The sequence below is a fragment of the Mytilus trossulus genome, chromosome 8 (genome assembly GCF_036588685.1).
Source record: "Mytilus trossulus isolate FHL-02 chromosome 8, PNRI_Mtr1.1.1.hap1, whole genome shotgun sequence".
Lineage (NCBI taxonomy): Eukaryota > Metazoa > Mollusca > Bivalvia > Mytilida > Mytilidae > Mytilus > Mytilus trossulus.
The window spans coordinates 71,952,013-72,096,191 of NC_086380.1; the positions used below are offsets into that span (position 1 = coordinate 71,952,013).

At 33.3% G+C, this 144,179-nt stretch overlaps 5 protein-coding genes across 8 annotated transcripts; 3 read left to right on the top strand and 2 right to left on the bottom strand.

Annotated features, from left to right (window-relative positions):
- Positions 1–26,317: 26,317 nt before the first annotated feature.
- Positions 26,318–27,115, bottom strand: LOC134727954 (protein HtrL-like). Its single transcript, XM_063592352.1, has one exon. The coding sequence runs from the start codon at positions 27,113–27,115 to the stop codon at positions 26,318–26,320; it is 798 nt and encodes a 265-aa protein (XP_063448422.1).
- A 13,568-nt stretch (positions 27,116–40,683) lies between these two features.
- On the top strand, positions 40,684–64,799 carry LOC134727955 (degenerin unc-8-like). Its single transcript, XM_063592353.1, has 8 exons — positions 40,684–40,829; positions 43,413–43,504; positions 44,496–44,728; positions 47,317–47,425; positions 57,288–57,360; positions 59,053–59,160; positions 61,277–61,352; positions 64,570–64,799. Exons 1-8 carry the CDS (start codon positions 40,732–40,734, stop codon positions 64,729–64,731), a joined length of 951 nt encoding a protein of 316 aa, XP_063448423.1. The 5' UTR covers positions 40,684–40,731; the 3' UTR covers positions 64,732–64,799.
- Positions 64,800–67,156: 2,357 nt separating this feature from the next.
- Positions 67,157–92,021, bottom strand: LOC134681371 (coronin-1B-like). Of its 4 annotated transcripts, XM_063540971.1 has the most exons (12): positions 91,866–92,021; positions 91,542–91,736; positions 85,726–85,978; positions 84,458–84,602; positions 84,195–84,225; positions 82,412–82,528; positions 80,266–80,370; positions 78,933–79,078; positions 77,587–77,647; positions 76,639–76,740; positions 75,944–76,123; positions 67,157–71,445 (listed from the first exon to the last, which is right to left on the bottom strand). In XM_063540971.1, the coding sequence occupies exons 2-12, from the start codon at positions 91,734–91,736 to the stop codon at positions 71,254–71,256; spliced, it is 1,527 nt and encodes a 508-aa protein (XP_063397041.1). In that variant the 5' UTR covers positions 91,866–92,021; the 3' UTR covers positions 67,157–71,253. The 4 variants fall into 4 exon arrangements, with proteins under 4 accessions (XP_063397041.1, XP_063397040.1, XP_063397042.1 ...); XM_063540970.1 differs by lacking the exon at positions 84,195–84,225 and having other exon boundaries at positions 84,427–84,602; XM_063540972.1 differs by lacking the exons at positions 84,195–84,225; positions 91,866–92,021 and adding an exon at positions 74,252–74,404 and having other exon boundaries at positions 84,427–84,602; positions 91,542–91,757.
- A 3,515-nt stretch (positions 92,022–95,536) lies between these two features.
- On the top strand, positions 95,537–101,978 carry LOC134681372 (uncharacterized). Its single transcript, XM_063540973.1, has 3 exons — positions 95,537–95,659; positions 96,964–97,083; positions 98,669–101,978. The coding sequence occupies exons 2-3, from the start codon at positions 96,968–96,970 to the stop codon at positions 101,904–101,906; spliced, it is 3,354 nt and encodes a 1,117-aa protein (XP_063397043.1). The 5' UTR covers positions 95,537–95,659; positions 96,964–96,967; the 3' UTR covers positions 101,907–101,978.
- Positions 101,979–109,228: 7,250 nt separating this feature from the next.
- On the top strand, positions 109,229–115,471 carry LOC134727956 (uncharacterized). The gene is made up of 2 exons (XM_063592354.1): positions 109,229–109,345; positions 111,364–115,471. The coding sequence occupies exons 1-2, from the start codon at positions 109,266–109,268 to the stop codon at positions 115,469–115,471; spliced, it is 4,188 nt and encodes a 1,395-aa protein (XP_063448424.1). The 5' UTR covers positions 109,229–109,265.
- Positions 115,472–144,179: the final 28,708 nt, after the last annotated feature.

Here is a 144,179-nt window from a genome sequence, read left to right on the forward strand (position 1 = left end):
ATTGAGGTATTTTATAGCTCAAACTAATGCTTAGGGTGTCTACTATATGCCTGAATCTTTATTTATAGTGAAATATGTGAACGTAAGCCAAGAAAATATTTAATCGACCCCTACCCCCAATTTGGATCGCCAGACGCCAATATTGACCATACCTACCCCGGATATTTTCACCCTAGAGACAAAACTGAGCATGCCATTGGTCCATACAAGCTGTCATTTTTACCGTAAAGGCCTTGGCTAACTTTAACATGTGTTTTCCAACATAAATAGGTGCCTCATTAAGCGAAAAACACGAAAAACCATCATAAAAACCAAGAAAACCAACATAAAGGCAAATGTCAATTATAGTGAAAATCTTCCCCCAGCACCGCCCAGACATGCCATTGAGATATTTTATAGCTCAAACTAAGGCTTAGGGTGTCTACTACATGCCTGAATCTTTATTTATACTGAAATATGTGAACGTAAGCCAAGAAAATATTTAATCGACCCCTACCCCCAATTTGGATCGCCAGACGCCAATATTGCCCATACCTACCCTGGATCTTTTCAACCTAGAGACAAAACTGAGCACGACATTGGTCCATACAAGGTGTCATTTTTACCATAATGGCATTGGCTAACTTTAACATGTGTTTTCCAACATATGTAGGTGCCTCATTAGGCGAAAAATACGAAAAACCATCATAAAAACTAAGAAAACCAACATAAAGGCAAATGTCAATTATAGTGAAAATCTTCCTCCAGCACCGCCCAGACATGCCATTGAGGTATATTATAGCTCAAACTAATGCTTAGGGTGTCTACTACATGCCTGAATCTTTGTTTATATTGAAATATGTGAACGTAAGCCAAGAAAATATTTAATCGACCCCTACCCCCTATTTGGATTGCCAGACGCCAATATTGGCCATACCTACCCCGGATCTTTTCACCGTAGAGACAAAACTGATCATGCCATTGGTTCATACAATGTGTCATTTTTACCGTAAAGGCCTTGGCAAACTTTAACATGTGTTTTTCAACATAAATAGGTGCCTCATTAAGCGAAAAACACGAAAAACCATCAGAAAAAACAAGAAAACCAACATAAAGGCAAATGTCAATTATAGTGAAAATCTTCCCCCAGCACCGCCCAGACATGCCATTGAGATATTTTATAGCTCAAACTAAGGCTTAGGGTGTCTGCTACATGCCTGAATGTTTATTTATACTGAAATATGTGAACGTAAGCCAAGAAAATATTTAATCGACCCCTACCCCCTATTTTGATCGCCAGACGCCAATATTGACCATACCTACCTCGGATCTTTTCACCGTAGAGACAAAACTGAGCATGGCATTGGTCCATACAAGGTGTCATTTTTACCGTAAAGGCCTTGGATAACTTTAACATGTGTTTTCCAACATAAATAGGTGCCTCATTAAGCGAAAAACACGAAAAACCATCATAAAAACCAAGAAAACCAACATAAAGGCAAATGTCAATTATAGTGAAAATCTTGCCCCAGCACCGCCCAGACATGCCATTGAGATATTTTATAGCTCAAACTAAGGCTTAGGGTGTCTACTACATGCTTGAATCTTTATTTATACTGAAATATGTGAACGTAAGCCAAGAAAATATTTAATCGACCCCTACCCCCTATTTGGATTGCCAGACGCCAATATTGACCATACCTACCCCAGATCTTTTCACCGTAGAGACAAAACTGAGCATGCCATTGGTCCATACAAGGTGTCATTTTTACCGTAGAGGCCTTGGCTAACTTTAACATGTGTTTTCCAACATAAATAGGTGCCTCATTAAGCGAAAAACACGAAAAACCTTCATAAAAACCAAGAAAACCAACATGAAGGCAAATGTCAATTATAGTGAAATCTTCCCCCAGCACCGCCCAGACATGCCATTGAGATATTTTATAGCTCAAACCAATGCTTAGGGTGTCTAATACATGCCTGAATCTTTATTTATACTGAAATATGTGAACGTAAGTCAAGAAAATATTTAATCGACCCCTACCCCATATTTGGATCGCCAGACGCCAATATTGACCATACCTACCCCGGATCTTTTCACCGTAGAGACAAAACTGAGCATGGCATTGGTTCATACAAGGTGTCATTTTTACCGTCAAGGCCTTGGCTAACTTTAACATGTGTTTGCTAACATAAATAGGTGCCTCATTACGCGAAAAACACGAAAAACCATCATAAAAACCAAGAAAACCAACATAAAGGCAAATGTCAATTATAGTGAAAATCTTCCCCCAGCACCGCCCAGACATGCCATTGAGGTATTTTATAGCTCAAACTAATGCTTAGGGTGTTTACTACATGCCTGAATCTTTGTTTATATTGAAAGCCAAGAAAATATTTAATCGATCCCTACCTCCTATTTGGATTGCCAGACGCCAATATTGACCATACCTACCCCGGATCTTTTCACCGTAGAGACAAAACTGAGCATGCCATTGGTCCATACAAGGTGTCATTTTATACCGTAAAGGCCTTGGCGAACTTTAACTTGTGTTTTCCAACATAAATAGGTGCCTCATTAAGCGAAAAATACGAAAAACCGTCATAAAAACCAAGAAAACCAACATAAAGGCAAATGTCAATTATAGTGAAAATCTTCCTCCAGCACCGCCCAGACATGCCATTGAGGTATATTATAGCTCAAACTAATGCTTAGGGTGTCTACTACATGCCTGAATCTTTGTTTATATTGAAATATGTGAACGTAAGCCAAGAAAATATTTAATCGACCCCTACCCCCTATTTGGATTGCCAGACGCCAATATTGGCCATACCTACCCCGGATCTTTTCACCGTAGAGACAAAACTGATCATGCCATTGGTTCATACAAGGTGTCATTTTTACCGTAAAGGCCTTGGCTAACTTTAACATGTGTTTTCCAACATAAATAGGTGCCTCATTAAGCGAAAAACACGAAAAACCATCATAAAAACCAAGAAAACCAACATAAAGGCAAATGTCAATTATAGTGAAAATCTTGCCCCAGCACCGCCCAGACATGCCATTGAGATATTTTATAGCTCAAACTAAGGCTTAGGGTGTCTACTACATGCTTGAATCTTTATTTATACTGAAATATGTGAACGTAAGCCAAGAAAATATTTAATCGACCCCTACCCCCAATTTGGATCGCCAGACGCCAATATTGCCCATACCTACCCCGGATCTTTTCAACCTAGAGACAAAACTGAGCACGACATTGGTCCATACAAGGTGTCATTTTTACCATAATGGCATTGGCTAACTTTAACATGTGTTTTCCAACATAAGTAGGTGCCTCATTAGGCGAAAAACACGAAAACCATCATAAAAACCAAGAAAACCAACATAAAGGCAAATGTAAATTATAGTGAAAATCTTCCCCCAGAACCGCCCGGACATGCCATTGAAGTATTTTATAGCTCAAACTAATGCTTAGGGTGTCTACTACATGCCTGAATCTTTATTTATACTGAAATATGTGAACGTAAGCCAAGAAAATATTTAATCGACCCCTACCCCCTATTTGGATTGCCAGACGCCAATATTGACCATCCCTACCTGGGATCTTTTCACCCTAGAGACGAAAGTGAGCCTGCCATTGGTCCATACAAGAAGTAATTTTTACCGTAAAGACCTTGGCTAACTTTAACATGTGTTTACCAACATAAATAGGTGCCTCATTAAGCGGAAAACTCGAAAAACCATCATAAAAACCAAGAAAACCAACATAAAGGCAAATGACAATTATAGTGAAAATCTTCCCCCAGCACCGCCCAGACAAGCCATTGAGGTATTTTATAGCTCAAACTAATGCTTAGGGTGTCTACTACATGCCTGAATCTTTATTTATACTGAAATATGTGAACGTAAGCCAAGAAAATATTTAATCGACCCCTACCCCTATTTGGATTGCCAGACGCCAATATTGACCATACCTACCCCGGATCTTTTCACCGTAGAGACAAAACTGAGCATGCCATTGGTCCATACAAGGTGTCATTTTTACCGTAAAGGCCTTGGCTAACTTTAACATGTGTTTACCAACATAAATAGGTGCCTCATTAAGCGAAAAACACGAAAAACCATCATAAAAACCAAGAAAACCAACATAAAGGCAAATGTCAATTATAGTGAAAATCTTCCCCCAGCACCGCCCAGACATGCCATTAAAGTATTTTATAGCTCAAACTAATGCTTATGGTGTCTACTACATGCCTGAATCTTTGTTTATACTGAAATATGTGAACGTAAGCCAAGAAAATATTTAATCGACCCCTACCCCAAATTTGGATTGCCAGACGCCAATATTGACCATACCTACCCCGGATCTTTTCACCCTAGAGACAAAACTGAGCATGGCATTGGTCCATACAAGGTGTCATTTTTACCGTAAAGGCCTTGGCTAACTTTAACATGTGTTTTCAAACATATATAGGTGCCCCATTAAGCGGAAAACACGAAAAACCATCATAAAAACCAAGAAAACCAACATAAAGGCAAATATCTATTAGAGTGAAATTCTTCCTCAGCTATAAAATCGAGTGGGTTGTAACAACTGATCAATGTTTTTTGGTTTTATGGTAGCATATTGATAACCCTCAGAGTAAAACATCATTTTTCCGATATATTCCACATGATTATAAAAATAAGAAGATTTTAGGTGCCCTTTTTTTGATAATTTCTCAATCAGTCCGGAATTTTCCGGAGTGTATTTTTTTGTAAATGTTTGATAGTACATTTCGTCAATTTGTATTCAATTATTGAGGAAAAACTATTTTTTTCCTAACAAACAATACATAATATATCATAAACGCTTGAATAAATACAGTTATAACAGCTAAATAGACAAAAAATGTATTTGTGTATGGCCATATGTAAGCAAAATCAAAATCCCAAAATATCAAAATATGAAACTAATTTGTTTTACCTTATAAATCGAGTGGGTTATAACAACTGATTGATGGGTTTTTGATTTTATGGTAGTATATTGATTGCCCCTAATGACAAGTATCGTTATTCCGATATATATGACGTTGTTAAAAAAATTAGAAGCTTTTTATGTGTCCTTTTTTTCTAATTTCTCATTCAGTCCGGAATTTTCCGGAGTGTATTTTTTTTGTAAATGTTTGATAATACATTTCGGCAATTTGTATTCAATTATTGAGGAAAAACTAATTTGTTTCCTAACAAACAATACATAATATATCATAAACGCTTGAAGAAATACAGTTATAACAGCTAAATAGACAAAACATTGTATTTGTGTATGGCCATATGTAAGCAAAATCAAAATCCCAAAATATCAAAATATGAAACTAATTTGTTTTACCTTATAAATCGAGTGGGTTATAACAACTGATTGATGGGTTTTTGATTTTATGGTAGTATATTGATTGCCCCTAATGACAAATATCGTTATTCCGATATTTCTCACGTTGTTAAAAAAATTAGAAGCTTTTTATGTGTCCTTTTTTTCTAATTTCTCATTCAGTCCGGAATTTTCCGGAGTGTATTTTTTTGTAAATTTTTGATATTACATTTCTGCAATTTGTATTCATATTTTCAGGGAAAACTAATTGTTTCCTAACAAACAATACATAATATATCACAAACGCTTGAAGAAATACAGTTATAACAGCTAAATAGACAAAAAAAATGTATTTGTGTATGGCCATATGTAAGCAAAATCAAAATCCCAAAATGTCAAAATATGACACTAACTTATGAACCTTAAAAATCGAGTGGGTTGGTGAAATAAATCAATGGGTTCTATTTCGGTCATTCATATATATCCATATGTAAGTGATTGGCCTTGAATGGTCTGTTTATTTTGCACAGTAAAAAAAATAAAGCATATTTTTAAATGAGGTGTATATCCGGCGAGCGGGAATCCAATTATGAATAGGGTTCATAAAATATAATCCTTTTTTCCTCAAATACCAAAGAATGAGCAGTTATCGGCGAATGATCAATGGAAAGCAACATATTAAGAGTTTACAAAAAATGTAAGAATAGTTAGTCTAAGTGATAAATTATTGAAATAATGACGATTTTATTTTTTGGGTCCGGACCCGGTCGGAGGGAATCCGGATTCGCTCGGTCGGAGGGAGGATATGGGGGGATGAAACTATTTTCTAGGAAAGCTATTGAGTATTAAAGGGAAAATTCACGATTTTTTCCTTATGGTTTAAATATGTTCATTATGACATAATATATATATTCACAAAGTTTTATCGCTATATGTGCAGTAATAAAGGAGAAATTCAATATTTAATAAAAAAAAATATTAACTACTTCCTGTAGGTCGTGACGTTTTCTCCTGGTTTTTGCATGCCGGGATTTAAAATACAATCATTAAAAGTCTTGGTTTTTAATCATATTTTAACGTAATCGTAAGCGCGCCGATGACTTATGCTTTATCTAAATAACCATCCGATAATAAGAAGATAAAACGCACAGACGTTCAATTGTACATGAGATAAATTTTCTATGTTAAACGTATATATTCGAATTATTTTTGTAGCCAACACAAAAAGTTATAAATTTATTTTTAATTTATATATTTTCGGACTGATAAGGCAGAGACATATATACACATATATGTCTCTGGATAAGGTGAACAAAGTAAAGTACAATAATCTGTAAAGACAATATGTTGGTGTTCTCTTATTGACCTTTTACTATCTCTGCTATGACTTGGTTGATACGATGTGTGTTTTCACGGTTCTGTGGCAATACTCGTAGATGGCTTGTTGAAAGGTAAATTGTTATTTGCACTTCGGTATTTAACCACGCCTCTCGGGCACACCTTACCAGGTGTGACTGTCTATTCGGATCAGTGAATTATAAGACAAGGGAGCATTCAATACACATATTTAAAATATATATTCAAGTTGGTGACAAATAAAAATTGATCGCCGTGGAATTATTTAATTATGTTTGGTGCTATTATTTATTTGAATTCAAATAAGTTAATTTACTAAGAAATACACAACTTTCGGTTAAAGACGGGAAACTTAAATCATATGTCCGATTGAAATGATTTACACCTTTTGTCCTTGATTGATGTCTAATAAAAAGGAGAACTTAGAAATTATAAATAGCTTTACCAAAGTATTTTTATTTGTCTTTATTAGGCAAATAAATGAATAAGAACACTTAGATTTAGACTTTTTAAAAGCCACGTATAAATTATAATAACTGGAACTCACTGAAGATAACTCTACCGAAGCGGAATATAATATGAACGAATAAAGAAAACATATTTTTCTACTTGAGAAGTTTAAAAAATTGACAGCAAATTTAAGGTCTTCTTGGAATGGAATCGAAAAATTACGAATAGATATTCTTTATCAAGTGTTAAAAACGTCAACCAAATTTAATCATAATCGGGGACGTCCTTATTAAAATAGTCTTCGTCTCACAACGTATAATACTTAATAACTATTTGACCAATAGATATAGGAAGATGTGGTGTGAGTGCCAATGAGACAACTCTCCATCTAAATAACAATTTAAAAATTAAACCATTATAGGTTAAAGTACGGCCTTCAACACGGAGCCTTGGCTCACACCGAACAACAAGCTATAAAGGGCCCCAAAATTACTAGTGTAAAACCATTCAAACGGGGAAACCAACGGTCTAATCTATATAAACAAAACGAGAAACGAGAAACACGTATATATTACATAAACAAACGACAACTACTGTACATCAGATTCCTGACTTAGGACAGGTGCAAACATTTGCAGCGGGATTAAAATATGTTTAAAAACAAAAGACAACGAATTTAATGCCATCTTTCCCTATTTTTGAATGTAATTATAAGTCTGTTCAACTGGCAAGAATACCCCTAAAGCTGACAAATATCTGAAAAGCAGTTTATTCTTTAAATTTGCTGTCATTGAATATCAAGAAAGAAAATAAATCCCGAAAATGATTTGAAACTTTAAAGGGAAACTTCGCCAAAAAAATCAAAAATTGATATTATGTCCATTCTGTATAAAAATGCTCAAATTTATAAATATTAAGTTTTATTCCGCTAGATAAGAGATCACCATCGATTTTAAATTTTGAGTATCAGTTCTCTGCCTTCCGCCATTTTGTTATATTGTCCAAATAAAATTCACGATATGTCTATAAACCACAAAGAAACAAAACTACAGTAACCGATGTAGTCTTAATTACGTGTCGATATCTTGTCAATCGTACGGTTGTTTTATCTGACTAATTAACTTGATACGGAAAATGTTCTTATTTTTTTAATAACCATATAGTCTGTTATTTTTAAACTGTTAATATTGGAATTAGTTAAAAAGTCAAAGTTCAAATCATAAATAAGTGTTCCGTGAAAATTGTTTTCGAAAATCTAATTCGTTCATAATTCTTAAAAGTAATATAGTTTATTCAAATAAATTAGGATCTTCGCTCCACTGATCACCCGCATGGCTTAAGGTATTACTCCCAAAGGTATTGTGAGGGGTGTAAGGTGACACGTCCAGGTATTCAAGCGATTTCCTGTCGGGCTTGCAAGTTCATGCATCGTTTCACTTCTGTAGGTATTGATCAGTGTACACGGCCGATAACTTATAACTTTCCATTTTGAACTATCAGGTGCATGTATACTATACATCTCTGTCTTGCGTGTCCGAAAGTGATATAATATACTAGTCATTACTTAACTCATACGCTTGTTTATAAATAAAATTTCTGGTGTAAAGAATATTATTTTTAAATAAAAAATGATACAAAAAAAAAAAAAAAAAATTGAAGATATACAAATATACGTATTTTTTCCAAGGGTTATTGTGGGAAAATCAGAGACATATAATACAATTATATGGAAAATGTAATATTTACTCGTTGTCAATAGTAAAGGACATAGTTGGATCATTCCAGAAATGTTGATTAAAAAATGTGCGCACTTGTCGACGATTCGTTTATACGCCCGGATAGAAAGTTACGGAACTACAGCGCAATTTAAAATATACATGTATACATTGAACATAAGAAAGAAACATACATTTTGTGCAAATTGGGGTAAATGTTTTGTAAATAGACTAGTCCACGTATACAAACAGTATGTAATCATCCAATTCGATAGACTATTGTATACCAAAAGAAGAAGAAGAAGAGGACCAATTTGATTTAAATACAAGTCGATCTATAACTTGCTTTGGTTCATCGAAGTTATGAACATAGTAAAATCACAGATTTATATATCAATTAGATTGTTCTCGAATAAAAAAAAAATTCGTCATCACCACAATTGTTCCGACATATGCAACTGGACGTACACTTATAATCCCCGAGGGATGAAACTATTTTCTAGGAAAGCTATTGAGTATTAAAGGGAAAATTCACGATTTTTTCCTTATGGTTTAAATATGTTCATTATGACATAATATATATATTCACAAAGTTTTATCGCTATATGTGCAGTAATAAAGGAGAAATTCAATATTTAATAAAAAAAAATATTAACTACTTCCTGTAGGTCGTGACGTTTTCTCCTGGTTTTTGCATGCCGGGATTTAAAATACAATCATTAAAAGTCTTGGTTTTTAATCATATTTTAACGTAATCGTAAGCGCGCCGATGACTTATGCTTTATCTAAATAACCATCCGATAATAAGAAGATAAAACGCACAGACGTTCAATTGTACATGAGATAAATTTTCTATGTTAAACGTATATATTCGAATTATTTTTGTAGCCAACACAAAAAGTTATAAATTTATTTTTAATTTATATATTTTCGGACTGATAAGGCAGAGACATATATACACATATATGTCTCTGGATAAGGTGAACAAAGTAAAGTACAATAATCTGTAAAGACAATATGTTGGTGTTCTCTTATTGACCTTTTACTATCTCTGCTATGACTTGGTTGATACGATGTGTGTTTTCACGGTTCTGTGGCAATACTCGTAGATGGCTTGTTGAAAGGTAAATTGTTATTTGCACTTCGGTATTTAACCACGCCTCTCGGGCACACCTTACCAGGTGTGACTGTCTATTCGGATCAGTGAATTATAAGACAAGGGAGCATTCAATACACATATTTAAAATATATATTCAAGTTGGTGACAAATAAAAATTGATCGCCGTGGAATTATTTAATTATGTTTGGTGCTATTATTTATTTGAATTCAAATAAGTTAATTTACTAAGAAATACACAACTTTCGGTTAAAGACGGGAAACTTAAATCATATGTCCGATTGAAATGATTTACACCTTTTGTCCTTGATTGATGTCTAATAAAAAGGAGAACTTAGAAATTATAAATAGCTTTACCAAAGTATTTTTATTTGTCTTTATTAGGCAAATAAATGAATAAGAACACTTAGATTTAGACTTTTTAAAAGCCACGTATAAATTATAATAACTGGAACTCACTGAAGATAACTCTACCGAAGCGGAATATAATATGAACGAATAAAGAAAACATATTTTTCTACTTGAGAAGTTTAAAAAATTGACAGCAAATTTAAGGTCTTCTTGGAATGGAATCGAAAAATTACGAATAGATATTCTTTATCAAGTGTTAAAAACGTCAACCAAATTTAATCATAATCGGGGACGTCCTTATTAAAATAGTCTTCGTCTCACAACGTATAATACTTAATAACTATTTGACCAAATATGTTTAAAAACAAAAGACAACGAATTTAATGCCATCTTTCCCTATTTTTGAATGTAATTATAAGTCTGTTCAACTGGCAAGAATACCCCTAAAGCTGACAAATATCTGAAAAGCAGTTTATTCTTTAAATTTGCTGTCATTGAATATCAAGAAAGAAAATAAATCCCGAAAATGATTTGAAACTTTAATACTCAATAGCTTTCCTAGAAAATAGTTTCATCCTCGGGGATTATTAGTGTACGTCCAGTTGCATATGTCGGAACAATTGTGGTGATGACGAATTTTTTTTTTATTCGAGAACAATCTAATTGATATATAAATCTGTGATTTTACTATGTTCATAACTTCGATGAACCAAAGCAAGTTATAGATCGACCTGTATTTAAATCAAATTGGTCCTCTTCTTCTTCTTCTTCTTTTGGTATACAATAGTCTATCGAATTGGATGATTACATACTGTTTGTATACGTGGACTAGTCTATTTACAAAACTTTTACCCCAATTTGCACAAATGTATGTTTCTTTCTTATGTTCAATGTATACATGTATATTTTAAATTGCGCTGTAGTTCCGTAACTTTCTATCCGGGCGTATAAACGAATCGTCGACAAGTGCGCACATTTTTTAATCAACATTTCTGGAATGATCCAACTATGTCCTTTACTATTGACAACGAGTAAATATTACATTTTCCATATAATTGTATTATATGTCTCTGATTTTCCCACAATAACCCTTGGAAAAAATACGTATATTTGTATATCTTCAATTTTTTTTTTTTTTTTTTGTATCATTTTTTATTTAAAAATAATATTCTTTACACCAGAAATTTTATTTATAAACAAGCGTATGAGTTAAGTAATGACTAGTATATTATATCACTTTCGGACACGCAAGACAGAGATGTATAGTATACATGCACCTGATAGTTCAAAATGGAAAGTTATAAGTTATCGGCCGTGTACACTGATCAATACCTACAGAAGTGAAACGATGCATGAACTTGCAAGCCCGACAGGAAATCGCTTGAATACCTGGACGTGTCACCTTACACCCCTCACAATACCTTTGGGAGTAATACCTTAAGCCATGCGGGTGATCAGTGGAGCGAAGATCCTAATTTATTTGAATAAACTATATTACTTTTAAGAATTATGAACGAATTAGATTTTCGAAAAATTTTTTCACGGAACACTTATTTATGATTTGAACTTTGACTTTTTAACTAATTCCAATATTAACAGTTTAAAAATAACGACTATATGGTTATTAAAAAAATAAGAACATTTTCCGTATCAAGTTAATTAGTCAGATAAAACAACCGTACGATTGACAAGATATCGACACGTAATTAAGACTACATCGGTTACTGTAGTTTTGTTTCTTTGTGGTTTATAGACATATCGTGAATTTTATTTGGACAATATAACAAAATGGCGGAAGGCAGAGAACTGATACTCAAAATTTAAAATCGATGGTGATCTCTTATCTAGCGGAATAAAACTTAATATTTATAAATTTGAGCATTTTTATACAGAATGGACATAATATCAATTTTTGATTTTTTTTGCGAAGTTTCCCTTTAAGTTTAACAGATATTCTTCTCTTCAAGTTTTCCAAAACGAGTTTAATTCATGTTATTCTTTTCGCCATAGCTTCTTCAGTTTTTTAGATGTTCAAACGTTTTGTAAGAAGGATCTTTCAAATCATAATCAACATCAGGAATTCCGTTTTGTGAATTAGTCGCAAGGAAATTATTTGGGGTTAACCTTCTAGATTTCAGTTCTTCATCGACATACACGAAATCTATCACAGCTTCTATTTCCTTCAACAGGGTCAATAACTGAACATCTTAAACGGAACGTTTTCTCGATGTTTTCCCTAGACAGTGATAAACAAGCACAACTAAGCGCTCATAGAATATCCACCCATCCAAGGTGCAAGTTGTGTTATTAATTTTCATTGAATTCCTTAGCTTGACATGTAATTTTGTACTATTTCATTTTTTATAATTGTATTTTCCCTGACTGGTTTTATGGTTTCACTTCCTAACTTAAAATGAGAAGCGTTATCACTAATAACCTCACTTGGTCCTCCTCTTGTCGAAACAAATCACGAAATGCACAAATGCATTCCTCAGTTGTCCAGTCATTCGCAATTTCCAGATGAATGGCCCGTGTCACAAAACATGTAAATAAATAAATAAATCTTTTCTTCATCACAGTACCATCCTTCACATAAACTGGACCAAGGTAATCAATAGCAGTTCCTTGAAAATGCAACCTTCTGAAGACTCTTGACCTGGGAAAAGGAGCCATATTTGGCATTTTGAAAGGACCACCTTCAAATCTCTTGCATGTTTTACAATGCCGTTATATTTGCCTAAAAGTAGCTCTTCTTTGTGGAATCCAAAACTTGTTCCTGATCCTACACAATGTATGAGAAACACCACTATGAATTATTATTTTTTCGTGAGTTTTTCCAACAAGAAGTCGGGTGAAAGTCTCCCTAAGAGGGAAAACAAATGTTGTCATTATCTAAGAAAACTCCTAAATGACCTTTTAAATTGTTCTTCTGACCTGAATGAATTGAATTAAACACTTCATCAAAACTCGTTCTTTGGACACATTGAATCAACATTTTCTCAACTTTCCTGATTTCGGTAACAGATAAATATTTCTCACTATTCGCGGGAATCCTTCTGATCTTTAAAATGAACCCTTCAATTCAGGCAGTAACTCTAATAAGTTTGAGGTATGATGAAAATCTTGTGAGATCTATGTTGTATGGCATTTTACTACTCGTTATTTCTTGTCCATTTTCACAAACAATTGCACTATCGTTTTGGTTTTCACTTGTTCTAAATTCCCTTTTGAATTGGTCATTAACTCTCTGATTAGTAGCATCATCATCATAATTCTTTTCCCAGGTATGTATTCTCGTCTTGTTTCAGCCAACTAGGACCGTGCCACCAAAGGTGATCACTTCTGAGTTTTTGTACTAACGTGTTCCACGTGTTGCAACGTCTGCTGTGTTTTCTTTTGTAGAGATATACATGAAACTTATATCTTTTCGGCTTGTAATTTCTTGAACTGTATTTTCAACAAAAACTCCAAAACTTTTCTTTCTTGATAGCCATTTCAACACACACTGTAACTCATTCTATTTTGTCATGTCTCCACTAAAGGAAATCATATCATTTTTTGGCAATTTCACATTTGTTTCTGCATTTTCACTTTTTGTTGGCTTTTAATGAATTCTTCTTGTTGTTTCAATTGTGTTTGTATTATATCTTTCATTTCTTGCTGAAGTTGTATTGAATCTGACGGATTTATTTTCTCTACATTTTCTGTAGTTTCTAACTTAATATTATCAACTAACCTTTCTTTGAAGTTCTCTAGTTCCAGATAACGGTCTGTTGCGTACGAACATAACTTGCAATCTTCATCTGCCAATTTATCTGCTGTTTCAGACTGATCATCTTTTAATGAACTAGCAACTTTGATACTTTGAATTTCCAATTTGTTAATTTAAACTTTCAATTTTCCAATACACTTAGCGGATTTGTGCACCACTTCCTGACGTTGCGAATTAGAAATTTCTGTCTGCATGTAGAATTGAATTCCCATTTTGTATTTCCGCGTATAACGTATTTCTATATCTGGTTCTAACACCTTTCATATGGCTCACAGTTGTCATCTTGTATTCGTTATATTAACATTATTTGTTCCCGATTCCCAGGTTCCGGCACCATAAAATGTTGTGAAGTCCTTGTAACACAAGCTTTTGAAATTTAATTATTTTGTAATATAAAAACTCACAGTACTTTTTGATTATTTATTCCATAAATATTAACATCGATACATAATACAATAACGCTCCTTTTGATAAATATAAGCTCTTCTGGCCTAGTAAATTTTACACAATGACAGGAGCGCATGTAACAATGACAGGATCATATTATAAAACAAAGGAAGGAGTTTTGAACAAAGAACGGAGTTAAGGTGGTATGGGAGTCTAAATTAAAAATGATAGAATTTGTTCGTACTTTGCCAAAACGTAGTATCTATTGATATATGTTCAAAAATATCATAAAAATCATAGGTAACCTCGTATTTTCTCAAGCTATATGGCTTGACAAAATGACACATTGTGTATGGATCATACATGAATAAGCATCATTATGAAATTAGTTGCTAAGCTAAATGATAGAATTGTAAATTAAAATACGAGAAGATAGCTTTTAGAAAATACTTTGAGAATATCAAAAGAAAAGATAGGGTCACCTTGCGTTTTTTCCTGCTAAAATACAAAATAGCAGAATTCCATGTAGATTCCTTCAGAAAATGCACTATTTCAGAGTTACCTCTCGTCAAAATGACAATTTGAAATTATAAAAGATTAAGCAGAAATACTCAACACTTTTAAAATAATCAATATTTATAAGTTATAAACGTATACATTTGTTCTTTTAAATGTAAATTCACATTTGTTATCTGCATTCCTGCATAAAATTTTGCTAACTTGATTAAAAAGCTGGACCCAAAATTCTCTGTTTTTTACAATCCAAGATGGCAAAAGACACACATACCACCTCAAGTTAAACAATTAAGGGAGTAATAATTTGAAACCCATAATAACGCTTCGCGACATTAACTTGAAAACAAATATCCATTTGATATTATCAGAAAGGTTAAATCTAGCACAGTGTCAACTCGGATTTAATATGATTTCCAAGTTGAATTTTGCCATCCGGGTTCGTTGTAACTTTTTTTCAGAACAGCAAATCGTTGTTTATTCTATAGTAATAAGCCTACTCTTGGAACGCAGATATATTCCAAATCCGTTTTACAAAGGAAGGCAACTTTTTATCCTCTGTAACAAAAAAGTTAGGCAAGTTCTTAAAAGAAACCGAAATTTTAGGTAAATGTTCAAAATGTTGACTTCATTCATCTTTAGCTGAATATAGTTTTGATTGTATATATATTTCAATTGATTAAGTGAAAAAAAAATGCAAATTTTGGTTAAACAATCAACGTGGGATTAAAACTGTATCGTATTTTGCTATTATTGATTTACCTTTTCAAAAATTATAATTATAGACAAAATTCTCTATCACTGACATTATACAATGTAAAGATGTTTGATATCAACCTTAAAGAAGTAGAAAGCGTATGGCCCTTTTTTTAAACAGGCACTAGAACTGTGGACAGGGAACTCTTGATTTATTAACAAAATATATTTATATGTCATATAGATAGATTGTTTTGCTTTTTTTACTTTTTATGTTTTCTTATGGTTTTGTTTGTTAAATGTATTTTGTGTATGTTTATAATATTTGTCACAAACTTATTATTCAGAGTTTATATGACAATAAATATTTGAATTTGAATTGAATTTAAAAAGCTTGGTTGACAACACAACGTAGAATAACTCATATGTATTTTGTTAAACAGTGTATGCATTTAACTCTTTGACTAAAGCTCGCTTTGTAACAGTATAAAATGAAACAAAACATAAAATGTTGATGCTTTAAAGATATCTGTGTTAAAAAACATGTTGATTTTAAGTATTAGTATTATATACCTCAATTTGGTATTTCTGGTTACCGGAAATGTAGAACATAATTTAGCCTGTTTATGCTATTTTACGGGACTGTATACTTTCTTTATGCTTGTCGTCTGTCATACATGTGCTTGTTAAATGGCAGTAGAATGAAATTTAGATATCGAAAAGCGTGATTTCAATCCTATAGTCTCCTATAGACAACAAAACGGATTGAGGCTCACGACATAAGAAAGAAGTTGTGGTATGATTGCCAATGAGACCTCTCTACAGAGCTCTACAGTGTCTACACAAGAGACCAAATAAAGGTGGAATAATCACTATGTGTGTGTTTTGATACAGAATGTTGTTTTCTCATACCATTTTGCTTTTTCGATTTGGACCTTTTTAAACGGACCAATTAATGTCTGCCTCATAATCTTAAATTACATCTAGAAAATGGCAATAAGGGTCGGTTGAAAACAAAACTTTACGACAAAAGAGATGATTTTAGCTTTATACATGTAAGCGTAAACTACTAATGTCTATGTAGCAACATTCCAGCAGCGCCTGCAAACGATATTCCCGGGCTTGTATTTCATATAATGATTTCCTGGATAGAGGGTTACTGCTCAAAAGGAAGCTATTAAACCAAGAGTGCCAAACGGTGAAGTGAAATCATTCCTTCGTAAATTTTATTGAAGCCATCACGAGTTGGTTGACAGTTGTTGAATTACCGTTTCACAGATAATATCGGCTATGTTCCTTATGTCGTTACAACAATCCACTTCCGTTTTCACTTTGAATGTGACCTACTGATTTGGACTATTTACAGGGTTGGTAATAACATGAGCAACACGACGGGTGCCACATGTTGAGCAGGATCTGCTTTCCTTTCCGGGGCACCGGAAATTATCCCATGTTTTGGTGAAGTTCATGTTGCTTAGTCTTTAGTTTTCTGTGATGTGTCTTTTGTACTATTATTTGTCTGTTTGTCTTTTTTTATTTTTGCCATGGCGTTTTCGGTTTGTTTTCGATCTGTGAGTTTGCCTGTCCATTTGGTATCTTTCGCCCCTTTTTTTAAGATATACATGTTGCTTTTGGTGTTCGTGTTTAACCTCAATAGTTGTATCCTTGATTGCTTGCTATCGAACGAAGTCAAGTTTGTTTGATATGCATTCAATTTTATGTTTTCAGGTTTTTCAGTAAGATAGAAAACAATTTTACCAAGTTTTGTTGGTATTTGAAATGAAAGTGGCTAGGGTATTTTCAGTACTTATTTTCCAAAGATGTTGTGAAATAAGACATGTTTTCTTCTTGAAATTGTCTCCTTAAGTTCGGTATTGAAAAGTCGTTATTATTTAATTGCAGCTAATATATTTACTACTCATATCTGATAGCGTGTGAGAGTAACATCCTCCTTTTTAACGGAAATGTTGTTAACCGTACCCGGAAGTTTAGAAATGATCCTTGTAAATTTATCGCTCCTTTTAATAAACTTATTCTTAAAGGTTACAAATTCAACACTGTAATAAGATCATTGAATATTGTTTTTATTGGTATATTTGATTTTGTTATCAGTTATTGAAAGCAAACTAAATATTACTAGTATGTTATATACATATACACATTCATGGATCTACAATCTGTCGATACCTGTAACTTGGCATTGCACAAGGTCATGTTTTTCTTTGACTGTTTATGACGTCTTTACACTAAATCCATTGGATGTTGGATGTGTACGGATTGATAGTGTAAGCTTAGATATATGATTTTTTTATTAGTTGTTAGTGGTTTTGAACTAGCTGTCAGATAACTGCGAGTACTCTCAGATCAGTTCCAACTGTCTTTTTGTTGGAGGGATGTATAAGTACCCGGCCACTTCTACTCGTATTTTTGTCCATCTGATGAGTTAAGCCTATTTCAACTGATTCTTATAGTTTGTTCTTAAGTTGTACTGTTATACCACTGTCCCAGGTAAGGGGAGGGTTAGGAATCAAAAGGATCCCGCTAACATGTTTAACCCCGCCACATTATTTAGGTATGTGTCTCTCCCAAGTCAGGAGCCTGTAATTCAGTGTTTGTCGTTTGTTTATGTGTGACTTATTTGTTTTTCGTTCATTCTTTTATATAAAGAAGATCGTTAGTTTTCTCGTTTGAATTGTTTTACATTGTCATATCGGGGCCTTTCATAGCTGACTATGCGGTATGGGCTTTGCTCATTGTTGAAGGTCGGACGGTGACCTAATGTTTGTGTCATTTTGGTTTCTTGTGAACAGTTGTCTCATTCGCAATCATACAACTTATACTGAAAATGTTAAATATCACTTTGATGGACTGATTTACTCCTGGCTCATCCAACCTTCGTGAACACGTATGACCGTACGTTCAGCCCTCATCCCCTCCTCGCTGACGAATTTTGACTGTGGACATTTATGGACAAAGGTATACCTAGCAGACGACATCAGACGATCCAATTCCTTTGTTCTGTTTGTGCTTTTTATTGGAGGAAGTTTTGCGAATCCAGAGGCTGACAGGAGTCGGTTTACATACGTGTCACTTCCGCCGACTATTGGTGGTAACGTTCCCATAACAGAAGGAGATACTATTCTGTTTTCTTCTATGAATTCCTTTCTTCCATGTATATATGCTTGTGACGAGTTAATTCTGATGTTGATACAGAATAACTTGTTTTACCACTGCATTCTGGGTAGGTATTGACGGTAGCTGCAGGAGTTCTGATGTTGATCCTGGACAAGTTCTTTCGGTTTTCTCGCCTATGTGAGTAGCGAAAACAAGATTTCGATTTGCGTCCGGAATTTTAGCTTGCTCTTCTCTTTTTGAATAACTGTGACATGTTTGGGTTAAATGTTCATCCGGATCGAGCCTTGGTATTATGCAGTCACTAGGACGACGTATTTTGTCTTTTGGAATTGGAATTCTGCTTATAGGTGCAAGTAAGCGTCTACTTTCATCTATTTTTCGTTCGTCTTCACTCTCGTTAGTATTCCAAACAAAGCCCTTTATTCGGACCGGTATTCTAGATTTTCTTGCACGAGGCAATCCACTGTCATTGTTTTGACTTTTGGCATTTCTTGTCCTATTGATTTTGAGATCAGTTCCTCGTCTTACTGATATTTTGCTCTCCGGGAACCATCTTACAGCTAAAGGACCAGTTATTTTTGCTTTGTGTTTTTTGTTATTAACCTTCAAAAAGTAAAATCACAAAAATACTGAACTCAGAGGAAAATCAATACGGAAAGTCCATAATCACATGGCAAAATCAAATAACAAAACGCATCAAAAACGAATAGACACGAACTGTCATATTCCTGAATTGGTACAGGCATTTTCAAATGTAGAAAATGGTGTATTAAACCTGGTTCTATAGCGCTAACCCTCTCTCAATACACTGAAAGGAATTCGTCTCCCTGAATTTAATTGTGGACTTTCATTATTTAGTCTGGTTAAAGACGTGTTTTTTTCCATAAGATCTCTTAACCCTTACAGGGATTCTGCTTGGGGTAGTAGTGGTACCATGACGAAATGAGAATATGAACCTATGTTCATTGTTATATCTCCTTTTGATCAAAACGTCATTTTTAAACTTTCCTCCGAGTTTTCCATTTGTAAACTTTTCTTTTATTTTTCCTCCATTTGATAGTTTTACCTCAGTTGTTTTACTAGGTACTTTAGGCGATTTCTCATGCTTCTCTTCTTTTTGGACCTCGTTATCATCAATGTTGTTTTTTGTTTCGTTGTTTTGCTTTCTTTTCATAAAGCTCATCTTTGGTTTAGGTTTCAGTTTCTTTGGACTCTCGAAAAAAAAACATCAAAACTTACGTGTTTCTTCAATGCATGATCTTCTTTTAATGCACCATTAGCATTTTCAACAGCAATTTGTCAGACTGTCAGCTGATTTTGTATCTTCTTTTTCGTTATCATGACTTCTATCTTTCTTTTCATCAATGGAATGTTTCAATTGAAACTTTGCTTTTTAACCACCAGAAGTAAGTTTTGATTCAGTCCTTTGTTCCTTTGGACTTTCAAACATATTGTCAAAACTTATATTTCCCTTTTCTTCTAGTTTGACATCTCCTATGCTTTTATTGCTTTTTATATTCTGGTCTGTGACGTTAGGCGTCAGATTGAAGGTGTTTCTATTTTCGGAGGAAAGTTTGGGTTTAGACCTTTGTTTCTCTTGAGTTTCAAACATAATGTCAAAACTTATATTTTCCTTTTCTACATGTTTAATATCTTCTTTGTGTTCATTGCTCTTTATATTCTGGTCTGTGACGTTAGGTATCAAATTGACGATTTTTATTTTTTCGGAGGATAGTTTGGGTTTAGACATTCGTTTCTTTGGTTTCTCAAACATAATGTCAAAACTAGTACTGGGTTTCTGCTCATAATCGAATTTATCGGCACCGTGTATATCCTCATAAAAACTCCCGGTTTGGATTGATGGCCGAACTATTTTTTCCTTCTCGTCTCTTATTTTATCATCAAGGGTAAAATCTATGGCGGTCATGTCAACATTCTCAGCGTGGTCTTGTTTCAGTGCTGATTTACCTTTTTCTTTTTCTTCTTTTTCTTCTCTTCTGAAATAATCCAAAATTCTCAAATTTGACTATTTTATTTTTATCGATACCGACTAGATTATCTTTGATTACAGCATACAATACAAGTACATTTTTCTCGTAGTCTTCTTCCTCTTTTTCAATATCCCTTTTTTGACAGCTTTGTACAATTCTTCTGGATTTCTGGTATACACATGAATATACTTTTCTAAGGAAACACATTCGTCGCCCATCGACCATGTAAAATTTAGACGAAATTTTGTACCATCTCCTTCGAAAACAGATTCCATATTTACAGATCTTTTGAGAGCACATTCCTTAAAAATTTCAGTTGGAAGATTTCTGTTTGTTATATTGTTATTATAGATATTAGATTGAACATTTCCGTTGGTCAATTCTTTCACATTAGCACGTTCTACTGTTTTCTTATCGTTAGATGGTCGTGGTGTTTTGGGGCGTGTAAGTATTGGTCTTGTCCTCCACGTGTCAGGAGAACTATTTCCATCTTTCCAGCATATCTCAGGTGGTTCATTGTTTATTATTCCAGGTTTTGTTGGAATTTCGGAAAACCGTTTAAGATCACATGCCTCTGTGACAACTGGGAGTAGCTCTACCTCACCAAGATTACCAGAAACCAAGAATTCCCTGTTATCCTCTTGTTGAATAAAAGATGCCTGGGATGGTCTGATGTGTCTACTAGGGGACGGGTCTGGTTTAATTGGAAAAGACTTCTTTTTGTAATCGAATTAAAACACTCGCCAAATGCCTCTAAGTATTTGCGTTTTAAGAATTCAGTTGCGATGGAAACTTCATTAAAATACGGGACATTGTTGGGTATTTTCCTAGTTTTCGAAATACTTCGATTTCTCTATGATAAACGGGCATGTACCTAGTACGGAACTTTTCTTCTCTCTCTTCTCTCTTCAGATCTTTTAATCTTTGTTCCAATGAGTTTGGGACAATACTAGTTCCGGTATCATCAAAGGTGAATCCCTCGGCGTGACGTGCTTGGAAACTCTTCTTCAAGCTTCATTACCATTTGTGACTTCAAATTTAACCAATCTTGCTTTTCTTCTAGCATTAATTCTAATTTGATGATTCTTTCTTTCTTTCTTTGAATTTCTTCATCTATCACATCAATGTCTGATCCAATATCTTGGTCTCTCTGTGCCGACCTGAATTTAAAATAAAGTCATTTGTTGTATGTAATATTTCAATACATCGATACCCTTTTAAAATGAAAGGTCAAACACTTTCTTTCTCAATGGAATATTGTGTAACCACTGGGATTTTTTTCTCAGACTTAATATTTAAATTTCTCCATAGCAACTTCTATATGTGTCAATATTGATTGACAACCTAGTACGTCTCTTATTCATGTCTGATAAACTATCCCAACTGCTAAAAAATATTTAAAAAAGACATGACTTGAACCCGGCACCCCAGACGCTGTAAGCGCATGTATATAATAAAACAGCGAACGATGCAACGTACATATTATCGGGTTTTCTACACATTGAAATCGTAAAATATCATAAATTCTCCTCACATATTGTGACGTCGCTGATAATGCCTGCTCTCGTTTTGAAGCCTCGATACGAATATTACGGAGCGACAGAGAAGGTGGATGTATGCGTAAGGAAGGACGATAAACGATCATATCTAATAAGTGGGTGTCGAAATAAATCTACTAGATCGAAGAAATATTAAACCTTAAGCTAAACTTTTAAATCGTAGTTTGGTTTGTGTCGTGAGGTTTCTGTTTGGAAGACGAGTATCCCACGTCTCCTTATCCTTACGCTTGATTCTATAAGTTTAACAAACGTGCGTATGGCAAGTCGTTTTACTATTTAAACGAATTTCTAATTTTCTAGTTTTGCATGTCTCAGATTTCTCCTCTGATTTTTGGGCATCTTCTGCATTAAAGAGTGAACTTCTTTGAATAAAAAAAACCGGCGTAAACAAGTATGTATAAAAAAGAAGATGAGGTATGATTGCCAATGAGACATCTGTCCACTAGAGACCAAAAGGACACAGACATTAACAAATATAGGTCACCGCACGGCCTTCAACAATGAGCAAAGCCCATACTGCATAGTCAGCTATAAAAGACCCCGTTATGACAATGTGAAACAATTCAAACAAGAAAACTAACGGTCTTATTTATGTAAAAGAATGAACGAAAAACAAAATATGTTACACATGAACAAACGACAACCACTGAATTACAGCCTCCTGACTTGGGACAGGCACATTCAAAAATAATGTGGCGGGGTTAAACATGTAAGCGGGATCCCAACCCTCCCCCTTACCTGGGACAGTGGTATAACAGTACAAGTTTCAACTGATTTTTATAGTTAGTTCTTATGTTCACATCATAAGAACGAACTATAAAAATCAGTTGAAATAGGCTTAACTCATCAGATGGACAAAAATACAAGAGGTGCTTATCTTAAAAGAAAATACTTACTGAAAAAACATGTCTTCGTCCTTATGGTCTTGGTCTACTACCATATCGTCAAACTCAACATTAAACTGGTGGTCTGACATTTCATACTTTTCATACTTCTAAGAAAGAAAAAGGAGGATCTTAAAACAGACATAATTTTAAGAACATGTTGATACGAACAAATAAGTATGTTACAGATGAACCGAAAAACATCCGATATATATGAGCAACAGATAAAACGATGACCCATGATATTCCAAATAACAATAAAACCGGCCGAGTCCAAAGTAAGAATTTGTAACAAAAGAATCTAAGCAAAATGACAATGATACATAAATTAACAAAGGACTACTAGCCGTTACTGGCAGTTCAGAACTAGTCTGTTTCTGGATTATTCTTCTTCTGGTCGATGATTATAAACAGTTTATCTCCTGGCTCTCAATCTCAACGTTTAAAGCTAGATTTGACTATTTTGCAATACCGACAAGGCTAAGCCTGAACTACGTATACTTCACTAAAGATGTTAAAATATACCCCCTTTTATTTTACAATGCTCTTACAGTTCCAATAAATGGCAATAATTGATAAAGTTTTAATTAATTTTTTTTATTCTTACAAAAAAGCCTAAAGACGAAACAAATTATTCGACTTGCATATAATTTTCAAGAAAATGATTATATAACAAAGACTGTAATTGTTTCCAAAATAATTCCACATTACGACATTTTTTATTTTGAGTGGTATAAAAAAGTAAAATCACGAAAAATACTGAACTTTATAATAGAGGAAAACCAATTCGGAAAGTCCACAATGACATGGCAAAATCAAAATACAAAACGCATCAAAAACTAATGGACAAGAACTATCATATTCCTGACTTGGTACAGGCATTTTCAAATGTAGAAAACGGTGGATTAAACCTGGTTATATAGCGCTTACCCTCTTAATTATTCAAAACCTTGGTTGCAGAATAATGAAAAGATTATTATAAAAATTTGTATTTGGTCTTGGAACAAATAGATCATTATTAGAGACAGATCGTAAGATGTGGTGTTATCTCATTTGTCTATTCGTGAGATAAAGCAACTTACCTTCGTCCTTGATGAATATTCTTTTTCAAAAAAAATCTCAATATCTCCAAAAACTGTTCAGTTTGATCAAATATACGCTTCTGTTTGTGGTCGTGAAGTGAAAGTTTCCTTTCAAACAGAGAAGTAGGTTTATTCTGTGTGATGTTCAAATACAAACACAAAATCATAGACGTAACCAATAAGTCTACACACATATTTACTGGTGACGTTATCTCAAAACGTGCACACACTGCGTTTCGATAACGTGTTGAATACACATACATTGGGTATATTTTGACCTTGTTCACACGTTTGTGTAAAACATACATACCGGTATAGAAGTGGATTATAATTATGAATTTGAATACTTTTTTCAATAGTTTGCTTTCATATAAAATATACAATCATTATTTTTTATTCAGATATAATTTAATTTTGGATGTTACGCGTCTTCTGATTAGCTGACGTTATTTTGTTATGAGCCCATAGACATAATTTAGTCATGAAACCGTGACGTCATCAACGTTTTTTCATGGTTTTCTACGGTTTAAAATGGAATTTAGAATTTAATTATTAGAAATGACTGTAATATTTTTTTTCTGTCTATTCGAAATAACATAAAAATGTGGTGCACACTGCCGGTTAAGACTGTTATTCCGACTGCTACGCGCGTTATTCCGTGTGCCCCACATTTTTTATGTTATTTCTTCATAGACAGAAAAAAAATATTACAGTCAGTCCTTAAATATACATATTATATTAAAATCGACCAAAGAACAAGGTACGATACGTTTCAGATAATGTATCCTGGTTCCAGTTTATAGACTTTATACATACTAGACCAAACAAACATAATGAAAACTCGACAATATTATAAGAGATATGATAAAAACAGTTATTGTTCTCCTTTCCTCAGTTCTAATGACTCTTTAATAAAAGAAACAACTGCTTTTACATCATTTGCTGTTGATGGATTTAGTATACTCACGAGTTCATCAGTAAAAATAAAAGTAAAAATGGAATACATCGTCTAAGATATTACATATTTTACATTTTCTTTCATTTCGTGGTATTTTTGTATATCGTACAGTTTCTATTAAGAGACAAATTGAATGGTCGCTTATTCTAAATTTGGTTAACATTTTTTTGGTTTCTTTACTTGAGTGCGATAGGTAGTATTTCATTTTGGCATTTATAGTTAGATTGAAGAAATTTATATAGATATATTTTATTATTTTCGTTCAAGTTATTTATTTTATCATCAATAAGAGTTTGATAATAGTTTAATAATATTAACCTTTTTTTAATTGGGGTTTTCACATTTTAGTCTGTTTTAAAGTTTTAGTTTCCTCAATAAGTTTGATGTCAATATTTATATCTTGTGACACATTTTTTTGCAAAAGTATACCAAGAGTATGTTCCCTTAGTATCTAAACTTTTGGTTTATTTTTAAAAAGGCTTCATTAAGAAATGGGTTTAGATTTTCATTATTTAATCTAGGTATGTACATCATAGTTTGGTTTTTATGAAAGTTTCTAATGGCAAAAATCCTAGTTCGTTTCTAACAGATAGATTTGTTAATGATTAAGTTCTTTAAATGATATCGCAGATAAAACTTTTTTAAGGTTAAATTGTTGAATTATATTTCCAATCTGATTGTTTCCTTCTTCTGTATATCATATACGATTGGATATAAAAATGAGAAGATGTGTTATGCTTGTAAATTTAAACAATTCTCCGTCTGAGTTAGGTGTAGAAATTGGCAACTACAAGTCACCGTTCGGCCTTTAACAATAAGCGAACCTCATACCGCAGAGTAAGTGATAAGATGTAATGAGCATTAAACATTTGAAGTATGACTGTTAGTGTGGCGAGCTTTCGATACAAAATTAAGCCGTTTGCATAAAAAAAACACATAAAATAGTGATCTTCGATTCATTCCGTCTATTCATAGAAAAGAAGTCGTCGTCTTTTACAAAATCACTTATAAGTTATATATATTAACCAAATAATTTCATGACATCGTTCCAATCGCCAAAAACTAGATTGAAGAGTTCAGGTCGTCGATAATAACAGAAAATACCTATATTTTGATCATCATCAACGATATTATGTGTAAATAAATATTCCTTAAAAACTGAATCATATAGATGATAGTATTCAATTATAGATTCTTTGTCTCCACCAAAAAATGCACCATTCAAAATAGGTGCAGCTTGTTCTTTGTATATCTGTAACTCATATCCTTTAAAGGCGTCTGGATTCTCGTACAATTTAATGTAGGTAATTTTGTTCTTCAATTTAAGCAGATTTTTTGGTTCCCAGTATGTTGGTGCCGTGGGAAAGAACTTCCGGTTTCCATGTCCATATCCTGCATCGATCCAGAAAAAATGGGATGTATGAAACGGGTCCTTCTCGACAGCTTCTTTCATAAATGATAATTTATTGTTCATTAATACAATATAATCAGCTGAGTAACCCTCGGGATTGTTTAACATTTTATTATCTCTCTTGAATTCTTCAGACGACAACGTCTCTTCTATTTTGCTCCGAAATTTAGCATATTCCAGTTGAGAATATGGTATCACAATTGTATGTATGTTTGCATGAGCAAGATAGTCACTGTTGGAATTCAAAAGTTGTAAAGTTGAATTTTCACAAAATAGAACCAGCTTTGTTTTTAGTTTTAGAATATTTGTAAAATAACCAAGGTACGTTTGGAATGATCTTTTGTATGATTTCCATTCTTCCCGTTTTATATCGTACAACACCGAGACTAAAGTAGCCGTGTTTTCCATTTTATTGTTGCCTGTCAAAAGAAAAAAAAATTATAAAATAAGGAAACGAATAAAATTGGTACAATTGTTTTAACCTTGTCCTCTTTGTGTTTTGTATTGCAAAATTGCACGACGTTTTTGTTTGGGATTCAGTTTCAAATAAGAATAAAAGGATGTGGAATGCCGGATTGCCAATTAGCCAACTCTCCACAATAGACTATTTAAATGACAATTAACAACTATAATAGGTCAGAGTATGTACTTCTATAATGAGCCAACCCCATACATATTAAACCAAAAGACTCTCCTCATGTGCTCATTGTACGGGGCGCCGAATGGGACTCTTACGGTTTTGTACAAAATTCAATTTTGTCATAACAAAATCATTTTTGTCTTACAAAACTATGTGCTACAGACTTGTTTTGTGAGAACTTCAATTTTGTGATGACAAAATTCATTTGTGTAGACAAAATTAATTTTTGTCATTACAAAATTCAATTTTGTAGACAAAATTCATATTTGTCATGACAAAAGTCAATTTTGTCTAAAAGGTATGCAAATATAAACATATTTGCATACAAAATTGACTTTTGTTACCTGATATGGAAATTAAATCACAAAAGTCAATTGTGTGAGGTAAGATTCAATTTTGTTAAACAAAATTAACTTTGTGAGACAAAATTCAATTTTGTCAATTTTGTTAATTTTGATGAGACAAAAGTGAATTTTGTCAATTTTGTTGAGACAAAAATCAACTTTGTCAATTTTGTTGAGACAAAAGTCAATTTTGTTAATTTTGTTGAGACAAAAGTGAATTTTGTCAATTTTGTTGAGACAAAAATCAATTTTGTCAATTTTGTTGAGACAAAAGTCAATTTTGTTAATTTTGTTGAGACAAAAGTGAATTTTGTCAATTTTGTTGAGACAAAAGTCAATTTTGTTAATTTTGTTGAGACAAAAGTCAATTTTGTCAATTTTGTTGAGACAAAAGACAATTTTGTGACGACAAAATTCATTTTTGTGACGACAAAATTCAATTTTGTAACAACAAAATTCATTTTTGTGACGACAAAATTGACTTTCGTGAGACAAAAATCAATTTTGTTGAGACAAAATTCAATTTTGTCAATTTTGTTGAGACAAAATTCAATTTTGTCAATTTTGTTGAGACAAAATTCAATTTTGTCAATTTTGTTGAGACAAAATTCAATTTTGTCAATTTTGTTGAGACAAAATTCAATTTTGTCGCACATTGGTCAATTTTGTCTCACATTGGTCAATTTTGTCTCACAAAAGTCAATTTTGTCAATTTTGTTGAGACAAAAGTAAATTTTGTTGAGACAAAAGTCAATTTTGTCAATTTTGTTGAGACAAAAGTCAATTTTGTCAATTTTGTTGAGACAAAAGTCAATTTTGTCAATTTTGTTGATACAAAAGTCAATTTTGTGTAACAAAAGTCAATTTTGTGTAACAAAAGTCAATTTTGTGTAACAAAAGTCAATTTTGTGTAACAAAAGTCGATTTTGTATGCAAATTAGTTCACAGAAACCAAACTTAACTAATTTGAATACAAAATTCACTTTTGACGCCCAATTTTCAAATTAGATAACAAAATTCAATTCTGTGTAACAAAAATGAATTTTGTCATGACAAAAGTGACTTTTGTCCGCTGATAGATAATTTTGTATGACAAAATTTTAAATTAGTAGTATGATACAAATTTTGTTAAACTGAACTCATTTTTGTTGAACAAAAGTCTTTTTTGTCCGTACAAAATTGAAATTTGAGTACAAAACCACAAGAGTCCCATTCGGCGCCCGTACATTGTGTGTTGTCTATATATCTGCTTTCCGAATACAAGTTCCGCATGTGCAAAATACGACATGTTTAGCAAAATTTTACTGGTATATTCTTGTTCTTCGCGGTGATTTAAAATATTTGTTAATAGTTCTTCAAAATGATAAAGCAACTTTACAAACAAACAACAAAAACATAACCTTAAATAGTAGACAGGTATCGACTTGTTCGAGTTGAACACATATCCGTTTATGCTTATAATGGTCTTGTATTTAGTCATTTTAAGACACGCGTTGTCATAAGTAATATACCCCTACTTTTACTTCAAAGAAACAGCAAAACGGAGAGTATGTGTCCGACAAATTCGAAAAAAGCACTCACACATTACAAAGATTTACTGTCAAGCAGTTGACCTAATGGGTATACAATTGAGAATGGAACTGGGGAATTGTTCAACGAGACAACACCCCGGTTAAAGAGCAGGTAAACCCGAATACCACCTAAAGGTCTTCAATACATCGAGAAATGTGTACTAGTTTAGTGAAAATGGGAGACACAATAAAATCCAATCAATTGAGTAATACCTGATAAAAATGTAAGGAAAATATTGGTTTGGTGAATGTGTGGACGGACGGACGAAAAGTGTGATTCCTATATTTGTTATCCCTTTAAGGTATTATAATCATAAATTATATTGAATGACTAGAATGATCTAGGGTGCTTACCTTCCGGAAATAGAGGTTCTTTACTTTTCCTTCCTATTTCATCTCGTAACAAGTATTTAAAGCCATGCCAAGAGGTGACGAAATAAACCGTGAAAATCAAAAATATACAAACTAGTATGAGATTCCTTTTTAAGAATAAAATTCGAGGCATTTCCTATGATGAAATCGAGCGAATTATCGCAATTAACTGTCAATCAATTTAACACAGCTGTCGTTTCTTGTGTTAACTTACAAATTTTTATATTTTATCTATTTAGCATGCATATCGAACAAATAAAATAAACATTCCGAACAGATGCTGCTAATCGGACATTAATTTCAGTCTTTTTATTTACTAATTTAGTATCATTCGTACATGTAAGTACTTTTTACTAAATTAAAAACTATGGTTTGTTGAATTGTAACATTTTAGGAAAAAATGGTTCACAAATTTCTGTCCGAATAGATAATAAAATATTTTAACAAAATAGTATAAAGTAAGGATAAAAAAGTCTAAGTTGGAAAGAATTGAAATATAATACAAGTCATGTAAATGTCGTTTAATGGGTATCAAAAGAAAAGGAGTACCATTCCAGAGTTACCATAGTAACATGAATATTGAACTCCGGAACCGATTTTAAAAACAAATCAGCTAATTTATCAAGTTTAAGATCTGGTACTTCAGACTTTAGTTTCGTCTACACAAGACTCACCAGTGGCGCTCGAACCAAAACAGAGTAAAAACAAATCAAATACAAAGATGAAAAGCATAGAAAACAACAATCAGACCATGTGTGCTAATTTTGAATAAGGCCATTTACGACTGAAGGGTAAATAACTGAGAGTATCAAATAATTCAATATATATATTATTTGATTTATAGAGAACATGCCAACATGTCAAAACATCAATATTGATTACGAGGCTGCTGATAGCCTCGGGATCGAAACGTCAACTAGAAGTGATTGTAAAAATCAACATTTATGTCATCTTCGCTAGCCAAGGGTTGGTATCCAGTTCCCTCTTCTTTAAGAGAGAGAAGGGGACTGGATTGTAAACTTTGGCTACCGAAGATTTATGTACGACACTTGCAAGTCGTCCGAACAAGATTCATTTAAGAGCCTAAATCAAACATCTAAAGAAACAACCATTTAATTTCATGCGTTGGTTATGTACTTTTGTCTAAATCAGATTTTTTTTCAACGCTATCAATCAAATTGATTTATTTTTCAAAATTTACCCTATAAGGGAAATCTAGATTCAGAATTTTGTTATATGTCATCTGCTTGACAACACTATTTTTTCATCAAATTTGGGTTCAGATTAAATGTTATGGGGGACCCATTACCCCCTCCTTGAAGTCAAATGGTCGTTCCCTACAAGTCAAAAATACAAATACAAGTCAGAGCAGAAATTTCTTTCCAAAATTATCATGGTCTCACTAAGACCAATGCAACATCTGGACTCATTAACGATCAGAAGATATGGCCGAAAATGTCCTCAGGAGATCAAATTTAAATAAATATTGATTACTCCTTTATTCGTTTTATGGTCAAGTGTTGGTCGATAAACAGTAAGTATGAATCGCAAAATCATTTCCTGATATCCAATGTGCGCTAAATGTGTCAATACTTTTACAACTCTATAAAATTGAGAATGGAAATGAAAAATGTGTCAATGGGACAACAATCGAATACCCAGAGGCGTGCTTCAGCTTGCCCCTAAACAAAAGTGTGTACTTAGTCTAGTTCAGTGACAATAGACGCCATACTATACTCCGAAATATATTATGAACTAAAATATGAAAAAAAATGCAAGACTTACAAAGGCCACAGATTCCTGAGTCACTTGTGACATTGAAAAAATCTTAACCATTTATTGTTTGTTAAAAGCTGGAAACTAGAATTCAGATCAAGCTTTTCGATTGAAGCAATTTAAATATTTTTTCGTGTTATATTTTCAAAGAGAGAACGGCGTAAAGTCACAAATGTGTTTTTGTGGGAACCAAAATATTAATAAATCAAAGTACTGAAGTACTGAAATTCCAGAAATGTTAAACTTTGTTTTTTTCTGAGACAAGTGTTTGTGACCATCCACCAAAACTTGCGGTCATCCGATGTTCAGTACTTCAGTACTTTGATTTCAAATTTAGTTCTCATGTATTTGATCGTTATGATACATCTCTATGACCTATACTTCAACTTTTCCCTGATACATTATTTTTCATAATTCATAATTCTTAATATACATGAAGTTCTTACATGTCTTGCTGTGTAACTCGTACATATATAGGTCCCCAGGCCGATTTCTTTAATTAATAAACTTTGTTAATTGTTTGAGAATCAATTATCTGACTTTATATTATGATAAAATTATTTAATATTTAATAACTAATTCTTCCGTAGCTCTGTTTCCAGGACAATGTTATGATTAAGTATTAATTTAACAATTAATGACACATAATCAATCTATGGTAATTCAATGAAAAGACCCGATTGTATTCCGAAAGGAATATAGCCTATCCAACCCGGAAGAACGTATAGTCTGAAGCGTATTAGGAACATAGTAAATATAAAATTGGCAGTGAACTTTTTTCTCAAAGTCGATATTTTGACATTTCAAATCTCGATTTTTTTTACTTTAACTTGAAATTTTAACTTTTCAATTCTCGAAATTTTGATTTAAAATTTCGAGTTTTCAAAAAGTAAAACTTTAGAGTTTTCAAAAAGTCAAAATTTAGAGTTTTCAAAAAGTCGAAATTTCAAGTTTAAGTCTAAATTCAGAGATTTGAAATGTCCCTAATACGCTTCTGTACGTATGGTCATTGCACTGTGTTAAAAAATAAAAAAAATTAACTATAACCCAAAAAAAACAGTATATTATACCTATAACTATATATATATATGCGAATTAAAAAAAGGTATTAATTATTCGAGTTATACAAAAAATATTGGATAACCACCCCCATAGCTATGTAGAATACAATTGACCATGCAGTCACAGATTGGACACAACATTGTATATCCCTGTCACGAAAAGATGTTTTTATCAACAATATTAAGTTTCACTTGACCAAGCAAAATTCAAAAACATATTTCTGGTGGAACATTTGCAAACGTACGATTTAATATATCAAAAGAGATAAAGTAACTGAAATTCAATAGAAAATTGCATGGTTTTAATACCATCATCATTTTAAGTTAAGGAATTGTCTTTTGAATATGCCTTTTTTTTTGTTACTTTTCTTTTTACTAGATAAATGTTTCAATTATATCAAAACTGATATCGATGTTATCCAGTCATCATTGCATTAGACATTTTGAAGGATGAATGTAAAAGTTTTGTTAAATATTTCTGCATTTAATTCCGAAATATTGACTGTATTCCGGTACGTTTTATATTGTTTCCTGTACGAAAACTATTGTTACAAGAGGGTATGGATGCGGGTTTACAATATAGAGAATAATGGACCATTACCTCAGAAAAATGGTCCCCCTAAAAAAGAACAAAGAAAAAACAGGCAAATAATAGAGAATGATGGGGGGGGGGGCTTGAACATAAAGAATAGAACAATGAAGTAAATCTATAAAGACTATAGAGAAAATTGGCATTCAAAAATTAAGAATATCTCTTTCTAGACCCTCTTATTAAAATGAAGAACATATACTTTTTTTCAGATTAAGTCAGTTTAAGCTTTTATTGAAGAGATGATTGATTGGTGGTTATTGTTTAAGAACACCTTCATCATTCTTTCATGTTTAGTGTTAAACTCTAAACCATTCTTGCGCCTGTCCCAAGTCAGGAGCCTCTGTCCTTTGTTCTACTCCTATGATTTTGAATTTGAGTTCATTTAGATGTTTTGGAGTTTAGTTTGGCCTCAATTATCATTGAACTAGACTATACATTATTGTTTAGGGACCAGCTGAAGCACGCCATCGGTGTGGAATTTTCCCGCTGTGTTGAAGACCCATTAATGGCCTTCTGCTGTGGTTTCTCTTTGGTTGGGTTGCTGTCTCTTTGACACATTCCCTATTTCCATTCTCAGTTTTATTTTACACTCGATGTTGGTTTGCTTGTTTCTCCGATAATGCATAGTTAGGTAAAAACATAGTTAGGTACTTTTCCTTAACTTATTTAAGATATCTTCTTCTACACGTCCGAATCGCTTTTCTGTAGAATTTAAATTAACCGGCAACGTTTAAACCAAAATTAACACTATTGAAAAGCATTCGTAATAAGATTTGTTCTGAGAAATTCAAATTTCAATTGATTCGGTGTTGCTAATTTGAACAGATCAATTTCACGGAATCTCCTGACAACTGTAACTATCAAAAGTCTGTGAATGACTAAAATCTTCCCCAGAGGACTTTATTTCATCAATTATTGAATATCATATTGGACAAATAATTTAATGATTCAAAGCTTTCATTGAGATAGTTGACAGACTGAATTATTGTTAGACACTAATTTCTATAGCGAATTATTGTGCATTTTAAATTGAATTTAAAATTAAAATTCCCGTATGTAATACTGTATGACTAATAAATATTCGGAGACAACTGCATTTGGATCCCATTTCCGGACGACCTCAACTTAGCAAGATGTTGGTCTCGAAGCTGAAAGCGTTTTCTGGTTATACGTCTATCCACGGGGTTGGACGATTCGGAGATGCTACTTATATCTTGCAGAAGATTTTCTGGACTTGTATTTGTTTAGGATCGTTTACAATGTGTGTTTTTCAGATATACCGCCTCATTGGTCAGTACACAAGGTAATTAATAAGTTATGTTTTAGACGCTGCGTTGTACTTCAGGCTTTAAAATTGCAATACCTTTCGGTATCCTCTGGTTTAATCTAATTCACACCACTTTTTAACAACATTAATTATATTTATATGATTTTAATGCAAAAAAAAAAAATAGCCCGACATATTATGAATAGAGATTAATTGTGTGCTCAAATATAAAGAATTTAATTACGAAGAAAAAAATATGAGCCAAGGCTCCGTGTTGAAAACCGTATCATGATCTTTAATGGTTTACTTTTATAAATTGCGACTTGGATGCAGAGGTTTCTCCTTGGCATGCTTACCACATCTTCATATATCTATAGAATGAAGAAAAATGACCTAAATAATTAAAGAATACATAGATGAAGGACTCCCAATCCAGACCCTCCTAGTTGGTGGCCTAGTAGTTCAGTGCGCTCCTAGCGGTGGAGTTGATGTTGAGATTGCAAACGTCAATCCTCGGATGAATCCGTTACTCTCCTTATTACGGAATCGGCCGAGTTGTGACGAATGGATGTTGAGATTGCAATCGTCAATCCTCGGGTGAATCCGCTACTCTCCTTATTACGGAATCGGCCGAGTTGTGACGAATGGATGTTGAGATTGCAAACGTCAATCCTCGGGTGAATCCGTTACTCTCCTTATTACGGAAACGGCCGAGTTGTGACGAATGGATGTTGAGATTGCAAACGTCAATCCTCGGGTGAATCCGTTACTCTCCTTATTACGGAAACGGCCGAGTTGTGACGAATGGATGTTGAGATTGCAATCGTCAATCCTCGGGTGAATCCGCTACTCTCCTTATTACGGAATCGGCCGAGTTGTGACGAATGGATGTTGAGATTGCAAACGTCAATCCTCGGGTGAATCCGTTACTCTCCTTATTACGGAAACGGCCGAGTTGTGACGAATGGATGTTGAGATTGCAAACGTCAATCCTCGGGTGAATCCGTTACTCTCCTTATTACGGAAACGGCCGAGTTGTGACGAATGGATGTTGAGATTGCAATCGTCAATCCTCGGGTGAATCCGCTACTCTCCTTATTACGGAATCGGCCGAGTTGTGACGAATGGATGTTGAGATTGCAAACGTCAATCCTCGGGTGAATCCGCTACTCTCCTTATTACGGAATCGGCCGAGTTGTGACGAATGGATGTTGAGATTGCAAACGTCAATCCTCGGGTGAATCCGCTACTCTCCTTATTGCGGAATCGGCCGAGTTGTGACGAATGGATGTTGAGATTGCAAACGTCAATCCTCGGGTGAATCCGCTACTCTCCTTATTACGGAATTGGCCGATTTGTGACGAATGGATGTTGAGATTGCAATCGTCAATCCTCGGGTGAATCCGCTACTCTCCTTATTACGGAATCGGCCGAGTTGTGACGAATGGTTGAGATTGATGCTTCCACAGTTTTACTCCGAATACAATAGAGTTGTTCATATAGAAAAAAGGTATACACGTATTTTAATTAATTTATTCTATTTATTGATTTTCAGCGAAAGTGTAAACACACAAATATCAACTACTTACTCAAAGTTGGATTTTCCAAGTATAACTTTTTGTAATTTAAATCCATTGAGTTATGACAAAGCCAAGAAAGTAGCTGCGTTTTATCAAATCGTCAACGAAACAGCCAAGGTATTAAAAGTAGATCCCACGTTATTTGATGATGATATAAAGGTATGACTCTATATACAAGTTAAGGTATTATTCTTTATCTAACCTCCTATACATTCTTAGACACTCAAATCAATCCATGTGTTCGTAGATAGTAGATGTTTTTGTGTCCTGTTAAATTGTTCCTTTTAAAAGTTTTGGATTCTCATAAATTCTATGTATAACTTTTGGACTAGTTTGAATCTCGGTCTATTTCTGTAATTTATTCTTACATACTTTTGATTTTTTAACCCTGTATGCGTACATTGCCTATGTAAATTTTAAAATTGTTTGTATGCACATTGAACGACAAATTTATGTGACGCATATAATTTTTCTGACGTCAGACACTCAAATCAATCCATGTGTTCGTAGATAGTAGATGTTTTTGTGTCCTGTTAAATTGTTCCTTTTAAAATTGTTATACGATGATGACTGATGTACCCATATTTTGACTATTTCATTAATTGTGACTGTTTATTTAACGCATCATGTAAATGTAGCGGAATTTGATGAGACTGTTATTAAAGTGAGAGGGTTAGCGCTATAGAACCAGGTTAAATCCACCATTTCTACATTTGAAAATGCCTGTACCAAGTCAGGAATATGACAGTTCTTGTCCATTCGTTTTTGATGCGTTTTGTTTTTTGATTTTGCCATGTGATTATGGACTTTCCAAATTGATTTTCCTCTGAGTTCAGAATTTTGTGATTTTACTTTTTACCCTCTAGGCATACAATTGGTTTAAAGCAACCACGTGGCGACCGTGTATATTCTACATTGGAAAATTTGAAAATGCCTGTACCAAGTCAGGAATTTGACAGTTCTTGTCCATTCGTATTTGATACGTTTTGTTATTTGATTTTGCCATATGATTATGGACTTTCCGAATTGATTTTCCTCTAAGTTCAGTATTTTTGTCGTTTTTACTTTTTAGTAGGCGGGGCTTACTTCAATACACGGTTAGTAGCACTTGGTGGTTACGTGTCGTCCCTTAATAAAAACAAAACGGTGTTGAGGAAAAATCTGAAAGGTTTCAACAGACGCAGAAATTACTGATAAACGATTGAAAAAAAAAATTCATAAAACACATTTAAAGCTAACAAGTTGTTATTGTTGGCAATTGTTTTTGCATAGACCAAACTAAGGAAGTAGGTTCTTAATACTATTGTATACGGTATTGAAGACTTCATCACTTAAATAAACACCACATAAGATAGCCGGTAAGATAATGATTTTACACTGATTCCATCATTTAAAGTGTTTTGACGGAAATAAAAATGAGAATGGAAATGGGAATGTGTCAAAGAGACAACAACCCGACCAGAGAGCAGAAAACAGCTGAAAGCCACCAATGGGTCTCAAATACAGCGAGAAAATCCCGCACCCGGAGGCGTGCTTCAGCTGGCCCCTAAACAAAAATGTATACTAGTTTAGTGATAGTATACGTGAATACTTAACTCCGAAATAGAAAAAAAAAAAAAAAAAAAAATAGTATTAAAGGATTAAAAATAACACAGTACTAACCGAAAGGCCAGAGGCTCCTGACTTGGGACAGGCGCAAACATGCAGCGGGGTTAAACATTTTTTTGAGAATAACATTGTTTTAAATTTTATCGTACATTTAAATGACTCTTTCAGGGAATCCATATAATTAATATTTTATGCTCCATATCTAGACACATTCCATGAAAAATGCATTTCATTTGTATTGTTTGGTTCTAAAAAAATTGGCCAGGACGGTAAATTTCAAACTGGAATTCGTGGCGAATGCAATAACGTCTGGTTGACAATATTGTTGCTTTCCTTTCTTAAGAAGTGAAGTAACCGCTGTTTTCAAATTTCAATGGTAATCCGCTTGAACAAATATTTAATCATTTCTGTATAGAAAATGTATGTAACTAAAGATTTGATTCGCCTCAAATTACGTAAGCTCATAAATAAAAATAGTGCAATTAACTTGTTGAATTTAGAAGAAAAAAAATGTTCATGTTAATATCAATCACCATGTATTTTTGCTTCAAAGTACAAATACACCTACAAAATTTTTTGCCCATGGAAAACCAAAATGTTATTTGATGAGACTGTCATTAAAGTGAGAGGGTTAGCGCTATAGAACCAGGTTTAGTCCACCATTTTCTACATTTGAAAATGCCTGTACCAAGTCAGGAATATGACAGTTCTAAATGTTCATTCGTTTTTGATATGTTTTGTTATTTGATTTTGCCATGTGATTATGGACTTTCCTAATTCATTTTTCTCTAAGTTCAGTATTTTTGTGATTTTTCTTTTTCTTTTTTATCAGCTATGTTGTTATTATATAATTGATATCTTTATATTTTGTTCCAGCCAACCACAAGTCAACACACTGAGACATACCTACCCGGTAAGGTTTTTCTTAAATTGTTACATAACGTCCTGAAATAAGTTTACCTTTTCATAATCATAGTTTAGTTTTATGATATATCCGTATAAATTTTATGGCTAACCTACACATGATAAGATGTGGCATAACTGCTGCTAATAAGACCAGAGACCAAATGACATAGAAGTTAACAACTAGATGATAGTCCGTCGGAAGGGGACGATAAATGGCTGACCCTAGTTAAGAGAGAGCCATATATCTTGCACGTTAAAGACACCCTTGGCTTGTAGATTTCGAAAAAGAATAGGCTAATGCCCTACAAGGCAGAACTCGCACCCGCAAAGTGGAAAGGGATTAATATAAGTTGCAAAACTTGTTTCCCAATCCACTATAAATAAATATGTTTAAACAATATAGATCCCCGTATGCCCTCTAACATACAAAGTTATCATTGTGAATTATTATAAGAGATTCTCAAACAAAACGATTGATAAATTAAACTTTATAGAATACAATAGATTTTTGTCGAGCTTTCGACTTTAGTAGACTTGGCGATCCTACGTTCCGTCGGCGTCATCATCGTCGTCGACTGTGTGTCCACAAATATCCACTCTGTGAAAAAAGTTTTTGAAATTTTAATAACTTTCTTTAACTGTACGGGATTTCTACCAAACTTGGACAGAAAGCTTGTTTACATGTATGATCATAAGAAAGTATCCAAAAGTAAATTTTGTAAAAATAAAATTCCATTTTTCCGTATTTTACCTTTAAATGGACTTGGATCTACAATCTGTCGATACCTGTAACTTGGCATTGCACACGGTCATGTTCTTCTCTGGCTGTTTATGACGTCTTTACACTAAATCCAGTGTATGTTGGATGTGTACGGATTGAGTGTTTAGTCTTAGAGGCATGATTGTTTTATTAGTTGTTAGTGGCTTTGAACTGCGAGTACTCTCAGATCTGTTCATTGTGTCTTTTTGTGTCGGGATGTATAAGTACCCGGCCACGTCCACTTGTATTTTTTGGCTATCTGATGAGTTAAGCCTTTTTCAACTGATTTTTATAGTTCGTTCTTATGTTGAACTGTTATACCACTGTCCCAGGTTAGGGGGAGGGTTGGGATCCCGCTAACATGTTTAACCCCGCCACATTATTTATGTATGTGCCTGTCCCAAGTCAGGAGCCTGTAATTCAGTGGTCGTCGTTTGTTTATGTGTTACATATTTGTTTTTCGTTCATTTTTTTACATAAATAAGGCTGTTAGTTTTCTCGCTTGAATTGTTTTACATTGTCTAATCGGGCCCTTTTATAGCTGACTATATGCGGTATGGGCTTTGCTCATTGTTGAAGGCCGTACTGTGATCTATACTTGTTAATGTTTGTGTCATTTTGGTCTTTTGTGGATAGTTGTCTCATTGGCAATCATACCACATCTTCTTTTTTGTATTAGTTTTTTTGCCTGGAAACATTACATTCACTCTGTTGTTAAAGTTTTTGAAATTTTAATAATTTTCTTAAACTATCCAAGGTTGATTGATTGTTGGTTCCTTGCTTAACGTCCAGTGGCAAATATTTCATGCAGGTTCAGGACGAATACACACACATTAAAAAATAGAATACTAGTATTCAGAATGTTAAATATCCCCTTTTTCCTATCTAAACCATGTACGTTGTTTAAATAAACAGATAATTAAAAACCAGCACAGTGTAGCTCCCTTCTGGAAATCTTGATGACCAGTATAAATAAATAATTTTAATAATTGGCCGTTTTAGATTCTAAAGCATCATGGGAAATTTCATTGTTCGTATTCCAAAATGAAAATAACGTCACGTCATTGGTTAAATTTCCATTGTTTTTGACATTTTCTTCCAATCAGGACGTTTTAATGTACACTTTTGAAAATATTAAGCAGGACGCATTTGATTCTGAAACGGCGAGGATGTGGATGGAGTTTATAGAATAGAAAATAATCATGAGCGGTAAATATAAAGAATAGAGAAAACATGGACCAAAACATAGAGAATAGAGAGAATAACAGGATGCTAAGATAAAATTAATATAATTGGCAAATAAAATAAAAAGATGACGGAAAATTGGAATAACATTATAAGAACTGAATATAGAAACCCCACACCAAGACCCTTAGTAGTCCGATATTATTCTGACGTTCAACAGCTGTTTTGCCAGGCTCGAGCTTGTCTGGCAAAACAGCCGTTGGACGTCAGAGTAATCTCGGACTAGACCCTTAAATACAAGTTTTGTTTATTTACTAGGACCTGATCCTTTGACAACTGCTAATCAAGTTTTACATCTTCGAATGGGAGATTATGGTGATGCAGAAATACATGGATATAATGTACCACAGAATGAATTCATCGTGAAGTGTTCTTACCAGTCAAGGAACTGTTCTTCATCGTAAGTAATCACTTTACCATCGTGAAGTGTTCTTACCAGTCAAGGAACTTTTCTTCATCGTAAATAATCACTTTACCATCGTGAAGTGTTCTTACCAGTCAAGGAACTGTTCTTCATCGTAAGTAATCACTTTATCGTCGTCAAGTGTTCTTACCAGTCAAGGAACTGTTCTTCATCGTAAGTAATCACTTTATCATCGTCAAGTGTTCTTACCAGTCAGGGAACTGTTCTTCATCGTAAGTAATCACTTTATCATCGTCAAGTGTTCTTACCAGTCAAGGAAATGTTCTTCATCGTAAGTAATCACTTTATCATCTTCAAGTGTTCTTACCATGCAGTCAAGGAACTGTTCTTCATCGTAAGTAATCACTTTATCATCGTCAAGTGTTCTTACCATGCAGTCAAGGAACTGTTCTTCATCGTAAGTAATCACTTCATCATCTTCAAGTGTTCTTACCATGCAGTCAAGGAACTGTTCTTCATCGTAAGAAATCACTTTATCATCGCCAAGTGTTCTTACCATGCAGTCAAGGAACTGTTCTGCATCGTAAGTAATCACTTTATCATCGTCAAGTGTTCTTATGCAGTCAAGGAACTGTTCTTCATCGTAAGTAATCACTTCATCATCTTCAAGTGTTCTTACCATGCAGTCAAGGAACTGTTCTTCATCGTAAGTAATCACTTTATCATCGCCAAGTGTTCTTACCATGCAGTCAAGGAACTGTTCTGCATCGTAAGTAATCACTTTATCATCGTCAAGTGTTCTTATCATGCAGTCAAGGAACTGTTCTTCATCGTAATTAATCACTTTATTTAACTGTATCCATCGAAAGCGTTTAAACGTTGGCAGTTAGTCTTTATTTGACTGTGTCCACCGAATGAGTTTTGAAGGAGGCACTTAGTCTTTTTACTGTTTCCACCGACTGTGTTTCTACGGAGGCACCTGGTCTTTATTTCACTGCGTCCACCGAACGAGTTTAAACGGACTCGGAGGCACTTAATCTTTATTTTACTGTACCCCCCCCCCCCCCCCCCCCCCAATGAATTTTAACGTATTTATAGTCTTTATTTCAAGTCCATCGAAAGTTTTAACGTAGGCACTTAGTCTCTAAATTCACTAAGACTATCACTCTTTATTTCACTGTGTCAACAAAGTGAGCTTTAACGAAATAGTTTAAAACTAGTTGTTTTATGATAAACTATTGATATGCTGACACTAAACAGAAACTTTTTTCATTTTTAAAAGAGAATTGTTCGATTATTCCGGATATTCAGAATCGGCAAAAGAAAAAGAACTATCAGGAGAACGGATTTAATTATGATAAATTACTGTAACGATTACAAAACACTTGTTTGCTTCAATCACGAACAGGAAATCTACATGTATATAGTAAATAAACCAGCTGTGATATCGTGCATCCTGGTTACTTAATGGAAGCTGGCTTGACCTGTTTTGGTTTTTTTTTGTCAGATTTTCAGAATCCTCTGGTTTTATCAATTTGGATGCTTTGAAAAAATTTGCCCGGTGACCCCCATTTTCTTTTTGTAAACTTAACATGTACAATGATAAGCCATCTGTAAAAGTCTTATAAAAAATTTAATTATTTTTTAATAGTTTTTTAGTACTTAACCTTGTCAATGATAAAGCTATGAAAAGTCAAGAGAGAATAGTTTCCCGCCAAAACTGCAATGACTAATATCTCGCAAACAAGCACGGTGACCTATATATGATCATATATATTTTTTGGCTCTTTGGATTCTTTTATTTATCCCCTATCAATATAAACAAGTGTTTTGAAAAGTTTCTTATTTTGAAACTGAGAAGCGAACTCCCTTACATTATGGTATTTTACAATCAAATACTTTTCTTAGACTGCTTATGGCGTCATAGAATACTTTCATTTGATTTTTTATTAGTTGGCAAGATGTGTGCTAAGCTAAGCACTTTTCAACTTATATTTTACACTTTGCTCTGATTTTGTGTTGTTATACATTATATAAGGTTTGATAAAAGTCGCTGGCGTAACTGATTACGGATTTGTATAGGTATCAGACCACCAATTACTCCCTCCAATTTAGAGTGAAAGTAGGCCTACTCGAACAAAAAATAGTGCATTTGATGTCATAGTTTACTTAATTATATAAACTAACCAACAAATTTGCAGAAATGAAACTTTTGGTGAAAGGGAGATATGACAGCATTAACAATTCAGGATTAATGCGCTACAAAGTACTCTAATTTAAGATTTCCAGAAACCTGGGAGTTGTTTTTGTAATACCTTTGTTTTCAAGATCAGCAATTTCTAAGACTTTAAACATTGGTTGAACATTGACATGGAGAAAGGTGATACATGTACAATTCAGGATAATATACCTGGTTTCCTTGAAATTAAACTTATTATGGTAAAATATTTAGAAAGCTGTGAAAATTGCAAAATTTGGTTGAACAGTTAGGGATTTTTAATTGGTGGTCTGGCATCTTTATACAGAAAGACGTGTGTGTGCACTTAATGCAGTCTCGTTTAATTTAATAATATATTCGCAAAACATGCAGGTTTTTTTTAAAATAAATTATACTTTCAGAGAAATACAAAAGGTACGAGACGAGTACTATGGAACATGCTACAAATTTACGCCTTTTTCAAACCCGACAAATCTAGCAGGACCAGCGTATGGTAAGTATATATTTTGATGAATGTTACCTGATCGGATGAAGTTCTTTGGTTATAAAAATGCATTTCAAATACGTCGTTGTAATGAAATATGCCTGATTATTTGAAATTTATATTCAGATACATATATATCATTATTATATTGTTTTTAGACTTTGTGTGCAATAAGCACCGTGTATTAGTTTCATAAAATTTGGTTCAGATAAACTAAAGACAGAGAATAGAAACACAAAGATCAGCAGTTGTATTTTCCATTCATAAAGGGGTATAACTCTAGAATGGTAAAATGGCGCCACTCAAATCCCAACCCAATATGTGTTGTGTGGTGATATCAAAGCATTGTGTATACGTTACTTGTATGTTGTGGATAACTGAATGATGAATACTTTTTCTTGATTGTAAACTGACCTCTACTTAACTTAAGAATAATTTGGAGTTGCAAATGTGATGTACATGCCAATCAAAAGCTACATTTGGAACCGGATCTGTTTATATCCCCTCCGGTGCACTCGAGTTCACCCGTCTTTTGATGGGATTCGTAATGCGCAGTCTTTAGTTTCCTATGTTGTGTTTTGTGTACTGTTGTTGTCTGTTTGTTTTTTGCTTTTTTAGTCATGGCGTTGTCAGTTTATTTTCGACTTAATTTGAGTTTGAATGTTCCTCGGGTATCTTTTGCCTCTCTTTTAAACTATTAAAGTCACAAGTTATGTTAAGTGGTTATTTTTTTCTAATTTGAACTGTGTAATATATTTATAATAGTTATACCCTGAGAATAAACAAATAAGGGGGTGTTCCCAACCCAGAGTAAAAGGGGGGGTCCAACTATATAGATATAGGAAGATGTGGTGTGAGTGCCAATGAGACAACTATCCATAATTATGCTCCAATTCAAATGCATTCATCGTCCAAAAAAAGGTGGTTCCAACCCCCTGAACCACCCCCCCCCCCCCCCCCCCCCTGAATCCGCCACTGGTTTTATATACATTTTTTTCAGGACTGGAATTATTGCTTGATGTTCAACAAAATGATTATATGCCATTCGTCACAGCAACTGCAGGAGTCAGGATAGCTATTCACAGTTCACATTACAAAGCACAATTGAAAAGCGAGGGAATTTCTGTGTCCACGAAGTTTGAAACCAATATAGCTATGAGGCAAGAAAGGTTTATTCGATACGCAGGTTCGGAAGAACTATGCGACACAAATAACACATATTCAAGTGTTCTGGTAAGTTAAAATGATGCATGGTAATAATGTTTTTAAAAGCCGAGGCATTGAATTAATTCCTTATTTTAATCTATGTGCAAATCAAGGTAATAAAAAAAAACCGAGGAAACCGAATGAATTTAAAATGGGCCGATACTGGATGCTTCAAGAGGACTAGAACAAACATCTCCTGCTATGTATGCATTGACCGCCATTGCAAATCAACGCTCACCCAAAATGTCACAAATTGGCAAAATACAACAATCAGTATTAAATAAGCAAGTTGAAAATTTTAAAGCCCCCAAAATTTGTCGTTTATGCATATGTTAAGAATTTTGAATTTTGATATTTTAAAACTAAATTTTAAAACCTTTTTGAATTTTGAATTGATAAATGTTACACGGACCACCCTCTGGGACGCGCCAACCGGCAGTGGGTTCGACCCAGTGGTTGTTTCAAAATTATCAAAGATACCAGGATTATAATTTGCTATATGCCCCACGTGAGTGTCGTCTGCATGAGACTCAACAGTGGCGTTCTAATCAAATAAGTTTCAGATACAAACTTGAAGAGCATTGATAACCGAAAATTCCAAAAAGTTGTGCTAATACGGCTGAGGCAACCTATACCTTAGTATTTTGAAAATTCAACATTTTTGTATATACAGCTTATTTCTTTAATTCTTCGTCAATTTATCCCTTTCTGCACCCATTGTATATTTTTTTTTTATAAACCTGTGGTTCGTTTGATCTCAGTTCTTCATTGGTAAAAAGTCCAATTATGACGTCGATTTTTCTTGCTTTCCTCTGAATTTCCTATTGTGACGGCATGAACAAAGGCGACAATGCCTGATGACGTCACATAGAAAGAACACATATTTTTGCAGATCATTTGAAAAGAAGGAATACGTTTGCCTGCATTTTGTTTAAAAATCATTAGAGAAATAGACTCTATAACCATATCTCGTGAAAAACGATATTTATCCACTCTCGACAGTTAAATTTTATATATTTAAAACGCTCGGCGAGCCTCGCGTGTTAAATTTGAAAATGTTACTGTCTCGAGTGGATAAATAACGTATCACACTCAATGCAGTGGTAAAATCTATATTTACAGAAGATAAACACATTAATGATAACTCATAAAATTGCTGACTACTAGATTGGTAAAAGAAAGGCGAAATATACTAGATGGGCAGTCAAACTCATAAGTTGAAAATAAACTGACAACACCATGGCTAAAAATGAAAGGAAGACCACCAGACAAAAAGTAGTATACAAAAAAAAAACCGCAGAAAACTAAAGACTGCGCACCATGAACCCCATCAGAATCTGGGGGTGATCTTAGATGCTCTGGAAGCGTTAGCTGATCCTTCTTCACGTGTGGCACCCGTCGTGTTACACGTGTTAGTACAAACCCGATAATAAGTGTAATTTGGTAGGTCTCTCGGGTACGTAAGGTCCACCAGCAGATTAAATATGCGAGGAAATATCAGCAAATTAAATAAATTTGTTCTAAAAGTTTACCTATTCAACACTGTAATAAGATCATTGAATATTGTTTTTATTAGTATGAATATTGATTTTGTTATCAGTAGATTAAAAGCTAACTAAATATTACTCGTATGTTATATACATATACATGTTCATGGATCTACAATCTGTCGATACCTGTAACTTGGCATTGCACAAGGTCATGTTTTTCTCTGGCTGTTTATGACGTCTTTACACTAAATCCATTGTATGTTGGATGTGTACGGATTGATTGTTAAATCTTAGAGGCATGATTTTTTTTTATTAGTTGTTAGTGGCTTTGAACTAGCTGTCAGATAACTGCAAATACTCTATGATCTGTTCATTGTGTCTTTTTGTGTCGGGATGTATAAGTACCCGGCCACGTCCACTTGTATTTGATTTTTTTGTCTATCTGATGAGTTAAGCCTTTTTCAATTGATTTTTATAGTTCGTTCTTATGTTGTACTGTTAAACCACTATCCCAGGTTATTGGGAGGGTTGGGATCCCGCTAACATATTTAACCCGCCACATTATTTATGTATGTGCCTATCCCAAGTCAGGAGCCTGTAATTCAGTGGTTGTCGTTGTTAATGTGTTACATGTTTGTTTTTCGTCAATTTTTTTACATAATTAAGGCCCTTAGTTTTCTTGTTTGAATTGTTTTACATTGTCTTATCGGGGCCTTTTATAGCTGACTATGCAGTATGGCCTTTGCTCATTGTTGAAGGCCGTACGGTGACCTATAGTTGTTAATGTTTGTGTCATTTTGGTCTTTTGTGGATAGTTGTCTCATTGGCAATCATACCACATCTTCTTTTTTTATAAAATTACAAAGAGCTAAGAATTTTGTCCTTTCAAACACAATCTCAATGTTAAACACCATAGTCACTTGTCACTGAAAAAAACGCCATATAAAGTACGTTGGTAATATTTATTCAAAAACATGTGCATATACAAAAAAAAACATTGACAAAAAACAATAAGAAAATAATCAATTCACCATGGCTACATATTGGATATGGAAATTGTTTTTTTTTCATAAGTTCATTCGTTAATCATCGGTAACTAGCGTTATTTTTGGTACCTAATTACAGCCCTGTATGGAACGTTGTACTGGAATAGCAGTCAGAAAAGATTGCTTTTGTCTGAGTAGTTATGACTTCTTATCTTTAGCCGTTACAACAATGTGCAAAACAACATTAGGTAAGATTATCTTAGGCTGTAACCAACATATGCAAAACAACATCAGGTAAGATAATCTTTAGCTGTAACCAACGTGTGCAAAACAACATCAGGTAAGATTATCTTAGGCTGTAACCAACATGTGCAAAACAACATCAGGTAAGATTAACTTAAGCTGTAACCAACATGTGCAAAACAACATCAGGTAAGATTAACTTTAACCGTAACGAACGTGTGCAAAACAACATCAGGTAAGATTAACTTAAACCGTAACGAACGTGTGCAAAACAACATCAGGTAAGATTATCTTTAACCGTAACCAACATGTGCAAAACAACATCAGGTAAGATTAACTTTAACCGTAACGAACGTGTGCAAAACAACATCAGGGAGCTTATTCACGAAGCATCCGTTAACTAACGGACCCGTTAACTTAACGGAGACGTTAACGGGTACGTCCGTTAAAAATTAACGTGGTATTCACAAACGTGTCCGTTAACATTGAGATAACGGGTGCGCTATTAACGGGTGCGTTAATATGCACATTAGACGTAATTGATATGTCGGGTGTTTTCATTGGTTTATAAATCGACTCGACACTACAATGACCAAAGAGTTTATTTACATTTTTATAATAATAGTGTTAACTTTTTCCAGCGGTTGTGCATTCAAGACAATATACTACAATGCGTCGAAAACCTCAATCGAAAACAAACTTGTTTAGGTTTAATTTGTTCATTTAACTAATTTTTTTTATATGTTTTATTTAATTTAATAGGCTTGTGATATAAGTAGCGTACACACCCTGCACGAGTGGTCTGAAAGATGCCTATTACAAAAAAAAATGTCTCCTCTTATCCACGTGGATACGCTATTTTTTTTAGGGAGTTCACTGATTCGCCCTTTATACCGTTCGGTCAACTCTGATGCAAAACCTACCAACGGTAGTATGTTTTTCTTCTTTTGCTCTCGATTTAACGAATATGAACAACATACCGGTATGCCACTGAGCAATAAAAAAAAAAACACAAAAAAAGTACACTCAAGTAAATGGTGCAAATAGTACTTTAAGTAAAATCGATTTTTACATCAAATGACCGTGAGGGTATTTCAGTGTATTGTTGCCACAAACATTTCTACCCACGTGGCTTTTGTGTTTAACTGATAACTAAACGCAAAATAGCATTCCTTATCGTTTGTTATGTACATCGATTTCACCCAAAAATATGCATGAACATTATTTTTGAGAACATAGATAAATAATTTGAAAAAGTGTTAATTGTCGTGGGAAATACATGTATATATATCAATTTATAACAAATCCAAATTACCGAAAGATTGTGTTTACGCATGATGAAGAATATCACAGGAAAGTTTTGCGAGAAAATATGAATGCCTTCTCAGATCCAATCTATTAGAAAGATCGAATTATTACAGAAGGATGTCCACCATGTGCTTACACTGCACTATTATTAGAATAGTAAAATAGAAAGATATACAAATAGATGAAATTATATAAACATGTAACTGTTATATACAAATATTAATATACTATATAACGACAAACCAGAATATACTAATTTGTATCACTACAATGTAATAGTTATTATGGTGAGGTTGAATTCCCTCTCATTTATTCATCATCAAAGCACAAACTTGTCTCAGAAAAATAATATATATATATATGTACCTTTACCTCACTTTCAGGTATAGAGATGTTATTTTTTGTGACCATCCAAAATAACTTGCGGTCATCTATGTTCAGTACTTCAGTACATTATATGATACTATATATGCCCTTGAATTTTTACTAGATAACATTTTTGTTCGCTTTGGGGATTCCGTATATCGTCAGATTATCGGAATTCCAATGGGGACTAACTGTGCACCACTTATTGCGGACCTCTTTTTGTATTGTTATGAGTTACAATTTATGACAAAAATAAGCAAAGACCCATCAAAACAACATTGGATAAACAAATTTAATAATACTTTTAGATATTTGGATGATATTTTGGCTCTCAATAATGACGACTTCAGTATGTATATTAATGTAATTTATCCTGCTGAAATTACTTTAAATAAAGCTAATACTAACAATGACCACTGCCCTATCTTCCATCTTGATATCTATATCACTAACGGAAAGCTGAATACTAAAATTTATGATAAAAGGGATGATTTTTCATTTCCTATCGTTAATTATCCGTTTTTAGATGGTGACGTTCCCTTGTCACCATCTTACGGTGTTTATATATCTCAACTTGTACGATTCGGTCGTGTATGTAACAATGTTTTAGATTTTAACGAGAGAAATTTATGTATTACTGAAAAATTATTACACCAGGGTTTTCGATATCACAAACTAGTCAAAACATTTACTAAATTTTATCATCGGTATAAAGACATCATTCGTAAATATAGCTCAACATGCAGACTTCTTATACGTTCAGGTATTTCACATCCAATTTTTTATGGAAATATTCTGTATAAAGCACAAAGGTGTCAGTATTCACCTCAGAAACTTACAAAACCTTTGAATAGACTTATTAAGAAGGGATATAATTACGATACTGTTGTCAAGTCATTAAAGATTGCATATTTTGGCGTTAATATTGAGTCACTGATAAGGTCTTTGCGTCGGAACTAAACACATTTATTCTAAAAACAGTTGTTGGCATGACACGGGTTATGTTCTTCTCATATATGTTATGATGGTATGATACTAAACCCCTAAAAGGAAGGATTGTGCCTGATGTTCATATGATGAAATCATAATCTTTCAGTCAGTTTAATTGAAGTCTGGAGCTGGCATGTCAGTTAACTGCTAGTAGTCTGTTGTTATTTATGTAGTATTGTCATTTTGTTTATTTTCTTTGGTTACATCTTCTGACATCAGAATCGGACTTCTCTTGAACTGAATTTTAATGTGCGTATTGTTATGCGTTTACTTTTCTACATTGGTTAGAGGTATAGGGGGAGGGTTGAGATCTCACAAACATGTTTAACCCCGCCGCATTTTTGCGCCTGTCCCAAGTCAGGAGCCTCTGGCCTTTGTTAGTCTTGTGTTATTTTAATTTTAGTTTCTTGTGTACACTTTGGAAATCAGTATGGCGTTCATTATCACTGAACTAGTATATATTTGTTTAGGGGCCAGCTGAAGGACGCCTCCGGGTGCGGGAATTTCTCGCTACATTGAAGACCTGTTGGTGACCTTCTGCTGTTGTTTTTTTATTTGGTCGGGTTGTTGTCTCTTTGACACATTCCCCATTTCCATTCTCAATTTTATTTGATTTTGTTTTGACCCCATGATAATCTTGTCTAGGGTTCGCATTATTCTGACATCATTGGTGAAGGATTATATGAAATGCGATTAAAGGTTTAACTTCGCATGCTTGCTAATTTAAATGTATCTAATCAGAAGAAAACCTCAAATATATATTATGCAATCATTTTGAACTCTAGGGGTAAATAAAAAAAAACTACTGGATTGACAACTCTAAATATTGTACGTGTCATTAATTTAAGCTTAACCTATCTCTGACATTAGCCATAAGCTATGAATCTATTGTATATATGTATAAGGATGTTGAAGGGCATTAGATGGACTTCAAACTTATCCACTTGGAGTATCCGACAGGTGTATTCAAATAATCCAAGTGTCTCTGTGCTGGGTATGACCCCCATACATACAAAAAAAATGTAAGTTTGTCATCCGTTTTTCGTAGTTTGATGTATATATACGCTCACAAAAATATCCTGTCAAAATTTGGGCAGTAAACCTGATGCTTCATGTATGGAAAGTGTTTTGCTCCATGCAAATTAGAGAGATAGTTATTGTACTCTCTGAAAACTAAGTTCAAGTTTACAGAGAAACATATGTAATATGAATACAAATACAATTAGTTTCTAGCCCTTCATCCTTGACAAAGTACTACTTTGACTGCGTTTTTATTAGATATATTTGTTCTCATTCATTGGATATTAATTAAATATTTGCCACTGGACGTGAAGCAAACATCAAGCTTCTTCCTACATCGACGAAGATAATAAAAAGTGTCAGTTTCCTAAAATCAAACTAGATAATTATGCCTTGTTATCTTTGAAAAATGATGTGTGCTATATATATAAATGATATTGATCAAATTTATATGCCCCATTTTCGTTCGTCCGTTTTAATTTTAATGCCAAATTAGAGTTCTTATCCAAATTTCACGGCAAATTTAAGAGATACAATGACAGCGCGAGAGGGGCATCCGTGTTCTTTGTACACATTCTCGTTTTAAATATTTAGTCCTGTTCGTGGCCTTTTCCTGGAACTAAATTTAATCAGGATAAAAAAAATAAGAAGATGCGGTAGAATTGCAAATGAAACAACTCTCCACCGGAGACCAAATAAGAAGCATATTTTGCCTAAACAATAAAGATAAATCTCTTCATATGAATGAAAAATGTCTTCAAATTTGAAAGCTGAATACACTTGAAATATAATGGATGGTGTTGAAAAAATAAAAAAAACAGAATATTACGGTTTTTTGTTTTTCTTTTACTTTGTCCAACAGGTTTGAAGTCATCCCCTCCTTTGCACATTTTTTGACAGAAAGAAAAGCTCTTGAGGTAGTTTCCATAACCGTTTGGGTCAATATTTTTGGTGATCCGATTTTAAATGGTACAGCAAACGGAATTTGAATTGTATGAACAATATGGGATAAGGAGTATACGCCAATGATACAACAACTCAACAGCAAAAAATAACTAAAGGACATACTTAAGCAACGAGAATCGAAATAGGGAATATGTCAAAGGGACAATAACCAGACAAAAGAGCACTACGGGAAAGTGAGAATAAATATTTAAAAGGTTTTGATCTGCATTGATTTTATATTTGATGAAAAAAATATTGCTGTTTAGCTTCTACGATCAATTATTAGTAAAAAAATATACAAAACAAATTATGTATCAGTACTATACGAGGATCAGTGGGGTCGCTAAATGCACGGCCGTACTGATAGAAAGGCTATCTCTTTGACACATTCCCCATTTCCATTCTCAATTTTATTATAACTACAGAGTGGGGCTATAAGTATTCGTCAGTTGAGATTTTTCCCTATATATTGTATATAAAACTAAATTTTGCAAAAATATATTTTGGGGCCATTTTTGGTTTGGTTTTAAGCAACTTTGTACCAATAAAAGCAGAATTATCACAAGTTTATTTGTTTATTTGGTTATATATATGTTTCTTTGTGGATCATTTTTATTTTTTCACAAAATAAACACAAATATTATTTTTTGTTCAGAAATTCGCTATATATTCTGTATATTACTTTCAAGACACATTTTGGTTCTAAAAGAAAACGTTTCCCTGAGCGAAGGTTAAATTTCGTCACCTGGACATTGTCGTTGTCATAGGGGGAAACACACACACACACAATGTATGTCTCAGGTGCACCTATAAAAAAATGATGAAAAAACATTTTTTATTTCCACAAATATATGTATTAATATTTTTTGTTTATTTATAAAACCTTTTAAAAAATGCTGTAAAGTTCCTGTATAAGTTATTTTTTTTAATCATATATTCTATTACTGTAAACAGAAATATAATTGTATTTCATTTGATCAATGATTAGAGAAGGGGTTTGAGAAAAAAGTTAACAGCTTTGCCTAAAGCTAAGTTCACATCACATATACATCATACCAACTCGATTATCCCGATTGTCCACATTTCCACGACCAAGAGTGACCAAAATTTTGAACGGGCCTGTTTACGAATTCTACCAGACTTCTATCCGACTGTACACGAGCTTAACTCGACCATTCAAGACTCCTTGATGATTCCATTACGACTTCAATCCGGCACTCATAATATTGAATACATATTCTATTATTCCGACCAATCACGATCTCTACACTATCTTTACTAGACTAGCTAGACCAAATCATCTATACTCGACCACAGCCTGATCTCTGCTAGACCAGATCGATTTGATCGTATAGGGGTCGTAGGGATAGTCGGGCATTGATCGGGTATGTACAATTTTATTTTAAAACAAATGATGTTTTTATATCACCCGCTGCAGCGGAAGAGTCATTTTAAAGTGTTACCCTTGTCCGTGCGTAAGTACGTATACGTACGTCCCAACAATTAGTTTCCGTTCCCTAATTTTATTTTGCCTCAATCAAATTTTATCAAACGTAAAACAATAAAATACAGATCAAGTGCGAATTTGGGTTGTGTCACTTTATCCGTTCTTGGGTAATGACTATCCATAACGTTATATGCAAGCCGGTGCATTTTCTGTGTCCAATGAACATGTTCCCCATTTATTTGGTTTGATTCGGTAGTTCACAGACGGTCTGAGTACATTTAAAATATCTACATGTACATGGAATTAAAGCAGTTGGAATGTTTTGCAATGTGGTTAGAGCGCAGACACAGATGTGACGGAACTTGCAGAGAGCGTAGAAGACGAACAAAAAGGGGGAGACAGCAGAGGGTGCCAAGAATTCTAGGTGATGCAGTCGCTGACACGGCGACTATTGTGTGTGTAGTATAAATTTTAATCATAAAAATACTGAACTCAAAGGAAAAATTCAAAACAAAAAGTCCCTAATCAAATGGCAAAATCAAAAGTATGAGATACTAAACCTTGCAGGAGCTGAACAAAGAGGATCCAAATGGTTATGGGAGTTTTACTGCTCTTTTTTTAAAAGTGAGATTTGTTACTGGATTATTACTGATGTTATAGATAGCATTATAAAATACATTTTGAAATCGCCTTTTCCTTGCTTTCTTACAAATTAATCCTACTGTTTGTGTCATATATGTGCAATCAGTATTTTTATATATAGATTTGATACCAAGTAGTTGAATGGTTCAAGATATTTCTGTTTGGTGTATCCATGGCAACAAACTGCTTGTTTTTACTAATAATATTACAAAAAGGGGGTAAAGTTGTCAGATATTTTCCCAAAAATACCTTTATTGAAACTGTTATCTATCACTAACTAAAAATAAAAATAAAAATCATTTGTCTTTCGTGTTATTTTCTTTTATAGAACTGTGTCAAAAAGCAAAAAGTTGGTAAACATTCGTCCTTACGGTGACATATAGATGTTAATTTATGTGTCATTCGGTTTCCTGTGGATAGTTGTCTTGTTGGCAATAATACTACACCTTTTTTTGTACTGCCAAAAAATCTGTACATATGGAAAATATGGACAGTCAAACTAAAAATGACCATTAAACAGGTAAAATATAATATTCATGTTCTTAAAAACTAACTTTGAAGGCTAGATTAGTCATCTAAAATGCAGGATCTACTCCCCTTCCGAAACACCTCAGATCATCAAAGGTTTTATTGGGTATCGTTTTGCTAAGTTTAATTTTTAGTTTTCTATGTTGTGTTATGTAGACTTCTGTTTGTTTTCTCGTCGGCTTTCGTTTTTCGCTATGGCTGTGTTGATTTGTTTTTGACTTTTGAGTTTGAATGTTCCTTTTGTATCTTTGTTATCTCTTTTAGAATTTTACACCTCCTTGCAAAAGTTTAAAATGAATAGTGACAATATATTTTTGCAGAAGCAAAGTCATGAATGTTAATCAAAGCTGCACACATTTTAAAGGGAATCGTGTAGCAGTCATGTATACTCGTGTATGGCCGAGAAGAGATCCAAGAGTTGTCGAATGTGGTCGCGTAGTGATCTGGTATTGGTCGAATTAGTCTGGGGTGAAAAAAATAGAGAAGTCGCAGTGATCATGAAGTGTATGACCGAGAAGAGATCCAAGAGTTGTCGAATGTGGTCGCGTAGAGATCGGGTATTGATCGAGTTAGTCTGGGATGAAAAAAAAATATAGAAGTCGCAGTGATCATGAAGCGATCGGGCATTGGTCGAATTAAGTTGGACCATATATCGTATATATAGGTTGTCGTTGATCGGGAAATGATCGGATATTAGTCCAGCAAATATCGAAATAATCGAATACAGATCGGTAAACTATTTGTATTCCGATCAAACTCGGTCTCTATACGATCCTTTCCCGATCAATTAGATCCCTATACTCGACGAATTCACGATCTCTTCTCGAGTGTCTGGCTTCTCGATCCTTACTCGAATGTTTTTGACATGTCAAGAACTCTCGAATAAAAAGTCAGGTCGATGACGAGCAAGGTAGACTATCCCGAACATTCTTGTCGATTGAGTCAGACCAGTCTCCCGATCGCTTAATTTGTCTTGATCGAGATTGATCGAGCTTGTCTGGACGGCAGTGTGAATCTAGCTTAACGAGTGAAAAATAATTGTTAGGTCTAGACGAATTGCCATATGCATCCAACTAACAGTTTTGCTTTATAAATAACAAAAGAAATTGCTAACGCCTGGGGTTTTTCCCTAATCAACATTGAATATTTTATGGTGGCTCTTCACTGAGATTTAATTGAAAAATTCCGTATTCATATGCATAGTGCTCGTTTAACGGATACGTTGACGTACCCGTTAGTTATCGGGTTTAACGGAACATTTAACGGAGACGTTAACGGGTGCGTTAATTAACGGAGGCTTTGTGAATACAAAATAAAATTAGCGGAAATTTAACGGAAATGTTAACGGATGCTTTGTGAATAAGCTCCCAGGTAAAATTAACTTTAACCGTAACGAACGTGTGCAAAACAACATCAGGTAAGATTATCTTTAACCGTAACGAACGTGTGCAAAACAACATCAGGTAAGATTATCTTTTACCGTAACGAACGTGTGCAAAACAACATCAGGTAAGATTATCTTTAACCGTAACGAACGTGTGCAAAACAACATCAGGTAAGATTATCTTTAGCCGTAACGAACATGTGCAAAACAACATCAGGTAAGATTATCTTTAACTGTTACGAACATGTGCAAAACAACATCAGGTAAGATTATCTTTAACCGTAACGAACGTGTGCAAAACAACATCAGGTAAGATTATCTTTAGCCGTAACGAACGTGTGCAAAACAACATCAGGTAAGATTATCTTTAACCGTAACGAACGTGTGCAAAACAACATCAGGTAAGATTATCTGTAGCCGTAACGACATGTGCAAAACAAAATCAGATAAGATTATCATTAGCAGTTACGAACATGTGCAAAACAACATCAGAGAAGATTATCTTTAGCCGTTTAGAACATGTGCAAAACAACATTAGGTAAGGTAAACTATAGTAGTTACGAACATGTGTAAAACAACTTCAGGTAAGATTATCTTTAGTCGTTAAGAACATGTGTTAAACGGCATCAAGTAAGATTATCTTTAGCCGTTACGAACATATGTAAAGCAACATTATGTAAGATTATATATAGCCGCTACGAACATTTGCAAAACAACATCAGGTAAGATTATCTTGATAGAGACAAATTTTATTCTATGCTTTTAATGTTTTGCTTTTTTTCTACTCTTCGAATTTTAATTAGTCTTTATAACAAAACTCATTAATTTAAAGTAGGAATGTTATTATGCACTTAGTTTGAAAACTTATTCATTGATTTGTTCCAGAACATGGTATATAATATTGCTATCTCTATTTGGATCAATCTATTTTTATACCATGTAATGTATTTGTATGCCCGATCGAGGCTCCAATTTGGAAATAAAATATGTGTGTAAATGTATGAATGTCCTAAAGGAGATATTTTTCGAGCATGATAAAATTGCTAAAATATATCTTTCTGAAATTTTTATGGAAGATAGTCGGGGACAAGAAAAAAAATCCACTTTAGAACCTCGCAAACAGGTGAAATATCGAAAATTGAACTCCATGAAAGTAAAAACATGATAAGTAATGAATTATCAATGGTATTTTCGAATTCGGTGTAAGATTTCTTCCCATTATTGTTTTAATTTGTAGAGATAGAGTGTATGGCCAATACAGAAGCATTATCAGGAAGCGAATTGAATTGCAAATGCAAAATGCCATGCAGGTACGTCGGTGTCAACTTATATGAGGGTCTAGGTGGAAGGTCCTTATTTTCTCCATTCTTGTTTTTTATGCCATTTTCTCTATTTTTTAATTTTTTAAGCCATTTCCTGTATTCTTTAATTTTTTAAGCCATTTTCTGTATCCTTTAATTTATTAAGCACTTTATCCATTCTTTAACTTTTTATGCCATTTTCTGTATTCTTTAACTTTTCAAGCCATTTGATATTTTTGTAATTATATATGGAGAACCCCAGTTTTGTAATAGACCGACACAATTTGTCGGAAAATAAAAAAAATGCTATTTCACAAGGTATAAGTTCGTATGACACATCAGTCAGAATCAGAGTCTACTAGTATTTGCTCTTATTCCTACCCCCTACGTGCTTCGCGGAAAAGCAGCACATATTAATCTCCTAGCCTTTGATTCGAACCCACAACCCACAGAACACGAGACAAGCACATTACACATGTAACATGAGGTCATCACGGCAGTTATGCCTATTAAAAGTAAGTTTCGGGAACTGCTTGTTCAAATTATAGTTGATTTCAAATTATTTGACTGTCTTACAGCTGAAACGTGTTTAAAAATGTGTATCATGTGAATAGGAGATAGGAAATAAGGTAAACATCACGATAGTGGAGCTACCATTTGATTTTTATGGGGGGGGGGGGGGGGGGGGCTAGGATGAAATTTGAAAAAAGTAGGCAGGACAGGAGTTTTGAGTAAAAAAAAAAGGCAGGATGAGACACTTGCAAAAAAAAAGTCAGGACGACAATTTAGATAGAAAAAAAAGTCAGGATAAACTAAAAAAAAAAAAAAAAAGGCAGGACCGAACAGAGTGAAAAATAAAAAGGCAGGACAGAGATTACAGCTAAAAAAAAAAGCAGAACAAAATTTTTCATCCTAGCCCCCCTATAAAAATCAAATGGTAGCTCCCTAAACCAAACACATGTTAAACGAACGCAACTGGCAATAACATTCGTAAAACTGATGAACCAATGGCGAATTGTTAGCCCTCCTCTATAGCATGTATAGTGTCGCCATAAATGACATAGAGTGACCATGTGCCTCCTTTTTAAAATGTCAACATTATTATTACGATAGTTGTTGTTTGCTTAACATTCAGTGGCGAATATTTAATGCATTTTCGGAACAAGGAAATACAAATTAGTAAACGCAATTGGGAAGGTTCTGAAAAATGGTAAAGAATTTCTTCTGCCTCTAGAGATTAGGTTTGGTATTGGCCAGAAGTTTAAGCGTCCAACAGACCTACGGACAAACAAACAATATTTCTAATGATTCTAAAACGTGGAGAGAGCATGACACTCTCTCTATTATATTTACTGCATTTAAACATTACTTTTGGTATGGGCCAGAAAAATTTAACCTGCAACAGACCATCTTCTGACCCAAGAAATAATAGCTCAAATGTGTCTTAAACGTGCAGAAAGCGTGACAATCTCTGTACGCGAGGCACCAAATGTCCCAAATCTGGACGTGCCTGCATATTTAAATGGAAATCGACAAAACGGATGCTCAATTCAGGTCGAGCAAAGGTTCTATTGCTTAGGTTCTGTGGTATGTCGAGATTTTCTCAATTTATGACAACAAAACAGGAATACACAACTATTTTTATCAAAGACGAAGATGATATGGTAACATTTTACATGTTAGTTCTATGTATCATTTCAGGCAAACATCATTCAAAAAGAATATTTTTATGACTCAATACCCAGCTGAGAACTATGCAGTGGTGTTAAACACTGTTATGGAATCAAATGGCTCAAGGGAAGGTGTAAGGTATGGGTGAATACAGTTTGGGTGTTGACAAATAAATAACATTGATGACCATTGTTGTCAAAAAGTATTCTCACGACATAATCCATAAATATTTCCCAGTAACGCTAAAACGACTAATACATGTCTTCTATAAAATTATTTGGAAAATAGTTGAAAATCTTGTTTTCCAAATAAAATGCACTTCAAGTGGAATAAAAATATTGAAACTTTTAAAATTACTCGAAAGAAATAATGACTGTTTAATTTATACCAAACACGACACAAAGACAGGAAAGAACAAGTTTATTACATTTGTTCTGATGAATATTAAACCGTGATTTCCAAAGTGAAATAAATAAAACCGATGGTTTTACATTTGAAATAAACTCGATAATTCCATTCATCTGACGTCATACAGCATTAATTGCATCAAAGAAAGATCATTTATTATAATTATATCTTAGCAAAAGTTGGCGTGCAAGTGTGGTCTGCATTACTGTTAAAGTATGTTGGTAGTTCTTGTTATTCGAATTAAATATAATCAAAATTTTAAATTTCAATAAATCTTCAAAAATTTATAACGTCATCAACGACAAAATCTTAGTTTAAACCAATTTTTACTTTCAAATATTATAAGACATTTTTGGCAGTGGCTATTTGACCGGCAACGGCAAAATAGCGCATTTGCTATTTGACCAGCACCGCTCAAATAGCACCGGCTATATTATAATGCTATACAATAAAAGGGTTATTGCGTGAATACTGTGGAATATTGTCCCTCGTAGAACATATATTGCATAGCGCTTATCTAGATACACATTTACTCTAAGCGCTTTACAATGCATATAAAACAATGATACAAGTAAATATATAAATATATATAAACAAAATTTTAAAAAAATATATAAATCTAAAGACTATGTGTCAATATATATTGTTTCCAGTATAAAGCAAATTGTAAATGCCAAGAAAAAGATATCATTTCTTGCATTTTCCACTTTCATCCTCATACTCAGTACAAGTAGTCCTAACTCTGTTGAATATAAAAAATATTCATGAGTTATAATTGTATAATTATTGGTTAATTGATATTTTGTATTTTTGTTTTCTATCTTTGTAATGCAGATAAACAATTAGAATCATATTCGAAACAGTGTGGTCCTGGCCATTGATTGACGACCTAAATTATCCCATTGACTGGGACAGATTACGTGAACGTTTGTCGGTAATAATCACTGCTCACTATGTACTTGTTAAAGACACTGAATCTGTGGGGTCACCAAAGGTTCTCAACACCTAAAAAAAGCAATTCGAAAAACGAATCCTGAATAATACGATGTGTTGATTTATATCAATAATATAAATCAAAACATAAAGGTTATTCCTGAATAATTTTTCGAATTATTTTATCATTAAAGGCGTTAAGAACCTTTGGTGACCCCACAGTTTAAATCCTATAATAAGTAAGAAGTGAGCAATGGTCGTTACAGACAAACGTTCACCTAATTTGTCCCAGTCAATGGGATAATTTAGGTCGTCAATCAATGGCCAGGCCCACACTGTTTCTAATATGATTCTATTATAGTATATTAGGTCCGAGACCACAATTGTCGTCCCTTGATTTCCGTTGTTCAAGAATATAGTCCCTAGTGTTGACAGTGTGTTACTTGCCATTAATTTTTATACCCCTTCCAAATTTATTTCTACATGTTTAATGCCTCAAAGTGCAAGTAGGCAGGGGGGGATGAAATTACATTGTAAAAAAATTTGGGTCCAGAATTTTAAAGGAAAGTAGTGATTTGATCCAGCTGAAAAAGGTTTAAAATAAGCACTTCGGAAGCTGTCAAAAGATTTCAAGACGCCTTAAACATAAAATTGTCCATATTTTGAGTTAGAGCCGATGAAGTTTTCTATAATTTTAATATAACTTGTCATAAAAGTAGTACAACACACTGTAAAAATTTCTTTGAGAAAGCGCAGGTGGGATTTTTTATTTTCATTTATGTTCTAAAAGAAATGCACTACGAAATAATTGTGGTCTCGGACCGTAGTATTACTGTTTATGAGAATCAGTTTCTATATAACTTAATTTTTAAGAATTGAACAGATGTATACCCTAGTACCGTTGTATTTTCAGTGACAGTTTGTCTTATGTTAAGATATTTTTCTCATCGTTGGTAGAAGATGTTATACAAGAGGATCTCGCATATACAGTAAGTTTTAAGAAAATACTAAAATATGACTGCGAACTAAGGTAACTCAGATGATTCAGCGCCCTCTATCGGTCAGTGTTCTCTTCGATCGATAGTGAGTCGGATTATAACTTCAGTCTCCCCTTTATTAAATGCAAAGGCAACGTAGGTGTCTCAAAGACACAGTATACACGCACGTAAACCAACCTATTTTTAGCTCACCTGGCCCGAAGGGCTAAGTGAGCTTTTCTCACCACTTGGCGTCTGTCGTCCGTCGTCGTCGTCGTTAACTTTTTACATTTTGAACTTCTTCTAGAGAACCACTGAATGGAATGAAACTAAACATGGCATGCAGGTTCCTTATGAGGTGCTGACCAAGTGTTATTACTTTGTAGCCGATCCATCATCCAAGATGGCCGCCAGCGGGGGGACTTAGTTTAACATAGGACCCTATGGGAAATGCATACCAATGACTTATTTTAGAGAACCACTGAATGAAATGAAATCAAACATGGCATGAATGTTCCTAATGTGGTGCTGACCAAGTGTTGTTACTTTGTAGCCGATCCATTATCCAAGATGGCCGCCAGCAGGAGACTTAGTTAAACATAGGACCCTATGGTAAATGCATACAAATGACTTCTATTAGAGAACCACTGAATGGAATGAAACCAAACATGGCATGAATGTTCCTTATGAGGTGCTGACCAAGAGTTGTTACTTTGTAGCCGATCCATCATCCAAGATGGCCGCCAGCAGGGGACTTAGTTTAACATAGGACCCTAAGGGAAATTCATACAAATGACTTCTTTTAGAGAACCACTGAATGGAATAAAACCAAACATGGCATGCATGTTCCTTATGAGGTGCTGACCAAGTGTTGTTACTTTGTAGCCGATCCGTCATCCAAGATGGCCGCCAGTGGGGGACTTTTGACTGAAATTAAACATAGCCTGAATGTTTCTTTCCTTATGAGATTGTGTTGTCACTTTTAGCCAAATTTTATATTTTTTTATATGATTTCAAAAACCCAAGTAGAATCAGGTGAGCGATACAGGCTCTTGAGAGCCTCTTGGTCTTGTGGAAATCATGTGAGATGAAATGCAAAAGCAGTATTTTTTCATTGTGATGGTGCTGCGCAGCATCATGATTTCATTAAGGTGTTTTGAAGGTTCAGTTTAATTTTGATTTGAAGTAGGTTGTTTTGGTGTTTTTATTTGTAGTACTTGTTTTTAATCATGTCTTGAAATGTATGTAGAACATAATGTAGATATAGGAAGATGTGGTGTGAGTGCCGATGAGACAACGCTCCATCCAAATAACAATTTTTTAAAAGTAAACCATTATAGGGCAATGTACGGCCTTCAACACAGAGCCTTGGCTAACACCGAACAACAAGCTATAAAGGGCCCCAAAATTTCTAGTGTAAAACCATTCAAATGGGGAAACCAATGGTCTAATCTATATAAAAAAAAACGAGAAACAAGAAACGGGTACATATAACATAAACAAACGACAACTACTGTACATCACAGGGACTCGGTTAGCAAATTACAATTTTGTAAATCAATGTTTTTAATTTATTTTTTATTATTTCCTGTCTATTTGCATTACTATATTAACGTATTTAAAGTTGCCATCACTATTTTTTTGTTTTCTGGCAATGTGCAGTTTACTATCCATATCCATATACTGAAAAAACCTAAAGGGATCTAAGTCGCCATCTTGAATTGCCTTCCCTACTTTAGATAAAAAATAATTAAAAATATTAATAAATTACTATATACCTTACAACAGCCCTCATTTTCTTCCGAAATTATTCTTCTTTCACATGCATATTTTGATTTGTGGATTAACAGAACCCTTACGCAGTTTCAGTTGCATTCGTGTCAGAATATTCAAATTTCCCGGCGAAAGCAACGTAACATTCGGAAACTTCCGGGTTGATGCGTTTACCACAAAGATAAATCCTTATAAACATACGAGTGCTGTCCCTTTACTTCATATAAATTAAATATCAAACAAAAATGTCTTTGAACAGTTAGTGCATGTGTTGTTTCATTATTAGATTATCCTCCTATCTTTCCGCCCATTGAAAATATCAAATGATTGTCCTAAACTATCGGGTTGTATTTCTGACATCGTCATGATATTTTTCAAATCATGAATTTATGCAGTACAACACTTATATAATCAGAGGAGTATGTATGTATATGGAAAAGTGGCCTTCTGATTGAACTTCATACATGCATGTATGATAAGTTAAACTTTTTCAAAGTATTACTCCAAGTTGACCTACCAACCGGCCCTCCCCCCTTTTTTTAAATCCTGGTACTGTTAGTGAACCTTATAAATTCCATTGAACGTGTCAATATTTTAAGTAGCTTCTTCATTTTATTGATGTGTCTACGAAAAAGTCAATGATTTATGTTACCCCGTTTGAATAACGGTTCTATTCGTTAACATGGTTAATAATTTTGCGCTCGATATGTAACAATAAATCAGGGGACAGCACTCGTCTGTTTATAAGGATTTATAGTTGTGGTTAACGCATCAACCCGGAAGTTTCCGAATGTTACGTTGCTTTCGCCGGGTAATTTGAATATTCTGACACGAATGCAACTGAAACTGCGTAAGGGTTCTGTTTATCCACAAATCAAAATATGCATGTGAAAGAAGAATAATTTCGGAAGAAAATGAGGGCTGTTGTAAGGTATATAGTAATTTATTAATATTTTTTAATTATTTTTTATCTTAAGTAGGGAAGGCAATTCAAGATGGCGACTTAGATCCCTTTAGGTTTTTTCAGTATATGGATATGGATAGTAAACTGCACATTGCCAGAAAACAAAAAAATAGTGATGGCAACTTTAAATACGTTAATATAGTAATGCAAATAGACAGGAAATAATAAAAAATAAATTAAAAACATTGATTTACAAAATTGTAATTTCCTAACCGAGTCCCTGTGCTGTACATCAGATTCCTGACTTAGGACAGGTGCACACATTTGCAGCGGGATTAAACTTTTTAATGGATCCAAACCGTCTCCCTTTTTTTGAAACAATAGCATGGGTTTATATAACCCGTTTTAAAATCACACACTTAATAGCAACTTGACAGTTCATATCATGTCAGTGTCAATAACTGTCATCATTACAATACAACAGAAAAGCCACCTGACTGGAGAACTGTTTAAAATAATAAATGCACATAAACAATTCTTATTTTATTTCAGGATGAGAATTTTGTAAGTGATATTGGAGGACAGCTAGGTTTATGGGCAGGATTCTCTGTTCTGAGTCTAGCAGAACTCTTAGAACTGGTTGTCATCTTATTCCATGCTTGTTGTTCACGCAAGAAAGCAGAAGTTAATGCCGCATACGATGAAAAGGAATAATTAACCGTCTCAGAACTTGACCTAACTTGATTCTAAACTAGATATTTTAATTATGTTTTAAGTGATTTGTTGTGTGTCTGCCTAACAAAAAAAGATTTGTTCAAAATGTTTTAATTTATTAGAAAATAATAAAATTTATGCGTTCTAGAGTTGTTTTTCTTAGAATTTTGGTATTGAATTGGTTGACCCTAGATCTCAGTCTCTCCCTGAAAGTGTGCCTTTAAAATGTCCTGTATCAAGTCGGGAATGTGGCAGTTGTTTTCAAGTTCGTCAGTGTTCCTGTTGTTGCTTTGTTTTCCTCTTATATATAGTTGATGCGTTTCCCTCGGCTCGATTTTAGTTTGTAGCCCGAATTTGTATTCTCTCAATTGATTTATGACTTTTAAACAATGGTATAAGACTTTTGCCTTTATTTGCTTTGAAGCTATGTTGAAGAGAGTATAAGAAGGGTTAATAAGGATGTTATTTTTTTCGACATACTAGGTGATGTTTCTGTTAATATGCTCTATTATTTTAAAACAAATTCATGTTAGGGATCATGATTGACATGTGTCAATCTGGTTTGATGTCGTCTGCTCCAGCATCCTTATGTAAATAAAAAAAAATAACTCCATACCTGTGATGATAATATTTTACTATTGGGATATTATTTTGTTTTATCTGTCTATCGAATTATATTTTACAGACCGGACATGCAGTGGATAAGACAGATTGGAATTGATCATTTTGTGTTTTTGCTTTATTCATGCGATATGGTTATATGTTGCTTTTTCTTTTAAGTTGTGCAAACTTCGTATTTGTCGATTTTCTTAAATTTGATGTAGGTCCACTGAGATTCTTTATCTTTTTATTGGTCAATGTTTTTTTATAAGCTTGTCTTGATCGTATTTGAATGATTTTCTTCAGTTTCATGGTTCGATTTCTTTTTATATATGCTGACTTGGTCTCTTTGTCTGTTTAGTTGTTTTTTTAATTTAATTGTTTATCCATGATGAGTTTAAGTCGGTATACTAATTTCGAAGAGGTTTGTGGTTCTTTCCTGTAAGCCAACATAAACTGCAAGCAACAAACAACCTCTAGTGCTGAAAGAGGGATAAAACACCAAACAACCTCTTAGTGCTGAAAGAGGTATTAAACACCAAACAGTCTATAGTGCTGAAAGAGGTATTAAACACTAAACAGTCTATAGTGCTGAAAGAGGTATTAAACACCAAACAACATCTAGTGCTGAAACAGATAATAAACACCAAACAACCTCTAGTGCTGAAAGAGGTATTAAACACCAAACAACCTAGCGTGCCGAAAGAGATATTAAACACTAAACAACCTCTAAGTGCTGAAAGAGGTATTTAACACCAAACAACATCTTAGTGATGAAAGAGGTATTAAACACAAAACAACCTCTTAGTGCTGAAAGAGGTATTAAACACCAAACAACCTCCAGTGCTGAAAGAGGTATTAAACACAAAACAACCTCTAGTGCTGAAAGAGGTATTAAACACCAAACAACCTCTTAGTCCTGAAAGAGGTATTAAACACTAAACAACCTCTAGTGCTGAGAGAGGTATTAAACACCAAACAACCTCTAGTGCTGAAAGAGGTATTAAACACCAAACAACCTCTAGTGCTGAAAGAGGTATTAAACACCAAACAACCTCTAGTGCTGAGAGAGGTATTAAACACCATACAACATCTAGTGCTGAAAGAGGTATTAAACACCAAACAACATCTAGTGCTGAAATATGTATTAAACAACAAATAACCTCTAATGCTGAAAGAGGTTTAAAACACCAAACAACCTCTAGTGCTGAAAGAGGTATAAAACACCAAACAACCTCTAGTGCTGAAAGAGGTATAAAACACCAAACAACCTCTAGTGCTGAAAGAGGTATAAAACACCAAACAACCTCTAGTGCTGAAAGAGGTATAAAACACCAAACAACCTCTAGTGCTGAAAGAGGTATTAAACACCAAACAACCTCTAGTGCTGAGAGAGGTATTAAACACTAAACAACCTCTAGTGATGAAAGAGGTATTAAACACCAAACAACCTATAGTGCTGAGAGAGGTAAAACACCAAACAACCTCTTAGTGATGAAAGAGGTATTAAACACCAAACAACCTCTTAGTGGTGAAAGAGGTATTAAACACCAAACAACCTCAACACAAAACAACCTCTTAGTGCTGAAAGAGGAATTAAACACCAAACAACCTCAACACCAAACAACCTCTTAGTGCTGAAAGAGGTATTAAACACCTAACAACCTCTTAGTGGTGAAAGAGGTATTAAACACCAAACAACCTCTTAGTGATGAAAGAGGTTTTAATCACCAAACAATCTCTGAGTGCTGAAAGAGGTATTAAACACCAAACAATTGATCAATCAATCAAACATCAAAGTTGGCATAGATTGTAAGACACACTGTTAATTTAGAGTACGTTTTTATTGCTGTATGATTATATAATATACAAATGATCATAGCATAACTATTTATAACGGACATAAATTTGTGACAAAGTTCCATACTGAAAACAATTAAATTATGGCTTAATGTAATCATGTCCTACTGTAAACTAGTTGCAAAAACTACTTTTTAATATTAAACTTGGTGCATTTAATTTCACAATTTTATTAGAAAAAGGAGTATTTTTTTCATAAAAACAAGTATATGACAAAAGTGTGTAACCATCACTGTGGTTTCAAATTAAAGTCCCCCAGATATTGCCATTTTTTTCATGTTATTTTTTTAATTTACATCAAACAGGTCACTAGATCAGAGCTAATCAATCAAGAGCATGGTCATCATTTTTTAAGATTAAAGGTTAAAGTTCATAATCATAATTCTCAAAGATGAAAAGTTAGAGTACACAAAAACTAAAATATTTTCTATTTTGTAAAATAATGAATAATGCTGAGAAAATACATTATCAGGTAAACCTGTGCATGTGATTTTGTAGAAAAAAATGATTATTTTACTATAACAATTTTTTCTCCATTTTTCTATTTATTCCTGGACATGAGACAGTTTAAATCCTGCTTCAGGTATAAAAATTGAAAAAAATAAAGGTGCTTTGGTTATTAATTTCTATTTAATGTGTGCATAAAATATATACTACAAGTGAGGTGAAAGAAATAATAATTCCACGATGAAAGGAAACTCAACATGGGGAGTATTTTGTTCTTTATAAAATAAGCAGTTCTATAAGAATTTCTTTAAATGTTACAGCAAGAGCTTAGGATCTATAATGTACCTAACAATACTTCATTAAGGTGGTACCTAACACTACAGGGAGATAAATCTGTAAAGTCAGCTAAACGTTTGAATTACGTTGTGTTAGAATCTATAATGTAACTAACAATACTTCATTAATCACAAGAGTTACTGCAATACCAAGTCACTACCACATTGAATTTTAAAAATTAGACAAAGCACATTATTTCTTACACACTAAATTTATCATAAAAGCCTCATCAAGACCCAATAGATTAATAAAACTCGGTCTTTTAAAATAATATGTAAAAGAGAGTGAGGTAAATGACTGGGTAACATATAGAACAAATTACAGTGTGAGAACATATAGACTTCCTCAGCATCAAATGCATTAATTCGCTGTTTCAGAATCTAATGCATTATGGGTAATATTTTCAAAAGTGTTCGCCAAAGCGTTGTGATTGGTTTAAAACATTCTAAACAATGGAAATTCAACCAATGACGTAATATTATTTTCATTTTGGGGTACGAACAATGAAATTACCCATGATTCTTTAGATTCTGAAATGGCCAATTGGGGAACCAGATTATTAGATAAGACCAGGATACATCCATGCTCCACACAACAGGTGATACTGGCAGAGTTTCAGTATGATAATCGAATAACTAGCTTTCTCTCACATGCTTCATATATATGTTTAGGATATAGGAGTCTCCAATGTGGAGGTGAAAAGGTGGTATCACATGACATTTTTAGCTTTCTTTCACATGCTTCATATATATGTTTAGGATATAGGAGTCTCCAATGTGGAGGTTGAAAAGGTGGTATCACATGACATTTTTAGCTTTCTTTCACATGCTTCATATATATGTTTAGGCTATAGGAGTCTCCAATGTGGAGGTTGAAAAGGTGGTATCACATGACATTTTTTTTATTTATGCATCTGCATAGTCTTTCACACAGTGACATTAATAAATGGAATGTTTTCAACAAACTTCCACTTAATATATTCAACTTATTTATTTGACCTCTTAACCCTGGTGCAAACCAATAAGGGGACATTATCTATACTTTGATATTTCATTCTAAAGATGTTCTGTTGATCCCAACACCACCTATGTGATCTTTGTGTGTAAAATGAGATGATCCTGAAAAACAGTCATCTTTAAACTAAAATCTCATTTTTCTTTTCACGCTGATTTCTAATTGGAAATTTAACATTACTTTCTTCCACTTATATCTATTTCAAACATAGTCTGAAGTTGGAAAGATTCCATTAGGAATATTGTGACGAAATCCTGAAATTCTAAGATAAGCAGTTATTGGTAAACTAACCAGTCTATGGTCCTAAAAACATTTACATCACCATTCTGTAAGAATTTAACTCAATATGAGTTAAAATAAACTAAACCTAGTTTATTTATATCAATTTTTTGTTGTTGTTAAACATTTAGCAAGATAGATTCCCATTCAATTACCTAAATCCTACTAAATTCTGACTGCAAACTAATAAAAACTATTATTTCAATGACAAAAATTAAACGCTGATGCACTAAACTGAAAGAAATAGCTGAAACTATTTTAAGTTTAACAATTAAGCAAAAACCTATATAAAAACACTTAATACAAAACTGGAACAGAGCAATCAAAACCTGAGAACATTATAAATCAAAAATATTTATTGTTCCTCCAAGCATGTCATATACAAAAATAATCATTTTCATGATCTATATCTAATCTGTACAAGGGAAACTATATTTACAAATAAATATTAACATACAAGCCTTGGAATGCTCAGAAATAGTCATGACTTATTAATAGTTTATAAAAAGAATCTATAAGATACTAAAAATTTCTAATTTCATCAAATTATATTTATTATTTATATATGTATGTATATGGAATTTTGTTTTCCTATTCATCACAGAATTGCATACATTCAAGATATATATGTGTTGATCAACATATCATTTCCTTCTAATAAAAGCTCAAATGTTACATTTTACCATATATCCTGGTAGAAATTTGTTTTCAAGAAAAGAATTGGCACAACTTTCTGTGTAAGGGTATTGCAGAACTGTTAATCATATTAGAGAGTTAGAGGGGTTATGGGTAAATTTAAAAAAAAAAAATATTCTTTAGCAAAGAAATCTGAACATAAAAACATTTTTGAAAAAAAATAATACTTTTATTCTTTTAATATCCTTTCTATTCAATCTTCATTTAGATAAAGTGAACCAATGCAATACTTTGGGGTAAAAAGTGGTAGGGCAAACCTACATGAATAAGGGAAAAAAATCAATGACCGTTTCTCTGAAAATTTCCTACAAAATAAGCATATCAAACAACAACATTTTTACAGACACTTAAAGCCATTTTCAACAACAGTAACATCCAGGGGAAAAAACAAACAAATCAGTCACAGAGTTCATATCAACATAACAAAGCACTTTTTATTGGCATAAATGAATGACAAATAACAATAACAAATCTAAGTCTACTTCAAAAGTTTTGCAATACTTGATTTTCTGCTTGTGAAAATTCTAAAAATATTTACTTCTTGGATCTGAGATCTATCTAACTGTCGATACAGAGTTATCTTTCTTTGGCCTCTTGAAAGTAAGAAAGGAAAAAAAAGTTGTTATAATTTGATGTATGATCATCATTCATATCAGTTTCAAGTCTAAACAATAATTTTGACATAAAAAATGTTTTTTTTAATTTAAATATTTATAGAAAAACCAATTTACAATCAATAATGGGAAGACTAGAGAATTAATTTAGAATCGATGGCTACACATGTAGCTTCTCCATGATCTATTGACCACTTTTTACTGACTTTAATCCTACAAAACAATCAAGTATTGCAATCTTTTATATGATAAAATTGCATGTATGATGTATTTGGCAGTTATGGGAAATTCATGATCAGCAGCTAAAATTTGATCTGAAATATTTCCTTGTTCATTAGTAAAAAAATCTATTGCTACACCAGTTTTTAAAATATAGTTATTTTTCTTTTACTCAAATGAAGAAAAAAATTTAGTATTTTTGTTTAAAAAGCATTTAATCTTAAAGCCTTTTTCTCATAATATTTAATTCTATTCATTTGAACTGTTTCACTGTTAAAATGCTTGTGTAAGTCATGCATATCCAATATATATAAAGAAGTGCTAATATATATATTTTTTTGCCAGCATTTAAATAAATATACATTGCTTAAATACAAAATGTCTTAAAAAAAAGAGAAATGTTAAAACACTAAATCTTAACCAGCAGCCATTTTGATTTTTAATGTCGTCTGCAGCATTAATTATTATCTGCCTGTTCCTGGTCACCAGCTTTGTCATTGCCTAATGTTTCATCATTTTCTGTTACCCCACTATTGTTTGCTGCCTGTTCAAGGGAAATAACTCTTTCCATTAAATCCTGAATAGTTTGGTTCTGTTCTCCAATCACTTGCTTTAATTGTTGGATTTCTTTATGGACTGCTGGTGATTTCTGAAAAAAGGGGGGAAAACAATAAATAAACAAATTATTTAGCATTTTTTAGCTGTGCATGTACTGATTTTGTCCTGTTTCCTTTGTTTTCTATTAAATGTATCAAAATATACAAAAAGTAAAATTACACACAATCACAACAATAATTATGATATTAGTTCAGGTAAAAATGAATCAGAAAATAGTCTAAGGAAGTTAGTATTGATCAAGTCTATCTACCCATGCCAACATTGTTTTTGGTTTAACCCATTTATAAAGACTTTTATTTCAAAAGCACAATATAGGAAGACATAAATATACTTTTTTTATGGAAATAAATACTAAAATATCTTGAATTATATGAATATCAAATGATATTATCTTAAACAATGAAACACTAACATAATCGAAAGACAAACATTCTGGGGTTTTAGAATGAATATTGGTGAAGATTGTTCTAAGTCATTTATTGCTTTTTCAAGAGCTAACAAGCTCTTTTTTTTTAAACAAGGTGTCACAGATGTCAGAAGTACAAAAATAACCATTAAAGCATATGACAAATCATACAAATTGACAAGAACATTATGTTCTCATAGATCATTGTAGATATAACATCACTATCATGACGTGAGTGCATTTATTGCAAAAATCTAGCTGAAAACAATTTCAATTTTCATTTATATGAATATGCATGTGAACTGTAAGCTGACAAATTATGCATGTGACCTATGACCTGCAATCTACAAAAGGAACAATCTATCAACTACTATTCTACTCCTCAACCATTACACTAGTTTAATGCTCTATTAAAGTTACACCAAATCTAACATAGGGAATAGGGCTTTTCAAATATAATCTCAAAACAAAATATACTTTGTGAGGCATACATTGTGTACAATTTGGAAATTAGTATGGCTTTCATTATCACTGAACTAGTATATATTTGTTTAGGGGCCAGCTGAAGGACGCCTCAGGGTGCAGGAATATCTCGCTACATTGAAGACCTGTTGTTGACCTTCTGCTGGTTTTTTTTCTATGGTCGGATTCTCAATTTTATCTTTCACTTTTTATTTCCCATGTAAATATTTGAAGTTACAAAGTCCTTTATTGTTTGTGTACACAAATCGACCATTGCGGGAACAACTTGTGACAAGCTTAAACCAAGTGTGTTTTTAAACTGGGAAATTCTGTAAAAGGTGCAAGTGTGGAATACTGTGAATCTAGTTTAATTATTATTGGTACATATCAATTTTCATGGATTGAGGAAAACTTACATATTTTGTGGATATTTGATTTGGTAGTTTTGCCTTAAGTAAACTTGTATTTCATTTAACATTTAAATTCATTGTTAAACTGTACCAAAGAAATCTATGAAGTTTGGTATACCACAAATTATAATGAAAACTGTGGATTCATTATCATAATTAGGGTACATTCTATTTGTGGATTTGAGGATAATGGTTAAGCATGAACAAAAAGTGAAACTGCCTGCTACTACTCACTGATGATACCCCTGCCGCAAGGGGATAATATTAGTAGTGTAAAAATATGCAAGTGTTTGGTAAACAGGAAGTTGTCAAGTGATGACTCTGAAAACACATCACACGGTATAGCTGGCTTATATAAACCCTGAAACCAAATTTCAGAAATCCTTGTCTTGTGGTTCCTGAGAAAAATATGATGAAAAATTTTCAACTTGGCTATCATGTGTAAAATCATACAAGTGATCGGTAAACAGGAAGTTGTCGAGTGATTATTCTGAAAACACATCCCACAGTATAGCTGGCTTATATAAACCCTGAAACCAAATTTCAGAAAACCCTGTATTGTTATTCACGAGAAAAATGTGACGAAAAGTATTCATGGGACGGACTGACAGAAGGCTGGACAGACAGAGGTAAAACAGTATACCCCCCTTTTTTAAGTGGGGGTGTATTTAAAGCAGGGGTATAAAAATGTTGGATAATAGTGAAATCGCAGAATCAATTACCCACAAAAAATGGTACCAATATTAACAAATCCACAGTAACTGACTAAGTCAATGAAATCCACAGTAACTGACTTAGTCAATGAAATCCACAGTAACTGACTTAGTCAATGAAATCCACAGTAACTGACTAAGTCAATGAAATCCACAGTAATTGACTTAGTCAATGAAATCCACAGTAACTGACTTAGTCAATGAAATCCACAGTAACTGACTAAGTCAATAAAATCCACAGTAACTGATCACTTAGTCAATGAGCCATCTGTGACAATAAGGTTAGCAGCAGCAATACATAGAAATAGCAAGAATTGTAGACATATAAGCAAGGAAGCGTTGCCGTGCACATATAATATATAAAGTGTGAAAAAAATACTGTTAAAACATTTTATAAATATCTGAAAATGCCAATGATTTTAGTGAAAATGAACTAAATATTTTGAATACATTAGTCTTATCATTAAAATGGATCTAAAAACTGTTTTGAAATAAAAAATATAACAAATATAGGCAAACCAATATCTATATATCAAGGACTTTCAAAAATTAATTGAAACAGTTTTTTGGTCTTTTAGAAAAAATTGATGGATAGTGGTCATTGTAGACAGGTAGCTTTAATATGCATCTGAATTTACAGTATTCAGATGTTTTCATCTTTAGCACCAAAAAATAAATTAAAAAAAAATATTGTTTTAATTTCCATAATCTTTTAAGTAAAATATTTTCATCCATTTTCACTGTAATTCTCTAGAATAATACTAAATAAGAAAAACAATTGACATGCAAAGCACTCCAACTAAATACTAATAATACACAACACACCAAAATTAGAAATATGTATACATTTTAGCACTTTTCTCCGTTTTCTTCTTCTTCTGTGGAATTCCCTTCATATTGAGCTAGTTTTTCTTCTAATGTCTTTATGCGCTTTTCGTGTGCTTTAACTATTAATTTGAGTTTCCGTATATCTTCAAGAATACCTTGTGGATCAAATCCCTGTTATACATAAATAAAATACAAGATATGCATTTAGATTATTAAGTCATGCAAAAGTAGAAAGAGAGAAATAAGATATGAAATTATAATTTAGCATTGCTTAGCTTAATTTTTCTTTCTATTCTGATTTTATCCCCTCATTCTTATTATTAAATGTAATGCTTCAAACCAAAAAAGAAACAAGAAGTTAAAATACCCCCACTAGTTACTAATAACCGACTAAACAAGATCATTGTGCATTCTTACTATTTAAACTATTGTAAAATAGAAAGTCACTTTCCAAAACACACAACACAATTTAACTTAACATTTTAAAGTTCCTGATGAGAGATATACGCAATGAAAAAAGGCAAAAAAATTTCTAACAATTGCAATCTATCAAATAAAAATCTTGTCTTTTTTTTTAACCGTTTCTCCCTTTGCAATTATTAAATTATTTTACAAACGGCAAAAGAATTTCTAACAATTGCAATCTATCAAATAAAAATCATGTCTTTTTTTTAACCGTTTTTCTCCCTTTGCAATTATTAAATTAGATTTTACAATTTTTTAACCCCTCCAGCAGTTAATTGTTTAAGAAGCATCACAGATATTAAAAGTTACATCAAAATGCAAGCTTAGAACAGCTTAGAACAGGCTTTTAAGCTATTAGCACCGAAAGCATTGACAATTATTCTTTTAGTTGATGGTTTTTAATAAGCTTGAAGGTCAATATGGTCCTTCATTACATGCTCAATTGAGATATTTAGTTTAGGTCCAAACATATCTTATTTTCTGAATCAATGACAAAAGGATAGGACAACTTTTTACAATCTTTTAATACACAGCTTACAACAATGCATCATGTTTGGTCACACATTTATTTCCTTTTTTCTATTTACTTGTTAACGACATAAAAACAAAACCAAGAATGAGGAATAATCCTTTTGATAGGTAAATTAATTGGTTGATCAATTTATCTATGTTCAAACCAAGTTCTCTTCTGGTATTTATAGAAAGCACATTGAACATGCTATTATATAGAGAATATACATATATGAATATGTTTTTATAAGTTAGATTCCTTCTTTTCACTCCTTTTATAAATAGCATGAGTTATGTTCAATCTGATCAAAATACCGATCTGTGTCCATGCTTTGATAACTATGATCTGACAACGCTCTGTCATTCTATCTGTTCTAATTATTATTACGTCAACAAAAGAAATTTAGTTTCTTAATTTTTTAAGGCCTGTATAATTACAACAACCTCATTATGAAATTTAGTGTAATTTCAAACAGCAAAGACAAGATAAATGTCATCATTCTCCTATATGGTAGTGACGAGAAATCTATGCATACATATAGACTTATTACTCGCACCCGCAAAGTGGAAAGGGATTAATATAAGTTGCAAAACTTGTTTCCCAATCCACAATAAATAAATATGTTTAAACACATATTATGGAAATCGGTGTAAATCAAACAGCAAGACGAAGATTATCATTCTCTAAGTCTGAGTGACGATTGATAGTATTATTTGTATATGACCTATACTAACCGGTGGTAATGCTGCACCAGATTCTTCTGGAACTGCCACCTCTTGAACTGATGACCTGGCTGGAGTAGCCGGAGTAGCCGCAGCAGTTGGTTTGTGTATAGGTTTATCTAATATATTGGATTTTTTAACTACTTTTAACTGTTCCTTTTGCGTAGGTACATATTCATCTTTCAGTGAGATCTGTTGGAAAATAAAGTTAGGGGTCAAAATCAGTCATCTTTTGATGGCAAATATTGTAAAAGTACAAAAAATCTTTAACAAAGCAGAAAAAAACAGAATAATTAAAAAATCACACTGTGACACACTCGAAACGACATCAGTTTGTATGATTTGTGTTGTCTTGAGCTGTTTGATTGAAGATATCTATAGAAAAATTATTATTCGTATTTGGTTCTGTATATTCATTAAAAATAAAACTCTTAAATAGAACCAGTATTTATTTAACTTTTTTTCAGAAGATGTATTAAGTAATAAATTTGATTAGTTTTACTGTTTGGTGGAAATAACTGTCATAAAGAAACTATGATATTTAAAAAAATATTTATAACGATAATAGTTATGTCCAAAACACATGAAAAAAAAACAACCAGCATATATGTTAAGTTAAAAATTACATAAAATATAACCACCACACAATTAAAGCTCTTGGCTGTTTTTTTCTGTTCATATCTTCCCTACTTTCAACCAGTACTCACCAGAATTGGATCTGATTTTTTGCCGGCTAACCATTCATCTGCAGTGACCGCTGGGGTATCTCCTGCTGTGTCAGGGTAAAGGTCATCTTGGAATAATTCAGACTAACAAAAAAAGAAAAAAAGAAAATTACATTAGTTTTTAGGTCTTTGCTCATTATTGAAGGCTGAATGGTGTCCTATAGTTGTTAACTTCTACTTCATTTGGTATCCAGTGGAGAATTGAATCACATAAGAAAGAAGATGGGTAATATCACTCCCTGGCATCATACAACAAAGGGGTATTTTTAAGATAATAATGATTTGGCCAAGACAAATGCAAGATGAAACAAGAGGACGTAGAAAACGATGCAGTTTCATTCATTTCCATGAATTAAAGAGTAGTTTGACCGCTTCTTGAATATTGCGCCAAAAGTACAGGATACATGGTGCATATTTAAATTATTGTAAGACTAAATTGGAGTATTTAGAACATGAAGAAGGCATCATGTTAGAATTAACAAGTGTTTTCAAAAACCAAAACAGTTCAGCCCAGTTGTTTCCAGATTTTTGTCTGGAAGATCATGATTTATTTTGGTTATATTTATTTGGCTTTGAAAGAGCCTGTAATTCAGTGGATTTGTTTGTTAGTGTCTATCATATGTGTTTTTTGTTTATTGTTTTATCATTGGTCTTTAATGATTTTTCTACTTTTGAATTATTTCAAATTTTATCATGTCAGGGGCTTTAATAAGTGAATAAACATGTGGGTTTTGGTCATTGTTGACGGTCATAGGTTGACCTTTAATTGCTAAAATATAAATCATTTGAACTCTAGTAAATAGTTGTCCTACCACATCTCTTCTTTTTTTTATACAAATGAAAAGTTTTCTTTGGTATCTACGATTGCCTGAAATTGTTTCTCTTCTAAGTTAAAAAGGGGGGATAGAAATATCTGTATGTTATATGTACCTTTCTAGGAACAGTCATTGGTATAACTTCACAGAGACCACTATTGTGTAGTTTATAAAATCTGAAAGAAAGAAGAATGAAAATTTACTATCTTCATCTGGCCTATATACTTAATTGCCTTCTGAAGCTTAGGGCTGTTCCAGAAAATACTATGTTCCCCCAGGGAAGGCAATTTTTTTAAATATTATGTGGGTGGTTGTATTTGGAATACCAAAATGCAAAGGGAGTGCTGTTCTAATTAAATTTTATTTCTGTGGGTGGTGGGGGTTAAAAAAAAGTGCCGTTCCTGGGGGGGGGGGGACATAGTATTTTCTGGAACAGCCCTTACATATTCAAAATCAATCTACTGACATAATTAACATATGAAGTAAACCAGATATTAAATAATTTTAGAACAATATCACAACAAAAATTAGAAAATTTTGGGAAAAGAGCTGTGAAACTTAGTATATAAAGTAGGCAAACTACTATATAGGTGCTTAATGATCTTGACTATCCAGGGTGTCTTTAATCTATTGTAATTTATACTAAAATGTTCGTAACTTTATCAATTTAGACAAATGATAGATGAGTATTTTGTATTGTAAGATTATCTAAATTGTTTGTGTCCTGTTAAATTGTTATACGATGATGACTGATGTTCCCATATTTTGACTATTTTATTGATTGTGACTGTTTATTTAACGCATCATGTAAATGTAACAGAATTTGATGAGACTGTTATTAAAGTGAGAGGGTTAGCGCTTTAGAACCAGGTTTAATCCACCATTTTCTACATTTGAAAATGCCTGTACCAAGTCAGGAATATGACAGTTCTTGTCCATTCGTTTTTGATGTGTTTTGTTTTTTGATTTTGCCATGTGATTATGGACTTTCCATATTGATTTTCCTCTGAGTTCAGTATTTTTGTGATTTTACTTTTTGCCTTCTGAAGCTTACATATTCAAAATCAATCTACTGACATAATTTACATATGAAGTAAACCAGAAATTAAATAATTTTAGAACAATATCATAACAAAAATTAGAAAATTTTGGGAAAAGAGCTGTGAATCTAAGTATATAAAGTAGGCAAACTACTATATAGGTGCTTAATGATATTGACTATCCAGGGTGTCTGTAATCTATTGTAATTTATACTAAAATGTTCGTAACTTTATCAATTTAGACAAATGATAGATGAGTATTTTGTATTGTAAGATTTTTTATAAATTGATCACCGATATATAAAATGTAGCTTTCTGCTAGCTATAGATTACTACATTCCCCAAATTAAATTCCTTTAAAAAGAGATTTCCAGTAAAGATTTATCATTATTATGATTATTTTTATTCCACATATTATTACCTAGCTATTTCACAATTATTGACATTAAGTCCTCGTTTTGGCATGTAGCCAAACCCTCTCTGTGCATCCTTGCACTGGTACAAGCTTAAGTAATGTACATAAGGAGCTTCATCTGTTACTTCGTAATATCTGATAATACTGTCACCCTGTAAAATATCACATTGTCATAAATTAAAATCCTGAAAAAAGTCACACTACAAAATATGACATTGATTAACATCAAGAAAATAAGTCACACTGCAAATATCACATTATTTATAATTATGAAAATATGTCACCTCAAAATATCAGATAATTTAAATTGCAATCTAGGGAAATATCGGCTAAAAAGAGTTTATGATACAGGGACAGATCATCCAAGTTAAAATCATTGCTTTTACCACATTTCTAATTGTAAATATATATTTCAAGGAAAACACACTGATGTTATCAAATAAAAAAAAACATGGTTTTTGGAGGGGTTTGTGTTTCCCTGTTTTTGGAGGGGTTTGTGTTGCCCTGTCTTTAGTTTGCTTTGTTGTGTATTGTTAATGTTGGTTGGTCCTTTATTCGTTTTTGACATGGAGTTGCCCGTTTGTTTTTATACTTCTTAACCTATCAAGCATGTATTGCCATAATTGGTAGAAAATATCAAAAATATATAACCTCCTGTATGCATGTGTTGTATTGGCAGGAAAGCATTGATACTTGCTTGCCTCTATTAAAATTAAGAAATAATTCTTTCATGCCATGCTCTATGCTCTATGCTCATTTTAACATGGGTAGGCATTATATTTGTTAATATCTTAATACCGAGCATTAGCAAGCATTAAAATGAGCATAGAGCATGGCAGGATAGAATTATTTCAATTCTACTAGGAATATTTTGAACTTCTGTACTTCGAAGCGGACCTATAGTAGACGCTTGAAATTTCGCCATTTTGATTTGATGAACAAAAACTTTAAAAAAAATCAACAATTTATTAATAAAAAAAGAACAAAAACATTTAAACTTACTTTTAGAATGTTTTTTATTTAATTTCCTAGTGAGCAACACCATACAAAATGTCCATTTTGATCTCTGGCGTTGTTCAAAATTCATCTGACGTTGCAATTTCAATTGTGACGTCAATCACATGCAGCCCATGTTCTATTCGAATTAGAACATGACTTTGTACCCAAAGCTAAAGCAGAACGTCATATTAGAATTATGTATTAAACTTTTATTTCAGGTGATTGTTCCAGCACAAACACTTTTTAACTGACTCATTTTTTTACTATCCTTGTGCATATAGTATCACCTTCGTAATTGCTCTATATTCAGAATATTTGGATATTTTAATAAAATTCTTACCCTTCCAATAAGATATATCATACTTGTGTCAGGGTCATAAAATGGGAACATCACACCGTTACTTTGGTCAATCTCTTCACGCATCATCTCTTCTGATAGATCATTCTAAAATAAAAATTATTCGGGAATGAGACTAACTCTAATTAAATTATAAATGCACAGTGATAACACAATGATAGATGAGAAAATATGCTTTCATAATAGTAAACCTAATGTTATTTTTTATCCATTCAGCTTTTGATTGTCTGCACGTAATTTGAATTAAAAAGAGATCAAAAACTGAAATGGCTCGGTTGTGCAGAATGTTTCTCAATTGATGGAGATCTATAACACTAGAGTATACTGAACAGCTAAATGTTTAACTAGAGGCTCTCAAGAGCCTGTGTCACTCACCTGTTACTGTATTTACTAATGTCGGTCATCTTGGTTGGTAGGTGGGGTCATTTGACACTTTTTTTAAATAGATACCCTAGTAATAATTTTGGCCAAGTATGTTTAAATTTGGCCCATAGTTTAAGAAAAGAAGATTTTTGTACAAGTTACATAAATGACGAAAAGTTGTTAAATATTGACTATAAAGGGCAATAACTCCTAAAGGGGTCCTCTAACAATTTTGATCATGTTGACTTATTTGTAGATCTTACTTTGCTGAACATTATTGCTGTTGACAGTTTATCTCTATCTATAATAGTATTCAAGATAATAACCAAAAACTGCAAAATTTCCTTAAAATTAACAATTTTAGGGCAGTAACCCAACAAAGAGTTGTCGGATTCATCTGAAAATTAGTGAAGGGATAGATCTTATTCTGATGGACATTTAAATCTTGAAAGATTTGCCCTAAATGTCTTAGTTTCAAAGATATAAATCAAAAACTGCATTTTACCACTATGTTCTAATTTTAGCCATGTCGGCCATTTTGTTTGGTAGGCGGGGTCATCAGACACATTTTTTGAACTATATACCACAATGGCCAAGTTTGGTTTAATTTGGCCATGTAGTTTCAGAGAAGAAGATTTTTGTACAAGTTACAAAAAATGACGAAAAGTTGTTTAAAATTGACTATAAAGGGCAATAACTCCTTAAGGGGTTGACTGACAATTTTGGTCATGTTGACTTATTTGTAGGTCTTACTTTGCTGAACATTATTGCTGTTTACAGTTTTTCTCTATCTATAATAGTATTCAAGATAATAGCCAAAAACTGCAAAATTTCCTTAAAATAACCAATTCAGGGGCAGCAACCCAACAACAGGTTGTCTGATTCGTCTGAAAATTTCAGGGCAGATAGATCTTGACCTGATCAACAATTTTACCTCAGTCAGATTTGCTCTAAATGTTTTGGTTTTTGGTTTCAAAGATATAAGCCAAAATATACATTTTACCCCTGTGTTCTATTTTTAGCCATGGCTGCCATCTTGGTTGGATGGCCAGGTCACCGGACACATTTTTAAAACTAGATACCCCAAGGATGATTGTGGCCAAGTTTGGTTAAATCTGGCCCAGTAGTTTCAGAGGAGAAGATTTTTGTAAAAGTTTACGGACGAAGGACGCCAAGTGATGAGAAAAGCTCACTTGACCTTTCAGGTCAGGTGAGCTAAAAAGGGATGAAAAATCCATGAAATAATTCATCAATAACAGCTCCACAACTTCAACATCCTTGCAATGTTTAAGTGAGGTTTCAAAGATCTTGATTGATGCTGTAGATATTGTCAGTTGAATACACCCAGGAGGTACCCATCTACCTCCAAACATCAAGTAAGTTTTGGACTTCATTTAACCAGGTTAATAATATCAATTCTTATCAAAGGATCAGAAAATAAATCTGTCCAAAGTCAGGACCCTGATGTTCAGTAGTTGTAGTTTGTTGATGTGGATCATAAGTATTTCTCATTTTTTATATTGATTAGACTATTGGTTTTTTGTTTGAATGGTTTTACACTAGTCATTTTCAGGGCCCTTTATCATGTTTATAGCTTGCTGATCGTTGTGAGCCAAGAATCTGTGTTGAGGACCGTACTTTTGATCTATAATGGTTTACTTTTACATGTTTTACAAATTGTGACTTTGATGGAGAGTTGTCTCATTGGCACTCATACCACATCTTCCTATATCTATAAGTTGTGTATTTGTAAATAAATTCTTACCTCATTCCACAATGCATACTGTCTGGTGCTCATTCTAGAGAACCCTGCAGAGAATATTTTACCATCCTTCAGATACACAGCCTGTGCTGGCTTAGCACCTTCATGGGCCTTCACTTCCTATAAACATCAAATATAAAAAAAAACATAAATACATATACAAATGTGTCTCACTTCATATCTATGTCAAATATAGAAAAAAAAAAAGAAAAAAAAAAGATATTAAAATAAATGCTGTATATTCGGAAAATTAATGTTTGCATTTATAATTGCATTTTTAAGAATGAACAAAAACGTTGAGTTTAATTATTGCGATTTATAAAAAAAATGTCACTATATATAGATGTATCTATGTTTAAGTTATCAGAATGCTAGTTCCTATTATTGTGATACTTACACATCCACATTAAAAAAAAACTCACAATAATTTTTATCCCTTCATACATACACCTAGTCACAGAAGATTGATTGTTGGTGTTTCATATTAATCTTGAGCTTCAAATTTGGGCTATTTCAAGCCTGTCAGTTTTTATGGGTGGTAGATCAGTTTATTTATTTATCTTGTATACTTTGGCTTTTAAATTATTCGGCATATTTTTTATTTTTTTTATTTGTGTTCTTAATCAGTCAAGGGTCTAACTTAAATAAGTTATCAGGGAAAAATAACATGCATGTTGTTATTACAGACACTTTCATGAGTTGTCTTCTCTTTTTTCCTGAACCTGTAATAACATATGTTGGTTATCAGTGAAATATACCAAAAATGTTTATCTTTAATGGGCACTTGGGAATTCTTAGAAACTTTTGCGCAGTAGCTTAATAAATTACCTTGATAACTAATTTTCTAATTCCATTAATACAATTATGATTAACCATGGTAAATCAATGAGACAAGGCTTTTAAGGGAAATTAAGCTGTAATAAGAAGGCTTATGTTATTACAAGCATGTAATTTACTATATCAGAGTAAATGAGACACTTGGAATCTTGCACAGTGCCTCATTACAAGCTCTGATCATCATTTCTTACAATGAATTGAAATACATTCTTATGCAAGTCAGAGCAAAGCCTTTAAAGAGATATATAGAGAAGCTGCAATAACACCCATTGGTTATTGCAGGAATGTATTTTCTGTAATAACATAGGTGTACTATGCATGATTGGTAAGCTATGAGCTGTTATATATTTGCAAAGATTAGTATACATAAAGAAAATTATAATATCAATAGAACTTGAGAAAAATTTAACAAAATAAAGGTTGTATATTTTCCCTTTGAAACATGTAACATACATATGTTATTACAGTTTTTTGATATTTCAGCTCACAATAACAACATGTATGTTATTTTTCTCTAATAACTTATTTAAGTTAGACCCTTGACTGTTAATGCTTGAATTACTTTTAGTGTTTTATAATAGCTATTGCATGAATGTTAGTTTATCTGCATTTTATGTTTGCTTATATGCTTTAATTGTGCTATTAATTAATTGCTGTGCTTGAAAACATTATTTATTTTGCATGTTTTATGTGTTTTATGTATTGTGCTTGTCTTATATGTAAGTCAAATAAAAGCTCTACAGAGCTTATGTTATATTGTTATAAGTATAACCGACTTTAAATAAATCTTTTATGCTTTATGTGGAGGCTGGAGTGCTTGGCTAAAACCATTAACCTTTGATAGCTATAGGAAACTGACAATCCTAGTCAATTAAGATTGGAATCGAGTGCACCTGCACTAGCAGGGTTCAAACTCACAACCTCAGTGTTGACTGGCCTAGATACTTACACCTAACATGTCTCCCGATCTTGGGTCATAACTCTCATTAATCATGAGCTTCAATTTTGGGCTATTTCTGTCAGTTTTTATGGGTGGTGGAAGCCGGAGTGCTTGGCTAAAACCATCAACCTTCGAAAGCTATAGGAAACTGACAATCCTAGTCAATTAAGATTGGAATAGAGCACCTGCACTAGCAGGGTTCAAACTCACAACCTCAGTGTTGACTGGCCTAGATACTTACACCTAACATATCTCCCGATCTTGGGTCATACACTCTCATCATTTTATCTTTACATGTAGCTACGAATTTTGACCCATCGTAATTCCATGATGCTGATAAGATGTGGTCAGGAGCATCTATCTGTACAACAGCTTCACCAGTTCCCACATTCCAAATCATTATAATATTGTCTTGACCTGAAAAGGGAAACAACTTTATTCGTCTTCTCAATATATATTCAAGCAGCATTGTTTTTTAATGTTTTTTTTGTTGTTGAGAAAAACGTAAAATTTTAATCATGGTAAATCTTTGATGAGTTTATTGACTGTGTATTAAAAATTGTGTAAATGATGTTACATGTGTGGCAAGCTGAGAGTTTACCAGTTTAAAGTTGAGGCTAATATTGTACACAATAACTATGTACGTACTATTGTGTCAATGTATTATTTTCATTATTTTGAGTTCTTTGGTTACTGTCTCATTTGTTTTATTTCGGTGGTGTAAAATGATGAGATGAGATTATAAGCCCAATATCATTGTTGCTGCTCAGATAAACAGATGACTTTTGTCTTACAAATTAAGAAGTTACTAGACAACATCTCAAATCAAGTGTTATTTCCCTTTCATGAGATTGTAGCAGAGAAATATTGTGTCGTTTACAGAACCAAACAGTTGAGTAGATACAGTACTATGTGTACTGTAAGTACTACATGTACTTTGGATTCATTTATATTTTCATGGGTAGGAATTTTCATGGATTGAGGAAAACTAATATTTTCAAGGTTATTCCATGGTTTTGCCTAGCTAATGAGTCTGTTAAGAAGCATTAAAAGAACATCTGTACAATGCTGAACATTTAAATTTGTGGTTTATCTTCATCCACAAATCCATGAATACTTGTATACTAGGAATAATACTTTTTTTGGTCTTATATTAATCCACAGTAATTGGAAACAAATATGTATGACAAACAAACCTCTATTGAGGGGAACATCAATTATTTTATACTAATGAGACAAACCAACCTCCACTAAGGAGAACATTGATTATCTTATACTAATATTGACAAACCAACCTCCACTGAGGAGAATAAGGATAATCTTATACCAATATGACAAACAAACCTCCACTGAGGAGAATAATGATAATCTTATACCAATATGACAAACCAACCTCCACTGAGGAGAATAATGGTAATCTTATACTAATATGACAAACCAACCTCCACTAAGGAGAACATTGATTATCTAATACTAATATGACAAACCAACCTCCACTAAGGAGAACATTGATATTCTAATACTAATATGACAAACCAACCTCCACTGAGGAGAATACTCTGTGCTGTAGGATGCCATTTTACAACACCAACTCTCTTTTGATGTCCTAGTAAATCTACAATTGGTTCTGTTAAAGGTTTGTTGACGCCACCTTCTGGGATCTGCCAGACTTTAACGTAACAATCTTCAGAACAACTGGCAATGACATCATCATTATGTGGACACCATTCTATATCTAATACTGCTGCCTTGTGTCCCGATACCAGCGGAGAATCTCTCTCAATACGACCAGTCTGAAATTATAAAAAAAATATTCGTCAGTGTTTACATAGAAACTGTTTGAAGAATGACAGCTTGACTAAAAGAATAGAAGATAGATTTTGAAGGAAGAGGGCTTCTAAGAATAAGAAGGCATTTCAAATTTTATAAGATGGGTGCCTGAATTTAATGCATGGATCATCATCCTGCATATACCCTCTAGGGAAAACACCATTTCTGAAATGAATGTTGAACATGATTTTCATGCTTTGCTTCCATACTTCCAAGTTTTCAACAAACAAATAAATAATTTAGCTCTTCAGATCAGAATTTAATCACTTCCTTAAAATTAACCTATATACATGCACCACTTCCTTAAAATTAACCTCAATGTGCCACTTCCTTAAAATTAACATCAGTGTGCCACTTCCTTAAAATTAAACTCAATGCTCATCACCTCATTTTCAAATGAAATTCATTAACTTGCATATTTTTTTAATATTGAATTTGATGTACAGTTGTAAATTTAGAAAGATTGACTATTATTTGAGCATGTTGAGAGTGATTTAATTCACTGTGAGAGCAAAGGAAGAGAAACCTACACTATAATGTTTATTTGACTATATGCACCAAAATCACTATCATGTAGAAATGTCAATGAATATACTCCTGTAATACACTTGATAAATATTTGAAGCTCATCAATTGAATGATTATTCCTGTTTTAAAATAGTTAACTGAGCTGTCTAAATGTTCCACAATAGATTGTCTTAAACTTCTGTAGTCTAGTCTCTGTCACTTCAAATTTCAATGTAATGACTGGGGTTCACATGTACAGACATCGTCTTTTCACCCATTAAAATACATTGAAATTAACGAAATTTGGGTTATTTTATATTGTTTAGAGAGGAGAAACTTATTTTTTCCTCACTGGGGAAACATTTAAAACAATAAAAATTTGTTAAAGTTCAATGAGGTGCTTCTTTTTCATTAATCTTTCTGAAATAACAATTGAGAGTAGGGGGTCACAGGCCTTATTTTCTTCAAAAATGTTTGATCAAATTCAGTATAATTATCTCCCCTTGATTTTTCAGTAAATTTTAAATGCAGAAAACAACACTTGACTTTTTTATAGTTTAATATTTGTATTTCAAGGATTATATATTTTTGTTGTATATCAAATGATAATTGATGAAATAATCTTAAAACAAAATTGTGTATTTCCAACATTCCCAGAATGGATGCTCAGAAAATTAAAAATCTACCTTATGTAAATTGACTAAAATTTTGTCATTTTACAATTAAAAATCAATTTAACGATTTAATACGATAAAACAATAGATAATAAAAAGAGAGGATACACATTATACATGTATTCAACGAGAATATTATGTCGACAATATTATGTCAACCTACGACAAATAATCTTATTAAACAATGTATTTATATGATATCTTCCTCGTATAATCAGTTCCTGTTATATATCCTTCCTGTTTGTCTGTTCTTCTTACAACGTCAAGTACAATACATTTTAGGCCACTTCAATTTCAATGTTTTAATCAGATTTTTGAAAGGGAAAAATAAGCAGGCCATTGACTTTTCAAATCCTTCAATCCTGCCATAAGGTGATTTTGAAAATGTACCATGTATACCAGCAAAACGTAAATTTAAAGCCGTTGTTTACTGTTGACATTTAATTTGCCTTTTAATTTTTTTGGTAAAAAAGTTATGATTTAGACCATTTCATGTTATATTTTAGAGAGAAAATTTAAAGCATGCATGCATTTACATGAATATTACATGTCTTTGAGCATATAGAGGATCAATAGCTGGATTAAAAAAACTGTTTTACTGTAAAAACCTAATGAACTAGGCATACATGTGTATTTAAATTTATGAAAAATATAAGACTGAAAATGAAAGAGATGGTTTTAATTGTTTGTGTTGTGAAAACTTCTTTTATTAAATAATTTTACATTTTCTGTCAATATAAAAATCAAAATGAAACTATCAATCATCATAAACAAATATATTTGGCCTTAAATTTGTCAAATGTTTGTAATTGTTACAAAGGTTAATACTGGCCTTGCATAACATGCATAATTTTTCATAATGGACTTAGTTTTGGGGAAATAATAATACATCCTTCAAATAAATGTAAAAAGCAGGATGTGGCAAATTCTAATAAAAAATACAAATAAAGATTTCAAATTATTAAATCAAGAGGTTTAACATTTTCAAGGGTAATAACACTAGACAACTTTAATTTATACAACGTATTTTCTAATAACACATATAGATGTTAATTTGACAGGATACGTACGTGTGTACTTTATCATATATGGGGAAGCGGATGATTTACAAATATATACACGAAAAAAGTGTTTTTAATTGAATTCCCTAGTCATACAAGTGTCACTCAATTTAAGAGGCAAACAAAAGTATAGTCCCCAAGAACAAATTTTAAACATTTTAAGGACATTTTAAAATGTGTTATCCTAATGCCTTGTTGATTGTTACAGTTGACTTTATTGACATCTTGTCTAGCATGTCTAGACTACTCTTAAATATTTGGAATTGAAAGAGAAAAAAAAATGTGATTTGAAAAAGTTCCGAGAAAAGTCTTCACTTGTAAACACACTGGTATTTGTGTGATGCATGAAAACAAGTAATGGTACATTTGGACTAGTAATATACCCAGAAACCTTTAAAAAGATCATTTCCAAATTCGTTGAAAACACTTAAAACAATTTTTCCTCCCACATTGTTTGAGCAACATGACGGGGTGTCACATATAAAGCAGGATATAAAGTCTCTTTCTGGAGCACCTGATATTACACAAAGAACTATCTTATAATTAAATTTCATTTTCTTAAAGTTTCATTTTGTACAAGCAGTCAGTGTGATACATATTCAAGTCAAATACATTTGTATGGACATGTAAAAATAAACCAGTTTAATTTTAATTCTTAATTCTTATTTGGATTATTTCCCCTTGATATTCTCCAAATTTTTACCACACATCAAAACCAAGGACTTAAAATAGATGTAAAAAACATTAAGACTTCAGACAAAATAAATTTCATCAAAATCAATCAAGAACTTTTTAAGTTTTTAGCTGAACAGGTGAACTACGTTTTATTGTGTTTTTCACCCAAAATGTAGAATAATGCCCCAAAAATAATTACCCTCCTTTCTTAAATAATTCAAATTACATGAAGGACATGAACATTATCAACCAAATTAACTCTATCAATGTAGGAATCATTTAAGTTTAAGAAAATCTTTATTTCATTAAAATCCTCTATCAACAACTTTTAAAGTTTTAAGGTGTACAGTGTGGTTTCTACAATGATTCTCTACATATTTTTTTTATCGCAACAAGGATTGTTAAGAAGTTACCTATCCCTCTATATACATGTCTGTCAAAACTTAACAGGTTTTGGGAGGCTCAAATATGTCTGTAAACTTTATTCTATTTTTTTTTTTTTTTTTTATGAAAGTTTTAACTTTTACTCAAGAAAAACAAAGGAATCGTCTACTAGGCAGAGATGTTTAATAAACGCCAAGATTTTCAAAAATTGTTCCCTGGAGGCTCGAAAATGAGCAGTGTTTTAAAGATATTAGACAAATGAATTTTCTATGTCTATGGAATAATGTATTTATGAATAGTTAAACAACAATTAATGACAGGCAAAGGCAATTAAATATTTGTATATAAATGTTGTCAAGTGAATTCAAAGAAACAAGAAAAAGTTTCTTTTTTACTCAAATTAATGCACAAGGGGGAGATAACTGTAGGTTCAAAATGATTCATCTGGACAAATAATTAAAGAATAACTAACTGAAGAGTTCAAACAGAGACAAATATTCAATGAGTGACCAAACAAAACATTAATTCATAAATGCCTGTTGAGTTGAATATTTTTCCATATCTGAATGATTTGTTTAATTATTCTTTTTATTTCATTGGCAAATTTATGGCTTTTTAAAGATATTAAAGTAAAACATGTTAACCACAATTTTTTCACATGTGAATTAGAAATTACCAGTTTATATTTCACTGGGAAATCAATGCAACCAATTTAATAAATTAAAAAAAAAACTCTTGTTTGAGATAGAATGATCCCAAACTGACGGTATAGTACAGTTATCTTATTATAAATAAAAATTGGATGTTACCCATCATGTCACCATTTTTTTCTGTTGTACAGGCAACAGTTTGTTTGACATTCTTCAATGAGGGAAAAGCCATTAGAATGTATATAAAAACTATATATATATGTAATAAAAAAAAACCTGAAAGTTCCTAATTATGGACAGACACATAAAATACACTGTTAGTTTAAAATCTCAAACCTCCCCTGCTTATTCTCCATATGTGGGCTAATAATAGATTCATAGAGTTAATGGGGTCATAGATATAGATACATTTTCTGTTTCACCAAGGGTTAATTTCAGAATCTGTATGTAGGGTCTTGATGGGAACATACACATGACACATCATATGTACATGAAGATGAGTGTACAAATAATAATGCATTACTAATTAACATGATTAATAGAAATATATTTAATGTTCCCTTGAAAATTCTGTGCTCCTTTTTCAAGTCTTGATTATTTAATATTGATTATGTTTACAAGAATCTCAGATGAAGAAATAAATATAAAAAAGAAGATATGGTACATGTGAGATTGCCAATGAGACAGCTATCCACAAGAGACTAAAATGACACAGAAATTAACAGCTACAGGTCACCGTATGGCCTTCAACAATGAGCAAAACCCATGTTTACAGTCACTGTATAAAAAATGGACAGTCAGGCAAATAATTTGACTATACATACAGTAACACATAACGATTAAGTAAATGACAAGATTTATTAGTATTTCTGCAAACAAATTGACCACTCATCTTGTATGGCCCCTTGATCATGATCATGTTGATCTGTTCAAAACCCTGTCTTTACTCAGGCTTTGGATTACATCCTTCATATGTTGACTTTTATATACAAAATATGTTGTATTGATCCGAACACTTTATTTGTAGATTTCTGACCTTTTACATGTACATGACTTTTGTGTACATATAAAATCAAATCGGACACTGGAAAACAACTACCGGTACTTGCAATCCACTCAAGTATAACCTGATAACAGGAAATTTATAAAAATTCATGACTTTGCAACTACAAAGTACATTGTATCTAGAATCATAAACTTCTGCAGGTTTCCATCCATATACATTGTAGGAACTGATAGCCATGATATAAGGCCGTTTTAATTTGCATACATCATGTTAGAGACTTTTGTTCTAATGAATAAATAAAGATTTCCATTGTATTGCATGAGAATGTTAAGGACCTTGACATATAAGGGGCTGTCTTCTGAAAGTAAGCACACTTTTAAATAACGATATGAAGTTAACAAATGTTTCGGTTAAGGCCAAGGGTATGATTTTTTTATCTCCAGTAACACAGAAATATCAACATATCTTTTTACGACTGACAAAGGAAAATGATCTTTGTAACATTTACACACCTTTATAATTAATCATCAAAAGTATGCACTTCATCATCAAACAACAATGTGACTCACCTTTGATAAAGGCAGAACTAAGAATGCTCCCCCACCAGCAGCCTCTGTTATAATAGCTATGTATTTAGGGTTCACACTGCACAATGTACTATCCCATGATATCTTGGACACTCTAATGTTGTCATAACACTGATCTCGCTTTAAGGGTTTACCAAATACATGCCGATACTTTGACTGTCTGATACGAAAAGCCATCTGAAAGAAAATTGTAAACATGTGACATGCCGGTAAAGCATCGCTATTTCACTTACTTTCCAGATTCTCTATACAAAAAATCTTTGTTTGACATAACCGATAATTTTGCCCTTGTTTGGTTGAACCTACCCTTGATAGATCTTTTTAAAAGGGGAAGGGTTGCCGGCACTCTTGTTGCACTGATAAACTATAACGCCCTCCTTTGCTTCCTGTAACATACCCGGAAGCGTACGTGCGCATGTCATTTACTCAAAATGAAATCTTAACATCTTTTTTCTCCTTAAATGGAAAAGATCTTATCTTCGGGTGACAGATCTTTCGCTTTGCAATTCCATTTGCCATTATAAAATTACTTTTACTGCATCCTTTCACTTAAGGACACACTTTAATCAATGATTTATCGTCAAATAAGTTTCAACGATTAAGGGGAGGTAACTACAAATATTTGTATTGGATATTTCGCGGGAATCTTGAAAAAAAAACCTATATTATAAATATTGAGGGGGCAAGGGGTTTAACTGTTATGCTTTTATGGGGCAATTTAATTCTTTGTTATCTGTTATTTTGGAAATATATATTTGCTGTTAGCTGTTATTGTTTTATTCTTTGTTATCTGTTATTGGGCTTTTAGTTTTTTTGTTATCTGTTATTGTGATAATGTATTTGCTGTTAACTGTTATCATGGTTATTGAAAATTGGAATGTTAGCAATTTTTTTTGACAGTCAATATTCGATATAAATTGAAGATCATTGGACATTGGGGTCTACCACTACTTTTATGTTTGTCCCGTATTCAGAGAAGGATTCCATTAACATATACCCATCACAGAAGTGAGGTCCAGGACAATTCAAGTATATCTTAGGATTATCCTTTGTAAAAAATCCTTCTTTTTTTTTATGAATGTGTATTTAGAATTATCTTAATTTTGTGTATGAGAATAATGTTCCTTGTTTCCCGTACCGGAACATATTAAATTAAAACAATTCTTAAATTGACAAAAAGGAAGAAAAAATATGGCCTGTCGAGGAATATCAGTGACAAGGATCTCAATTAAGGACTAGATCCCGCTAACAACCAGTTAACCTTTTTTATAATATGGTACATAGTCTCAGCTCTGGGATTCTTTTCAAAGCAGAACCAAATGTATTGGGTTACAAGTCAAATTCTAGACTAGAATTCATGCATTGTACAATGAAAGTTCCAACCATGTACTTGGGTCCGAAGCTGCACATAACTCATTACAAACCAAGATTTATTTTGTTATAAGTCATTGTTTCCCTACTAAACTATGTATTCTTCAAGATTACAAGTACACTTGGTACAATCAAAAACCTGATAAAAAATTGTTCAAATAAGGCCTTTGAAAAAAGTGGAATAAATTGCTATTGGAGTGTCAAACTATGATTTGTTCAATTTGTTGAATAAAATTCCTTAACTCAATAACATAAAATCTGAAATTAATAAAAATCGAAAGGAAGTTTACAACAATAGATTAAATATTTCAGCAAAGTTTCATGAGAACTGCTGAAAACATTTTTGTGTCAATGTCTGAAAACTGGAAAATCCCCTTTTTAATTGATAAAACCTGTTAACTCGGAAACGTATTTTCATATCTTTAGGCGTTTATCCCCAAAGATATCAAACGAAATGTGTGTTATTTCCATACAATTTTTTCTATCAACCCAAATCTGGGAAATATATGTCCAAAAAACAAACTGAAACATTCAAATTTACTAAAGGTTGGTATACATCTCTGTTAGGCCCTAGTTATAAGCCCAGCTCACTGTAATGAATAACAAACACAATGCCAATATAATTGTATCCCATGCCATGTATGAAAAGCCGTGACTTGACAAGACAACATAATTGAATCACATGCAGGGGCGGCCGGATCCGCCAAGTTTAAAAAGGGTGAGGTTCCCAACCCACGACAAAGGGGGTCCAACCACATTTCCACATTCATATATGCATTGATCGTCCAAAACAGGGGGATTCCAACCCCCGGACCCCCTGGATCTGCCAATGACATGGGTAGTAGCCGGGCATTATGGACAACTTTTTTTCCTTTTTTCAAAATTGTTTTTGTGTTTAATCATTTTAAAGCTTTTTAAACATTTTTACGAATTACATTGCTCTTAACCGTATATCAATTTCCAAATTCATTAGCAGTTTAATGACAATATGATAGATTATATGTGCTGACGCCCTACGGCCAGTAGTTTCAACTTTCTTTCTATGGATTAGCTGATACTAGCCTACAATTATGGCCAACCGTCAACATGGTCAAATGACAGTGATTATGTAAATAATGGGACCACTTTGTTGTATTTATAACTTGTGTCAATACAAGGTAAATATAGAACTACGTAATAATAACTATAATAAAACTTCATTTCCGTAATCAAATACAGCTTTTTGGATTTATACTAAACAAATCATTGCACATTCTAAATATTATATAGGCAATATATAACATTACATATCATCAGAGACATATATATATACGGAACATCAAATTGAGAATGGAAATGGGGAATGAATCAAAGAGACAACAACCCGACCATAGAAAAAACAACAGCAGAAGGTCACCATCAGGTCTTCAATGTAACGAGAAATTCCCGCACCCGCATGTATATATACACAAATCATACAAACTTGAATGAAAATATGAAGCGAATCCAACCTAAACCTATAAACTACAAGCATTCGGCAAATATCTCTAAGTGTACGGTTATTACTATAATAGTGCTATAAATCCAAGTTTTATCCAAAAAAGATTTGTATTCTCATAGTTGGTTCTCCTCTCTTTGTTATATAGCTCATAAAGTATCAGAGACGGATTTAGGGGGGGCAGGGGGCCCGCCCCCCCCCCCCCCCTTTTTGGGAAAAAAATTGATTGCTTATATAGGGAATCACTGAAGCGTGACCGGAGCGGGCCCCCTCTTAGGTCAGTTAGTGGGCTCTCACTTATGAAAATTTCTGGATCCGCCACTGATTATCTAGATATCTGTACATCATAAGCTTCCAATTGTATATGTCTGCGCTTTCCCGATCAAATCGTTTAAAAGTTGCATGATAAATTCATACAATGATTGTACATGTTAAATTGCTTTAAAAAGACCAATGGTTTGGTTTTCACATACAATAGAGTTTTCACATACAATAGAGTTTTCACATACAATAGAGTTTTCACATACAATAGAGTTTTCACATACAATAGAGTTTTCACATACAATAGAGTTTTCACATACAATAGAAAGATTCAGCAAGTTTGATTTCTGTTGTCGGTCCGATAACAGCAGATTGGAGTTACAAACAATATTTCCAATGTTTTTTTGGAATGAATATGCATTATATTTGCCACTGTCCATTGAATATTCTAGCATTCTGAATTTCACCTATGGTTAATCATAATCCGTTCGACATAGTTATAATTTAAGGCTCCGACGAGTGAAATGTCTTGTAATAAATTTGATCGATTCTAACTTTGTATCTATATAGCCTATTCATGAGAAAGCCATGCAAAATAAAATAAAATAAAATGACTGTTTATATATTTCGGCGAAGCATTGAAAAAAGTATTCCAAAGCATATTACCATAATGCATGATTATTTTTTTTTTGGCACAATTGTGTGAATACATCCAAATCGGTACCAAATATATAATCATTCAAGGCTTTATCAAACGCATGCAGTGTGTGCACATCTTCAGATAACGTCGACAATATATGTGCAGGTCTAGTGCATGCATGGTAACGTCTATGACTTTTTGTTTGTAACGTCACAATAGCGCCCAGAAGAAACCTACTTCTCTATTGTCGAAAGGAGCTTTTACTTCACGACCGCAAACATAAACGTATATGATAAAACTGAACAGTCTTTGAAGATATTGAGATTTAATTTTAAGAAGAATTTCAACAGGGTAAGTGACTATATTTATATTTATACAATTAAATAGAAAATATACTTCGATAAAGGTCCACTCGATTATAGTAATAGTCCTGATATAAATATATATATATCTTTTAATAATTTTATATATATATAAATTGTTAGCTGGTCTTTTTTCTAACAAACATTTTGGAACTATATATGAGTGCATGGCGGGCATTATATTTGGTGTCGATGTCAAAGATAAATGATATATTTTAGTGAATTGATTCGGCCTTAGTTGAAGGTTTAGTCAAATTCAAAGTCAAAGAAGACGTAAAAAAAGAAACTATAAAAGCCATGTATATTCTGCACGTAAATACTCACAAGAAAGGCAATGTTTATTTATGTTCCTTTTTTCAACTGTTTTCCGTCTTGTTGAACTTGAGATCACATGGTACTGTAATGTCATTTGGAATAATATTTGTCATGGTTTTATCAGCTGCTTATATATATGTTGTGTACAAATTGTAATGTTGTACAAATTATAATTTGTTCAGACTATTTTTACCAGTTATCAGAGTTTTATGAACCATTTGATACACATGGATGATGCAAGCAAACAGTCTTTTGTTTTGTATATTTCTGTCCTATTTCCACAACTACCTGGTACAGTCTAATACTGAGCATTGATTTAAAAAAAAACACATTTAAGAATTGAATGCTTCTTTTTGTAAATTTATTGGGGTGTAAAAGCGTACATTTTGTATGAAGCGCGTCAACGCTTTTACAACCCTATAAAGTTACAAAAAGAAGCATTCAATACTTATAATTACATTTTTAGCTAGGATCATGAAAACACGATTTTTATCAAGTTTTTATTTAATTCACCTGTGCACCTTATTGTTGGACCGCATGTCATCATGAATGATAAGTTTTTATTGTGTAATGCAATTGCTTACGGAATAACACGTGATGTGAAGTTAGCCTATCAGAATAACGTATTATAATGAAACATATACATCTAATGTAAATATTAGAACATACAAAGACTTTTAATGGATATGATTTTTGTATTTGGAGAAAATTATAACTGGAATTTAAACCATTCAAGTATCCTCATTCCAAGTTTTAGGACAATGAGAATGGCACCAAATATTTTAGAAGATAAACTTGAATTACCTGTTGCAAGAAAAAAAATATCAAAACTCTTATAATTTGTACAAACTTACATCTTGTGCACAACATTTTAATCATAATTATGTTTAATTGTTGATTTGTTTTATACTATTTTTTTATTCTCGTTTACAACATGTTCTTACTCCTCTTTAAAATACCTTTTTTTTTTTTTTTTAGAAGTATGTGCGATAGTGCACCAGAAATACCTACGAACAAGTCTGAAATGTCAGACCACCAGTTGGAGATTGACAATATTGCAGTGGACCAACACCACAAGGACAAAGATTTTTTTTCTCAGTAAGTAATATTTTTTTAAAGATAAGCACATACTTGTTTGTGCCGTTTTTACACGACCGTAAAGATTTTTGCAGTCGTGTATTGGTATCACGTCGTCGTCCGAAGACGGATGGTTTCCGGATAATCACTTTAGTATAAGTGAATATTAGAATAACAAAACGTTTATAACCACAAAAGGAAGGTTGTAATTGATTTTTGGGGTTATGGTCCAATCAGTTTCGGAGTTAGGTGCACAAAGGGACCCAAAACATACATTAATCTAGTTTCAGGACAATAAGTTGTGAAATTGTACCACAATGTTTACACCATTATGTTGACTGTTGTGATATTTTTAAGGGTTATAGGGCAAACAGTCTAGGAATCAAGGGACAAAAAAGGGGACAAAACAAGCGTTTTTGAAGTTTCGGGACAATAACTTATGATTAACTGTATAGATATCTCTGACATTGTACCGCAAGGTTCCATATAATGAAGGGAAGGCTTGGTATCAGTTTGGGGTTAATATCCCTGAACATTTAGGAATAAGGTGCCAAAAAGGGCCAAACAAGAGCAATTTTTCTTGTTTAAAGACAATAACGTGTGTTTAAGTGTATGGATCTCTCTGAAATTATACTACAAGGTTTCTTACTACAAAGGAAAGGCTGGAATTGAATTTTGGGGTTCTTGCTCCAAAGAGGGTTTCAATAAGTGAGGGGCCAAACAAGGATCCCAAATAAGCATTTTTGTAGTTTTCTCTGAAATCATACCACAAGTTTCCATACTACAAAGGGATGGTTATAGGGGGTAATGAATCAAACCTCTTAAATTTAAAGCTGTATCAAGCTTAGATGTTGTGTCCATACTTGTCCCAACTGTTCAGGGTTTGACCTCTGCGGTCGTATAAAGCTGCGCCCTGCGGAGCATCAGGTTTTTGTTTAAAGAAGGTCTATGAAATGAAGTTCACTCTTTATAACCGAAGAATTGCAAATCTTAGTTTTAATCCACCATTGCAGAAGATGTCCAAACATAAGGGGTGAAATCTGAAACATCCAAAACTAATTAAGTCATTCTTAAAGTTTCTTCGATCGAGTAGATTTATTTCGAACCCCTCTCATTAGGTACATGTATGAACGTGAAGCATTTTCGCTGTCGTAGTAGTATTATGTATCGTTTATATTGTCCGCTGTCCCGGGTTCAAGTCATGTTTTTTTTTTATAATTGTTTATATCTTGGAATACGCATTGTATCATATGTGCTTTGTCCAATAAAATATTTGAATTTGAATTTGAATAATTTTTGTCTGAATTTTCCATTTAAATGTAAACTAAATTAATGGATAATCATCATAATTGTATTAAAAAAATACATGCATGTTAAAAGGGATAAGCAGTTGGGATAGTTTATCAGACATGAATTAGAGACGTCGATTGTCAAACAATATTGACACATATAAAAGTTGCTATGGAGAAATCTAAATATAAAGTTTGAGGGGAAAATCCGAGGGGTTACACAATATTGAAGAAAGAAAGTGTATGACCTACCATTTTAAAAGGGTATAGATGAATTGAAATATTACATACAGCATATGACTTTATTTTAAATTCAGGTCGGCACAGAAAGATCAAAATCTTGAGTCAGACATAGATGTTATTAATGAAGAAATTAAAAGAAAGAATGAAAGAATCATCGAATTGGAATTAATGCTAGAAGAAAAGCAAGATTGGTTAAATTTGAAATCACAAATGGTTAAGAAGCTTGAGGGAGAGTTAAGTCATGTCCAAGCACGTCATCCCGAGGGATTCACCTTTGATGATACCGGAACTAGTATTGTCCCAAAATCATTGGAACAAACATTAAAAGATCTGGAGAGAGAAGAGAGAGAAGAAACATTCCGAACAAAGTACATGCCCGTTTATCATAGAGAAATCGAAGTATTTCGAAAACGAGGAAAATACCCAACAAATGTCCCGTATTTTAATGAAGTTTCCATCGCAACAGAATTCTTAAAACGCAAATATTTAGAGGCGTTTGGCGAGTGTTTTTCTTTTGATTACAAAAAGAAGTATTTTCCAATTAAACCAAACCCGTCCCCTCGTACACACATCAGACCATCCGAGGCATCTTTCATTCAACAAGAGGATAACAGAGAATTCTTGGTTTCTGATCATCTTGGTGGTGAGGTAGAGCTACTCCCAGTTGTCACAGAGGCATGTGATCTAGAACAGTTTTCCGAAAGTCCAACAAAACCAGGAATAATAAACAATGAATCAGCTGAGATATGCTGTCAAGGTGGAGACAGTTCTCCTGATATGTGGAGGACAAGACCAATACTTCCACGACCAAAAACACCACGACCGTCTTATAATAAGAAACCAGTAGAACGTGCTAATGTGAAAGAGTTGACCAACGGAAATAATCTATTTAATATCTACAATAACAATAAAACAAACAAAACACTTCCAACTGAAATATTTAAAGAATGTGCTCTCAAAAGATCTGTCAGTATGGACTCTGTTTTCGTAGGAGATGGTACAAAAATGCGTCCATATTTTATATGGCGGATGGGTGACGAATGTGTATCCTTAGAAAAGTATATAAATGTGTATACCAGAAATCCAGAAGAATTGTACGAAGCTGTCAAAAATCGGGGTATTGAAAAAGAGGAAGAAGACTCTGAGGAAAATGTACTAGTATTGTATGCTTTAATCAAAGCTAATATAACCTGTATCGATAAAACTAAAATTAAGTCAAATTTGAGAATTTTGGATTATTTCATAAGAGAAGAAGAAGAAAAAGATAAATCAGCACTGACACAAGTCCACACTGAGAATGTTGGTAAGACCGTCATAGATTTTACCCTTAACGATAAAAGAAGAGACGAGAAGGAAACGATAGTTCTGCCACCAGTCCAAACCGGGAGCTTTTATGAGGATACAGACGGTGCTGATAAATTCGATTATGAGAATAAACCTAGTACTAGTTTTGACATTATGTTTGAAAAACCAAAGAAACGAATGTCTAAACCCAAACTATCCTCCGAAAAAAGAGAAATCGTCAATTTGATACATGACGTCACAGACCAGAATATAAAGAGCAATGAACACAGAGAAGATATTAAACATGAAGAAAAGGAAAATATAAGTTTTGACATTATGTTTGAAAGTCCTAAGGAACAAATGACTAAACCAAAACTCACTTCTGGTGGAAGAAAGGCAAAGTTTCACTTGAAACATTCTATTAATGAAAAGAAAGATGAAAGTCATGATAACGAACAAAAAGAAGATGCAACAACTGCAGACAATCAAATTGCTGTTGAAAATGCTAATGGTGCATACAAAGAAGATCATGCATTGAAGAAACACGTAAGTTTCGATGTCTTTTTCGAGAGTCCTAATAAACAGAAACCTAAACCAAAGATGAGCTTTATGAAAAGAAGGCCAAAAAACGAAACAAAAAATAACATTGATGATAACGAACTCCAAAAAGTGGAGAAGCATGAGAAATCGCCTAAAGTACCTAGTAAAACAACTGATGTAAAACATTCAAATGGAGGATACCTCGGAGGAAAGTTTACAAATGGAAAACTCGGAGGAAAGTTAACAAATGACGTTTTGATCAAAAGGAAAGATCAAAATGAAAATAGGTTCAGGTTCTCATTTCTTCATCAAACCAGTTCTATCCCAAGCAGAATCCCTGTAAGGGTTAAGAGATCTAATGGACAAAGCACGTCTTTAACCAGATCAAATTATGAAAGGCCACAATCAAATTCAGTCAGACGTATTCCTTTCAGTGTATTCAAGGTTACTAACAAAAAACACAAAGCAAAAACAACTGGTTCTGTAGCTGCAAGATCGATCCCGGAGAGAAAAATATCAGTAAGACGAGGAACTGATCTCAAAATCAATAGGACAAGAAATGCTAAAAGTCCAAACGATGACAGTGGAGTGCATAGAAAGAGAGAGAGAGGTACAAAACTGCCTAGAATCACTCGGGCAAGAAAATCTAGAATACCGGTCCGAATTAAGGGCTATGTTTGGAATACTAACGAGAGTGAAGAAAAGCGAAAAATGGATGAAAGTAGACGCTTACTTGCACCTTTAAGCAGAATTCCAATTCCAAAAGATAAAATACGTCGTCCAAGTGACTGTATAATACCAAGGCTCGATCCGAATGAACATTTACCCCAAATATCCCAGAGTTTATCAAAGAGAGAAGAGCAAGCTAAAATTCGTGCAGTAAATCGGAATCTTATTTCTCCTACTCCCATGACCATAGGCGAGAAAGGCGAAAGAACTTGTCCAGAGTCTACATCAGAATTCCTGCAGCTACCAGCACTACCTACCCAGAATGCAATGGTAAAAACAAGTCATCCTGTATCAACATCAGGATTAATTGATCACACGCAGATACATGGAAGAAAGGATTACTTAGATGAAAACAAAATAGTATCGCCTTCTGTTATGGGAACGTTACCACCAATAATCGGCAGAAGTGACACGTATGTAAACCGACCCCTGTCAGCCTCTGGATTCGCAAAACTTCCTCCAATAAAAAGCACAAACAAAACAATAGAAATGGATCGTCCGAAGTCGTCTGCTAGGTTAACACCATTGTTTACCGCATTTGAGAATACAGAACATAGACCATTATCGGCATGTGGATCACCTCAACTTCCACCAATTATAGATGGAACTACCATCGAAATGAGGCCTACGTCATCATTATCTGGTTATGCACTACTCCCACCCATAACTAGTTATAAGCAAGGCTCAGCTGAAGACCAAGAAGTACCAGTTGAAGAATCAAGAGTTGAAACTGATTTATCACCCAAGAGGGCAGAATAATTATGACTATTTTTTTTGTTATTTTATTTTTATGTTTTGTTTTATTTGATATAAAGATTTTTTTATATTTAGTTTCTGGATTTATATATAAAAAGAAAAAAGTCTACGAAGGACAAATTTGAGACCTAAAACATTATAGATACATGTGAACAGGACGGTGTTAATGGAACTGAAACTGGTATTTTACATTTATGAGGGTCTGTATGGCAGGTGAAGTTTGTTTTTATTTCTGTAGTCTTCAATTTGATTGGTAATTATTCTCTGTTCTAAATTTGTTTTGCGCATTATTACCTTTCCCGTCGTATAGTATGGGTAAATACATGATTTTAATTAAAAAAGATTACACGAAACATATTACGCCAGAGACGGAGACTATATAATTTTTAGTTTTAAGTCTAAATTGAAAACAACGTTCAAACCTATGATTGCGTTAAATAAAACCGCAATTGTTATACGTAAAAAACTATGCATGTAAAATAAATTTTGTTGTAGAGGGAACTCAATACAGCACAAAATACATTTTTCGAAAGACCCGAAAATGAAAAAGTATATTTTACAGAGCTAAATCAAAATTTGGATGGAAATAACAAAATTATGTTTCCTTAATTCTTAGAAATTGTGAATCATATGTTGTTATATCGACTTTCCATTTCTAATACTAAGATGAAAACAACATTTTAAATGTTATGCGTCCGAAGTGATTTCTGAGATTCATCAGGAACGCTATGAATGTTTAAAAAGGTAGAAACAGTAACCGCCATAATAGGACACAAGGGACTTAAAAAAAAAAGGTTCATAGTGTTGGCCTGTAGATTTATTTTGGTTAGTTGTGTTACTATCTAATCGAAGTTCTCTCACATCTCGTTTTATTAAAAAGCACCAAGCGCTACAAGTAAGGATACAGCCAGATAACTAGCCATCGAGAGTTCTCAATAGTTATCAAAGGTACCATGCTTATAATTTAATATGCCAGACGTGCGTTTCGTCTACACAAGACTCATCAGTGACGCTCATGTCAAAATAGTTATAAAGCCAAACAATTGCAAGAACAAAGTTGCAGAGCATTGAGGACCCAAAATTCCAAAAGGTTGTGCAAAATACGGCTAAGGTAGTCTATGCCTGGGATAGGAAAATCCTTAGTATTTTAAGCTGGTGATAACCTCGGGGACGTCGACCAGCAGTGGCATTGACCAAAAGACTGCTAAAAATGAAAATACCCGTTTAGGAATGCATGTGGTGGTCTTCGTGTCAGAAAAGTGTGATTGCTACTTTTCATCAGCGGGACCCAATGAAAAAAAAACAAGAAAAGAACCGTTACATTAATTCAAACAGCAAAGACAATTCAGACCATGGTAGGAATACAAAGAAACGAACATAATCATAGTCAATCTAGCAAATATTAAGATAAACTTCAAACTGACCATACCTTAAACAGACCATTTGTCAATAACATGAAATATTTTGATTGATAATAATTTCTTATTCGTTGATCACAAGATTTAGTTTGTTGTCAAAATACTAAAATGGAAGGGGGAATGCATTTTGATAGTATTTTTTTCACATTTTATCAACACATTAAATGTTTACAGAGTTTTTTAACAAATATTTTGAACGACAGGTGTCACATGTTTTGAGAGTCGTAGTGTAGTGGTTAGTGGTTAGTGCATCGGACACAAAGGTTTCTGGTTCGATTCCCGTCTGAGATGAAAATTTCAGGGACTGAATTTTCGGCTCTCCCTTGACACCATTTGCAAGTATGGTCTTGATCGAGGAAACGATGATAGTCCGTCGGAAGGGGACGATAAATGGCTGACCCGTGTTAAGAGAGAGTCATATCTCTGGCACTTTAAAGACACCCTCAGTGCGTGTAGATTTCGAAAAAGAGCAGGCTAATGCCGCTACAAGGCAGCACTCGCACCTGCAAAGTGGAAAGGGGGTAATATAAGTTGCAAAACTTGTTTCCCAATCCACTATAAATAAATATGTTTAAACTAAACATTTTTGGTAGGATTTGCCAACTCTTCCGAAAAACCTAGTCTTGTTTGAAAGAGATTCGTGCTGCACTTACTTTAGTTTTCAAGGCCTTGAAGTTCTGCAAGATCCATCAGGCCGGAAATTTTCAGACTCATTTGACAACCTGTTGTTGGGTTGCTGCATCTGAATTGGCAATTTTAAGGAAATATTGTAGTTTTTGGTGATTATCTTGAATATAATGTTAGAAAGAGATTAACTGTACAGGTTAAAGGAGTTATTATCCTTTAAAGTCAGATTTTTACAATTTTTGTAAATTTTTGTAATCTTTTTACAAAAATATTATCCTCTGAAACTGCAGATTATATATATTTGGTCAAATTTAAAAATACTTAACCTTAACTGTTTTATAATAATTTATTTTGCTATATGAAGTTTTATTTTATTTTTAATTTAATTAAGAAATTGAAGAAAAAAGAAAACGGACGGAAAGAGAACATATGTATTTCGCATTTGGGGAATCTTTAATATTTTAAAAGAGTAATGTAAAAAATAAAACAAGAATCAGATGGATCAAAGCCGATAAAATTGAATAAAAATAAAATATTTATTCAAATTTTTGAACCAATATACCAAATATTTGTGTTTTTAGAATTTTTCAACTTAGCAATTTTAAGGAGAGATAACTCTTTTAGTAAACAAAATATACTTGACTGTTAAGACAATTTTTTATTTTTTACTTGAAGCAAATAAACAAGTTTGATGACATTTTTCTAAATATTTTGATTTCTTAAAACATATCTTCGCATATTGTATTTCAAAATTCTATCGTGTAGATTTTTTTTATACACATAAATGTGTTTTAAATGAACAATCTAAGCGAAGGAGTAGGTACGGTAAGGACCGATTTTGGCCTCAAATTTCAGGTTCTGGCGAAAGATTTTGACCACTTTTTAAACACTTAAGTGTTTACTTCATTTGATTCAATTAGTTTATGTGAAAGATTTTGACTGATTTAGTCATTAAAAAGGATCCATTCAAGCTCAAATATGAAAAATCTAACAAATATGCCGGAAAATGCCATTTTTCAGATAGTCAAAAATGAAAGTGGCCGCATCCGTGATCATCCACAACCTTAACATATGTTATCTATTATCATCAAATACAACTTAGATTTTTCGTTTTACACGGAAACCGTCTAAAATTTAACTGAAATGCTTGAATTGTGAAGATTTCAGTGATTTAACATGACTTGATGGTGCTACTACCCGATATATGTGCATTGTATGTATTTATGTAGCAGAAGCAGTCTCCTCCTGGCCAATAAATAACTAAAACTTTACATTTTAACAATTTTGTAAAACTGCTATATTTTGGGGCCAAAAAAGGGGTATTACTGGAACTACTCCTTTGTGCAATTTCCCTGTTTTGAAGGTATCGTAGGTCGAAAAATCATACAATGATCCATAATTTTGATTATATTTTAGAAAAAAATATAGCAAAAATTAAATCTTCATTTTAGCAAAGTGTAAGAAAATTTCAATGAGGAAATATATATATACCGATGATTAACCTTTAACCAATGAGATATCGGTATTCTGAACTTTTAAGGGCTTTCATCTATTAGGAAAACGTACGTTTCTAAACCTATTTTAAACTGCATTAAACACATTCATCTAGAAAAAAATCTAGCAAAAGCTAAGTTTTTTATATAATTTATTCCGAACTATTTGGTTTTCACACTGATTAATAAAAAAATAACAGATAATTTCGAATTTATTTGGTCTAAATGAATAAGCGGAATTCCTGGTTGAAAACTTACCTACTTACGTTTACTTTTCTACATTGGGTTGAGATATCATCAACATGTTTAACTCCGCCGCATTTTTGCGCCTGGTCCAAGTCAGGAGCCTTTGGCCTCTGTTTTTTTTTTTTTTAATTTAAGTTTCTTGTGTACAATTTGGAAATTAGTATGGCGTTCATTATCACTGAACTAGTATATATTTGTTTAGGGGCCAGCTGAAGGACGCCTCCGAGTGCGGGAATTTCTCGCTACATTGAGGACCTGTTGGTGACCTTCTGTTGTGTTTTTTTCTATGGTCGGGTTGTTGTTTCTTTGACAAATTCTCCATTTCCATTCTCAATTTTATTAACTCTTTTATCACTATTTTGTTTGTTTTATTCTTTTACCCAAAAGTCACTTGCTTGATGATCGAGGCACCAATAATATTAGGTGTACAGACATGATTTATAACCAAAAAAATAAAAAATTGGTTCGCTCGAAGAGGGAATCAAGAATAGAAATATGGACACTCAGGTCCCATTGTGACCGACAGCAAAACCCTTTCCAAAAAGTGGCGTTTTCCGTGTGGGATGTACAAGTATATACAGTCATGTCCGGCCAGTATTGGGCATGCAGAGAGATTGACACGCTCTTTGGGTGTTGAGAACATTTACAATAACTCTTTGAGGGGTGATATTGGTTGCATTTCAAACATTTTATACACTCGAAAAAGTAAACCGATTCACTAGAAGAAGAAAAAGAAGATTTAAGCCGGACACTATACCTACCGAAATACACGACATGGTAAAATGAGACGCCCAGCGATATAAATTATGTTAAAAGAATAAATTTATGGACAGAAGATGTGACCAATTGAAACTAATATACATGAAGTCATTAGAGTATTTTTGAATCATCGTATTTTTGTGATAAAGCTTCTAGTTTATTTGAAGCTTATTTGAAATACATAAAATATAATTCCAAAGAGATTTGAAAACAAAATTGTTCTCATATCAATCTGTCTCCCTGTCATAATAAAGGAAATGACTACCATCCAAATGATTAAAAAAAATGTCAGATACCACTGTCAAACATCTAAAAATATTATCCACACTGATCTGTGTCCACACTTGTACAGTCAATAAAATATCCAACATTGAGATAATGAATACATTTGGATTTGTACTGGGAAAATGGTTTTTAAACTTTGAGGTTATAGATATAAGAAGATATGAACTCTCTATTAAAGTCACAATTTAAACAAACCATGAATGTAAAATATAAAGACATGATACACTACAAGCACAGGGACACCTTATACACGTACATGTACTGCATCCACACAGTAGTCTATCAACAAACACTGCAGTAAATAGATATCAGAAGATGTGGTATGAGTGCCAACAGTAAGGTACATGTGAATGTCGATATCTTAAAACTTTGATAAAAAAATCGAGAAAACAAACGATGATTTGAAAACTTCTTTTAAATTTTGAATTGCTTAGTGCTACATGGACCAATATCTGCAGATTTGGGTTACAAGCAACATATTAAAAACTCGTGGTATGAATATAATAATAATCATCATAATAAATTCTTTATTTAAAGAGGGTAACTCAATTAGAACTAGTCTTATTTTCATTGAGGCCCCCAAACAAACTACATGCATACTGTTAACATTCATACATTAAAATACGATAAATATTACGATATACATTATAAGTATATACTTATAAACAATTCACTCATTCAAATATACAAATGACAATATTTGTTAAAGTTTTATTAAAGGAAAACAAATTATTTGATTTGCATATAATTTTCAAGAAAATGATTATAACAATGTGTCTTGAATAATTCCACATTACGACATTTTTTTTTTATTTCGAGTGGTAAATTATTCCATACTTTGGTTGCAGAATAATGAAAAGATTTTTTGTAAAAAAATGAATCTGGTTTTGGATCAAAAAGATCATTATTGGAGACAGATCGTAAGTTGTGGTGTTCAAAAGAATGGACATTCTCAATACATGTTTCGTTGACGGTATACATAATTCTAATAGTTGTGTAAGTTTTTGTTTTGAACCCAATTTCATGTATTTTATACACTTAGTTTTTTGTGCATTATAATAATAATAATAAATAAATTCTTTATTTAAAGAGGGTAACTCAATTAGAAATAATCTAATTTTCATTGAGGCCCTCAAACAAAATATATGCATACAGTTAACATTGATACATTAAATTACAATATATATTACTAGTATATACAACAATTCAATCATTGAAATATACAAAGGGTAATAAATGACAATATTTGATATAGTTTTGTTAGAGAAAAACAAATTATTTGACTTGCATATAATTTTCAAGAAAATGATTATATCTATGTTTCTTGAATAATTCCACATTAGGACATTTTTTTATTTCGAGTGGTAAATTATTCCATACTTTGGTTGCAGAGTAATGAAAAGATTTTTTTTTAAAAATTTGTATTTGGTCTTGGAACAAAAAGATCATTATTAGAGACAGATCGTAAGTTGTGGCGTTGCACATCATCAATATTTAGAATTGCTAAGTAATCCCATTTACAATTTTATACATTAAAATTGATTGTTGGTGTTTTATTGATTTTAATATGCGTGTAATAGTTGCCACTGTCCGTTAAACATCTTTACATTCATCCATGGTTAGCAATCAGCCATGCCCATAGTTATGCGAATCTTCTTTGAGATGAAATGACAAATATTAAAAATGACAAGTATACCAAATGTATGTGAATTCAAAGCGTGACAGTATGCACATCTTTTGAAACGTCAACAGTACATGTGCAGATCTATTGGTAACGTCTATGATATTTTGTTTGTAACGTCACAATAGCGCCCAGAAGAAACCTTCTTCTCTATTGTCGAAAGGAGCTTTTACTTCACGACCGCAAACATTAACGTATATGATCAAACTGGACAGCCTTTGAAGATATTGAGATTTAATTTTAAGAAGAATTCATCAAAGACAAAGGTACGTTGCTATTCTTATATTTATACAAATAGATAGAAAATATTATACTTCGATAAAGATCCACTCGTTTTCCGTTCTAGTCCTGATATAGATTTTAAGCGGTTTTGTTTGGTCTTTGTTTATGCATTATATTTGGAATCGATGTAAAATAGACAGATTTTTCGCCTGTTTTAAGACAAATATTTAAATGGGGTCCACCATAAAATTAAAGAATTCTGCATTTAAACTAGCTATTATTACGAACTGTATGAGATCATAGTAATTCTAAACATTAATAAAAATTTTGAGGAAGAAATTAGACGAAAAAGAAAACCACAATAGCCATGTATAATCTTAGTGACTTTTGTAAATACTCGCTATTAAGTTCACCTTTTTCAGGTATCCGTCTTTCTGCATAGTAATGTTATTTGGAATATTATGAATCATGGTTTAATTTATCTTTTGCTCATATACGTCAGATGTTTCATTGTTTCAACTAGGTTTAAAATAATTTTAACATCGTTAACAACATGTTCTTTTGTCTGTTTAAAGTATCCCCTTTTTATTTATTAGAAATTTGTGCGATAGTGCACTAGAAGAACTCTGAAATGTCAGACCACCAGTGTGATCTGGAGTTTGACATTTTGGAAGTGGATCTAGACCAAAAGGACGAAGAAATGTTTTCTCAGTAAGTATATTCTTTTATCATGTATCATGCAAGATCCTGTTTTTTTTAAAGGAGACATACTTGTATGTAATTTAGTTCACTATCTATTAAAGGAGAATTGTCAGTCATAACTTTAATCAACGAATATAGAAGATAGCCAAAGATCCAGCTGGATGAAAACAGAATCATGCAATACTAAACACATGAGGCATGACTTGAATATCAATAATATCGATATTTTAAATTTTATTAAAGTGATATAATATTTATAAAAACAAGTCCTAAAACTGAGGAAACTTTTGAAACATATGTTAAAAGGTTCAAGACCACAATTATTTTGTAGTGCATTTCTTTTAGAACATAAATGAAAATTAAAAAAATCCCACCTGCGCTTTGGCAATGAAATTTCTACAGTGTGTTGTACTAAATTTGGGATAAATTATATCAAAATGATAGAAAACTCATCGGCTCCAACTCAAAATATGGACAATTTTATGTTTAGGGCATCTTGAAAGCTTTTGACAACTTCCGAAGTGCTAATTTTTAAACCTTTTTCAGCTGGACCAAATCACTACTTTCCTTTAAAATTCTGGAACCAAATTTTGTTTACAGTGTAATTTCACCCCCCGGCCAACCCCTACTTGCAATTTGAGGTATTAAACATGGAGAAATGAATTTGGAAGGGGTATACAAATTAATGACAAGTAACCCACTGTCAACACTAGGGACTATATTCGGCACAACGAAAATTCAGGGGCGACAATTGTGGTCTCGAACCAAAACTATAAATAAAAGACAGATTATCTGAGTTTATAACTTATACCCCTGACACAGAGAGCCACATACCCCTGACTCAGAAAGGCACACATTATACCCCTGACACAGACAGCCACATACCCCTTACACAGAAAGCCACACATTATACCCCTGACACAGACAGCCACATACCCCTGACTCAGAAAGCCACACATTATACCCCTGACACAGACAGCCACATACCCCTGACTCAGAAAGCCACACATTATACCCCTGACACAGACAGCCACATACCCCTTACACAGAACGCCACACATTATACCCCTGACACAGACAGCCACATACCCCTTACACAGAAAGCCACACATTATACCCCTGACACAGACAGCCACATACCCCTGACTCAGAAAGTCACACATTATACCCCTGACACAGACAGCCACATACCCCTTACACAGAAAGCCACACATTATACCCTTGACACAGAAAGCCACACATTATACCCCTGACACAGACAGCCACATACCCCTGACTCAGAAAGCCACACATTATACCCTTGACACAGACAGCCACACATTATACCCCTGACTCAGAAAGCCACACATTATACCCCTGACACAGACAGCCACATACCCCTTACACAGAAAGCCACACATTATACCCCTTACACAGAAAGCCACACATTATACCCCTGACACAGACAGCCACATACCCCTGACTCAGAAAGCCACACATTATACCCTTGACACAGACAGCCACACATTATACCCCTGACACAGACAGCCACACATTATACCCCTGACACAGACAGCCACATACCCCTTACACAGAAAGCCACACATTATACCCCTTACACAGAAAGCCACATACCCCTTACACAGAAAGCCACACATTATACCCCTGACACAGACAGCCACACATTATACCCCTTACACAGAAAGCCACACATTATACCCCTTACACAGAAAGCCACACATTATACCCCTGACACAGACAGCCACATACCCCTGACTCAGAAAGCCACTGTTTTATACACTTGACACAGAGAGCCATGCATGCATATTAAAAGGGATACGCTGTTGGAAGAGTTTATCAGAAATTTATTGGAGACGTAGGTTGTCAAACAAATTGATACATATAGAAGTTGCTGTGGAGTTTAAATATAAAACAAATCTAAGAGGTTATAATATATTATATTGAAGAAAAAAAAATGACCCATAATTTTAAAAAGATATAGATGCATTTAAATATTAAATACAACAAATAACTTTATTTTCTTTCAGGTCGGCACAGAAAGACCAAAATCTTGGGTCAGATATTGATATGATTGATGAAGAAATTCAAAGAAAGAATGAAAGAATTATTCAATTGGAATTAATGCTAGAGGAAAAGCAAGATTGGTTCAATCTAAAGTCCCAAATGGTTAAGAAGCTTGAGGGAGAACTCAACTATGTCCATGCACGTCACCCAGAGCGTTTTACCTTTGATGATGCCGGGACAAGCTTGGTACCTAAGTCATTAGAACAAACATTGAAAGATCTGGAGAGAGAAGAGAGAGAAGAAACATTCCGTACACAGTACATGCCCGTTTATCATAGAGAAATCGAAGTATTTCGAAAACGAGGCAAATACCCAACTAATGTCCCGTATTTTAATGAGGTATCCATTGCATCAGAATTTTTAAAGAAGAAATATCTAGAGGCGTTTGGCGAGTGTTTTTCTTTCGATTACAAAAAGAAGTCTTTTCCAGTTAGACCAGACCGATCCCCTTATACACACGTCAGACCATCTCATTCTTCGTTTATACAACGAGAGGGTAACAGGACATTCTTGGTTTCCGGTCATCTTGGTGAGACAGAGCTACTTCCAGATGTTACAGAGGGATGTGATCTGGAAAGGTTTTCCGAAATTCCAGCAAACGAGTCTTTAATCGGGTTGGATGATTTAAAATTAACGTATTCAATAGAAAATTTAACCAGGGCCAAGAAAAGTCAAGATAATGAAGATTGCGACTGGAAAGACATGACATCGATAAACATTGCTTATGAACTAAAACTTGATAAACAAGTCAACTTTGATGAGAATAAGATAAGAAAGAATAGTGGTGATAACCTCACAGAAACAGGAACCATAACAAATGAAGCTGTTGCGAAGAACTGGTGGCAAGTTGGAGACAGTTTTAACATGTGGAGGACAAGACCAAAGCTTCAACGTCCAACATCACCACGCCCATATCATGATCAAAATCAAGCAGACCATGCTAATAATGTTGTAGAATTGATAAATGGAAAAAATCAATTCAATACTGTCATTGGAACAGCCAAAAAACTTCCAACTGAAACATCGAAAGAACATGGACTCAAGAAATCTTTAAGTATGGAATCTGTATTTGAAGAAGATGGAACAAAAATGCGCCCAAGTTTTAAATGGCAAATGGGAGACGAATGTGTTTCCTTAGAAAAGTATATTCATGTGTACACCAGAAATCCAGAAGATTTGTACGAAGCTGTCAAAAAACGGGCTATTGAAAAAGAGGAAGAAGAAGACTACGAGGAAAACGAATTGTATCGTGACGAAATCAAAGCTAGTCTTATCGGTATCGATAAAACAAAAATGAAGTCAAATTTAAGAATTTTAGATAAGTTTATAAAAGTAGAAGAAGAAAAAGAAAAAGCTAAATCAGAACTGAAACAAGTCCACTCTGAGAATGCTGATGAGGCAATAGATGGTACCCTTAATGAAAAAAGAAGAGCCGAGGAGGAAAAGACAGTTCTTATACCAGACCAAACCGGAAGTTGTTATGAGGATATACACGGTACAGAGGACGTCGGTTATGAGAAGAAAATGAATACTACCTTTGACATAATTGAAGAAATCAAAGCGAGTCTAATCAGTTTCGATAAAAATAAAATTAAGTCAAATTTGAGAATTTTAGATAATTTGATAAGAGAAGAAAAAGAAAAAGCGAAATCAGAACTGAAACAAGTCCACACTGCGCATGTTGACCAGGCCGCCATAGATGTTACTGATAATAAATCAGAACTGAATCAAGTCCACACTGAGAATGTTGACCAGGCCGCCATAGATGTTACCGATAATAAATCAGAACTGAAACAAGTCCACACTGAGAATGTTGACCAGGCCGCCGTAGATGTTACCGGTAACGATAAAATAAAAGACGAAAAGGAAAAGATAGTTCTGCCACCAGACCAAACCGGAAGTTCTTATGAGGATACAGACGGTTCAAAAGAAGTTGATTATGAGAAAAATATTAATACTTGTTTTGACATAATTTTTGAAAAACCAAAGAAAAGAATGTCTAAACCTAAACTCTCCTCCGAAAATAGAAAGACCGCCAATCTGATGCCTAACGTATTAGACCAAAACATTAAGAGAAATGAAAACAAAGAAGATGTAAAACTGGAGGAAAAGAAAATTAATATTAGTTTTGAAATTATGTTTGACAAACCAAAGAAACATACTCCTAAACCCAAACTATCCTCGGAAAAAAGAAAAATATTCAATCTTATGCCGAACGCCATAGACCCGAATATTAAGAGCAATGAATATATTGAAGATGTTAAACTAGAGGAAAAGAAAGTTAATACTAGTTTTGATATTATGTTTGACAGTCCAAAGAAAAAAAGGACTAGACCAAAACTCACTTCTGCTGGAAGAAAGGAAAATCTTCAATTGAAACATTCTATTGACGAAAAGAAAGATAAAAGTTATGATAACGAGCAAAGAGAAGATGCAACAACTACAGACAATCAAATTGCTGTTGAAAAAGATGCATTAAAGAAAAATGTAAGTTTTGATATCTTTTTCGAGAGTCAAAAGAAACTGAAACCTAAGCCAAAGCTGAGCGTTATCAATAGAAAGCAGGAAAAGGAAACAAAATACAACATTGATGATAACGGAGTCCGAAAAGAAGAGAAGCATGATAAATTGCCTAACGAGGTCCGAAAAGAAGAGAATCATGAGAAATTGCTTAACGAGGTCCGAAAAGAAAAGAAGCATGAGAAATTGCCTAACGAGATCCGAAAAGAAGAGAATCATGAGAAATTGCCTATAGTACATAGTAAACCAACTGAGGTAAACCTTTCAAATGGAGAAAAGTTCACAAATGGAAAACTCGGAGGAAAGTTCACAAATGGAAAACTCGGAGGAAAGTTTACCAGTGACGTCATTAGGAAAGATAACAATGAAATCCGGTTCAGATTTTCATTCCTTCATGGTACCACAACCATCCCAAGCAGAATCCCATTAATGGTCAAGTTATTTAATGGAGAAAACACGTCTCTAACCAGATTAAACAATGAAAGGCCACGCATTAATTCAGCCAGAAGTATTCCTGTCCGTGTATTGACGGTTACAAACACAAACAGGGCAACAATGACAGGTCCTTTGGCGGTAAGATCGTTCCCGGGGAGCAACACATCAGTAAGACGAGGAACTGATCTCAAAATCAATAGGACAAAAAATGCTAAAAGTCCAAGCGATGATAGTAGATTGCCAAGAAAGAGAGAAAGATGTACAAAATTGCCCAGGATCACAAGAAAATCCAGAATACCGGTCCGAATAAAGAGCTATGTTTGGAATACTTTTGAAAGTGAAGACAAGCGAAACATAGATGAAGGTAGACGCTTACTTGCACCTTTAAGCAGGATTCCAATTCCAAAAGATAGAATACGTCGTCCGAGTGACTGTATTATACCAAGGCTCAACCCGAATGAACATTTACCCAAAATTTCTCATGATATTTGTTCAAAGAAAGAAGAGCAAGCTAAACTTCCAGTAGCAAATCGGAATCTTGTTCCTCCTAATCCCATGAGCATAGGCGAGAAAGGCGAAAGAACTTGTCCAGGATCAACATCGGAATTCCTGCAGCTACCGGCAATACCTACCCAGAATGCAATGGTTAAAACAAGTCATCCTGTATCAACATCAGGATTAACTCGTCACACGCAGATACATAGAAGAAAGGAATTCGTAGAGGAAAACAGAATAGTATCGCCTTCTGTTATGGGAATGTTACCTCCAATAGGCGACAGAAGTGACACGTATGTAAACCGACCCCTGTCAGCATCTGGATTCACAAAACTTCCACCGATTAAAACCACAAACAAAACAATAGAAATGGATCGTCTGAAGTCGTCTGCTAGGTTATCGCCATTGTTTATCGCATTTGAGAATACAGAACATAGACCATTATCGGCATGTGGATCACCAAAACTTCCACCAATCATAGATGGAAACACCATCGAAATGAGGCCTACGTCATCATTATCTGGTTATACGCTACTCCCACCAATACAAAGTTATAAGGGAGGCTCAGATGAAGACGAAAAAGTACCAGCTGAACAATCAAACCGATCGAGAGGAAACTGATTTATCACCCAACAGGGCAGAACAATTATTATTTTTTTTGTTATTTTCTTTTATGTTTTGTTTTATTGTTATAAAGTTTTTTCTATAAACATGTAGTTTACTGATTTATATATGAAAAGAAAAATTCTACGAAGGAAACATTCTGAGAACTTTAACATTATAAGAAACAAGACAAAATGCAAGACTTAGTGTTATTGGAACTGAAATTTGTATTTGACATTTATGAGGGTCTGTATGGCAGTGAAAGTTCGTTTTGATTTCTGTAGTCTTTAATTGGTTTGGTCATTTTTCTCTATCCTTAATTTGCTTTGTGCATTTTTTTCTTTCTCTTCGAATACATGTATATACATAGATAAATAAAGGGTTTTGCAAGATACTCAAAACATATTATGCACATAGAATATATGTGCCGGAGCGGAGACTATTTATATACAGGAAAGAAATCAAAGTTAACATGAACATAAAAAAAGGGTCTTTCTCTTCTAACAAATCATGAAATATATGTTATGATATTGACATGTTGAGAAAATTCATTTACTTTTCGATTGCTAAAATCTAGATGAAAATAACTCTGTAAATTTTATTTTGTTGCATTCTAGATTGACCTTCATCAGGAACTTTTTAAACCAAGTATATGAATTTATAAACAGGTTAAAACGGTAAGAATCTAAGGGACCTTAAAATAGAGGTCTATTGTGTTGGCATTTATAGATTTATTCGATTTGTTGTGTCACTGTCTAATTAAAGCCAAAAAAAACCCAACAACCTCAAAACCTTAACTTTGACTACTGAACCATGAAAATGAGGTCAAGGTCAGATCACGTCTGAAGTTGGACATTTACACCTTACAATCATTCCATATACCAAATATAGTTGACCTATAACATACAGTCATACAGTATAAGAAAAACAGACCAAAACACAAAAACTAAATTATAACCACTGGACCATAAAAGTGATGTCAAGGTCAGATGACACCTGCCATTTGGACATGTTCACCTTACAATTTTTCCATCCACCAAATATACTAGACCTATGGCTTATAGTATCTGAGTTTTTTAACCACAAAAACTTAACCTTGTTTACTGATCTATATGAATTGAGGTCGAGGTCATTTGAAAACTGTTTTACAGACAAAAGAACCTTACAAGATACCTACATACAAATATATCCTATAACTCATTAAAAAATTAACATTACAAAAAATCTACTTTTTAAAGTAGCCACTGAACCATGGTAATGAGGTCAAGGAAAATGGACATGTGACAGACGGAAACTTCGTTTTATAACGCATCTATATACAAAGTATGAAGCATCCAGATCTCCCATCTACTAAAATATCAAGCTTTTAAGAAATTAGTTAACGCCGTCGACACTGGACCACTATCCTTATGTCAGGCAATCTGCGACAAAAGTTGCAGGCTCGAAAAAAAGAAGAACTTCAAACCAAAGAGGACAAAAAAGTAAAGTCTAAGCCGGACAAGGCATCAGAGCTACGCTTGAGGGAGTTACCATTTATAATTTTAAAAACTTTACAAACTTTCAGAACAACACATTTTGATAACACAAGAGCGACATTGACCCTGTGGTAGTAATAACATAAACGGTACCATTTTTTTGCACCAGATGCAAATTTCGACAATTAATATAAAAAAGGAAGATGTGGTATGATTGCCAATGAGACAACTATCAACAAGAGACCAAATGACACAGAAATTAATAACTATAGATCACCGTACGGCTTTTAACAGTAAATAAAGCATATACCGTATAGTCATCTATAAAAGGCCCCGAAATGACAACATTTATGTCAAACAATTCAAACAAGAAAACTTACGGCCTAAATTGTGTTCTTAAAATGAACGAAAAACAAATAAGTATGTAACATATCAACAAACGACAACTACTGAAGTACATGTTAGTGGGATCACAACCCCCCCCCCCCTTCCCCCTCACTAACCTGGTACAGTGGTGTAACAGTACATTATAAGAACGAACTATAAAAATCAGGCTTAATTCATCAAATGGATACAAGTAGAGAATTTAATACATCTAACAAAAACACAATACGTACTAATCTGAAAGTCATCGCAGTTTCTGAATGTTGATAGTTTACCCTTCACTAATTGCAAGTAAACTGAATTTATAAATCATATTGATAATGTGCTAAAAGCCATATATGTATCACTGTGACAGTTAGCTCCCCTTATTTCTTTGCGTTAAATCTTCTTCAAGAATACACAAATATTTGTAATTTTATGGTTAATGAACACGAAATTTTGTAGAATATCAAACAACTGAAATGAAAATATAAACACAATAATTTTGGTTCTTCGTTACAAATATAAATGCAAACAATAACATTTTGATATACCTTGAATTATGTAACGTAAAAAGTAATTAAACACCCATTTCCATTCAGGTATGCCATGAACTCTTACCTAATGAAGGACAACTGAGGTGAGAGTTGAGATATGTGAGAGAGATGTGAGAGTTCAGAGATGTGAGGTGAGAGTTGAGAGATGTGTGAGTGATCTGAGAGTTCAGAGATGTGAGGTGAGAGTTGAGAGATGTGAGAGTTGAGAGATGTGAGGTGAGAGTTGAGAGATGTGAGAATTGAGAGAGATGTGAGAGTTGTTGAGAGTTGAGAGAGAGATTGAGAGAGTTGAGAGAGAGATGTAAGAGTTGAGAGAGAGATGTAAGAGTTGAGAGAGAGAGATGTGAGAGTTGAGAGGAGAGAGATATGAGTGGCGAGAGTGGCAGATCAGAGAGAGGGAGTGGAAGAGTGAGAGAGGGAGTGTTGAGAGAGTGGGAATATAGAGTGTGTGTGTGAGTTGGAGTTGGAGTTTTCAAAAAGAGACATTTAATATCTAAATACAAATATATTCTACTAAAAACGCTCCCATTAAACTATCTCAGAACAAGAAAAATAAAAAGGAAGATGAAAATAATTTTAATCTAAAAATTTCTAATAAAAAAAAGTCTGGATGTTGTTTCTATTTATACATTGTCTAAAGCATTTTCTTTAATATTTTCCCCATTCTGTTCTCTATATCTTAGCAGTCTTTAATTCCTTTGGGAATTTTTCTCTTTTCTTTTTTTTTTGTCCAATTTTTCTATTAAAACAGTTATTGTTACTCGATCGTTTTTCTCTCTTACTTTTTTTTTGCCTCTTAAAATGTTGCTTTTTTATATTCTGGAATTTATACCATTATGTGTAAAATAAATAAGTACATGTATGTTTTCTATATTTCGATAATCAACTTTTTAGAAATATGCCATATATACCTTTTACAATGTCTGTAAATAGTAAATGTAACTGTCAAATACAGAAATGAGGGTAATATGGGGAAAACAGAATAGCGAACAATTGATTCAATAATTATAGAATACCGAAATGAAGGATCTCCATTATTACCCTTTTTAATATGCACATCGATAATCTTGTATGATTTTTAATTTTAGTTTGTTGTGTATAATTCGGAGTTTAGTATGACGTCCATTATCAATGTACTAGTATACATATTTGTTTTAGGGGCCAGCTGAAGGACACCTACGGGTGCGGGAATTCTCGCTACATTGAAGACCCATTGGAGGTGTTCGGCTGTTGTCTGCTCTATAGTCGGGTTGTTGTCGCTTTGACACATTCACCATTTCCTGTCTCAATTTATATCAAATACAAGACAGTTCGAAAATCTAATCCAACGTTTAGAAAGAATTGCTTTCTTAAATATTGTCTAAATTGAATAGTTTGTCATGTAACAGAGATCACAGAATACAATGAAGGCATATAACGTTTAATTTTATGACAAATTTGACATTTAGATTTCTTTTAGAAGGTAACTCTGTATGCTGAGAGTCAATAGCTAAAAGAAGTTAATTCAATGATCTTAAAACGTATATAAATAAACATGCAATTATATTTTCTTTACAACATATACAACTGTACATATATGTATGCATTAGGACAGACAAATTTGACATTTAGATTTCTTTTAGAACTTAAAACTCTGTATGCTGAGAGTTTTAAAACAGCTAAAAGAAGTTAATTCAATGATCTTAAAACGTATATATAATAAACATGCGACTATATTTTCTATACCACATATATGTGTGCATTAGGACAGACCAATTTGATATTTAGAATTCTTTTAGAACTTAAAACTCTGTATGCTGAGAGTTTTAAAACAGCTAAAAGAAGTTAATTCAATGATCTTAAAACGTATATAAATAAACATGCAACTATATTTTCTATACGACATATATGTGTGCATTGGGACAGACCAATTTGACATTTAGAATTCTTTTAGAACTTAAAACTTTGTATGCTGAGAGTTTTAAAACAGCTAAAAGAAGTTAATTCAATGATCTTAAAACGTATATAAATAAACATGCAACTATATTTTCTATACGACATATATGTGTGCATTGGGACAGACCAATTTGACATTTAGAATTCTTTTAGAACTTAAAACTTTGTATGCTGAGAGTTTTAAAACAGCTAAAAGAAGTTAATGCAATGATCTTAAAACGTATATAAATAAACATGCCATTATATTTCCTTTACAACATACATTTGTGCATTGGGACAGAGCAATTTGATATTAAGAATTCGTTTAGAACTTAAAACTCTGTATGCTGAGAGTTTTAAAACAGCTAAAAGAAGTTAATTCAATGATCTTAAAACGTATATAAATATACATGCAATTATATTTTCTATACGACATATATTTGTGCATTGGGACAGAGCAATTTGACATTTAGAATTCTTTTAGAACTTAAAACTCTGTATGCTGAGAGTTTTAAAACAGCCAAAAGAAGTTAATTCAATGATAAAACGTATATAAATAAACAAGCAGCTATATTTTCTATACGACATATATGTGTGCATTAGGAAAGAGCAATGCGATGTTTATATTAAGAGGGACAAAAAGGGGTGTATCTGCACTGAAGAACGCGTAATAAAAGTGCCATTTCACGATGAACGAGCAATTAAAAATGTCTTGCACGTTGATCTTTTTACCGATTTCACGCAAAAAGGTTGTGAATAACGAACCCTTTTCACGGCTGCACGTGAAATAAAAATGGCAAAACACGTTGCACGAAAATAATCTTTAACCATCCTCTATTAACTTGAATAGCGTTTGATGTAATGAGCTTGTATATGCACTAGGGACATTATAAATATACATCTTATGAATTATTGACTGCAACCAGCGGGTCTTTTTATACTTATAGGTGAAAAAAAAACTAAAAGAAATAATTGTATACACGTAGAATATTAAAATTGAGAATGGATATGGGGAATGTTTCAAAGAGACACCAGCCAGCCTAAAGAGTAAAAAACAGACGAAAGCCAACCAATCGGTCTTCAAGAAAATCACGCATCCGGAGGCGGACTTCATTAATATATTTAAAAAAATTAGAATTAACTGTTTTCAAAAATTATCACTGTACCACCTGGGTCTTACAGTAATCCAAAGGTCGAACAGAGTGGTGGCTTTGTGTTCCAGTAATCCAAAGGTCGAAATCGAACAGCGCGGAGGCTTAGTGTGCCAGGATTCCAAAGGTCGAACAGAGCGGTGGCTTTGTGTGCCAGTAATCCAAAGATCGAACAGCGAGGTGTCTTAGTGTGTCAGGGATCCAAAAGTCGAACAGCGCGGTGGTTTAGTGTGCAAGGGATACACAGGTTGTATAGCGAGGTGGCTTATTTTGCCAAGGATCCAAAAGGTCGAATAGCGCGGTGGCTTAGTGTTCCAGGGGTCTCGAGGTGAAACCCCAACAGGCACAAATTTTGAAAGTACGGTTACGATATTTAAAAATTAAATAGATACAAACGAAATTGCAGAAGAACTTATGTTTGTATACAAGTTTGGCATGTGTGGAAAAGAATCAAATGTGTCGTTTATTTCAATTATAATTAATTCTACACAATTTTAGTTGAAAATCATTCTAGAGAGCAAAAGCTGGAAGGGAAAAAACAAGAAAACTTACGGCCTCATGTACTTGTTTTAAAAAAGAGAGAGAAGGTTTTAAGGGGACAACCAAAACGGATAAGTCCAAAAAAACCGTCAACACCATCGCCAAAAGTGTAAACGACGACAATACAACAATAATACAACTTTTTACAGAAAACTAAGAATTGAGCAACACAAACCTTAACAAAAACCGGGGTGAACTCGAATGACATTTGTGCTGATATGGTATTCCATAAACAAGTCCAATAATTCATCGGAAATATTAATTTGACAAATTGTCACAAACACGTATATTGCATAATACAAATTGTCATTACAAGACCGCAGTGCAAACAGATGATAGAAAGTCTGATCGATAATCTGCTATTTACAGAGACAAATCTACTGACTTAGACATTGTGTGTTTGTTATGTAATTGACATCAAGGAAAGAAATTAAGATCCTGGATGAAGACAAATTGAAGTAATTTCGAAGACAAATTGAAGTAATTTCGGTGACAAAATTCAACCTGTTAAAAAGTATACCCCAGTGTAACACATTAATACTATCTGGGTTGCTAAAAACCATGACAAATGTGTCCTGTCTTTTAAATTTTAAAAAGAATTGATGAGATCAAAGATGCTTGTATATAACCTCTTTTCTTCCAAATTGACATTAATCCTAATGCTCAAAATGGAAAGACAGATTTACTAGTATATTGATTTTGTTTATATTGTATTTTCTTCCCTAATAACGACTTGGTCCTCTTTCAGATAATATACTCTTTAATCTAATTTATTAGTTGTTATTGGCGAGTTTCAAGTACTATCCTATTGGTACTGTACACATGCCCTTTGTACTTGTAATAGTTGTTTATTTGTTCAAATGCCGATTAAGGTACTCACGTTTCTACTGCAACTCAGTATACGTTCTACTTCTAAAAAAAGCGATAGTGTCGATTCAAGTGTTGCGTTTCTACTGCAACTCAATATACGTTTTAATTCTAAAAAAAGCGATAGTGTCGATTCAAGTGTTGCGTTTCTACTGCAACTCAATATACGTTCTACTTCTTAAAAAAGCGATAGTGTCGATTCAAGTGTTGCGTCTCTACTGCAAGTCAGTATACGTTCTACTTCTTCAAAAAAAGCGATAACCGATTAAAATCTATAAAAACTATTTCATCATTACAATTGAATTTCTTGTAGTCAATGGACATCTCTCTAGACAAGATATAGGTATCAAGGAGACATTATGGTCAGCTTATCTGATCTTTTTGTAGACAAATCTGTTTGTCTTCTTCTCTGTTACGTAATTTAAATAGAAAATGAAGACGAATGGTATTTTTTTATCATTGACGATCTTATAGCCATCATAATCAATAAATCATTGGAATCCGAGTAGACAAATTGAACTGGATAATTGACTTTCGCTTATGCGTGTATGCGGTCTAGAATTTAAAATGGGTCAACTTCGTTTCATGGAAATCTCGCGAGAATATGAGAGATCTTGTTGAACAAGACAACGGATTGAGTTGAATTAATTTGAGAACCCATGACTCTCAAAGCGTATTCGTTTAATTCCTTTTGCGCTTAGTTGACACAAGACAACATATCGTTCTCTCCATGCACCAGTTAATAGTTTTGCTTCATTTGAAGATATTGTACTAATATGTATATATCTACAGGTTATTCCATAGCTGTTATTTACTGACATTAAAACTTGTTATTCATACCATGTGATATCACGAATGTTTTAGCATGCTGTATCTATTAATCTTTGCATTAATTGATGTATGTGGTCTTCCGAAATGTTTTAGTTTTTGTCGAGCCTGTGACTTTGTCACAGAAAGCTTGACATATGGTATGTATAGTGATCCGGCGGCGGCTATTGCAGCGGCGTCGTAAGTTCATTACCTAAAATCTGTATATATTTCAGAAGGTGAACGAGAGCCGTGGTGTAGTGATTAGTGCATTGGACTACTAACACAAAGGTTCCTGGTTCGATTCCCGTTCCGTCATGAAAAATTTCAGGGACTGATTTTCGGCCCTCCCTTGACACCATTTTCGAGTATGGTCTTGAGGAAACAATAATAGTCCATCGGAAGTGGACGATAAAAGGCTGACCCGTGTTAAGAGAGAGCCATATCTCTTGGACGTTAAAGACACCCTTGTAAATTTCGAAAAAAGAGCAGACTAATACCGCTACAAGGCAGCACTCGCACCCGCAACTATCCAACTAGCACGTGTCATCTGACCTTGACCTCATTCTTTGTTCAGTGGTTATAGTTTTTGTGTTTGGTCTGTTTTTCTTATACTGTATGCAATCGGTCCACTTTATTCAGTGTATGGAATGATGGTAAGGTGTACATGTCCAACTGTCAGTGTCATCTAACGGATTAACCTCATTTTCATGATTCAGTGTTCACAGTTAAGTATTTGAGTTAGGGTCTTTTTTTCTTATACTACAGATGTATATGTACCGTAATAGACATTTGGTGTAAAACAACTATGTAAATATTTTATGATGTACATGTCAGTCTCGCAGGTTTTATTTGACATTGATCTAAGCTTCACAGTTCATTGCACAGTTTTAATTTTTTGTGGTTTTTTTTCTGAAAGTATAAGCAATAGGTCAACTATATTCGTTGTATTAGAGGATTTTAAGCTGAACATGTCTGTCTGGAATGGTTCTGCTGACCTTAACCTCATTTTCATGGTTCACTAATCAATTATTGATTTGATTTGTTAGGTCTGTTTCTAGAAACTAGGTCAACTATATTTAGTGTATCTAATGATAGTAAGGTGTACATATAACTTCTCGTTTGATTTATACGACCCTGATCTCATTTTTTTGGATCATGTAAAGTTTATGTGATTGTTGTAGTAAAGCTTTATATTTAGGTCTATCCACATGATATCAATGGTTAGGTAAGAAGGCGAGGCATGATTATTAGCGTTTGCACTCTTGTTACGATCTAAATTGCAGTTTGAAAATATAAGGATAAAAGAATAGCGAATTATGTTCAAACATTTGGAATAAAGGAAAAAATCTGCACGAACATTAAAAATTCTGAAATTAACACCCCCCCCCCCCCCCCCCCCCCCCCCCGAAATCCATTTTTCAGACCTTCAGAAAAGAAGGAAACTAAATTTAAACTGCGAGAGTACAACGACAAAATCTTAAGCAATAATGTTGTGTCCATACAATACATAGCAAGCTTTATAATAAGTTTGAAAAGTAGTTACAGCAAAATGCATTGAGGTAATATCTTAGACCATAGCTGAACCGTGAAGTCATTAGTAGGTAAGGTTTACTACCCTCCTTTAAGAGTAGACTAGTCCCACATATAACTGATCTATAGACTAGACTCTTGAAGTCATTATTAGGTAAGGTATACTACCCTCCTTTAAGAGTAGACTAGTCCCACATATAACTGATCTATAGACTAGACTACTCGGAAAGGAGGGTACTATACTTTACCTAATAATGACTTCATGGTTCAGCTAGCAAGCAAGCTAGTCAAAGATATTACCTACACCTACACACTCAATGCAATTTGCTGTAATATATCTATCAGGTATATTGTTTCCAAGTTTTCGCATTGAGGTGTTTAAGCTTACTATTTTGTTTGTTCTGGTTAACCTTATTAGATGTGAGATAAATGTAAAATCAATATAATGTTCCAACCGAATCAGTGTTATTGACTAAACGGTAAATGTCATAATTCCAGAGGGTATACTCAGCAAGACAATAACATGGAGAGTTTGTCAATAACATGGAGAGTTTGTCAATAACATGGATAAGGTATTGGGAAAATCTGGATTCAGAAAATTTGTGTTTGTTAGTTTCTTGACCACAATATATGTTTTTCATCAAATAAGGGATCAGTATATTTTTTTTAAGAAAAAAAAAAGTATAACCATCCGTTGAAGTTAAATGGTCAACTCATTAGTGAGTGGACATTTTATATATATTCTATTTAATTAAACCAACATGTATTTACGCTTTACACAACTTATTCATCAAATGGCCAGCATTCACTTTCGTTGCCCTTAATTTACATGTTATAGTTATTGACCAAGCAAGTCGGTATATGTTATTTAATCTGCACAGCACGAGATGGCCCAATAACCCGAACGACGTAGGATTATTGGGTCATCTCGTGCTGTGCAGATTAGATTAAATACACCGATTTGATTGGCCAATAACTGTTTTAACACATGACGCAATCTTTTTACGTGAACGTTTTAGAAATGTTGACGTCATTCCGAAATCAACGGATCATAGGGTAAAGAAAGGGGGAAAAACGACTTTGGTAAATTTAAAATTTTTATTTTTTTTATATTTAGACTCATTCTAAAATTGCGATTTAATGGTTTAATTTTTTATCGTTTCCGTTTAATTTATTCCCAAATTTTATTTAATTGGTGACGATTAAGACTTTGTCAAACTGTACTTTCAAATCGGTGTATGAATAATAAAAAAATACATAACTGCAAGGGTTATTACGTTTAAATTAGATTATTTGCTTTTGAATTTCGTTCCCTCAATGATATGCTTAGAGAAAAAAAGAGCAGAGGAAGAGTATATTACCTAAATGTTAAATAAACAGAAATACGTTTCTCTTTCAAAACCTTTTACTCCCCGCACCCCCTCCCCCCTCCCAAATTTCTTTTTATCTACTGTTTAAGACATATCCATCTAAATGAAGTCTGATTGATCTCCAGTCATTCCCCCTGTTTTAAAACAAACTTAAATATGGGCCTCATTAAATTCGATCCAAAAATAGTCCCTTTATAGAAGAAATATTCAAATTTCTTTTATTCGGATATTCTTAGATACAATTCTTTTTTGGAAGAAATTTCCAAAAATTGTTTTAACTATCTTTTTAACTTTAAAACACTGATTTAGATTCACGTTGTACACAAACTATAAATTAATAAAATAATTTATGTCCCAGCTTAGATAAAAAAAAATAAAGGAACGAAAAACCTTTCTTTTTCCTATTTTGAAACTACGAATCGATGTTTGTACGAAGTTCAACTTTGTCGTAATTTCAAGGCAGATGGCGGATTCGCGGGTGGGGGCGAACAGGTCGTTAACCCTTGGATTTGACAAAGTATCGTGTTTTAGCTTAAAATCGTTAATATTGTCTTTAGTCTCGCTATACTCGGTGATATTTTTTTTAATTTGATAGAATAACGCACCTTTCAAAATCCAAGAACCGCCCCTAAAGGTAAAAAAAGATTTGAACTGTGCAGTTTATCTGAGGTAGTTAATGCACACCTTTGCTGTGCATTATCCAGATTATAGCACAGTAAGAACAAAGAGATTTTACTCTTGCCATGTGTTAATTTAAGATAACGGTGACCTTTTTAAACCACGGAAATCAATTTTAGCTAAAAACTTAGTTATAGTTATTGACCAAGCAAGTCGGTATATGGGATTTAATCTGCACAGCACGAGATGACACAATAACCCGAACGACGTAGGAGTTCGGGTTATTGGGTCATCTCGTGCTGTGCAAATTAAATTCCATATACCGATTTGATTGGCCAATAACTGTTTTAACACATGACGCAATCAATTTACGTGAACGTTTTAGAAATGTTGACGTCATTCCGCAATCCACGGATCCTGGGAAAGTTTCTCGTAGGGTAAAGCAAGGCGAAAATACGACTTTGGTAAGTTTAAAATTAATAATTTTTTTTATATTTCTAAAATTGCGATTTAATGGTATATTTTTTTTATCGCTTCCTCAGGCTTGGGTAAATGATAAAAAAAAAATGTTTTGTTGATTAAAATATTTCCGTTAAATTTATTCCCCATTTTTATTTAAATTAATTGGTGACGATTAAGACTTTCACAAACTGTCTACTTTCAAATCGGTGTATGAATATAAAAAAATAACTGCTAGGGTTATTGAGTTTAAATCAGAATAATTGCTTTTGAATTTCTTTCCCTCAATGATATGTTTAGAAAGAAAAAGAAACGAGGAAGATATTATATTATCTAAATCTAAAATATTAAATAAACAGAAAATACGTTTCTCTTTCAAAACCTTTAAACTCCCCCCCCCCAATCTCTTTTTATCTTCTGTATTACTTTTTAAGACACGTCCATCTAAATGAAGTCTGATTGATCTCCAGCTAATCCCCCTGTTTTAAAACAAACTGAAATATGGTCCTCATTAAATTTGGTCCAAAAATAGTTCCTTTATATTCGGATATTCAAAAAGTCGTTATAAATTCCATTGAGTCTGAAACTAATCTAAATCAGATTGATTTCTTTATATTCGGATATTCTTAGATACAATTCTTTTTGGGCAGAAATTAACAAAAATTGTTTTAACTTTCTTTTTTACTTTAAAACACTGATATAGATTTACGTTGTACACAAAATATAATAAAAAAGTTTATGTCCCAGCTTTAATAGATAAAAAAAAATGAAGGAATGAGAAACCTTTCTTTTTCCTATTTTGAAACTACGATGTTTGTACGAAGTTTATCTTTGTCGTAATTTCAAGGCAGATGGCAGATTCGCGGGTGGGGGGCGAACAGGTCGTTAACTCTTGGATTTGACAAAGTATCGTGTTTTAGCTTCAAAACGTCAATATTGTCTTTAGTCTCGCTACACTCGTGGATTTTTTTTTTAATTTGATAGAATAACGCCCCATTCAAAATCAAAGAACCGCCCCTTAAGGTAAAAATAGATTTGAACTGTGCAGTTATCTGAGGTAGTTAATGCACACCTTAGCTGTGCATTATCCAGATTATACCACAGTAAGAACAAAGAGATTTTACTCTTGCCATGTGTTAACTAGTTTTAATGTGCCACGTGTCAAATCACTTGTCCGAGTCCTATTTTTTTTTAATATTCATCGTATTTGTAATGGTCCATTTATTTGTTTTGCAGTGAAAGACATATATGGAGACCTTTATAGCTTGCTGTTCGGTGTAAGCCGAAGTTCCGTGCTAAATATATATAGGAAGGTGTGGTGTGAGTGCCAGTAAGACAACTCTCCATCCAAATAACAATTTATAAAAGTAAACCATTTTAGGCCAATGTACGACCTTCAACAAGGAGCTTTGCTCACACCGAACAAAAAGCTATAAAGGGCCCCAAAATTACTAGCGTAAAACCATTCAAACGGGAAAACCTACGGTCTAATCAATATAAAAAACAAGAAACGAGAAACACATATAAATTACATAAACAAAAGACAACTACTGTACATCAGATTCCTGACTTATGACAGGTGCAAACATTTGCAGAGGGATTAATCGTTTTAATGGTACCAAACCTTCTCCCTTTTCTGAAACAATAGCATAACATCACAACATAGAAAACCACACGATAAAATATCAATTAAAAGGCTCAACTCAATAAAGAAAAACGAAAATTATAAAACTACAAATGTATGCAGACTAAATTTGACCGTATTTTGACCTATTACAGTTTACTTTTAAAATTGTGACGATGATGGAGAGTTGTCTCATTGGCATAATATAATGTCTAATAATATTTACACAATCTTTTGGTAAATAATAATAACTAATAAACCTTATCTTACAAAGAGACATCAGAGAGGAAATTCAAGAAAGGCGATGGAAATGGATTGGCCATGTTCTACGAAAAGACAAACATGACATAACAAGTAAACTGCGAGCTACTGCTCACTGATGATACCCCCGCCGCAAGTGGATAATATTAATAGTGTAAAAATATGCAAGTGTTCGTAAACAGGAAGTTGTCGAGTGATGAATCTCAAAACACGGTATAGCTGACTTATATAAATCCTGAAACAAAATTTCAGAAATCCTTGTATTGTAGTTCCTGAGAAAAATGTGACGAAAATTTTCAACTTGGCTATCATGTGTAAAATCGTACAAGTGTTCGGTAAACAGGAAGTTGTCAAGTGATCAATCTGAAAACGCATCACACGGTATAGCTGACTTAGATAAACCCTGAAACCAAATTACAGAAATCCTTGTGTTGTAGTTGCTGAGAAAAATGTGACGAAATTTTCAACTTGGCTATCATGTGTAAAATCGTACAAGTGTTCGGTAAACAGGAAGTTGTCAAGTGATCAATCTGAAAACGCATCACATGGTATAGCTGACTTAGATAAACCATGAAAAAAAATTTCAGAAATCCTTGTATTGTAGTTCCTGAGAAAAATGTGACGAAAATTTTCAACTTGGCTATCATGTGTAAAATCATACAAGTGTTCGGTAAACAGGAAGTTGTCAATTGATCAATCTGAAAACGCATCACACGGTATAGCTGACTTAGATAAACCCTGAAACCAAATTTCAGAAATCCTTGTATTGTAGTTCCTGAGAAAAATGTGACGAAAGCTTCATGGGACTGACGGACTGACGGACTGACGGACTGACGGACTGACGGACTGACGGACGAACGAACTGACGGACGGACGGACGGACAATCAGACAGACAGAGGTAAAACAGTATACCCCCTTTTTTAAAGCAAGGGTATAACAAAGACAGCTCTTTGTTGGACATCAGCAGAGGGAAAAAAATGAAACAGAGACAGAAAAAAAGAAACATTAGAAAGTGAACTGAGAATCAAGGGTATGATGAGGGGATAGAGGGGCAGAAAGGAAAACAGGCAACAATAGAGGGCGTTGGTAGTAGCCTCGTGTGCAAGTACGCACAAAGAGAATTAAGTAAGACTTTGGGACAGGCAGCATGTACATTATATAGTATCATTTATATCCAAACTCTTTATGTTGTATATATGACGAAATTCACAGCAGAAATATGCGATGATACCCTCCTTCTGTACACAAAACATTATTAGGGGGGGAAAGTTTTCCGTGTAAAAAAAACGTTAGAAAAAAAATTCAAAACTTATTTGTTATTATTCATATAAGGAACTGTCAATTCAACAAAGAAATATGTTTAAGACAGCTGGTCTATCCAATTATACGGAAGCGTATTAGGGACATGGAAAAAATAAAATTGGCAGTGGACTTTTTTTTCAAAGTCGAAATTTTGACTTTTAAAATCTCAAAATTTTGACTTTAACTTGAAATTTTGACTTTTAAAATCTCGAAATTTTGACTTAAACTTAAAATTTTGACTTTTTGAAAAGTCAAAATTTTGACTTTCTTAAAACTCGAAATTTCGACTTTATACAGACTCGAAATTTCGAGTTTAAAATAAGTCGAAATTTCGAGTTTTAAAAAAGTCGAAATTTCAAGATTTTAGATAGTCAAAATTTCAAGTTTAAGTCAAAATTTCGAGATATGAAAAGTCAAAATTTCAAGTTGAAGTCAAAATTTTGAGATTTAAAAAGTCAAAATTTCGACTTTGAAAAAAAAAGTCCACTGCCAATTTTATTTTTTCCATGTCCCTAATACGCTTCCGTACAATTAATACTTTTTATATTTGTTCTATTTCCTTGTCAAGTTAGTTGTCATTAATAATAGATAATTATCGGCATTGTTTGAGAACGATAAATGACATTATAGTTTTAAGGGAAAAAATGGAGAAAGATGAGAACATTAGATGTATGTCTTTTGGAATTTAAAACCAAATTTTCTACCGATTAGTTTCGAATTATTGAATGATATTGAACACCGGTCTAGATTGTACCTAAGCTTTCGTGTGATGTTAAAGACTCCTCGGGGTATTGGGATAAGTCTTAACAAATCAAATTCTTCGATGTATTCTTTTCCTATTAACGACATTTTTAGAAGAGATAATAATTTTTCACGTGGTTACCAAGACGTGATCATTATTAGAGATTATCATCACGTGATTATCGTGTTTTCCCAAATGGAAAATAAAATATGGTGATGTTTGAGGTTGTGTAGACAATTTTCTGTTTAAGACATACAAAATGTTGTAATTTGCAATATGCTGAAGATTTTCTAAGAAATCTATTGAAAACTGTGCTGATAGCAGACGACAGCAAAACGAAGCAGACGACAACTAAAACGAAGCAGACGTACGAGTTCTGAATATACATCTAAATGGAATATTTTACAATCTTCGAAAAGAAAATTACATGTTAATGGTGAGACTGCATGTTAGGCAGTATATATATATCAAATGCATATTAATGTATAATTATAGAATTTCTATAAATGTTAGAGAAGCATGTTTCATATAAATAGTGGACTTAGTTTCAAGTCAATTGGTGGCGCAAGATCACCCGTTGCCTTGCCGCGCTATATACCAAGACGACATGCTAATTCGGAATATATTAAAACTGATGAAACGGGTCTCCCAAGACGCCGGCTAGTAAAGGTAAGATGTTTCAAAATATATTATGCTTTTTTCTTGTGAACTTGCAACTATTATTACAAGCTGATACGAATTCATCGAATTAAGAGCAAGAAATTGCTTGGAAAAATATGTAATATGTTTCAAATTCTTAAGGAAATTTGCAGCCTTTGCATTTCAAACTAATCGCTGCAGGGTTTACTCATCTGCATGCAACTTAGACAGCCGTTCTCCCTACTGCATTACATATTTGAATTTGATAAGTACAAAATAAAAGCAAATTAGAAGCAAACGAGGATCTAGGTATGACGTGGTACATTTTTTGAAACGTGAAATGGCCCAAAAAAAGCTTTAGATATTCAACCCTTTCAACATTTATAATTTTATTTTTGTTCGTTGTTTGCACGTTGTATATATAGTGGGGACGGGCAAAGTTACTGTCGCGATGATGTAACAAAGTTAAGCTTGAAGTTTTTTTTTTTTTTTTTTTTTTTTAAATGAAATGGCCATTTTACACATTTTTCAAAAAAAAAAAAAAGAATACATATGGGCCAAAGCGGCCAGGCCTTTCCCAGTGATTTTGTAAAATACATCTTGTAGCAACATATCTTTTTAGTAAAGCATTGTCTCATATCTAAATAATAATGCGCAGATCTTCAAATATGGCTATTTTGACACTTCCTGATCCCAGCAGCCAAAAAGGCAAACAAAAAAGCAAAACAGCAAATCAGTAAAACAGCAAATCAGTAAAACAGCAAACCAGTAAAACAGCAAACCAGTAAAACAGCAAACCAGGAAAACAGCAAATCAGTAAAACAGCAAATCAGTAAAACAGCAAACCAGTAAAACAGCAAATCAGTAAAACAGCAAATCAGCAAAACGGCAAACCAATAAAACAGCAGATCAGTAAAACAGCAAAACAGCAAATCAGTAAAACAGTAAAACAGCAAAACAGCAAAACAGCAAATCAGCAAAACAGCAAATCAGCAAAACAGTAAAACAGCAAATCAATAAAACAGCAAATCAGCAAAACAGCAAATCAGTAAAACAGCAAATCAGTTAAACAGCAAATCAGTAAAACAGCAAAACAGCAAAGCAGTAAAACAGCAAATCAGTTAAACAGCAAATCAGTAAAACAGCAAAACAGCAAAGCAGTAAAACAAAAAAACAGCAAAACACGGTTAAAAGCATACTAATAGAAATTTTAGCTGGCTTTTACAATTTGAATGTTAAGCACACTCCCTTCAATCAGTCAATCTATAAATGTTTACATGCATGTGGATCTGAATGGGGTTTACAGAAAAGATTAATTAATGGTGTGTTAACGCCACTTTTAAACGCCACTTAGTGTTCTATTTCGTGGCGGCCAGTTTCATAAGTGAGGTGACCGGAGAAAATCACACCTTTTGATTGGAAAACTGTCAATCCTAGTCATTTAATATCAGAGTCGAGAGCACCCGCATGAACGGGGTATGAAATCAAAACCTTTGTTACAGAAAAGAGAATAATTAGCAAAATGGGAAGAATGAAGACAAAGAAAAATAAGAATAGAGATGTGGGGTACTATAAAAGTATAAAGAAAAACAGAAAAAAATTATCAAAAATTATAGAAATATGGCCTAAAAATTAAGAAAAAGGACATGAAGAACCTTATCCACAACCTCATGCATTTGCTTATGATCAAGACTAACTTTGTATAATTGTTAATACAAGCTTTGTAAATAAGATTGACATCCTTAAGTAATATATATAGGCATAGTGTAACCTGTTTATATTATATATTTCAATTTAATTGGTAGTTATCCTAATATGAGTGTACAATATACATACAAAGCAAGCAAGCTTACAAAAATTTTGCTCTACATGCATTAGGAAATTAGCTGTAACTTTGTTGAGTAAACTCATATACATGCAATTAAGTATCATTAAAATACAATTTCAAGTTCAAATCAGTAGGCGCTTGATTGGAAGTTTAGTCGTCATTGACAAAACGCCCACATAAACTATTAGCCACATAAACTATTAGGCTGACTTTGTAAGCTTCAAGCTTTGATAACAATTACATTACTAGTATATATATAGATTAACTATACATTGTCTCGATAGATAATTTATTTGTAAAAGATATATATAGTCGGAAAAGGAGAAGGCGATGCTGTGTCAAGATAATTTATTTGTAAAAGATATATATAGTCGGAAAAGGAGAAGGCGATGCTGTGTCAAGATAATTTATTTGTAAAAGATATATATAGTCGGAAAAGGAGAAGGCGATGCTGTGTCAAGATAATTTATTTGTAAAAGATATATATAGTCGGAAAAGGAGAAGGCGATGCTGTGTCAAGATAATTTATTTGTAAAAGATATATATAGTCGGAAAAGGAGAAGGCGATGCTGTGTCAAGATAATTTATTTGTAAAAGATATATATAGTCGGAAAAGGAGAAGGCGATGCTGTGTCAAGATAATTTATTTGTAAAAGATATATATAGTCGGAAAAGGAGGAGGCGATGCTGTGTCAAGATAATTTATTTGTAAAAGATATAAATAGTCGGAAAAGGAGAAGGCGATGCTGTGTCAAGATAATTTATTTGTAAAAGATATATATAGTCGGAAAAGGAGAAGGCGATGCTGTGTCAAGATAATTTATTTGTAAAAGATATATATAGTCGGAAAAGGAGAAGGCGATGCTGTGTCAAGATAATTTATTTGTAAAAGATATATATAGTCGGAAAAGGAGAAGGCGATGCTGTGTTAATCATTTCTATTCTGCAGTGGCGGATCCAGATCTTTTCATGTAAGGTGATCTGACTGATCTAAAGGGCTCAGGTCATGCTTCAGTGATTCCCTATAAAATCAACCAATTATTTCTCACAAAGGGAGGGGGCATCCTCCTGGATCCACCAATGTTCTGTTTTTAAACTGCAACTCTAACAACTGTTTCAATTGAATTATTAAAGGTAGAAATCACCAATTTTGAATAAGAAGCGGACGACTAAAAACTAAAAAAAGAAGTATAAATGTTATTTTTTTAAGGCTTAGAAACAGGTAGAAAGCGAGGCTGTATATGGATCCCGGCCCATGCACTTTGACAGCACAAATAAAGTACGTGTACATGCCGTATAAGGGAGCTACCATTTAACTTTCAGGGGGGACGGACTACAGTTGAAATTTTTTGTACATTATAATCTCTTGTCATGCCTTTTTAGCTCACCGGGCCGAAATGGCCAAGTGAGCTTTTCCCATCACTTTGCGTCTGGCGTCCGTCGTCCGTCGTCCGTCGTCGTCGTCTGTCGTCGTCGTCCGTCGTCGTCGTCCTGCGTCTGTCGTCGTTAACTTTTACAAAAATCTTCTCCTCTGAAACTACTGAACCAATTCAAACCAAACTTCATCTGATTGATTACTAGGGTATCTAGAATGAAGTTTGTGTTTTAATTCCCATTTCATCAAAAAACATGGCCGCCATGGCTAAAAATAGAACATAGGGGTAAAATGCAGTTTTTGGCTTATAACTCAAAAACCAAAGCATTTAGAGCAAATCTGACATAGGGGGGGAAATTGTTTATCAGGCCAAGATCTATCTTCCCTGAAAATTTCAGATGAATCAGACAACCCATTGTTGGGTTGCTGCCCCTAAATTGGTAATTTTTTGGAAATTTTACTGTTTTTGGTTATTATCTTGAATATTATTATAGATGGAGATAAACTTTTTACAGCAATAATGTTCAGCAAAGTAAGATCTACAAATAAGTCAACATGACCGAAATGGTCAGTTGACCCCTTTAGGAGTTATTGCCCTTCATAGTCAATTTTTTACCATTTTTCGTAAATCTCCATGATCTTTTACAAAAATCTACTCCTCTGAAACTACTTGGGAAAATTAATCCAAACTTGGCCACAATCACCATTGATGTATCTAGTTTAAAAATTGTGTTTTTTTACCCGGCCAACCAACCAAGATGGCCGCCACGGCTAAAAATAGAAAATGGAGGTTAAATGCAGTTTTTGGTTATTACTCAACAACCAAAGCATTTAGAGCAAATCTGAAATGGGGTAAAATTGTTTATCTGGTCAAGATCTATCTGCCCTGAAATTTTAAGATGAATGGGACAACCCGTTGTTGGGTTGCTGCCCCTGAATTGGTAATTTTAAGGAAATTTTGCTGTTTTTGGATATTACCTTGAATATTATTACGGATAGAGATAAACTGTTAGCAGCAAAAATGTTCAGCAAAGTAAGATTTACAAATAAGTCAACAGGACCAAAATGATCAGTTAACCCCTTTAGGAGTTATTGCCCTTTATAGTCAATTTTAACCATTTTTCGTAAATCTTAGTTAACTTTTACAAAAATCTTTTCCTCTGAAACTACTGGGCCAAATTTTACCAAATTTAGCCAGAATCATTATTAGGCTATCTAGTTTAAAAAATTGTGTTTTGTGACCGGGCAAACCAACCAAGATGGCCACTACGGCTAAAAATAGAACATAGGGGTAAAATGCAGTTTTTGGCTAATAACTCAAAAACCCCAGCATTTAGAGCAAATCTGACTGGGTAAAATTGTTTATCAGGTCAAAATCTATCTATCAGATAAATTAGACAACCCGTTGTTGGGTTGCTGCCCCTGAATTGGTAATTTTAAGGAAATTTTGCTGTTAATCATTATAATGTTCAGCAAAGTAAGATTTACAAATAAGTCAAGAGGACCGAAATGGTCAATTGGCCCCTTTAGGAGTTACATTTGTATTACCCTTTATAGTCAATTTTTAACAATTTTCCTTAAATTTGTAAATTTTTACACAATTTTCCACTGAAACTACTGGGCCAAGTTTATTATAGATAGAGATAATTGTAAGCAGCAAGAATGTTTAGTTAAGTAAAATGTAAAAACACATCACTATCACCAAAATACAATTTTGTCATGAATCCATCTGCTTCCTTTGTTTAAAACCGCCTCGGTGGTGTAATGGTTAGCGTGCTCGCCTCGAGTGCGGTAGGTCGTGGGTTCGACCCTCGGCCGGGTCACACCAAAGACTTGAAAATTGGTATTTGCTGCTTCTCCGCCAAGCACGCGGCATTAAGGAGTTAGAGCAAAGACTGGTCGGCCCGGAGTCAGAATAATGTGTCCGGGTAAGGTGACATGTCTTCCTGCGAACTGTTACCTTGTGAGCTAGCACGTTAAAAATCCGGCTTAGCGTGTCGGTCTAGTACAAAGCGGGGTTAATATTCATTTATCATTATCATGTTCTCGTCCTGAATATGCATCTGACTTGCCACTGGACGTTAAACAACCATCCATCCATCCATCCATCCTTTGTTTAATATTCACATACATAACATAGACCAAGGTGAGCGACACAGGCTCTTTAGAGCCTCTAGTTATTTTTCACACAATTCGGTCCTGCCTTTTTTTTTTGTTATAAATTTATCCTGACTTTTTAAAATAAGTTGTCATTCTACCTTTTTTCGCATAATATTCATCCAGTCTTTTTTTCTCAAAATTCCTGTCTTGCCTTTTTTTTTTATCCATTAAAATCAATCGGTAGCCCCCCTTTTTTATAACAATTATTGCCATATCGAAAATGCAACAAACACATTTAAAAGTGATACATTTGTTCGGGGAAAGTTCCAAAATGGTTTAGCAGTAAGGTGTATGCTTTATATAAGTAAATAGTGGCTTATTACCATGGACTTTGATGGAAACTTATTCAGTATTCCATTATTGGTATTTTTTAATGAAAAACATGATATTCAGTAGTTGTCATTAATGAACATAAGTATTTCAAAAGCCAACAAAACGACATATTTACCTCATCAAAAGGCAGCAATTGTATATTATTAACCCATTACCCCTAAGCCATAGTAGCGACCACAGTTTAACCTGGTGTAATCTTTTATATTCCTGTTCAGGTTAGAACTTATCTTGCTGTAGCTTGACTTGATAGGCTTTTAATGCTTTATTTATAGCCATATATAATGATCTAGGTAAATGGAAGTTTTGTACGTGTAAAATACTTTTTTTCTTGCGGTCGCAAGTCTGACTATCCGACCATGTTTTGGTCGTTGTTACCAATTTTTTGTGGGTTGGTTTTTGGGCTTTTGATGATTGCTGCGGTTAGTTTTATTGTAGATATTTTTGGATAACTCCTGTTATGTCCAATTATCCTTTTTTTCGATCAAACCTTGTCCATGGACAAAGCGACATAACTCAATACAAGTACGTTAAGAATTGATATTTCCTAATACCGGTAAAAGGATCAAATATTTGTACATGACTGATTGCATGGTTGATTATTTGCTGTTAAAGCCAAGTGTGAATAATCTGTATTAGAGTTTAAAATGTTATTTTGACATGTCCTGCTTTGAACTAGACCGAATTTAAATTGTCCCCGTTCTAGCCAAAAATGTATAAGTCCGCTTAAAGATCTGTCACCCTTATCGAACATATTATTCGTACTCAAAACAGACCCTGTCATTTATTTCTAAATGCAGTGTGTTTGTTAGAGAAGCAGCGCATGTCAAATTGATTTAAAGTCTGAAGTATATACTTATTCGATTAAACGACCTCCCTAAACTCAAGGTGATAACGCTACCACGCAGTTTCTATATATATAAGATACATTTATTAATTAATGAAAGATAATTACATTGTCAATCAAAAACGACTCTCTTCTTTAGAAACAAATGTTCTCGTCAGTCGAAAAGGTCATTCAACCTGTAAATCAAAATTTGTATTGTCTGTAGAATGGTATTAGAACACAATTTCGTATGTATGCGGAAGGGGGGGGGGGGGGGGTTGCGGGGGGGTCTATCATTTCTGTATATTTGATTGTTTAGTTAATTATTCTTTATCTTTAACATGTTTAGGAAAAATGAAAAATGGCTATTTGGCAATTTCTCGATAATTGTAACTTTGGTCATCATTTCTGTAATCAATATATTTTTACACTATTCTTTATTTTCTGAAGTTTTTTTTATATTTTTGCCGCCCATTACTCTCTATTCCCTATGTATCAGTCTTTTTTTTTATTCTTTACTATCTTTGTCCGTTATTCTATATTCTGTAAACCCAATCCACGCCCTCATATATGTTCATCATTTGTAATATTAGCCACTGGAAACTGCATATGTAATAACAATTTTCATTGAATACCATCTTCGCTAGCCAAGGGCTACGATCCACTGAAGAGAGCGTGAGTGTATTGTAACCCTTGGCTAGCGAAGATGATTGAATACGAACACGAACACGACAACGAATACGAAATGTTTTAAAACCAATTACTGACCAATAAAGGGCATGTCACATTTAATAATGGCTATTTGGCAATTGCTCGATAATTGTATTATGGTCATCATTTCTGTAATCAATATTTTTAATACACATAAGTTGTATTTCGTTTTTTTGAAATTGTTTCACATTTTAAGGCAGTATTTAAAATATTAATTAACATATTTGACATTAAATAAGTATTAAATCAGTTCTATATGTGTACTTGTCGAAGGTCTGAATTGGGGTATTCTGTATTCCTAAATGCATATTGTGGAACAATTTTTCTATATTCTTTATTTATTTTTACTCGTTATTGTCAATTTTTTTTATATATATATCTTTGGACCATATTGTTCTCTATTTTCTAATATTTTTAGCCCATTATTTTTTTCTAATATTTGTATTTTAGCCCATTCTTTTTCTTCATTCTGTAAACGGTTTTACCCCCATTCTCATCCTCGTATGTAAAATGTCAAAATGTAATTGAGCAATTAATTCATTTATTTTCTAAAAATAAATAAATGGTAAATGTCGAAAAGTAAAATGTCAGGAAAGTCTGCTGAAATCAAGGGGGTATGTAAAAAGTATTTATTATAGATGTAAGATTTCAATTGTCACAGTTTTTTTTCTCGACAGGATATAGTTCTCTGTGAATTTATTAGGCGAGGGAAATGTTTTTTTTTTTATTAATTCAAATGTTTGTCGAAAATCCGAATACGGACTCAGGAGAAGATCGAACATTAAATATATACTTGATTTTCTAGTGAGGCCCAGGAGGAATTTGAAAATTAATATTGTGGCTGCTGGTAAGAGCTGAACATAAATAGCCATATATCAGACAGGATGAAAATGAATGTTCCGCAACACATAATACAGGAAGCAGTAATGCACAAAAGTGAAAAAGCATGCATAACAACAGACGTACCATAATCAATTGATCTGTGATCAAGCATGATTCTAGAGAAAATTCATTTCTCATTCTTCATCATTAAGGCAGCAACTTATAATATTTTTTTTCTCTAAATTACCAACCCGTTTTTTTTTCTTAAATGTCCAGTTCACTTTAAAACCCCTCAAATTGACCCTTTCAAGAATAAGATAAAACTTTTTCACGATCTAACCACCATCTTCGAGAGCAGACTAGAAAATCGTACCCAACCTATATATATATATATATATCTCCGTATCCGCCGTTTCAGATTTTGAGTTCTACTTGCATACGAGGAAAAAAGGAAAGGACCAAAATTTTTGAACACTTTTTGAACAGGCTTGGGGAATTGACATCAATGCTAACCGTGAAATGATTCAATTTTAAAAATAAACGTAATCATTAAGTTGGTTTATTATAATTTGGTGTAGGATTTTTTATACGAATTACCTCCCTTTCAATTACTTAGAAATTATTGTTTTACCATTTTAATTTAAAAGTTGACTGCATGGAGTAATCTCCCCTCCTGCAAAAGGACTAATTCGGAAAGGGGCAGTGGAATGATTGCATTAGCATCCACATGCAGTCGACATTTAAACGCTATTCCAACTGCTCCATGCTGCATGAGAGTGTGCCTTCCTGGGACAGTGACATGCTTTCTGCAAGACAAACGAAGATTATGTGTGTATAGAAATTTTGTTTTCGTTTGCATCGTTCATACATTTGTAGTTGTTTTTACTTATTTCATTATGTTAAGAATAATCTTTTTCGCTTTTGTATGATTTACTTTTCTTATATATAGAATTGTATTTGAAAGTTTTAAAATGTCGAATACTGTTCTTACAATAAATTGCAAAACGTTTCATTTTAAAGCGAGAAAGAACATTAAAGCAATCCGCCTGAATTGTTTGATATTTCAATAGGCAAAGGAGTAAATTGATAAACCTACACTTTAGGTGTCTATAAAGTTCGAATTTTATAGAAATAAAACCTTTTAAACTGCTAGTTACCGTGATTTATTAACCAGTTAGTATAATTATAAGCTTAACTGTCCTATCATTATAATAGGTGTCAATACATTATTTTACCCAAAATAGTCACCCCGGTCCATTATGACTTTTACCCGGTCCATTATGACTCATATCCGGTCCATTATTGATTTGTTGCCAGTCCTTTATGAGCACGTGCAATAATGTTGAAAAACAAAAAAGTCATTCCTCCATGTTCCAGCAATCAGAATGAAACGGCACCTGAGAATTCAGATAAGAATACCAGTGACTGTCCTGAATATGATATTCACATTGTTTCCTCTCAAGAAAAAACTCTTGATATTCATTATGACAAGGAAAATGATTCAGAGCTATCTATGTTTGAAAAACCATCTCAGGCTTCTAGCATTGTTAACAATAGTAAAAGTAACATGATTGCCAATAGAAAAGACTGCAGTAATCCATTCAGTATTCTAACTGGCGCTGTTATTAATGGTGGAGTCATAAATCTAAACATATTTTCTGGGAAGAGGAAACGGGATGACTTTTCCAGCTCTCAAGAGTCTTAATAATTATCAGACAAGTTCCTAATTCAATCTGTATTTGTTGTCCTTGTTGAAAATTTTTGTTATCAGTAAATAATTAAGAAAATATACAATTCCATTTTTATTGCCTCAGAACTTGTTAATAAAAGTATTAAGAAATGGGTAATTTAATAATGGACTGGTTATATATCCTCGGTCCGTAATAACGGCCCGCGGATTACTGTAATGGCCCTCGGCGTTGCCTCGGGCCATTACAGCAATCCTTGGGCCGTTATTACAGACCTTGGATATATAACCAGTCCATTATAAAATTACCCATTTATTAATACTATAATATAAAACTAGTTTCCAGTCCATAAAAATACCAAAAAAAATAATAACAAAGACTCAATGAAATTGTTATAGTCCTTTTAAATAGTAGTAAATGCGTTTACCAGTAGGTACAAATATATATACAGTACTTTATTTATTGCATTGTAAAATCATCGATATATTTATAGTGCACATATGTACTTATACATGTAGTTAACATTGTACTTTTATAACATCAAAGGCACGCGTTGTCTGTTTTTAGAAACTGTATCCCTGTAGCCTGTATTTATTTCCTCGTAAACTCAACATAAAAAAAGAGGGTAACCAGTGTTATTAGTTACCTCAAGCTGTTTGTTGTGATCGGGAAATTCCATAAAACAAGGCTCCTAACCGTCGCAAAATGTAAACAAACTGAAAAGTACAAATGTACATACAGTGGGTGCGTTTTGACTAAGGACGGAAATAAAGTTCGGTTTGTAAATTCGGAAGATTCTTGTGGAACATCGCTTTATTTCAATACATGACTTTTTTGAGAAATAGTATTTACTGAGAACTCTTGAACCTATTATATACATAAGTCTATGGCATGTTGAAAAAGAAAAGACAGAAAATAGTTCGAATACTATCGCTTTAACAAGTATTATAATCCTCCCCAATTATTCAAGACATATACAATGTAGCTTCTATCTTTTTCATGAATAAGCATTTAGCATCCAAGTTTTAAATGTTGACTCTTGACTCATTAGAAATTAAAAAAAAAAGAAGAAACTATGATTTTCACGATTAATTCTGGAAACGTTCTGCTAGTAGTCTGATATTATTTATGTACTATTGCCATTTTGTTTATTTTCTTTGGTAACATCTTCTGACATCAGACTCGGACTTCTTTTGAACTAAATTTTAATGTGCGTATTGTTATGCGTTTACTTTTCTGCATTTGATAGAGGTTGAGGGGAGGGTTGGGATCTCAGAAACATGTTAAACCCCGCCGCAATTTTGCGCCTGTCCCAAGTCAGGAGCCTCTGGCCTTTGTTAGTCTTGTATTATTTTTAATTTTAATTTGGAGTTTAGTATGGCGTTCATTATCACTGAACTAGTATATATATTTGTTTAGGGACCAGCTGAAGGACGCCATCATGTGCGGGAATTTCTGGCTGCTTTGAAGACCTGTTGGTGACCTTCTGCTGTTGTCTACTCTATGGTCGGGTTGTTGTCTCTTTGACACATTCTAAATTTTCATTCTCAATTTTACGTTGCTTTTCAAGGGTAAAGGGCGCATAGAAGGTTTTTTTTCAGAGGGCATGCTCAGTTGATGTATTTTTAACCACTCTTTACTGGAACTGTACATAGCCTGTTGCTAGGAATGGCCTAGTTTGTAGATTTTGAACATGCATGAACTATTTGCAACTGGACATTTAGCAATTACTAGTTATTTTTACTCTTATGATCAAAATTATGAATGGAAACGGGAAATGTGCCAAAGAGCAAAACACAGCTCTAGGCCACCAATAGGTATTCAACATAGCTAGAAATACAACACCCAGATGCGGGCTTCAGCTGGTCCCCTTAAATGTACACGAGTTCAGCAAAAAAAAAAAGGCGTCATACTAAACTCTGAAACATATAAATGAACTAAAATGAAAAAAATCATACAAGATATTCCTGTCTTGGGATAGACGCAAACATGCAGAGGTGTTAATGTTTTTTGAAATCTCAGCAGCAATACACAGAGTAAAACTCTATTTAAAAGAACGCGCAGTTAGATTGTCTGTATACTGTCATCATTAACATGCAGACGTTTCTTTGACTCGAAAATGACTTTGCATATTTTTTTCTCAAAGTTTGAAGCTAAATTCTCAATGCGGAAATGTTTAATCTAACATTGATGAAGAAAGTGACTGGACTAGTTTAGAGATATGAATAATATAAAATATAAATAATATAACCACTTTAGAATTTGGTACCTCGTTATATATAACAATATCCATATAGGTAGCTTGTTGCAAAGGTTAAATTTCTGTGCCCATCTTATATACTCATGCATCATTAATTTGCCACTGGACGAAAAGTAAAAATCAATCAATTAGGCATATTGTAACTTACAAAATAGGGAGCCAATAACAAGCAGACGATGAAAAAAAATCATAATTTGAAAAAAAAGAACAATCATTTAGAGAAACGCCTTTTATTTATGATGCTGTACTGCATTAATTGGCACTCTGCTCACTGTGTTTTGGGATATAATCAACTTTTTTATTTTAACTTTTTTTCCGGTGGGTGAACAACATTGAACGTCTATAATATATTTTCTAAATTACTTTATGGTATATGGGATTATATTTTCGTCCGGTGGGTGAACTATTTTGAACGTCTACTGTTTTTTTATATGGTTTATGTATTTTTAGAATTGCTATGATGTATGGCATATTTCTTCTGGTGGGTGAACTATTATATTAAA

What these genes read in the sequence shown, in the direction of transcription:
- LOC134727954 (XM_063592352.1), bottom strand. Translation starts at nt 27,115, where the DNA reads ATGGAAAACACGGCTACTTTAGTCTCGGTGTTGTACGATATAAAACGG.
- LOC134727955 (XM_063592353.1), top strand. Translation starts at nt 40,732, where the DNA reads ATGGGAGATTATGGTGATGCAGAAATACATGGATATAATGTACCACAG. An exon ending in TCAAGGAACTGTTCTTCATC is followed by an intron (nt 40,830 to 43,412) that starts GTAAGTAATCAC and finishes TTATACTTTCAG; the next exon opens with AGAAATACAAAAGGTACGAG. An exon ending in AAATGCAAAATGCCATGCAG is followed by an intron (nt 57,361 to 59,052) that starts GTACGTCGGTGT and finishes GTATCATTTCAG; the next exon opens with GCAAACATCATTCAAAAAGA.
- LOC134681371 (XM_063540969.1), bottom strand. Translation starts at nt 91,757, where the DNA reads ATGTTTACAATTTTCTTTCAGATGGCTTTTCGTATCAGACAGTCAAAG. An exon ending in TAGTTCTGCCTTTATCAAAG is followed by an intron (nt 85,979 to 91,541) that starts GTGAGTCACATT and finishes TTATAATTTCAG; the next exon opens with ACTGGTCGTATTGAGAGAGA. An exon ending in GAGTATTCTCCTCAGTGGAG is followed by an intron (nt 84,603 to 85,725) that starts GTTGGTTTGTCA and finishes TTCCCTTTTCAG; the next exon opens with GTCAAGACAATATTATAATG.
- LOC134681372 (XM_063540973.1), top strand. Translation starts at nt 96,968, where the DNA reads ATGTGCGATAGTGCACCAGAAATACCTACGAACAAGTCTGAAATGTCA. An exon ending in GACAAAGATTTTTTTTCTCA is followed by an intron (nt 97,084 to 98,668) that starts GTAAGTAATATT and finishes TTTTAAATTCAG; the next exon opens with GTCGGCACAGAAAGATCAAA.
- LOC134727956 (XM_063592354.1), top strand. Translation starts at nt 109,266, where the DNA reads ATGTCAGACCACCAGTGTGATCTGGAGTTTGACATTTTGGAAGTGGAT. An exon ending in GACGAAGAAATGTTTTCTCA is followed by an intron (nt 109,346 to 111,363) that starts GTAAGTATATTC and finishes ATTTTCTTTCAG; the next exon opens with GTCGGCACAGAAAGACCAAA.